Raw genomic sequence first — 127,429 nt, 5'->3', positions numbered from 1 at the left:
AAGGGTCTTCATTGGTCCAACAAATCTTAAGAATGGCAAGTATGTCGGTCTTTTGTGCTCTGTTTATGATTTGTTTATGTGAAAAATTCCCTCAAAGACGTTTTCCAAGATTGTCCTGGCTCTTGTCTTTGTACCTCAGGGGACAGTTGATGTGTCCTTGTGAGTCCAGCTCCAGCTGGGTCACATTTTAGGACAGGGAATAATGGCGCCAATATTATCTCCTAAATCACTTTAAACTCTTGCAGGATGAGGGTCCATGCCCCGGAGCAGCCTTGCCAAGTTGGATAGAGTGAGAAGGTTTATCAAGGAGATGTATAAATCATCGGGGACCTTAACAGCAACACAGCTGTCTCTATGGAGTCCCAAAGAACGATTTTACATTAGAGCTTACACAGAATCTTACAAGGATTATTAGTGTCTTTGCAGTCACCAGATGGCCTGCCTGGAGGAGTTATTCATTACAAGATAGTGACAAAAGAGTCTTTACCAAACTAAAGACATACATATCAGACACCTGAGCTCTGATTTCCCTCTGGGGGGTTGTAAGTCACAGGTGGTCAGACAGAACAAAACAAAGTTATTTGCATCAAATTGAAACAAAGAACAAAGGCATTAACATTAGGTCAAAACAAAGTCATCAACAAAGGTATGTGAAGGAGGAGGCAGGCAGAGGAAGAATTTACAGATTCACCGTGCATTAGTGTGGAAGCCCTGGTGGCATAGTGGTTAAGTGCTACCGCTGCTAACAAAAGGTGGGCAGTTTGAATCTGTCAGGGGCTCCTTGGAAACTCTATGGGGCAGTTCTACTCTGTCCTATAGGGTTGCTATGAGTTGGAATCAACTCGAGGGTAGTGGGTTTGGTTTGGTTTTTGGTATGGCGTTAGTTAGGTCAAGCTCTCAGTTGCCCGTTTTGAAAAGGGAGAAAACATGTTGAGGAATATTAGGGTCACAAAACAACACACATTTATTATCTTGCAGTTCTGTAGGTTAAAAGTCTAAGTCACAGGGCTGTGTTTCTTTTTAAAGCTACAGGGAAGAATCAAGGAGCCCTGGTGGTATAGTGTTTAAGGGCTTGACTGCTAACCAAAAGGTCGGCAGTTCCAACCCACCAGCTGCTCCTCAGGAGAAAGATGCGGCAGTCGGCTTCCATAAAGATTTACAGCCTTGGAAACCCTATGGGATAGTTCTACTTTGTCCTCTAGGGTCACTATGAGTGGGAATCGACTTGATAGCAACAGGGTTTTGGTTAGGTGACAATCTGTTTTCATGCGTTGTCCAGCTTCTAGAGGCCACATTCCTTGGCTTGTGGCCCCTTCCTTCACCTTCAAAGCCAGCAGAATAGCATCTTCTCTCCTTTCTGACATCTGCTTCCATTTTTGTATCTTCTATCTATAATATTGACCCTCCTGACTCCCTTCTAGGAGTCTCTAGGTGGTGCAAAAGGTTAAGCACTCAACTACCAATCTAAAGGTTGGTGTTTCAAACGCATCCAGAGGTGCTTTGGAAGAAAGGCCTGGGGACCTACTTTGGAAAAATCAGCCACTGAAAACCCTGTGGAGCACCTTTCTACTCTGATAAACATGGGCTCACCATGAGTTGGGTTCAACCCACAGGCAACTGTTTTAGTCTTTAGATTTTTAGCCTCCCTTTTATAAGGATCTTTGTGATTACATTGTGCCCACCCAGATAATCTTGTCCTCAAAATCCTTATCTCAATCACATCTGCAATGTCCCTTTGCCATGTAAGGGAACATATTTACAGATTCCAGGGAATACGATATGGACATCTTTTTGTCTGAAGGTGGGGGATATTATTCAGCCAACCATAGGGAGATTATTCATCCTAGCAGTACAGCCTGGGATTACTTGGATTTATATACTACCTCGGAGCTTTTTTTTTTTCCTCAGAGCCTAGTTCTGAGGATTGAGTATTTCAATACCCTTTTTAGAACTTAGAACAGTCAGTGATAAAAAGCAGATGCTTAATTTAAAAAAACCCATTGCTGTCAAGTCAATTCTGACTCACAATGACCCTACAGGACAGAGTGGAACTGCCCTATAGGGTTTCTAAGACTGTAAATCTTTACAGAAGCAGACCATGCCATCTTTTTCCTACAGAGCTACTGGTGGGTTTGAACTGCTGACCTTTGGTTAGCAACCAAGCACTTAACTGTGACACCAACAGGGCTCCTAGATGCTGAATACACTTTGCTAATGTATATGATGAAAATACAAACCACTAGGAGTGGTTGCCTCTTAGAGGAAGGTGATTTAGGAAATAACATCGGTGTCATTATACCCTGTCCTTGAGCTTAGAGAATGTGACCTAGCTGGAGTTGGACTCACAAGGATATATCAACTGGGCCCTGAGGTAGAAAGCAATAGTTAAGATAATCTCGGAAAATATCTTTTAGGGAACCTTTCACATAAAACGGAACACAAAAGGAACACAAAAGACTTTCGCTGTTAGCTTTTTCTATTAACATTTAGCAAATAGAAATTTGTTGGACCAATGAAGACACTCTTGTCTGTTACTGAAACCTGTACAAATGATTGCTGAGAGGGACAATTCAAAATGTAGGATCACAGTTTCTAGCCAATCTGTGAAAAGGTGAAGCTTGCCATGGTTTTGCCCTTTTTGTAGTGAAGCTTGCAATGGTTTTGCCCAAGAATATTGATGACTCCAACGTTCCTTGGACTTGGGCAGACATGGCTGTGGCAGCATGCTTGTCCGCTTCTCAACTTTTGCCTTTTTGAATGTATGCCAAATAAATCTCTTTTCACTTTACTAAACTTTGTGATGTTTTTACCCTACAACCAAGGGAAATGGATCTAGGGACAGAAATGCCAATTTCTTTTTGAATAACATTTTTTTTTTTGCTTGTTTTTGTTTTTTATATTTCTTTTATTGCGGTAAATACATCTGTAACTTTATTGGACACCAGACTTACTGGATACGTTGAGACTGGATGAACCCCCAAATCTATTGCCTGGAAACAAATTTTAAGCCTTGAATCAAAAGTATCCCACGAGGTCATCTTTAAACTAAACAACAGTTTAGTTCATTTAATAAAGAATGTTCTCCCTGAGAATTGTGCTCTTTTAAAGAATTATCTATATGAGATTCAATGGACAACCATTTCTGTCGAGCCAATTCCGACTCATAGCGACCGTATAGTTCAGAGCAGAACTGCCCCAGAGGGTTCCCAAGGCTGTAACCTTTACAGAAGCAGATTGTCTGGTCATTTCTGTCGCGGAGCTGCTGGGCAGGGTCAAACTCCTGACCTTTTGGTTAAATGCAGCCAAGCATTTAACCACTGCGCCACCAGGGCTCCTTCAAATGGACAACAAACCAAAAAACCAAACCTGTTGCCGTTGAGTGGATTCCAACGTAAGCAACCCTATAGGATAGAGTAGAACTGCCCCGTAGGGTTTCCAAGGAGCAGATGGTGGATTCAAACTGCCAACCTTTTGGTTTAGCAGCCAAGCTCTTAACCACTGCACCACCAGGGCTCCAAATGGACAACAGTAACTCTAAAACACAGACCAGAACTTTCAGAGGCAAAGCCTGGGTTCACCAGTGGTGAAGCAATAAGAGCAGAGAGAGAATGGTGCCACAATGTGAAGTATGGAACCATTGTCAATGAACTGTACATGTAAAAACTGTTGAATGGGTATTTGTTTTGTCATGTATATTTTCACAAAAATAAACAATATATACATAACAAAACATCTGCAAACTCAGCATTCTTTTACACGTACAATGCTGTGACACTGATTATGCTCATTGTGTTCAAACACCAGCACTGTTTCTAAATTCTTCCATCATCCATGTCAGAAGCTCAGTGTTCCCCAAGGAGTGGGTCGCTCTTCTCCCCCTCCCTCCCGCCCACCCCTGGTAACCACTAATAAAATTTAATATCTCTTTCTAATTTAAAGGACTATGTTGTTGTCGGGTGTCTTTGAGTCATTCCGACTCGTAGTAACCTCATGTGACAGAGCAGAACTGCCCCATAGGGTTTCCAAAAGTACAGTGTTCAAGAGCTCAGTTGCTAACCAAAAGGTCGGCAGTTTGAATCCACCAGCCGCTCCTTGGAAAGCCTATGAGGCAGTTCTACTCTGTCCTATAGGGTCATTATGAGTCTGAATTGACTTGACAGCAATGGTTTTTGTTTGTTTTAATCCTCTTGTTACCACAAATCGCAGGTTCGAGCCATCTGTGGCAAAGCCAATACTGAGACAGGAGGAGGTAAGTAGTAAGAAGGCTTTATTAAATACCGGTATTCAAGAGACCAAAAACCAAACCCAGTGCTGTCGAGTCAATTCCGACTCATAGCGACCCTATAGGACAGAGTAGAACTGCCCCATGGAGTTTCCAAGGAGCGCCTGGTGGATTTGAACTGCCAACCCTTTGGTTAGCAGCCGTAGCACTTAACCACTATGCCACCAGGGTTTCCATTCAAGAGACAGAGGGGGTTAAATTTCTCCCAAATTCTGTCTACCCTAAAGGGTTGATGGGAGGGTTTTACTTGGGGAAGTTCAGAGTTACCTAATGTTTTGAGCACGTAGTCCACAGATGGTCTTATACGTCACAAAACAACTACAAAAAAACTCCATTAAACTAAAGGTATGTATATCAAGCATCTGGACTCTAATCAGTATATTTGTAACAGGCTGAAAAACTCCCATAAGAATCTCTCGGCTAGTGGAACTGTTTTGCCAAGTCCACTGTGGCTGAGATAGAGAGCAAGAAAGAAAGTTGCTGATTAAAAATGCCAGAAAGCCTTCCTGTCAGTTTGCAGGCTGAAGGCTGTTTCTCAAGAGAACAAAAAAAGAAGACCAAGGTGACAGGAGCTAAGAGAGCTCCACACCCCTTTGGAAGAGACTGGTGCAGCTGGTGCAATAAAAAGATGTTTAGAGATTACTTAGAGCACCATTATGGCGTTAGTCATGTCAAGCTCTCAATCACCTATTTTGAATTGGGGTAAACACGTTGTAAGGTATTAGGGTGTTTGTTACGTTTAAGAGTGGAACAGGCTGTTCAGCTATATTTTGAACAGAGCCTGCACCATTTGCCAAGGACTAGAGATTAATCACTGTTTATACAGCTATATTAAAACAAATGAGAAAATATATGCTCTCTAATCTTAAAACGCTAAAGAAAGAAAATGCATTTTTGCTACTTCACTTTTAGAAGCAGACTGCCACATCCTTCTGGCTGGTGGATTGAACAGCCGGCCTTTCGGTTAGCAACCAAGCATTTTAACCACTGCACCACCAGGGCTCCCCAATCTAACCGGTAAATCGGAATCTCTGGGGATTGGGCACAGGCATGGATACTTTGAAATGATGCCCCAGGTGAGTTCGATACGCAGCCAAGGCTGAGAACTACTGGTCTAGGATCACGTAGGGCTCGGGAGAAAGAATCGAATTCCACCTGTCAGTAATCAAGGTGGGTGCTGTTCCGAGCAATGGAATTGGGTTTCAAGGGCCAATCACAGGGCGTGGGGAGGAGAAACCCTTATAGAGGAGCTTTTCCGTGCTTGGAGCGCTGCTAGCTGGGGAGTTGCTCCAGGCGCTTGGAGAGGTAACTGTGGTGCTTCCTTACTTGTTTCTGTTTCTTCACTCGGCTCTTGTTTGCGTTTCTGTGGTAAATATTCCTCCTCCTTTTCTTTGAATGTTTGAATGTCAAACTTTGAAGGGTTACTGAGGTTTTAATTTAAACTCGTTGTACGAAGGTTGAGACGGGCTTAGGGGGAGCCACTGCCGCTGATGCCTTTGTATAACTGATAACAGCTTATTATTACGGTAAAACCTGTGAAAGCCAGATCAGGTGTAAGGCAGAAACCTGTCAGAGAAGGAAAACTCAAATATTTTCCACTAACAAGAGAGCGATAGAAAAATAGTAAAAGTGTGCACTCTGTCAAAGGCAGCAAATTTGCAAGACCCTGAAGAATAAGGCATTCCTGTCGAGTTCTGGATCTCACAGGGTTCACTTTTTTTTTTTCTTAAGGAGAGGTTGGAGTCACCATTGAAATGCATATACCTGTGTTTCTGTATCTACACAGAAACTCTTTTTGTCCCCTTCTTTAATTTCACTCAGAATGGTCTCAAGTATCTTTCAGGTGGTTTGCACCATCACCTGGGTGAATTCAGAGCTACCAATTTTCCATGTCCAATCTAGACTTCTAGACTCATCTTTCTGTTTCACCACATGGCTATAAATATGGAGAGTGTTTTGGTTTATATAAGCTACATTTGTAGCCCTGGTGGTGCACTGGTTAAGCGCTCGGCTGCTAACTGAAAGGTCGGAGCTTGTAATCCACCAGCCACTCCTCAGGGGAAAGATATGGTAGTTCGCTTCCATAAATATTACTGCCTTGGAAACCCCATAGGGCAGTTCTGTAGGGTCACTATAAGTCAGAATTTACTTGACAGCAAAAAATTTTTTTTTTCTTTACAGTTTAAGTCAAGTTCTAGAATTTTAGAGAAAACCCTAATGATAGCCGGTTGACTTGCAATTGTTGTTGGGTGCCACCAAATTGATCCAAAGCCACAGTGACCCCATGTGACGGTAAAACTGCCTCGTAGGGTTTTCTGGGCTGTAATCTTTACAGGACCAGATCACCAGGCCTTTTCTCCCAAGGAGTTGCTGGTGGGTTCGAACCTCCAGCCTTTGGTTAACAGCCAAGTGTTTAACTTTTGCGCCATCAGGGTTCCTTGGTTTTTGCAATTATATGAACCATATTCTCTATCTACAATCAAACCTGTGTAAAGAATCAGGCATAGACTTCCTGTGCTATATTACTTACGTTTATACTCACTGTGCTTGTCCTTGACTTTGTTGTTGTTCTAATTTACATAATACTAAGTGAGTTTCTATATGTTTCCCTTAGCTCCACATTCAGTATCTTCTAAGCAACACTGTCCTCACGTTAGGTGCTGGGAAGTCAATTTCCAACTCATAACCACCCTATGTTACAGAGTAGAGCTGTCCCCTTAGGATTTTCTTGGCTGGTAATCTTATGGAGCAAATGATCAGGCCTTTCTCCCGAGGAGCCACCGGGTGGATTCAAACCACCAACCTTTTGATCAACAGCTGAGCTAACCGTTGCACAACCAGGGCTCCTGTAAAAATTACAGCCTGGGAAACACTACGGGGCAGTTCCACTGTCACATAGGGTCATTGAGTCAGAGCCGAATCTATGGCACCCAAGAACATAATGTTTGCATATAAGACTCATTTCCTTCAACTGAAATACTGCGTCTCGAATTTTTCTTTTCCATTCATGATTATAAGTGAGCATTGCATAATGATCACCAGCCTTAAAAATCTATTGGATTTTGACACGTCGTACTTAATCTGTCCTCTAGCTGGACGGAATTTCCTTTTGTTGGTGAATCCGCTGGCTTTTCTCTTCCACATCGTCCTTAGTTCGCCCGTGTGGCTACTGGGAATATTAGGACTGTATTTCTTTAAATCAATTAGCAGAGAGATTAAGATCCCCAGGTTCTGGGATAAGACTGTTGATTAGAATCTTGGCTTAACACTTGACAGCTGGGAGAAAATGGGCACTTCCTTAATTGCTCTCAACCACCTTTCTTCAATCCCTGCTAGCCTCCTTTAACCCTTACAAAAAGGGCTTAAACTCTGAGCTACTGAGTAGCATATAAATGCGGGGTGCGGGGAAGGGGGACAGTTGTGATCTTTTCTCTTCTAAAAAGGAGAAAAATATGAAATCTGAAGGGAGTTATTGGGATAAACCCTCTTAAATTTATAATGTGCACATTTGAACTCTTCCTTTGCTTCAACTTGCCGTTTTTAAACAGAACATCTTTACTATTTCCAATTGTTAATTATAGGTTTCCATCTGAAACTTAGCTTATATTGTGATGTGGATATCTAAATGTCTTCCTTCATTTGGGGTAAACCTTTCAGAACTGATGGACTAATCTTATATTGTGGTACAATTCTTGTAGTCTGTTCCAGGTTTATCTGATATGCCATCAACATTTTTATACAGAAGTGTTCTGTTTTAGCTCTTAAGGTATAATTTGATTTCATGGCTGACTTAGAATCATGAGTAGAAAAGAAGTTCTGCATGCAACGTGGCTCCCATTATAGCAAGGGAAGGAATCTTACCTGGAAAATGTTATGTTGTTGTATGCCAAGAGTAGATTTATTGCCTCCTGTATCTACAACTCGTTAATATTTCTAGCACAGTTATTTATCTTAAAAATTTCCCGGATCTGGGATTGGTTTGCCAAATTATATTATCCATTAGATTTTTTTCCTGGAATTATATCTCAGTAAAATACTAATCTGGGAAGACTGTATTCTTTATAAAAGGAGCCCTGAGTAGCACAAAGTGTGTTGAGTGCTCAGTTACCAGTTGAAAGGTTGGAAGTTCTAATCCACCCAGAGGTTCCTTGGAGGAAAGGCCTCTAGGTGAACACTAATCCCAACCTTTTGGTTAGCTGCCAGGCACATTGACCACTTGTACCACCCAGGGACTCCTGAAAGGGTCCCAGACTCCCAGCATGTGAACCACTAATGTCAAGCAAAGGAGTTGGGAGAGAATTCTGCATGAATTTTACTTCCATTGGAGAGGTTGTTCTTGAAGAAGCAGGTTTGGCAGTAGAATAACCCTGTTCTGGCACATATGCAACCTGTATGTTGACATAAGAGTACTGATTTGCTATAGTCTATTTCTTCCCTTAATTCTTTTTTTTTTTCCCCAGTTTTCCCACATGTCCAATTCAGTGGCATTGAGTACATCTTTTGAGTTGTGCAACCATTCTTGCCCTTTTTCAAGTTGTTCCTCCCCCACTAACATAAACTCACTGCCCCCTAAGGTTCCTATCTAATCTTTCAGGTTGCTGTTGTCAATCTGATTCCATACAGATAGCTGTTCAAAAGAGCACAATGCTTAAGGCAGATTTCTTGAGTTGTTAAACTAAATTGTTTTTTTAAGACTTCAGGGGCCTTAATTCTTAGCTGTGAATCCTAATATCTCCCTCACCGAACAAGATGGCGTCTCCAGCACAGTTGGATTTCAACCTGCAGCCTCTTCTGGAAGAGCTTGACCAGGATGAGTTGGGCCAGTTCAAATCTATGCTGAGGTCCTTTCCCCTGCACAAGGCATTCCACCAGCAGGAGCTCCCACATATGGAGATCGAGCAGGCCAATGGGAAGCAATTGGCAGAAATTCTCATCAAAAACTGCCACAGCTACTGGATAGAGATGGCAGCGATCCATGGCTTTGACAAGATGAACCGGGTGGATCTGTCTGAGAGAGCCAAGGATGAACTCCGGGGTGAGCAGAAACCAGTCCGTGCTTTGTGCAGGGAGGAGGGAATAAGTCTTCCAGGGTTTTAGAAACACCAAAAGCAACATTGGGCCTTAGAGAAGGCTCCCTGTTCTGAACACAAATGTGTTGTTGCTGCTGTTAACTTGCCCTCAAGTTGACCTGGTCTCATGGTGACCCCACGTGTGTGGAGTAGAACCGCACGCCAAAGGGGGTTTTCAATGGCTGTGATCTTCACGGAAGCAGTTCGTCAGGTCTTCTGTGGTGCCACTGGGTGGGTTCAAAATGCCATCCTTTAGGTTAGTAGTTGAGCATAAACAGTTTGTGCTACCCGGGGACCTGAACGTAAATGCAAGACCTTCATAAAGCCTTGGTATCTGTCCTGGTTCTGATATTCTGCTTCTACTTCCAGATAATTATGTATCTACCCTGGTCTCTCTGTATGTCCCTTTTCCTGTTTAAGGTTATTTACATGACAGGTATTCATGATCCTATTCTCATGTTTTTAGAGGTGTTAAATTACTGTATACCCTTGTTCAGATTCGATTTCTAATTGTTCCATCTCCATATAGTATATCTATAAACACTTTCACTCACACACATTTAAACCTCCATTTAGATCAGGTTTTTAATTAGTACTAAGGAGTGCCACTCTGAGTGGAGCAAACAGTTCAGTACTTGACTACAGTTAAGCACTGAAAGGTTGGCAGTTCAAACTCATCCAGAAGGTGCCATGGAAGAAAGTCCTGGCAATCTGCAGATAAGGAGTCACCATGAGTCAGGATCAACTCAATAGCAACTAATGACAACAGTGGTATTTTGGGCCGGGTGATTCTTTGAGAGGGCGGTGTAAGGACTGTCCTCTGCACCACAGGATGTTTAGCAGCGAGCATCCCTGGCTCCTACCCATTAGATGCCAGTAGCAGCATCCCCTCCCCGCCAAATTGTGACAACACAAATATCTTCCAGCATTGCCAAATGTTCCCTAGGGGTCAAGATCACCACCCCCAGTTGAGAATGGTTGCTTTGGATCACAGGTTGTCCACCTTGGCTGTGCTTAGAATCTCCTAGGGACCTTTAACTATACTGATATCCAGGATCTACCCCCAAAGACACTGATCTCACTAATTGGTCTAGGGTTCCATCTAGGCACGGGAGTTTTTAGAGCTTTTTGTTGTTTTTAGTCACTATTGAGTCAGGTCTGACACGTGGCGATCCCACAGCGGTCACGTGTGTTAGAGGAAAGCTCCACAGGGTTTTCTTGGTTGTGACTTTTTACCAGAGCAGCTTGTCAGGCCTTTCTTCCACAGCACCACAGAGTGGGTTTGAGCCACCAACCTTTAGGTTAGCACCTGATCACAAATCAAATTGCACTACCCAGGAACCTAAAAACTTCCCAGGAGATGCTAATATTCTTCAGCTTTCGTGGCTGGCATTATGTTTATATTTGTCAACACTACTTTAGGGAGTATTTTCTCTTCAGCTTGGGTTCTCCAGGATATATAACCCGGCTCTGTTCCCTTACTTGGTCTCCTTAGTGCTGCTGTAACAAATGCCACAAGTTAGGGGGCTCTAAGGGAGCAGAAATTTACTGTTTCACAGATCTGGAGGCTAAAAGTTCAAATCAGCCTCAGCAGTGTCTATTCCTTCCTTGTCAGTAGCTCTGGGCATACCTTGTGTCTTGATGATCTAGTGTTGGCTATAACAGCAATACCACAAATGGATGGCTTTAACAAACAGGTATTTTCTCACAGTCTAGTAAGCTAGAAGTACAAATTTAGGGCTTTAGCTTCAGGGGAAGGGTTTCTCTCTTTCTAGAGGAATGTCCATCGTAATCAGACTTCCCCTGGACTAGGAGCTTCTCTGTGCAGGAACTCCAGGTACAAAGGAGGCACTTTGCTCCTGGTGCTTTCTTGATGGTTTGAGGTCCTCAACTCTCTGCTTGCGTCCCTTTTATCTCTTGTAAGATAAGAGGCAGTGCAGAACACACCCCAGGGAAACTCCCTTTACGTTGGATAATAGTAAGGGTGTTACAATCCCACCATAATCCTCTTTAAATTGTAAAATTACAATCACAAAATGGAGGACAGTCACACAATACTGGGAATCAAGGCCCAGCCAAGTTGATACATATTTTTGCAGGGACATAAGTCAATCTGTGACACCTTGGTTCCTTCGCTTGGAGACGATCCTCATGTGGCAATTGTCTTCCCCAGTGTGTGTGGCTCTGTCTCTTCTGGTCTTTCTGTGACTCAGAACTATTAGGTTTAGGATCTTTCCTATACTGGTGTCTCATCTAGTACTGCAATAACAGAAATGACACCAATGCATGGATTTAACAAACATTTATTTTCTCATAGGTGGCTAGACATCTGATTTCAGGGCATCGGCTCTAGGAGAAGGCTTTTTCTGTTTGCTTTGGAGGGAGGTCCTTGTCTCTTCTGAGCTTTTGTTCCTGGGCGATCCTCATGTGGTTTGACACCTCTCTTCCCCCACCTCTGCTTGCTTCTTACTTGTTTAATTTCTTTTATACCTTCTATATCTCAAAAGAGATTGACTTAAGGCACCCTCTACTGTCTTAACATAATACAGACAACCCATTCCCGAATGGGATTATACTCATAGGCATAAAAAACCAAACCAAACCCACTGCCATCAAGTGGATTCCAACTCATTGTGACCCTGTTGGATAGTGTAGAACTGCCCCATAGACTTTCCAAGGAGCCCCTGGCAGATTTGAACTGCCAACCTCTTGGTTAGCAGCTGTAGCACTTAACTACTATGCCATCAGGGTTTCCTCAATAGGTTATAGGGGTTAGGATTTACAAAATGGTATGACCTCCATCCATAACAACTGGTATGACCTCATTAACAAAACGCAAATCCCTATTTTTAAACAGGATTACATTCACAAATAACAGGAGTCAGGACTCAGTACATATTTTGGGGGACACAATTCAAATTATAACACTAACCAATCTTTTTTTCTCTTTAAAAATTTCCCAGTTGTGAAAACTGGGGTGGAAAGGGGGAGTGTGCGGTCGCATTATAGGGATTGCAGCTAGGGTCACATAACAATGTGTATATAAACTTTTGTATGAGAAATTAACTTGAGCTGTAAACTTTCACCTAAAACACAATAAAAAATAAAAATTTCCCGGTTGTATTCCAGCCAGGGATCAGTTCTAGCTTAACATTCCCTGTCTTTCATGGACAGGTGAGGACTTTTAGCCTTGATCTGGCCTCTGGAGATGGCAAATTTGAAAGTAGCAAGATGGAACCCAGAGAGTTCTATACTTAGCAGGATTTGTATCTGAAAGATAATAAATATCATTCACCTCCCCCTTTTTCAGAAGCAGCTTTGAAATCCCTTCGTGAAAGGAAACCTCCATCACTAGGTAAGTGAACTCATATACAATCTTTAATGTGAAATTTTAAAACTCAGTTACTGATTTGTTTTAATTAGACAAGACAACCGAGCATTAGGAATACAAAAAAAACACAAGACCTCATCCTTGCTCCTGCAGTGGCACTGTTGTCCAGCGGGTAAAAAAAAGTAATAAGACATGAAAAACTAAAATAAGACAGTGTTTATATTGGAAATAAGTAAATACAAACTTGAAAAAGAGAATGAGCCTTCCCTTTGAATCTGGGTGAGCTGAACTAGGTAAGTTGTGTGGCACAAGTTATGTGCTTGGCTGCTAACCAAAAGATTTTGGTGGTTCCAGTCCATTCAGAGGTGCCTCAGAAGAAAAGCCTGGTGATCATCTACTTCTGAAAACTCAGCCGTTGAAAACCCTATGGAACACAATTCTACTAACACGTACGGGTTTGCCATGAGTCAACCACTTGTTGGCAGCTGGTTTTTCTGGTTTGGATACTGTTGTCCTTAGTGGCCATCGAGTTGATTCTGACTCATGGTGACCCCATGTGTGCAGAATAGAACTGCTCTACAGGGTTTTCAAGACTGACCTTTTTAGAAGGAGATTCACTAGGCCTGTCTTCCAAGACACCTCTGGGTGGGTTCAAACTGCCAACCTTCTGGCTAGTAGTCAAGTGCTTTACCTTTCGTGTGACCCAGGGACCCTGGTTTGAACTTCAGGTTGGCTTAAAGCAGGGGTTGGCAAACTACAACCCATAAATCAAATCCAGCCCACTGTTTGTTTTTTTATACACCCCACAAATTAAAAATAGTCTCCATGTTTTTAAAAATGCTTGGAAAAACCTCCAAAGAATATCTCATGACCTGTGAAAACCATACAAAGTTCAAATTTCAATGTCTGTCAAAGTTCTGTTTGAACACAGCCACGCTTACTTGCTTACATATTACCTGCAGCTGCTTTTGCACTACAGCGTAGTTATGACAGACCACATGGCCTGCAAAGCAGAAAAAGTTTGCTATGCTAACCCTTGGCCTAAAGAAATTTTGGGTTAGTGGTTCTCAACATTTTCTTTTTAAAAAAAAAAAAAAAAAACCAACTGCGGGAAAATTGACTCATAGTGACACTAGAGGAGAGAGTAGAACTACCCTATAGGGTTTCCAAGGAGTGGATGGTGGATTTGAACTGCCAGCCTGTTTGTTAGCAGCGAAGTTCTTAATGACTGTGCCACCAAAATACCATTGCCTTGAGCACAAGTCATATTTTAATTTTGGGAATGGTTTGAAAAGCCCCTCTACGACCATTCATACATAAAACCCATACAACCTGAATACTTCTACCAGTGCACAAAATGTTCAAGATCCCATAGTGACAAGATGAATTTCCTATATAAATTAGCAGCCTTTTAGGCTTGACATTTGGTGATGCTTTAAGGAATTGCCCTTACCACAAAGTGAGTGAGTGTTCAGTGAAATATTCTGAGTAAATAAGTACCAGATAGTTCTTGGCTTAAAGTTGTTTAAAACCTCATTCTCCGCTTCTGTGATACTGTCTTGGTTGTACTACTTACATATGATTTTTCCTCAATTCTTTCAAGGTTCCCTGCCCGGCGACCTCTGCCACCGCCCCCACTCGGTTCCCTGCTAGGAGACCCCCATAGTGTGTTCCTCCCTCCCCCATTCTTTTCTGGGGTCTCCTGTTCCCCTCCGTACCTGCCCCCCATCCCTTTTCTATCCCTTCAGCCTAATCAAAATGGATAACCAGCTGGCCCTCTTCTCAGCAGGAAAAACTCTTGTTAATAACCTTGGAATCTTAACTATTTATATTCTAAAGCCTTCCCAAAAGATAACCTCTCCAGTATCAGATGCTTATATCCAATTGCCTCTGGATATCTTCTCAGAAGTCCCTTTGACTCACCAATTCATTATCTAAAATTGAATCTGAGAGACTACTCCCATTGTGACCCCACCCTGTTCCTATGTTCTTCCCAGCACAATGTAACTTTATCTACCTTGTCAGAAACCAGGAATTCAGTCCAGTCAATCCATGAAGTCTTCCTTGATAACTAAGCCTGAAATCATGGCCTGTTTACATTTCAATTTATATCTAGTACCTCATTAACATCATTTTCACATAATCTAGGTTTAAATATTGAGACGGAGTGGTTGAGCCGGGGCCGTCTTGAAGTCCCACTGTCTCCCAGACAGGAGTTTCAGTAATGCCACAGTAACAAGCCCATAATATACCGCCCCCCCTCTTTTTTTTTTTTTTTTTCTTTCTTTAGAGATGACATGGACTCAGGAACCAGAAAGTTCAAACTTGGACGAAATAGAAGAGCAATTAGAGGGAGAGCCAGGTTGGTCTTAGGACATAAAATGTTGAGTAAGCTAAGTGAACCATAACCTTTCTTGCTGTCTTCACCCACTCCTCTTGGGAATTCCATCTCTCTGAAGTCTCATTTTCTTATACCAGTTGTCTCATGGAGAATGCTCCCCTTGCACAAGAATAGAGGGCAAACTGGACACTGGAACAGATAAGAATCCAAAACCAAAAAAAAACCAAACCCATTTTCCATCAAGTCAATTCCAGCTCATAGCAACTGTATGCAGCAGAATAGAACTGCCCCATAGGGTTTCCAGGGAGTGGCTAGTAGATCTGGACTGCTGAACACGTAACCACTGCGCCACCAGGGCTTCAACCAGAATTTAGCTCTTAGGAAGTTATGAATATGCTGTATAGCATTCCTTTTAGATTTTAGAAGTTCATGTTATCAGATGAGTTTAATAACTTGAACACTGAGAACTATTGCAGATAGGTGACTCGTCTAAGCTTTTACTTGATGGTCAATACAGAATTGTTGGTGTTAGTTATTAGTTGCCATCGAGTGTGCTTCGACTCATGCCAACCTTATGTATAACAGAATGAAATGTTGCCCTGTCTTGTGCCATCTTCATGATTGTTGGTATGTTTGAGCCCATTGTTTTAGCTGTTGTGTCAATCTCATTGAAGGTTTTCCTGTTCTCTCTGGCCCTCTACCAAGCATGATGTCCTTTTCTAGCATCTGGTCTTTCCTGATGACATGTCCAAAGTAAGCAAGCAAAAATCTCTCCATCCTTGCTTCTAAGGAGCATCGCAGTTGGATTTCTAATCTTAGTCTCTCAAGTTTGCCTGGTATTTTTTTTTTCCAGGTTCTTAAAGTACAGTTACATACTATAAACTTTATTTGTTTATGTGTACAAACTTAATGATTTTTAGTAACTTTAAAGAGCTATGCAGCAATCAACACTTCAATCTCACAATAGTCCCATCACTCCAAAAAGATCCCTTGTGCCCATTTGCAATGACTCCCTGACCTCCACCCTGAGGCAACGACTAGTCTACTTTCTCTCTGGATTTGCCTTTTTTGGACACCTGTGGCCTTTTTGGGTCTGGATTCTTAGCTGTTTTTACTTAGCATAATGGTTTTTTTTAGTTTCCTCCATGTCATTACATGTATCAATTGATCCAGTCCTTTTTTATTAGCTGAATAATACTTATCCATAAAGTTGATGGATTTCTACGTTCTGATAATACAGCTATGAACATCCATGTGCAAGTCTTTGTGTAGACACTTTTTCATTTCTCTTGAGTAACACTTAAAAGTTGTCTGGTATTTCAGATGGGTGGCATACCATTAGTACTGCTACTCAAACATTTGAGTGATAAATTGAGGCTATTATGGTGATGATCTAAGATAAGTAGTTACAATATTGTTTTGTTTTGATCTGTTCAGTTTTATTGTTATTGAGAATATATACAGCAGAAAATACGCCAATTCAACCATTTCTACATGTAAAATTCAGCGACCAAAACCAAACCGAACCCATTGCCATTGAGTCGATTCCGACTCATAGCAACCCCGTAGGACAGAGTAGAACTACCCCATAGGGCTTCCAAGGAGTGCCTGGCAGATTCAAACTGCCAATCTTTTGGTTAGCAGCTACAGCTCTTAACCACCACACCACGAGGGTTTCCAAATTCAGTGACATGATTGTTTTTTCAAGTTGTGCAGTCATTCTCACCCTCCTTCTCTAAGTTGTTCTCCCCCATTAACTCACTGCCCCCTAAAGGTTCCTATCTAATCTTTCAAATTGCTGTTCTCATTTTGCTATCATATAGATCTTAAAACAGCATTAATGTTCAATGCAGACATTTTTTTACTAGTTAAGATAAGCTATTGTTTGGTCTTAAGACTTCAGGGGATATTTTTGGTTTAAGTTTGAAAGATTTTCTCAGGGTAATAGTTCATCTAGTCCCCATGGCTCCAGAAAGTCTGGAGTCCATAAGAATTTGAAATTCTGTTCTGCATCTTTCCCCTTTTGATCAGGATTCTTCTATTAAACCTTTGTTAAATCATCATAGCTGGGCACCACCCAGTTCTCCTGGCCTCCTGGCAAAGGAGGCAGTTGTTCCTGGAGGTTACTAGCCAGACATTCCACATCCTCCTCCTACTTCTGTCTCTCCTCCCTCTGTTGCTCCAAGTGAATAGAAATCAGTTGCCATACATTGGATGGTCACATGCAAGTTTTTAAGACCCCAGGTACTACGTTTTAAAACAATAGCAATTCATTCGTTCACAATTTTGGAGGCTAGAGTCCCAGATCAAAATTTTAGCAGGGCCAATCTCCCTCTGAAGCTTTACATCTACAAAAGACTATTTCCAAATAAGGTCATATTCTGAGATTCCAGGTAGACATGAATTTGGGGGGACACTTATTCAATTCACTATGGTATCTACATGGTCTATAATTTATTATACAGTATTATTCTTGGCATTGAAGACTTCCAGCTGCCTAAGACATGAACATTGTTTTAAGAACTCATAGTCCAATACAAGAAGAGACACATGTGTAACATAGTATAGCAATTGCTATAATTCATGTTGAGTTTTGATAGCATATTTCTTATGGCTCTACAGAGTATTTCTTGTTACGACTCTACAGAGTACAGACATGTCACTTGGTGTAGGGAGTCATCTGTCCTATTCATCACATCTCTATACTCAACCATTGTACCTCCTACCAGCACATAATGTGGACAAAGAATTCAGATTAGACTCTGAACTCTCTGAAGAAGTCCACTATTATTGTGCCAAGCCTACTCTATTTTCTTTTTTTTTTGCAGAGCTCACCCAAGTAGAGAGAGATGATCCCATAAACCTAGAATCAGATGAGGGTTGGAAAGCAAAAAGGCCAGGTTGGTGTTTTATCTTCCTGAACTGAGTTTGGTGTCTGGGTTGTTCTTTGTAAAGCTCACTTTTTTTTTTTCTTTACTACACAATACCAAGGTTTTTTTTTTTCTTTTTTCCTGATGAATAACCATTATACCCTGTCTGCCCCCCTACCTTATATTACTGAAGATAAAGAAGATAAATTTAGGATTACATTGAAGAAGAAGTTTTGGGAAATCTGGAAGAACAACCTTAACCCTGGAGCTGCTGAAAACTTCCGTGTTATCACCCAGAGATACAAAATGCTGATCCCATTCTGCAATCCTAACATGCTAACAGGGCCATTTCCAGACACAGTGGTGCTGCGAGGGCCTGCTGGTGTTGGGAAAACCACACTGGCCAAAGAGTTGATGCGGGACTGGACACAGGACAATCTTGCAAAGACCTTCAAATATATTTTCTATCTCAGCTGCAAGGAACTCAACCACATAGGGCCGTGCACTTGTGCTGAGCTGATTACCAAGGACTATCCTGAGTTGCAGCATGCCATCCCAGACGTCCTAGCCCAATCACGGAAGATCCTGATCATCATTGATGGTTTCGATGAGCTGAGATTCCCCCCTGGGGCACTCATCAGTGATATATGTGGTGACTGGAAGAAGCAGAAGCCAGTGCCTGTCCTCTTGAGTAGTTTGTTCATGAAGAAAATGTTCCCCAATGCAACTCTCCTGATCACCACACGACCCTGGGCACTGAGAGAGCTCCGGTTCTTGGTGGAACGGCCACTCTTCGTAGACATCGAGGGCTTCTTGGAGGTGGACAGGAAGGAGTATTTCCTGAAACACTTCCAAGATGAGGACCAAGCCCTGCGAGCTTTCGACCTAATGAGGAGCAACACAGCCTTGTTCAGCCTGGGCTCAGCGCCCATGGTGTGCTGGGTTGTCTGTACTTGTCTGAAGCTGCAGATGGACAAGGGGGAGGACCCCACACCCACTTGCCAAACTACCACCTCGCTTTTCCTGCGTTTCATCTGCAGCCAGTTTATGCCAGCACCTGACAGCTGTCCTGGTCAGTGCCTCCAAGCCCCAGTGAAGGCTCTGTGTCTCCTGGCAGCTGAGGGTGTGTGGACACAGACATCTGTGTTTGATGGAGAAGACCTCAAGACACTTGGAGTGGAGGAGTGTGAGCTCAGTCCTTTCCTGGACAAGAATATCCTTCAGAAGGTCAAGGGCTGTGAAGGCTGCTACTCCTTCATCCACCTCAGTGTCCAGCAGTTCTTTGCCGCCATATTCTATGTTCTGGGGAGCGAGGAGGAGAAGGAAGACAGGGAGAGCCACAGTGGGGATATTGGCAATATACAAAAGCTGTTCTCCAAGGAAGAAAGATTAAAGAACCCCAGCCTGCCCCAGGTTGGGTACTTCTTGTTTGGCCTCTCAAATGAAAAGAGAACCAGAGAGCTGGAGACAACGTTTGGCTGCCAACTATCAATAGATGTCAAGCAGGAATTGCTGAGATGGAAAGTGAAGTCCAATGAGAACAAGCCCTTCTCAGTGATGGGCATGAAGGAGGTGTTTTACTGTCTCTATGAATCTCAGGAGGAAGAGTTTGTGAAGGATGCAATGGCCCATTTCAAGGAAATATCCCTAAAGTTAAAAAGTGAAATGGACGTTGTACATGCTTCTTTCTGCCTCAAGCATTGTCAAAATTTGGAGAAAATTTCACTGAAGATAGAAAAAGGGATATTTCTGGAGAATGATACTTCCTTGGAATCGGGCTCTCAAGTTGAGAGGTAAGAGCTTTCATTTTCATTCTTGGTTTGCCTATCTTCATCCTCCTCCCATGTCCTAAGAACAAACCAGAGTCTCCTGTTACCTTTGTTAGTTGCTTTTGAGTCAATTCCAACTCATGGTTACCCCATGTGTGCAGAGTTACAACTGTTCTGATAGGGTCTTCAAGGCTGTGACTTCTCAGAAGCAGATCACCAGGCTGTCTTCTAAGGTACCTTTGGGTGGGTTCAAACCACCAGCCTTCTGGCTAGCAGTGGGCTGGTAGTCAAACACTTAACCGTCTGCACTACCCAGGGACTCCCTGCTTTTTCTTTCTTTTAGAGTCATTCTTTTTCTTCTTCCTGGACTTCCTTCCTGCTTAACCTTCAAGGTGGGGAGCGTGATATTTTGATGGGGAATGGGGACTTTGGAACCAGATTTTGCTTTGAGACTTACTCTCCCTTTTTATTTTTATTGTTGGCACCACGTTTGCCAATTCAACATTTTTCACATATGCAATTCAGTGAGATCGGTTACATCCATCTTGTTATGCAATGATCACCAATATCCTTTGCCAAATTTTCCATCTTTATAAACAAAAACTCATTGTTTCCTAGACCATGATTCTCCCCTGGTAACAGGGCTTCAAACCGGTTTGAATCCCTGCTGAGAATTTGCATTTCCACCCCAGATAATACTGAATCAAAATCTACATTTGTAACGAGATTCCTAGGCAGTTCTTACCTTTGATGAATTTTGAGATGTACTGCTCTACCGGGTTTTCTGGGTACTAGTGGTTCTCAGAGCTGGCCCCTAACCAGTAACAATATTAACATTGCCTGGGATCTTGTTCGAAATGTAAAATTGTATAAAGCCCTGGCCTGGTAACCACAGGTGAGCTCTGATCTCTGTGTATTTACTTTTCCACTTAGTTCATATTCCTGAGATCATACAGTATTTCAAGTCTCTTGGGTATATACCTTAAGTGCTGCCAGGTCAGTTTCTACTCAGTGACCCCATTTGACAGACTAAAATTGTCCCATAGGGATTTCTAGGCTATAAACTTTATGGAAGCAGATCGCCAGGTCTCTTTGGAGCCACTGGGTAGGTTCAAACTGCCAACGTTTTGGTAAGCAGCGGAGTACTTAACCGTTGTACCACCAGGGCTCCTTCAGTATTCCTTTGTCAGTAATCTGTTTTAACTTCCTGATACATCATACTTTCACATGCCCTCACCATTGTCCTGAAAGTCTTTTTTTTTTTTCTGATTATAAAGATAGCTACACATATATGGAACCCTGGTTACACAGTGGTTAAGAACTTGGCTGCTAACCAACCATGGTCGGCAGTTCGCAATCTACTAGCTGCTCCTTGGAAACCTTGTGGAGCAGTTCTACTCTGTCCTATAGGGCTGCTATGAGTTACTAGGGTCAGAATTGACTATGGCAAAGGGTTTTTTTTTTTATATACATAAAGCAAGATTGATAAATATAAAGAAACTATAAGTCACCGGTGCAAATCCTAACACCCAGAGGTTACCACCAGGAAACAAAGGTTCTTTGAAAAACTTGATGTACATGAATATACAACTACTTAAAGGTTGTATTTTCTCAAGTTTTTATGAACATTGCCTTAGGTTAAGAGATGGTAGTTGTAAGCTAGAGAATGGTCACATGTTACATGTAAAGATACACTTCAAATATCCCCAACTGATAATGTGTAAGGAGCACTGGTGGCACAGTGGTTAAGAGCTCAGGCTGATAACCAAAAGGTTGGCAGCTTGAATCCACCAGTTGCTTCTTGGAAACCCTATGGGGTATTTCTTCTGTCCTGTAGCATCACTGGAAACTCTGGTGGTGTAGTGGTTAAGTCCTATGGCTGCTAACCAAGAGGTCGGCAGTTCAAATCCGCCAGGCGCTCTTGGAAACTATGGGGCAGTTCTCCTCTGTCCAAAGGGTTGCTATGAGTCGGAATCAAATCCAGGGCAACAGTTTTGGGGTTTTTTAAAATACGTATATTGCTCTTAATCTTCTTCCAATGATGTGCTTAGAATTTTAACTTATTCTAATCCTTGGTTAGAATAAGCAAAAAGCACAACTTCTTTCTCCAGTGATGTTTTATGTGATTATTTGTTAGTGGTATTAAATACTGAATCATCCAGCTTTTAGAGTTATACCTATTTACTAGAAGTGTGGAGAGTCCCTGAGTGGTACAAATGGTTAGCACTCTTAGATGCTAACTGAAAGGTTAGAGGTTCACGTCTACCCAGAGGTACCTTGGAAGAAAAGACCTGGTGGTCTACTTTTGAAAAATCAGCTCCTGAAATCCCTGTGGAGCACAGGTCTACTCTGACACAAGACGGGGTCGCCATGAGTCAGAGTCAAGTTGACAGCAACTATTTTTGCTTTGGTTTGGCTATTAGGGGTATGTACCCTGAGCCAACCCTAAATACTTTTACCATGATGGCCAAATAATTGGCTTTTATCTCCAGAAATCCTTGGTAAATTCCTTCATCCCGGACATCTCTTTTCCCTTCATCTTTTCCTTGCAGGTCTCAGAAGGATCAGCGCATTCTACCTTTCTGGATGGACCTTTGTTCCATGTTTGGCTCAAACAAGAATCCAATATTTCTGGAAATCGATCGAAGCTTCCTTAGTGACTCCTCAGTGAGGATTCTTTGTGAACAAATGGCCTCTGCCACCCATAATCTCCAGAAGGTGGTGTAAGTAAAAGCTAATGTCGCTGAATTGAAATCCCTAGGGCATGACCAAGTGTCTTGTGTTCTAATATCAGAGCAATATGTGAATCCCTGCCCCAGACTCCAACCAAGTGTTCAGGATACAGGTAACTGAAGGGATTCCTGTCCTTAATATTTGTCTACTAGAAGAACTATATGAAATAATTTTAATAAAATGTAAATTATGGTTTGGACAGCCACAGAACACCGTAAGGGACATCAAGATCTGAGGGCAGTTTTAGTCCTATTATGACAACCGTAGGGTTGTATGTAGACCAGGGTTTCTCAACCTGTGTTGAAACCTGGGCTGTATATATCCTTGTTGGAGTGTGGGGAATGTCCTGTGTATTGTAGGATATTTAGAAACATCCCTAACATCTACTCACTAGATGCTGGTAACACACATCACCGTCCATGGTTGTGACAACACAAAATGTCTCCAGTCATTACCAAATGTCCCCAGGGGGTGGGTGCCTGGTCACCCCTGGTTGAGAACCTCTGATGAAACATAATGGAGATCAGCATGCTAGGACAAGCTTTGAGAACTGAGCATTAGTAAGGGATTGTCACTTGGGCCAGGAGCATTGGTGATTCAGTGGTAGGATTCTTACTTCCATACAAAAGACCCTGGTTTGATACCCAGCCGATGCCCCTCATGCAGCCACCACGCATCTGTCAGAGGAGGCCTGTGTGTTGCTGTGATGCTGAATAGGTTGATGGAGCTTCCAAACTAAAACTAACTAGCAAAAAAGACCTGCTGGTCTACTAACCCCTATGGATCATAACAGTCTGATCTGCAACCAGTCAATGGAAACGGCACAAGACAAGGCAGGATTTTGTTCTGTCGTGAATGGGTTCACCACGGGTTGGGGACCAATTCAACCTGAGCTAACAACAGCAACAGCCACCATTTCGCAAAAAGCCATAGAAGAACAGCTTTTGTTTGGAGGGTTTGCTAATGACTGATTTATTTCCCTTTTTGCAGAAGTTTGAGATGACTAAAGAAACTAGAGCCTCTAATAGTTTCTATTGGACCCCTGGTGGCGCAGTGGTTAAGAGCTCGGCTGTTAACCAAAAGGTCTACAGTTTGAATCTACCAGCCACTCCTTGGAAACCCTGAGGCAGTTCTACTCTGTCCTTTAGGGTTGCTTTGAGTCAGAGCTGACTTGATGGCACGTGACAATAATAGTTTCTAAAGCTCGAAAATCTCCAACCCTCTGTTCCTGTCTATGCATAATAGGTTCAGCAACTCAACAGCTCATCTTTGTTTTCTCTAGCCTCAACGATATCTTGCCTGCCAGTGCTTATCGGGACTTCTGCCTCGCTTTCAGTGGTCAAGAGACTCTGACACATCTGACCCTTCAAGGCAGTTGCCAGAACGATGTGCTTCCCCTGTTGTGTGAGGTTTTGAGACACCCAAAATGTGACCTGCAGTACCTCAGGTACATCTCGCCATTGCTAAGAACTCAGCGTCCAAACAGTTGCCGTGAGCTTATATAGTACATCTCTGTGGATTAGAAAAAAAGGATACTTTATTCTGATTAGGGAGTCCTAGTGGCACAGTGGTTCAGAACTTGGCTGCTAACCAAAAGGTCAGCAGTTCGAATCCACCAGCAGCTCCTTGGAAACCCTATGGGGCAGTTCCATTCTGTCCTACAGAGCGCTCAAATTATGGCTTTGTCTCTACTAAGGTAAACTTGGGTTAACTACTTAACTCTGTCTTTTCCTCGTGAGGCATACTTGGGTGGTGCATACGGTTAAGTGCTTGGCCGCTAACAAAAAGGTTGGTGGTTCAAATCCACCCAGAAGCACCTTCGAAGAAAGCCTTGGTGATCTAATTCTAAAAGGTCACAGCCATAGAAAACCCTATGGAGGGCAGTTTTGCTTTGACACATGCAGTCGCCAGGAGTCAGAAGCGACTGGAGGCAACTGGTTTTCTCATTAGTAAAATGGGATATTTATCTCAAGAATTTGAGGATTGGATGCAACCAAATGCGTGCAGTCCATGCATTCGACGGTAGCCGTCATCACTGATGATCACCTTTTCCTTTCCCTATGAGGAGTAACCAGGAAAACAGAGTCTGTGACCTTAAAATTCTGTTTACTAATTTGCTTCTCAAGGAGCCCTGGTTGCTCAACAGTTAAGCGCTTGGCTATACTAACCAAAGGCTGGTGGTTCAAACTCACCAGCTGTTCTGTGGAGGAAAGGACCTGGCAATCTGCTCCCATAAAGATTACACCCTAGGAAACCCTATGGGGCAGTCCTACTCTGTCCTTAGGGATGCTATGAGTCAGAATCAACTCAACAGCATGAAACAGCAACGTATTTGTTCCTCAATGATAAAACTGAGACCCAAAATGGAAAGGGGGAGACTCCACGTCAAATATTTCTGCTCATTTTCTTTGAAGCAATTACAATTCTGCCTTATATCCTAATTCTTCAGCTACATCTGGTTCCCCTGCGTAGGCTCTAAGGGCAGAAAATGGTTTTTTTTTAGCTGGGTTTTAGCGAACTCTAGCTTTGCGGCAGATAACTCCACTTGGTACTTCACGTGGATTATCAACTTCCAACACCTAACATGAGGGTGCAACTTTATTACCAACTGAAAGATGGAGAAAATGAGACTTAATGACATTAAGTAATTTGATCATGATTTCATACATAGTAAGTGGCAAAACCAGTATTTAAAAAAAAAAAAAATTTCCAGGGGCCATGCTGATAATCCATAATGTTCCAACAAAGTTCGATTTGCACGTAAGGGTCTCCAGGCATAGAATATATGTAACGTGTTGCTTAGTGAACTTGATTGACTGGGCACCTAAACGGGTAGGCCTCAATGTGTGGTATCTGGACTAACAGCATCTGCATCAGCTGGGAACATGTCAAAATGAAATCTTGGGCCCACCTTAGATTTTCTGAATGAAACTATTGGGATGTGGCCCAGGAATTTAGGGTTAGTCTTTTTTTGTTGTTTGTTTAAAACTATATTTAAGTCATCCATGTTGAGGTTTTGTTATTGTTAGGTACCATCAAGTCAATTTTTGACCAGAGATCCCATGTGACAGAGTAGAACTGTCCCATAGGGTTTTCTGGGCCTGTAATCTTTATGGAAGCAGATCACTAGGTCTTTCTCCAGCAGAATGGCTGGGTAGGTTCAAACCACCACCATTTTGGTTAGCAGCTGAGCATTTTAACCATTCATCACTGGGGCTCCTCCCAAGAATTAGTTTTAACAGGTTTTCCAGGTGTTTGTGTGCAACTTAAAACATAAGTTATTGGGTTCTACATCTAATTGAGATGACTAAAGACACTGAAGCTTCTAGAAGTTTCTAAAGCTTAAAAATATTGCAGCCCTTTGTTTCTATCTATGCATGGTATACGTTCAGAAACTCAAGATCTCAGCTTTGTTTTCTCTAGCAGCAAGATAGAGCTGAGTCAGTATGTCTGAAGTGGGGGCTAAGGATTTGCATTTGCAGCTGTCTCTGAGGCTGGTGCAGCTGAACTAGGGACCACATGTTGACAACTACTACTCCAGCTAATTTAGGCCAGATGATAGAGTGAGACAATTACACAGTATTTGTTTTAGATTCTCAAGCATAACTTGTTCCTGTTTCTCCTGCAGGTTGGAATCCTGTTCAGCCACCACTCAGCAATGGGGTGATCTCTTCTTGGTCCTTGAAATCAACCAGTCCCTAACATACCTGAACTTCACAGCCGATGAGCTATTGGATGAGGGTGTGAAGTTGCTATGTACAACATTGAGGCACCCAAGGTGTTCCCTGCAGAGGTTGTCGTAAGTCTCTCTTTTTGTCTACGGAGTATCTCTATTCTAGGTCTGCGGCCATGGAATTCTAGCTGGGATGTCTTAGTTATCTAGTGCTGCTATAAAAAATACCACAAGTGAATGGCTTCAAAATAAATTTATTCTCTCATCGTCTAGTAGGCTATAAGTCCAAATTCAGGGCATCGGCTCCAGGGGAAGGCTTTCTGTCAGCTCTGGGGAAAGGTCCTTGTTATCAATCTTCCCCTTGCCTAGGAGCTTCTCAGTGCAGGGACCCCAGGTCCAAAGGACAGGCTCTTCTCCTGACACTACTTTCTCTGTGGCATGAGGTCCTCCATGTCTCTCTGCTGGAAAAGAGGTTGGCTCAAGACACAATCCAATCTTACAGATTGAGTACTGCCTCATTAACATAACTTCCATCATAGGGATAGGATTTACAACACATAGGAAAGTTACATCAGGTGAGAAAATGGTGGACAGTTGCACAATACTGGGAATTATGACCTAGCCAAGTTGATACACATTTTGTGGGGGCACAATTCAATCCACAACCAGGGGTAACAACCTGGAATTGGGAGCATGAAGGTGACACACGGACCTTCCTATTGATGGAAATACCTGGTCCATATTTTTGGTACCAGGTGCATGGCCCATGTATCTTGTCCTTTCCTTCCTCTTCCTTCATGGGTCATTAGCATAGGAGAGAGGGGAGGGGGAAGTTACAAGAAGGGTTGTAGCTGAGGACTCTAGCATTTGGAGGCAGCCAAAGAAGGTTGGACTTCAGAAGTGTTCCTACCATCTTACCGTTTGTGTGATGCTTCTGCAGGTTGGAAAACTGTCATCTTACAGAAGCCAGTTGCAAGGATCTCTCTTCTGCTTTGATCATCAACCAGAAGCTGACACACCTGTGCTTGGCAAAGAATGAGCTTGGAGATGGTGGAGTGCAGCTTCTGTGTGAGGGCTTGAGTTACCCTGACTGTAAACTACAGGCCCTGGTGTAAGTCTACACTGGCTGCCTTAGCTTGTGTCTGTGTATATATACCCCATGCCCTTTATATTCCCACATTCCCCTATACCTCCCCACATTCCCCTATACCTCCCCACCCACTGAAATAGGTCTAACTAGGCTAAAGCCAAGATGTTGGCAGGGCTGTGTTCCTTCTGAAGACTCTAGGGGAAAGTAAGTTTCCTTGCCTTCTCAGCTTCTAGGGGCTGCCCACATTCCTTGGTTCATGGTTCCTTCCTTATCTTCAAAGCTGGCATTATAGCATCTTGAAATCAATTTCTCCCCACCCCTGCCACACACCCTTCTGCATCCTTCATCACATCTCCTTCTGACTCTGACCCTCCTGCCTCCCTCTTCTAAGAACTAAATATAATTACATTAGGCTCACCCAAATAATTCAAGATAACTTCCCCATATCAAGACCCTTAACCACATCTTCAAAGTACCTTTTGCCACGTAAGGTACCATATTCAGACTCCAGGAATTATGACAAGGGCATATTTGGGGACTATTATTCTGCCTACCACGTCTCTGGGTGGCACAGTCTGTAGTCATGCTGCTAAGTGAAAGACTGGCAGTTCGAGCCCACCCAGCAGCACCACGGAAGAAAGGCTTGGCAATCCACTTCTGTAAAGATTTAGCCAGGAAAGCCCTATGGAAGCCCTATGTGTTACTCTGTAATACATGGGGTTGCCAGGAGTTGGAATCAACTTGAGGGCAATGTGACAGGTTTGGTGTCTGTCTTTCTACCTACCACACCACCCCACGGCTTCGTTTCTGAGCCTCTATTTCCAAGCTTGTCTAAAACCCGTGACTTGAGATAGAAGATCATGGTGTTGGAACATTAAGCCAACAGATATTTTTCTACGTGGTTGACTTCTAGGCTGTGGAACTGTGGTATAACCGACAGTGGCTGCAGTCATCTCTCAAAGCTTCTCCAACAAAAATCAAGCCTAACACACTTGGATCTGGGGCTGAATCACATAGGAATTACTGGACTGAATATTCTGTGTGAGGCCTTAAAGGAACCAACGTGTAACTTGAAACATCTACGGTAAACTATGCTTCTTAAACTTTAACCTGTATCTGAAATGAAATATCAGCATAGCATATTCCTCCAGCTATATTTCTAGGAGGGGCAGTAGTGTTTCAGTGGTAGAATTTCATACACAGCAACTACCTGTCTGTCAGTGGAGGCGTGCGGTGCTATGGTGCTGAACAGGTTTCAGCAGTTTCCAGACTAAGATGGACTAGGAAGCAAGGCCTGGCGATCCATTTCTGAATATCAGCCATCGAAAACCCTATGGAGCACAGTTCTACTCTGACACACAACGGCATTGCCATGAGTCAGATTCTTGGACTTACGGCGTAATTATTTACTGAGGGGGAGCTATGGTGGTCAGCCATGGTCCTGTTATGAAAATCAAACTGCTTACCTCGTGGTGCTTTTGGGAAGAGTTGGTGTCTGGGCTATGTTGGTTATAAAGGTCTGGGTGGGAAGTCAATATCCGCTTAGAAGCCTACTCTTTGGAGTGAGTCTGCTGTCTCCTAGAAGTAGTCCATATGTGAAGTTACTACCAACTGCTCTCAGCTGCTTGCTTATTGGAGCAAGTTGTCGTTGAGTTCTGTTTACTTCTTCCCATGGCTATAAAGAACCAGGAGTCTCTTCCTAGAAGTGTGAGGACTTTTTAAAATTCTCAGGTACAACATAGACCACTGATGGCTTAAAGTAATCATTGTGTAGGATACATTTATTTAACATGAATCTCAGATTATAAGGTACCATGCTAGTCAAAACAAGGTAATGGGGACGTTAGAGTTTTCTTACTCCCCTTTTTGTGAGTTCTCTCCCAATCCAGATGATACTGGTGAGTTTCAATCAAGGTGTGTACTGCCCTCAAAGACAACAGCAAAGCTGTTACCTTAGACCAGCCGGTCAGATATTGTTTTCTCGGTCTTTGAGTCTTAAGATGAGTGACTTCATGTGGGGGTTGCTTTCTGGATCATAAATCCTGGAAATGTTGGTATGCCCTGGCCCTTTCTTTCTAAAACTCAGCCTTTAGCTCTTTGAGCCACCCCGTTTCCTTCAAATAAGTCCTTTTAAGTTAATGATTTCTATTTCTGTTACTTGAAACCCTAACATCATACTCTCAGTCTTAGAGCAACATACTTAAAAATTTTGGTGTGGTCCATTCTTCATGTTCCATTTCTGATTCAACACTTTTACTTGAACACAGATCTGGATGGGGGAACTGTTTGCTTTTGTTTCTCTACCACAAGATGTGATTGACCTCAAAAAAAAAAAAAAGAATACACACATCTTTTACCTCAGAGGGTCATATTTAAAATGTCTTGAAGCTTCTTGGTTCTTATGTTAACCAAAGTTACTTTGGTTGCCAACAAGATAAATCTACTCAAAACTAGCTTAAGGTTGTACTGGGTGTATTGTGAATCTTGGACAACAAAATAAAAACTACTTTTGGTGGTGGTCATAAAACCAGGACTGCATTGCTACCAAGAAACATGACAGCTGATCTCCATCTTATCTTTGTGCATATTTTGTTTTAATTATTCTCTCCCTCTGCCCACACCCCCATTTCTACATGCACATAGCTGAATATGGTTACCAATGCCAGTTGCCATCAAGCTGATTTCTGAATCATGGCTGCCCCAGGTATGTCAGAGTAGAACTGTGCTCCATAGGGTTTCCAATGGCTGATATTTTGGAAGTAGAGCTCCTTTCTTCGGAGGTAGCTCTGGGTGGACTCTAACCTCCAACTCTCAGTTAGTAGCCAAGCATGTTAACTGCACCACCCAGGAAATCCTGAACAAGGTTCCCACGGAGGTAAATCATAGAACTGAGGTGTTGGTATCATCTCAAGTCAAATAAATGGTGGCTAGCTAGTATCTTCTAGCTCTAAGGGGTTGGTGGGAAGTGGGCCTTACTTGGCTTCGTTCAAGTATATACATCTCATCTGCTTAATTGATCCCCATAGTCTACCAAGTAGAAGTTGTCAAAGTTATAGACTGGGGTAGGCATTAGAGTTGTACCACAGGTAAATTTATCAATTAAATCTCACGGAAAATACAGAATAATAAATGGTCCAAGCCAACTAAAGTTACACAGTGTGGCTTTATACCATTATGGCATTAACCTGATATTATCTTTTTACGTATCAAATCTGTATGGAACTCTGTAACATAGCATAACCAAAAAAAGTGGCACAAGAAATATTTTTTTCTCTTTATCCCCCAGGCTAAACATAAATGAATCTGATACTCAAATGCAAAAGCTGCTGGAAGAAGTCAAAGGAAGCAATCCACAACTGACTATTGAGAACGACAAACCAAGATTCCAGGAAAAACAGACTTTCTTCTTTTGACTTCCTTCTCTGAAATCCCCCTGGAGTCATTTCTCCCGCAAAGGTGATGGTGAATTTCCTACGAGCCTCCTCAGTCATAAGTTGGTGGCTAGATGCTATTTTAGCTTTGGCCTTCCCTCTGGCTTACATGAAATGTGCACGAGTCACTTAGCCCTGTTATGTGTGAAATAATCTGTATCACAAGTATATCAAAAGAAATAAAGGTGAAAGCAGTTATAAACTAAGTTGTACTTATTAATGGGTTCTGACAAAACTCGGAAAAATACCTTATTTTTGGAGTATTTTGGGAAAAAGTGACTGAAGTATTTGTGATCACACTGATGCCTTTGCCTTGCTATTGTGCAGTTCTGGTTGTTCTTGGCCTACATAAGAGCTACCTGGTGAGTGTTCTTGTTAAAAGCGTTTCTCTTCCCAACCCTACTCTTAGGTGCTTTAACGAAGCACATATCCGGTCATATCATTGTTATACTTCGTAAGGGCTCTTAATTTACTTACAGAAAATATAATTCTGTGCATAGTTCCTCCCTATCTGATCTTCACCATTTCCTTGTGACATATACAATCCCAAAACTCCTTAAAATAAGTCAGTTGCTTTTTATTTAGCACTAATTTGCATTCAAAGCATTGACCAAAACACTTGATATATACACGTGTACATGCATCTGCTTGTTCTTGTACAAATGTGGTTGTCAGGTGTCACTGAATCGGCTCCGATGCACAGCAACCCTATGTACAGCAGAATAAAACACTGCCTGGGCCTGCACCACCTTCACAATCATTGCTATGTTTGAGCCCATTGTTGTAGCCACTGTCATTCCATCTCATTGAGGGTCTTTCTGTTTTTCACTGGCCCTCTACCAAGCGTGATATCCTTCTCCAGGGATTGGTTCCTCCTGATAACGTGTCCAAAGTATGTGAGATCAAGTCTCCCCATCTTTGCTTCTAAGGAGTATTTCAGCTGTACTTCAAGACAGATTGGTTGGTGGTTCTGGAAGTCCATGGTGTATTCACCAGCACCATAATTCAAATGTCTCAATTCTTTGGTGTGGTCTTGTACACATACACTCAAACGCATATACTCAACTAATTCTTCCAGCAACCCGATGGGGTAGATTAAATCATTGTGAAAATACTGATGTTTATAAACTGTCAAATATCTAGGCTGGCGGGCTGAGTAATGGTCTTCAAGGACAGCCAGATCTCTATTCCCAGGAATGTGTGAATATTACCTTACATTGGAAAATGACTTGCAGATGTGATTAAATCTTAAAATGGAGAGAATATCCTGAATTATCTGAGTGGCCCATAAATGTAATAAAATATCCCTGAAAGGAGGGAGGCAGAGGGAAACTTTATATTACAGACAAAAGAATGTCATTTGATGCAAGCAGAAGGAAGCAAGAGTCAGAAGACTGAAGAGAAGGGTTCATAACCTTTCCCACCTCTTGATATGCTGGAAAAGGATAGACTCGATTTCCTTGCCTAGATTAATGTACCTATCTTTTCTCTCCTTTCCCTCCCTTCTCTGTTCTTCAATATGACTGGTGGCCAGGAGATATAAGCCCCAAGAGTGTGTTACTGTTTCAGACACTTCCAGACACAAGATCTGGTTCATATTTAAATTCCCAGGAGTAAAGAAAATTTAAGGCTAAAACCACTGAAGTTGGCAATAAGGTAGAATAAGAAAGTTCATGAACTTCTGTGAGAAGTATAAACCAGCCCAACCGCTTCTATGAAGCTAACAAGAGCAGGTGTCCTGAATTGGCAACCTGCTCAGCATATTTGAAAAACATCAAGAATGTCATTGTGGCTAAAACAGAGTGACTTAGAGAGCTGGGAGTAGAGTACTCGGGGAAATAGCCAAGGAGGCAAATTGTAAAGTGACTTTTTAGGACAAGTTTAAGGACTTTGGAGGAGCTCTGGTGGACAGTGGTTAAGCAGTTGGCTGCTAACCAAAAAGTTGGAGTTCCAAACCCACCAGCAGCTCCACAGGAGGAGGATGTGGCTCTCTGCTCTTATAAAGGTTGCGGCCTTGGGAACCCTACAGGGCAGTTCTGTTGTGTCCTATAGGGCCACTATGAGTCAGAATCAACAGCAATGGGATTTGGAAGGACTCTGGGTTTTTTCTAAGTATGACAAGAGTCCACTGACATGTTCAACATTATTATTACAGGGAAAAGGAATAGCATATCTGACAACCTGAAAGAACCAGACCCATTCAGATAAAAGATTTATCAGACTGGAGCTTAAGGTAGAGTTAGGGTGAGTGTTAGGTTTAGGGATAACCAGAGAAGAGCACGAGGGGGAAATGGGGACGATTTTGCACAGAGACAGGACAGGATCAGCTGTAAGAGCTAGGAATCCTAGGGAGATCCATCTGTAACCCATAATAGAGAGGGCGGAAATAAGAGGACAGCGTTGCGAGATCTACAAATGTGTGAAATACCAGCGAGGAGAGTTGAAGCTCTGCTAGATTCCTGTTGCTCCAAAATAGAATTCTTATATAGACACTGTTACTTGATGGAGCAGATCCAAGTTGGGAGCCACCAAGAAGTAACATGACCTTCCTTTTCTCATCTGAAATCTCTACCTTCTTTCTCTCCGCACTCACACGATCTATCTCTTAAGTATGACCATGCCTATGATTCTAATTGTGGCACCCATGGCTATGACTATCTGGTTGACCTCTGTCCTAACTGGTGTGGTTTTGGGGTCTGTGGGAGTGGTGGGAGTGGTCTTTGGACAGCTCTGACTCTGTGCACCAGGAGTTTCTTCCGGCTGTGCCAATCTTCTACTAGAATACCCACCAGGAGTACTAGAATCACAGCACCAAGGCACATCCGGACCAAATTGCCCTTGGTGTAGTACTGGTGGGCAAGGCCTGGATAAATGAAAGACGGGAACAGGTGAGAAAAAGCTCATCTCTAGGTCCCACTCGAAGCCATATCCTGGGTTTCTCACAGCCCTATTCCCAATCTGAGATCGTATTCTCTACTTGTTAGGATGCCAATCTCTTTAGTAGGGTGTCCCTCCCCTTCCCACCAAGGGCTGGGGCTAGATAAGCCCAACTCCTGGAACATTATTTCCCCTGTACAATGCCCCATTTGTGGCTGATATGACAGTACCTGGTTATCTGGGTAATTGCAGAAGACTATAAAGTTGGGGAAGAGATGTAAGTTCTCTGGCTCTTTAAAGTATCTCAGCCTTTCTACTGTATCTCGCTGCCCAACTCCAGTCTCCATAATGTTGATATTCCTCCAACTCCTTAATGTCTTACAGACCAGAACCCCAAATCATAGTTGTAGCTTCTTATATGGAAAGGAATTAATTTTAGGTGAAGAGACAAAGGTGAAAGGGGAGTAAGTAGGTCTTGAGAGGACCACTTACTCACCGGTTGGAGAACCTGACTCCGTTGAAAAGACAGCAATGTTCTTAGAAGTCCCTGGGAATCAAAATAGAGTAAATGTGAAGGAATAAGACCATATCTTCTAGCGCAGCCCCTGCTCCAAGCACACACATTTAGGAAGCAGAATTCAATGGCATTTCAGAAGAGCATGAACAATAAATTCAAGATGTTGAGATTTGAACCCCAAATTGATCACTTATTAGATGTGAGGCCTCTGGCAAGTGGTTCAAACATCTATGAGCCCGTTTTCTCTTCTGTCCAATGAAAATAATATTGTTTATAACATAGTTGATGTCCCTAATCTCAGAGCCCACCTCCATCCCATTCCCTATCCTCAAGCCAAGGATTTTCCTGGGAAGAGTCAGGTGGTTTAGTGAGGTGAATTAATAGACTACAGCCTTAGATGATGGGAGACGGAGGCCATCCTCACACTCCTTTCTGCTGACCTAAAAGTGCCAAGTTACTCACTGATTGTGGAGCCTTTTTTCGTAGGTGAGATGATCAGTTTTCTGGAGGTTTCTGGGAATTCTAATCAGGAAGATTATAAGTAATGGAGTAGTTTCCAGTTCTGTTCCACATCCCCTTTATGTGATATCTGGACTCTATGGACCTCTCCCCTTCTCAGGCACACACTGCACAGTGAGGAGAGACAAATTCAAAAGATCCTAGGACTCTCTCCATGGTCTAATAAGAAGTGGATTCATTTACCAGTTGATGGACATTGGCTACTATGAATAATGCTGCCATGAACATTCAGATATACATTTTTGTGTGAACATAGTTTTCATATGCCTAGGAGTGGAATTGCTGGGTTATATAATAACTCTATGTTTAACTTTTTGTTGTTGTTGTGCTTTAAGTGAAAGTTTAGAAATCAAGTCAGTCTCTCATACAAAAATTTATATATACCTTGCTATATACTCCTAGTTGTTCTCCCCCTAATAAGACAGCACACTCCTTCCCTCCATTCTCTTTTGTCGTGTCCATTCGGACAGCTTCTGACCTCCTCTGCCCTCTCATCTCCCCCCCAGACAGGAGCTGCCCACATAGTCTCATGTGTCTACTTGATCCAAGAAACTCACTCCTCATCAGTATCATTTTCTATCCCATAGGAATGATTCCTGTCTTGGGCTAACAGAAGGTCTGGGGACCATGACCTCTGGAGTCCTTCTAGTCTCAGTCAGACCATTAAGTCTGGCCTTTTTACAAGAATTTGGGGTCTGCATCCCACTGCTTTCCTGCACCCTTAGGGGTTCTCTGTTTCGTTCCCTGTCAAGGCAGTCATCGGTTATAGCCAGGCACCATCTAGTTCTTCTCATCTCAGACTAATGTAGTCTCTGGTTTATGTGGCCTTTTCTGTCTCTTGGGCTTATAATTACCCTGTGTCTTTGGTGTTCTTCATTCTCCTTTGCTCCAGGTGGGTTGAGACCAATTGATGCATCTTAGATGGCCACTTGCTAGCATTTAAGACCCCAGATGCCACTCTTCAAAGTGGGGTGCAGAATGTTTTCTTAATAGATTTTATTATGCCATTTGACTTAGATGTCCCCTGAAACCATGGCCCCCAAACCTCTGCCCCTGCTATACTGGCCTCCAAAGCGTTCAGTTTATTCAGGAAACACTTTTGGCTTTTGTTTAGTCCAGCTGTGCTGACCTCTCCTGTATTGTGTGTTGTCTTTCCCTTCACCTAAAATAGTTCTTATCTACTATCTAATTAGTGAAAACCTCTCCCTCCCTCCCTCCCTCCTTCCCCACTCTTATAACCATCAAAGAATATTTTCTTCTCTGTTTAAACTGTTTTTTGAGTCCTTATAATAGTGGTCTCATACAATATTTGTCCTTTTGCACCTGACTAATTTCACTCAGCATAATGCCTTCCAGATTCCTCCGTGTTATGAAATTTTTCACAGATTCATCATTGTTCCTTATTGATGCATAGTATTTCATTGTATGAATACACCATAATTTATTTATCCATTCATCTGTTGATGGGCATCTTGGTTGCTTCCATCTTTTTGCTGTTGTAAACAGCGCTGCAATGAACATGAGTGTGCATATATCTGTTCATGTAAAGGCTCTTATTTCTCTAGGATATATTCCAAGGAGTGGGATTGCTGGATCATATGGTAGTTCTATTTCGAGCTTTTTAAGGAAGCACCAAATCGATTTCCAAAGTGGTTGTACCATTTTACATTCCCACCAGCTGTGTATAAGTGTTCCAGTCTCTCCACAACCTCTCCAACATTTATTATTTTGTGTTTTTTGGATTAATGCCAGCCTTGTTGGAGTGAGATGGAATCTCATTGTAGTCTATGTTTAACTTTTTGAGGAGCTGCTAAACCGTTTTCCAAATTAGCTCTATGAGAGCTCTGACCTCACATCCTTGCCAACACCTGTTATTTGCCCTTTTTCATTATTGTAGTATCCTAGTTGGAACAGTAAATTTTATGGTATGTGAATTATATCTTAATCATGGAGGCTGGCTGGACTCCTGGAATTATTGCCCTGAGATAATCTCTAAGTCTTAAACCAAAAATATTCCCTAAAGTTTTCTTAAAGCCAAACAATAGTTTAACTTAAATAGTAAAAAATGTCTGCCCTGAGCATTATGCTCTTTTAAATACTATCTATATGTGATCAGATTGACAATAGTAACTCAAAAGACTAGATAGGAAGCTTAGGGGGCAGTGTGTTTATGTTAATAGGGGAGGAACAACTCAGAAGGAGGGTGAGGATGACGGTACAACTCGAAGAATGTAATCAATGTCACTAAATTATACATGCAGAAATGGTTGAATTGGTGTATGTTCTGCTGTGTATATTCTCAATAACAAAATAAAATTTAAATATATATATATATATGGAAACAAAAAAGAGGATCATCAGGTCTACATGAGCTCAATAGATGAACAAACTGATACTAGCCAACGAGCATAGGAGGCCCACCTCTTTACTAAGGCCATTTTCTTAACTAGGGGCTTCCCATTGTTTTCACACAGTCATTTAAACAGTTCCTGAACCCCCTCAACCAATAAATTTGTAGTTCCCACTGAAGGTTGGGACCTTCCCTGGGAGCCTTTTTATGGTAGAACCAGCTCAGCAAAACCTAGCCTATCACACCTGTCTGTAGTATAATGAGAGCTTGGAGCTTATTTGTTCTCTGCTACATCTCTTCTTGTGAGTTTCACTAATAAATCTTGCTTTAATTTAGATCTAAACACACCGTGTGGTACATGCATGCCATGTGATACTACTCAGCAATAAAAAGAAATGAACTATTGATAAACGCAACAACTTGGATGGATCTCAAGGGCATTGTGGCTGAGTGAAAAAAGTCAATTCCAGTAAGTTATATACTGTATGATTTCACTTACATAACATTCTGTAAATGACCAAATTATAGACTTGCTGTTACTTGCTGTCAAGTCAATTCTGACTCATGGTGACCCCATGTGTTATAGGGTAACACTAAGTTCCATAAAGTTTTCTTGGTTGTACTCTTTTTTGTCGTTGTTGTTGAAAATAAACACGGCAAAATAGACACGAATTCAAAAGTTTCTACATGTACAATTCAGTGACATTGATTACGTTCTTGAAGTTGTGTAACCATTCTCATCCTCCTTTTCTGAGTTGTTTCTCCCCCATTAACAAAAACTCACTGCCCCCTAAGCTTCCTATCTAAACTTTTAAGTTGCTGTTATCAATTCGATCCCATACAGGTAATACTTAAAAAAGCATAATGCTCAAGGCAGACATTTTTTACTAGTTAAGGTAAACTATCGTTTGGTTTTAAGAAGACTTCAGGGGATATTTTTGGTTTAAGGTTTAAAGATTATCTCAGGACAATAGTTTTAGGGGTTCGTCCAGCCTCCATGGCTCCAGAAATTATGGAGTCCATAAGAATTTGACGTTCTGTTCTGAATTTTCCCTCTTTTGATCAGGATTCTTCTATAAAATCTTTGATCAAAATATTCAACAATGGTCCTTAGCAGTAATCTTTACAGAAGCAGATCACCAGAACTTTCTCCCAAAGAGCCTCCGGGTGAGTTTGAACTGCCAAACTTTAGGTTAACAGCTGATTGCAAAGCACTTGCATCACCCCAGTTCCTTAAATTATAGAGCGGGGCACAAATTAGTTTCCAGAGACTAGAAATGGTGTGGGGAAAGGGGATGAATCTGACTATAAAAAGGTAGCACAAGGGAGATCTCTGCGGTGATGGGATAGTTCTATATCTTGATTGTGGTGGTGGTTACACAAATCTACACATGCAATACATTGATACACAGCTATCCACACTGGTTATACCAATGTCAAATGCCTAGTTTTGATGTTGTATTATAGTTATGCAAGATGCTAAAAAAGGGGGGAAACTACAGAACAACCAAAACACAATGAGAATGCTGACACATTGTGGAAAACATATCTAATGTCACTGAACAACTTGTATAGAAATTGCCAAATGGGAACCTAATCTGTGGTGTAAACTTTCACCAAAAGCACAACAAAAGTTGTTGTTGTTTTTTTTTTAAATGGGTGTACAGTACATGGGATCTCTCTGTCTTTGCAACTTCTTGTGAATCTGTTTTTGTTGTTGTTATTAGTTGCAGTCGAGTTAACCCCAACTCATGGTGACCCCATGTGTGCAGAGAACTGTGCTCCATATGGTTTTCAAGGGTATGACCTTTCAGAATCAGATTGCCAGGCCTGTCTTCCGAGGTGCCTCTGGGTGTGTTTGAACCGCCAACCCTTTGACTAGTAGTTAAGTGTTTGACCGTTTGTGCCACCCAGTTGCCCTGTGAATCTATAATTATTTCAAAATATAAAGTTTTAAAAATCCAACAAGAAGCACACACACACAGTATGATACTGTTTTATGCGTCCCTGCCTCATTTGACATGACACCCTCACATTGCCCTCTACCCCACGTATCTGAAAATTCTTGGTCACTCATGGCCCTTTTTAACATTCCTCTTGTTTCTTGTAACCTAGGACTGCCACTGAGACTCAGAAAATGTTAGAGATGCCACAGTTTAGCAGATTATTTCTTAAAACAAGATTATCATCCAGGACGCCAGAATCAGCTGAGATGCTTTTGAACATGGAGAAATACTGTGTCCCACACAAAACTTAGTGCAGTGGTTCTCACAGTGGGGTCCCCAGGCCAGCAGCATCAGCATTACCTGAGAACTTGTTAGAAATGAAAACTATTGAACCAGAAGAACTAGATGGTGCCCGGCTACCACTACTGACAGTTCTGATCAGGACCACAATAGATGGACCTCGATAGAACGAGATAAAAACGTGGAACAGAACTCAAATTCTTAAAAAGTCCAGACTTACTGACCCAGTTGAGACTAGAGGACTCCCTGAGACTATCACCCTGAGATACTCTAAAACTTGAACTGAAACTAGCCCCTGAGGTCACCTTTTAGCAAAATAACAGATTGACGCACAAAATAAAGGATTACCCACAAATACAGTGCCCCATTAAAAAACCATCTATGTGAGACCAAAAGGCCAACAATTACTCTAAAGCAAAAACAGAAGATAAGACAGCAGGGAAACTAGAGTATTGGAAACAGCAGAACCAGAACACAATTAAAGAGAATGTTGACACACTGTGAAAAACGTAACTAATGTCACTGAAAAATTTATGTAGAAATTGTCAAATGGGAACCTAATTTGCTGTGTAAACTTTTACCAAAAACACAATAAAATTTTTTTTTTAATGAAAATTTTTAGATTCCACCTCAAACGTCCTGAATCAGAAACTCTGGGGGTGGGGCGCGGATGTCTGTACTTTAATAAGCCTTTTGCATGATTCTTATAAGGATCCCACGTGGCACAATGGTTAAGCACTCAGCTGCTAGCTGAAAGGTCAGGGGCTCAAACCCACTAGTGGCTCTGCAGAAGAAACGAGCTGACAATCTCCTTCCGTAAAGATTACAGCCTAAGAAACCCTATGGGGCAGTTCTACTTTGTCCTATTACAGGGTCATTATGAGTCAAAATTGACTCTACTGGCACCTAGCAACAACATGATTCTTATCCACATTAAATTTTGAGAACCACTGAACTATAGAAAAAGGAACCCTGGTGGCACAGTGGTTAAAGCGATCAACTACTATTCGAAAGATCAGCAGTTTGAAGCCACCAGCCACGCCCCCAGAGATAGATGTAGCAGTCTGCTTTTGTAGAGATTTACAGCCTTGGAAACCCTATGGGGTTGCTATGAGTCACAATCGACTTGACAGCAGTGGCGTATAGAATCAGGCTTAGAAATGGAGTACAGGAATCCACAACTTGACAAACTGCTCAGATTATTCTTCTACACTTTAGGTATTATAAACCTATCACAGGATAGAGACAAGGTATAGGTCAGCACATTAATATCTATTATCCTAAGGGAGCCTTGGTGGCATAGCGGTTAAGCACTTTGCTGCTAACCGAAATGTTGGTGGTTCAAACCCACCAGCCATTCACAAAAGAAAGATGTGGCAGTCTGCTTCTGTCTGTAATGGTTGTTGTTGTTGTTAGGTGCCGTCAAGTCGGTTCCAACTCGTAGCCACCCTATGCACAACAGAACGAAACACTGCCCAGTCCTGTGCCATCCTTACAATCGTTATGCTTGAGCTCATTGTTGCAGCCACTGTGTCAGTCCACCTCATTGAAGGTCTTCCTCTTTTCCACTGACCCTGTACTCTACCAAGTATGATGTCCTTCTCTAGAGACTCATCCCTCCTGACAACATGTCCAAAGTATGTAAGATGCAGTCTCGCCATCCTTGCTTCTAAGGACCATTCTGGTTGTACTTCTTCCAAGACAAATTTGTTCGTTCTTTCGGCAGTCCATGGTTTATTCGATATTTTTCGCCAACACCACAATTCAAAGGCGTCAATTCTTCTTTGGCCTTCCTTATTCACTGTCCAGCTTTCACATGCATATAATGTGATTGAAAATACCATGGCTTGGGCCAGGCGCACCTTAGTCTTCAGAGTGACATCTTTGCTCTTCAACACTTTAAAAAGGTCCTTTGCAGCAGATTTACCCAATGCAATGTGTCTTTTGATTTCTTGACTGCTGCTTCCATGGTTGTTGACTATGGATCCAAGTAAAATGAAATCCTTGACAACTTCAATCTTTTCTCCGTTTGTCATGATGTTGCTCATTGGTCCAGTTGTGAGGATTTTTGTTTTCTTTATGTTGAGGTGCAATCCATACTGAAGGCTGTGGTCTTTGATCTTCATTAGTAAGTGCTTCAAGTCCTCTTCAAGCAAGGTTGTGTCATCTGCATAATGCAGGTTGTTAATGAGTCTTCCTCCAATCCTGATGCCCCATTCTTCTTCACATAGTCCAGCTTCTCGGATTATTTGCTCAGCATACAGACTGAATAGGTATGGTGAAAGAATACAACCCTGACGCACACCTTTCCTGACTTTAAACCAGTCAGTATCCCCTTGTTCTGTCTGAACAACTGCCTCTTGATCTATGTAAAGGTTCCTCATGAGCACAATTAAGTGTTCTGGAATTCCCTTTCTTCGCAATATTATCCATAGTTTGTTATGATCCACACAGTCAAATGCCTTTGCATAATCAATAAAACACAGGTAAACATCCTTCTGGTATTCTCTGCTTTCAGCCAGGATCCATCTGACATCAGCACTGTGGGTTGTAATGATTACAGCATTGGAAACCCTAAAGAGCAGTTCTACCCTGTCCTATAGGGTTGCTGTGAGTTGAAATTGACTAGAAGGCAATGAGTTTATTGATTTTTTACTCTTTTTACAGGGAGAAATAAAGAACTTTTTAAATAAAGCAAATTCATGAAAGAACCAAGTGAACTAAATTGAGAGATTTAGACAGAGGGAAGGATGGATTAACGTGCTTCATATTCCAGACACAGGAGAAGCCTACAAAACTTACCTGATACAGATGTAGGTCGCTTTGTGGGTAACCAGCTAGGAGTCACAGAGGTTCCTGAGAAATCATAAAAGGAGAGAAATCTGTGCTTCTGTGTGTGGATCCTGAGCAAATAATAAAACATTTCTGCAACCCGGTTGCCTCACCTCACCTTTATACTCATAGAGAGTGAGTATAAAGAAGCTTACTTCACTGTTTTTTGTGGATATTTAAATATCATTTGAAAAGTCCACATCCCATCTCCTGGCACATTCTGGAGCTAATTAATAATGATGAAACCAATAGCTGTCTTCCCCCCTTTTCCAATCTCAGTTCTATTTCTCCTTCTGGATATCCATAACTATATCTTCATTTTGTCCCTGGGAGCAAAACCAGCTCCTTGTCTCCTGGGGAATCAATGGGGGGACTGGAACTGTGGAATAAGTTGGTGCAAAGGGACAGGTATCACATATGAGGGAATCCCTAAGGAGCAAAACTCATTCCTTTTTCATCTCCCATCACACTGCAAATCTTCTTCCCACCACAATATGTTTACACATACAATTCCACCCATGTGCACACCACCCCAATTCCATCAACCTAGTTAGCGCTTAAAATCCATTGTCATGGAGTCAATTCTGACTGATAGTGACCCTGCAGGACAGAGCAGAACTGCCCCACAGGGTTTCTGAGGCTGTAATCTTCACAGAAGCAGAGCGCCACATCTTTCTCCCATGGAACAGTTCGTGGGTTTGAACCATCAATTTTTGTATTTGCAGCCAAGTATTTCACTACTGCATCACCAGGGCTCGGTTAGCACTTACTGCCCCCTTCAATCCAGATCAAACACTGATTACTCTGAGAAGCCTTCTCAGACTACCTTCCCTTCTAGGTTCTAAAAGCACTGTACTTCTCATAGTGCTTATCAGGGGCACAATTATACATGCGTTGGATGCATCGTTGGTTAAAGCCTGTTTGCTCTACTAATTGTTTTATGTATGTATGTTTATGTGGCTGTCTGTGCGTGTGTAAGGAAAAAACACATTGTTAAAAGGAAGGTTTACTCAATTGTACAATCAGCCCCCAGTGATCATTGGCCAAAGCGTCACCTGAAAAAAACCAAACCTGTTGTCATTGAGTCAATTTTGACTCATAGTAACCCTACAGGACAGAGTAGAACTGCCTCATAAGGTTTCCAAGGAGTGCCTGATGGATTCAAACTGCTGACCTTTTGGTTAGCAGCTGTAGCTTTTAGCCACTGCACGGCCCTTTAGATATGCTGGATTAAAGAAGCAATAAGTGAACAGGAACTCAAAAAAGGTAAATCTATTGAGACAGAAATAAGATCAGAGGTTTTCTGAGTCTCATCTGATGGAAATGGAGAATGATTGCAAATGGGTATGAGGAATCTTTTGGGGGGTGATTGAAATGTTCTAAAATTGGATTGTGGTGATGGTTGTACAACTCTGTAAAGTTACTGAAAATTGCTGAATTGTATACTTAAAACAGGTGAATTTTATGGTATGTAAATAATACCTTCGTAAAGCTGTTAAGAAATAAAGGTCCCTGAATCAAATGATTCATACATTTATCAAATATTTACTAAGCACCAACAATAGCCCAGAAACTGCTGTTAATACTGAGGTACAGCAATAAAGAAATCTGATGAAAATGTCTTCTGCCTTTCTGGAGCTTACATTCCAGAAAGAACAGGTAGATAATAAACACCACAAATCAGTATAGTGTATATGACATCAGTGTAATGGAGAAAAATTAAACAGAGATGACTAGTGTGTGTTAGAGTGGCAAGAAGGTGACTTTTGATGGAAGACCTGAAGGAGCTGATGGAATGAGCCATGAGAATACCTAGGAGCAGAGCCTCCTAGCAAGGGAAAGTCTCTGGAGCAGTAGTAAGCCTGAATATTCAAATAAAGTCAAGAAGCGTAGCATCTATAAAGCAGAGTGAATGAGGAGAGCAGTAGACAGGTGATCAGAAAGGTAGAGATGGGAAATAAGATTGCACAGAAACTTAGAGGTTTTGGAAAGGAGTGTGACAGGAGCCACTGGCCAACTCTGACCAAAGGTATGAAATAATCTGACATAAGTTTTTAAAGGAACCTCCGGCTGCAGCTTTGAAAACAGTCTAAATGTGTCAAAGATGGACACACAGAAACCAGCATGGAAACTACTAAACCCATCCAGTTAATAGATGGTGGACTCTGTCCTATAGGGTCGCTATGAGTCGGAATCAACTCGGCGGCACTGGGTTTTCGTAGTAGAGCAATGGAGATGTTGAGAAATTGTGAGGTTATGGATAAGACTTGAAGATGTGATTGGGAGCATGAGTTGGGGAATAAGACCAAGTTTTTTTTTTTTTTTAACCCTCTGAGAATTGTAGAAGATATGCATACGGTGTGCCTTTTGAAAGAAACACCCTTTAAGAATGGAAAATTGACAGCTTCGAGCATTGTGCTCTTTAAAAGAATTATGTATGTGAGATCAAATTGACAACAGCAACTCGAAAGTTTGGATGGAAATCTTAGGAAACCGTGAGGTTAAGATAATGGTGGTGGCATAATTTTGGAAAAAGATAGTGAGAATGGTAGCACAACTTGAAGAATGTAATCAACGTCACTGAATTTTACAGGTAGAAACTGTTGAAATGGTGTATACTTTCACCAAATTAAAAAAATTTTTTAAACAAACAACAACAACAACAACAAAATGGGAGACTGTTCCATGCTGCAACATGAAAGAAGCTCAAAAACATTATGCTGAGTGAAAGAAGGTAGATGCAAAAGTCCAAATATTGTATGATTTCCTTTATATAAAATGTCCAGAAAAGGCAAATCTATATATAGAGAAAGTAGATCAGTGGTTGCCTGGAGCTGAGAGTGGGAATAGGAAGTGGCTACAAATGGACACAAGAGATCTTTTTGGGTTAACAGAAATAGGCTAAGCTAAAATTAGATTGTGGTGATGATTGCACAACTCTTTAAAGTTTCTTAAAAGCATTGAATTAGACACTTAAAATGGGTGAACTTTAAGGTACATAAATTATACCTCAATAAAACTATCAACAACAACAAAAGAATGGGACACAACTTTTAGTCAATAATGACCTCTCTAGCTAAATTTGAATGAAATATTTTACCCTGTAGTCACTTCTAACCCATTGATGACTAGGAAGATAAAAATTCCTTCCATTACTAAGAGAATTATTACTTTTCTCTCTATTGAGATATTTCAAATAATCTGGTTGCTTCAAATACTAGTGAATGTATATAAATCATAGAACAAAGGCTGGCATGTAGCATCAATCCGAAAAAAAAAAAAAAAAAAACCTGTTGCCATCAAGGCAATTTCGACTCATAGCAGCCCTATAGGACAGAGCAGAACTGCCACATAGGCTTTCCCAGGAGCGGCTGGTGGATTCGAACTGCCGACCTTTTGATTAGTAGCTGAGCTCTTTACCACTGTGCCACCAGGACTCCATAGCATCAACAACCGTCTTTAAATTGCATCTGTTGATATAAAGGATTTAGCAGCAAGATTTTTCACAAAGATCCGTGTACTTAATTCATTAAGAATAAGAAAATCTGAACATTTGACAGTGGTATAAGGAGAGTCATTTCGAAGTGTTCTTCCTACAACAGTGGTATAATTTGGTCAAGTAATTTCTGTGAGTTTTTTTTTTGTTGTTGTTACTGTTCGCTTGTTTGTTTTTTGAAACCCCAACAAGACATAATGCTTTACTCATGGTATTAAGGTTTTTTTTCTTAGTGTATATGTCCTGTGGTAGACAGAGAAATGCCCTCCTATAAAAACGTTCACATCCTAACCACTGAATTCTGTGAATAAAAATACGGTACCTTATATGGGAAAGAGGACTTGCAAGATGTGATTCAGTTAAGGGCCTTGAGAAGGGGAGATAATCCTGGATTATCCAAGCGGGCCCAATGTACTAAGTTTCTTTAGAAGATGGAGGCAGGAATGCCAGACTCAGAAAGAGATGTGAAGATGCTTCTTTTTTGACTTTCAAGTTGGAAGAAGGTACTATGAGCCAAGGAATGCAGGTGGCCACCAGAAGCTGGAAAAGGTAAGAAATGGATTCTCTCCTACATCCTGTAGGAGGAGCACAGCCCTGCCAACACCTTGATTTTAGCCTAGTAAGACCCATGTCAAGGGCCTTGGTGGCACAGTGGTTAAGTGCTTGGCTGCTAATTGCGAGGTCTTCAACTTGAACCCACAACCTGCTCCGCATGAAGATGTGCCAGTCAGTTTCTGAAAAGATTACAGCCTACGAAACCCTATGGGGCAGCTCTACTCTGTCCTATAGGATCACTATGAGAATCAACCCGAAGGCAATGGGTTTGGGCAGGTTTTTAAGACCCATGTCAGACTTCTAATTTCAGAACTGTAGGATGTTAAGTTTGTATTGTTTTAAGCCCCTAAACCAAAACCAAACCTGTTGCTGTTGAGTCAATTCCAACTCATAGCAACCCTATAGGACAGAGTAGAACTGTCCCATAGGGTTTCCAAGGAGCAGTTGGTGAACTCGGACTGCCAACCTTTTGGTTAGCAGATGAGCTCTTAACCACAGCGCCACCAGGGCTCCTAAGTTTATGGTAATTTGTTACAGCAGCAATGTTGTTGTTGCTAGTTGCCGTCGAGTCAACTCCGACTCATGGTGACCCCATGTGTGCAGAGTAGAACTTTGCTCCATAGGGTTTTCAAGGCTGTGACCTTTCAGAAGAATATCATCAGGCCTGTATTCCAAAGCACCTCTGGGTGGGTTTGAACCGTCCACCTTTTGGCAAGCAGTCAAGTGCTTGACTTTTTACATCACCCAGTGAGTCCCCTATAGCAGCAACAGAGAACAAACACATTCTCCAGATCTTCCCCTGCCCTACCACTTTCCCTCCCTTTAGAATTGCCATCAGGGCTTGTGAAGGTTGAAGAGAAAAGGTTTGGTCAGCATCCCCTCACCTGTGACCACGAGCACCAGGGGGTCACTGGGATGTGACCACAAGTATGGAAATGAACTGGAAAAACTGTAGCACCGGTAGGTCCCACTGTGGGCAGCAGTCACAGTGATGATGGGGAATTCGGCCTGGTACCACCTCTCAGGGCTCTTGGAGGGCCCAGGGTCTCCTTCCTTGTACAGAGCAAAGCGGTCAAAGCCAAATTGGGTCCGACACCATAGGGTCACATCCCCTCCTTGGGACACTGATGAGCTGGGCAAGGCTGACAGTGAGGGCTTGGAGAAACCTCCTAGAATAGAATTCTGATGTTAAAGGGAAGTGTCCAGTGTCTTGGCTGTGGAGGTGTGTAGGTCCCCCCACCTTCTTAAGAGCTGGGGAACTTTCTGGCTGTATCCTGTTATGGGATGAATTGTGTCCCCCCCCAAAATATGTTGAAGTTCTAAGCCCTATACCCGTGAGCATGACCTTGTTTGAAAATGTTGTTAGTTGCTGTCAACCCAATTCCAACTCATGGTGACCCTATATGTGCAGAGAAGAACTGTTCCATAGGGTTTTCAAGGCTGTGACCTTTCAGGAGCAGATTGCCAGGTCTGTCTTCCAAGGCACCTTTGGGTTTGAACTGCCAACCTCTTTGGTGTGTGTGTGTGTGCACTTTAGGTGAAAGTTTACAGCTCAAGTTAGTTTCTCATACAAAAATTTATACACACATTGTTATGTGACCCTAGTTGCTATCCCTGTAATGTGACCGAACATTCCTCCTTTCCACCCCAGATTTCCCATGTCCATTCAACCAGTTTCTATCCCTTTCTGCCTTCTTATCTCTCCTCTGGACAGGAGCTGCCCATTTAATCTCATGTACCTACTGGAACTGAGAAGCACACTCTTCTTCAGTGCCATTTTATGTCTTACAGTACAGTCTATTCTGAACTGCCAGCCTTTTGGGTTATAGTCAAGTGCTTAACCATTTGTACCACCCAGAAACTCCTTGTTTGGAAATAGGGTCTATGAAGATGTTATCTGTTCACATGAGGTCATACTGGAGTTGGGTGGGTCCTAATCCATTGGGATTGTTGTCCTTATAAAAGAGGAGAAGAGACACAGAGACATAGAGGGAAGGTGCCATATGACAATAGACTTATGCTGCAGCTGCAAACCAAGGAAAGCCTGGGGCTACCAAAAGCTGAAAGAGACAAGGAAGGATCTTCCCCTAGAGCCTTCCGAGAGAACTTGGTCCTGCAGACATTCTGAATCTGTACTTCTAGCCTCCAGAACTGTGAGAGAATAAATTGTTTTTGTTTAAAGACATCCACTTTGTGGTACTTTGTTATAGCAGCCCCAGGAAGCTAGGTACAGGTGGTAAGAGAAATATTCATTGAGAAGGTAGCATTTGAGTTAGTCCCCCAAGGAAGTAGGCAGGCTGGAATGTTCTAGAAGCAGCAAGGAGGCCAGTGTGGCTAGAGTGGATGATGGAGAGGCAGTGTGGTAGGAGATGAGAGCTGGGAGGTGGCACACATGGGGTCTGGTGGATCATTGTAAGGCCAGGGCCCTGATTAGAGTGAGATAAGTGAGGCACTTGCCTTGAGCACAAAATTTAAGGGAATGCCCCAAAACACAGTAATTAAGGTAAGTATTTTAAAGCAATTTTTTAAATTGAAAATTAATGCAAACAAATTCACAATGAACAAAATATCAAAATTTTAAATAAAGACAGAGTTTGTGTTACTTAGGACGCAATGCTTTATTCATGGTATTAAGAACTTTTTTAGTATATATCCCCTCTGGCAGACAAAAAGAGGGCTCCACCGAAGATGTTCACATTCTAATCACCAAACTCTAATCCTACCATGTTGTACCAAGCCTGCTGAACCCTGAGGCAAAAAAAAAAAAAAAAACATAGGCCCCTCTATTCATGTTGTTATGTTGCTGTTTTTTAATGGTTAATTTTTCCCACTATATTTAACACAGTGGAAAAAAAAATTGAAAAGTAGGCATATTAAAACTCACACCATTATTTTAAGTTTAAATATTCTATTTATACATATACAGACACACAGTTTATTATAGTGTTACTGTCCTGGCTTTAATGGAAACAAACTAATCAACAATATTTTAAAAATCTATTTCTGGAAAATAATTAACCATTTTTAAAACACATGAAAATTATGGATAGAAGGTATACATTGTTCATTTTGCCTCAGGCTCTGATATGGTTGGGCACGGTCCTGTCTGATCCTGTCTTTATTTAAAATTGTGGTATTTTGTTCACATTGAAAAGGTCACATAGTATATGATTCTATGTGTATGAAATATCCAGAATAGATAAATCAATAGAGATAGGAAGCAGATTGGTGGATGTCAGGGGCTGGGGGGAGGGAAGATTGGGGAGTGGCAGCTAATGGGTATGGGTCTCGTTAAAACTAAACCCATTGCCATCGTGTTGATTCTAACTCATAGCAACCCTATAGGACAGAGTAGAACTGTCCCATAGAGTTTCCAAGGAGCGTCTGGTGGATTTAGCAGCAGTAGCTCTTAACCACCATGCCACCAGAGTTTCCTGAGGCCTCCTTAGGGGTGATGAAAATGTTTTGAAACTAGATAGAGGTAGTGATTGCATAACCTTGTGAATGTACTAAGTAACACTGAATTGTTCCATTTAAAATGTTTACTTTTATGTTATGTGAATTTCACTTCAATAAATATCAACTATCTTGTATTAAATATCAACTATCTTGATTACTAAGTTTTTTGGCAGAATGCTTCTTAGAAGTGAGGATGGCAAGATTTGAGCTTGCTTACTATGGATGTATCATCAGGAAAGACCAATCACTAGAAAAGAACATGATGTCTCTCTGGTAAAGTAGTTGTTGATTGTTGCCATCGAGTTGGCTATGACTCATGGCAACCTTATGGGTAACAACAAAACACTGCCTTGTCCTGTGCCATCCTCACAATCGTTGCTATATTTGAGCTCGTCGTTGCAGCCAGAGTGTCAATCCATCTCATTGAGGGTCTCCCTCTTTACCAAACACGATGGTCAGCAAAAATGAGGGAGACCCTCAATGAGATGGATTGACACAAAAGCTGTAACAGTGGACTCAAACATACCAACAATTCATGAAGATGGCGTAGGACTGGGCAATGTTTCGTTCCCTTAAACATAAGGTTGCCATGAGTCAGAGCTGACTGGATGGCAACTAACAACAACAACAACACTTTTTTTGGTGCCCCCTTAAATTTTGCACCCAAGGCAAGTCCCTCTTTTGCCTCTCCCTAACCCCCTGTGGGGCTTTAGATTTACCATCACCTACATCCCCATTTTCACCCTCTTGGAGCCCAGAGCTGACCACTGTGTAGTACTGAGGCTACATGTGCAGCTTCACCCATCCCCAGTTACCAATAGCAACCAGATCCAACAGGTCACTGGATGGAGACCACACAGTCCCGTTCTGATAGGTGCAGCGGTACTGTCCAGCGAAACTCTCCCTCATGACCGGAATGGAAAGGACTGCCCGATCCTCATACTTCCCAGATGACAGTTTTTCCAGCCGGTACAAGTCTACGCCTGGAGGCCCCCGGCATTGGACGATCACCGACTTCCCCAGAGGTACCAGGGCACTGGGGGAGGCCTGGAGGGAGGGCTTGGGGAGAGGGGCTGGAAGGGAAGCAGAGCTAGAAGTCAGGGCCCTCCCAGACTCTTGCTTCCGAACAGACTCCCCTCCTGGGGCCCTGAAACACCCTCCCACACTCTCTCTGGCTGAACCCAGAGGAAGGCTCTGGGGACTTAGGGAGGACTCACCCTTCTGCGCTTGTATCACCTTCCCCAGGCACAGCCCTAAGGCAAGAATAAAGAATGTTGAAATTGTAAATGTTCTGTTACATATATATGCTTACCACAATTTAAAAAAATGTTGTTAATTAAAAAAAAAGAAAACTGGTGCCCCATCAACACTTCCTATTTGTCAGACATGGTGATGTGGCATTTGCGTATATTATCCCTCTTTTGTCATAATTATTTTTTAAAAGTCCTACATACACATAATTTAAGTGAAAGAAGCCAGATACAAAAGGCCCCATGTCGTATGATTCCATTTATAAAGAATAGCCAGAGCTGGTAAATCCATACAGACCTAGATTAGTGGTCACCTAGGAAATGGTAAGGTCACTAGGTGGTGCAAACAGTTTGTGCTACACTACTAACCTAAAGGCTGGCGGTTCCAACTGTAATAGATGAACCGTGATAGAATGGAAGAAAAACGTGGAACAGAAACGCAAATTAAAAAAAAAAAAAAAGACCTACTGGATTGGTTGAGACCGGAGGGCTCCTGGAGACTATTGCCCTGAGATAAGATTCAAACCTTGAACCGAAAGTAACCCCTTGTAGCTAAATAACAAATTGGCTCAAAAAATAATGAATATCACCTGTAAGTACTGTGCTGTTTTAAAAATCATCTATGTCAGACCAAACCGCCAACAATTATTTTACAACAAAGAGGAGAATGTAAGAGAGCAGGGAAACTAGATTAATGGAAATGGAACAACCAAAAAGAAATAATGAGAACACATTGTGAAGAATGTAACCAATGTCATTGAACAACTTGTATAGAAATTGTTGAATGGGAACCTAAACTGCTGTGTAAACCTTCACAGAAAACACAATAAAATATTACTTAAAAAAAAAAAAAAATTACAGCCAAGAAAACCCTATGGAGCAGTTCTACTCTGGGGTCTACTCATGGGGTCACCATAAGTCAGAATTGACTGGAAGGCAACTAACAACAGTAGGGGATGCGAAGGAAGGGGAAAGGGGAGTGATTGTGTAATGGGTGTGAAGTTTCCTTTGGTGGTGATGAAAATGTTCCGGAACTAGATAGTATAGTGGTGATGGTTGCATGACATTGCGAATGTCCTAAATGTCATTAATGGTGAATTTTATATTATGCGTATTTTACTACATTAAAAAAAAAAAAAAACTCAAATAGGGGTTCCTTGACCCACCCTGCCCAACTTCCTTCTGTGCCCCTCCTCTGATGCACACACTTTTGACGATTTTAGATATTCCTTCTGGCATTTTTATATCTCCATACCAAAAACCAAACCAAATCCATAGCCGTCTAGTCAATTTTGACACACAGAGACCCTAAAGGACAGAGTAGAACTGCCTTATAAGGTTTCCAATGAGTGGCTGGTGGATTTGAACTGCAAACCTTTTGGTTAACAGTTGAGCTCTTTAACCACTGCACCACCAGGGCCCCTATGTTTCCATAGTTCTACAAAAAATATGTGTGGATACATCCATTTGTTAATTTATTCATTTCAGACATTGTTTATGGACTTCCCCGAGTGGAGCTGATGATTCAGTCTTTACACTGCCATTCTCTCTTTTCATTCTTTCAATTTCCTAATATACAAAATAGACAATAGCATATTGTGTGTTGTTGTAATTTTCTTTACTTCTTTTTTAAATTGTGGTACCAGGGTGAAAATATACATAAATAACAAAACATATGCTATCTCAACAATTTCTACATGTACAATTCAGTAACACTGATTACCTTCTTCGAATTGTGCCACCATTCTCACTATCCTTTTCCAAATCATTCAACCACCATTAACATAAACTCAGTGTATCCTAATCGAAAACTCCTTCTTCCCCCTCCATCCCTTTCCTGGTAACCACTAATAATCTTCGGTTTCTATATATTGGTTTACTTCACATAAGTAAGATCATACAGTGTTTGTCCTTTTGCAACTGATTTATTTTTCTCAGCATGATGTTTTCAAGGTTCATCTATGTTGTGGTATGCATCGGTATTATTGCATGTGTAATAAATACGTCGTTTTTGTCTGCAATCAAGTTGATTTCAAATCACAGTGAACTTGTAGGGCAGAGTAGAACTGAATCTTAGTGTTTCCTAAACTGTAATCTTTATGGGGAAACTCTGGTGGCATAGTGGTTAGGAGCTACAGCTGCTAACCAAATCCACCAAGTGCTCCTTGGAAACCCTGTGGGGCAGTTCTGCTCTGTCCTATAGGGTCGCTATGAGTCAGAATCAACTTAAAGGTAAAAGGTAATCTTTATAGGAGGAGCAGATCACCAGATCTTTTCTTCCAAGCAGCCACTGGTGGGTTCGAACCACTGACTTTTCGGTTGGAAGCCAAGTGCCTAACCATTGTGCCATCATTGGGCCCCAAAATTTATAAAGAAAATATATGGTCAGGTCAGTGGAAAGTAAATACTTTTCAGTAGCCTATATGGTCACAAAAATTACGCCAATAAAGACAGCAAAATCTACCCTCAACTGATCATAAATGAACTGAGAAAATCCCCCAATGACCACAGGAAGTCAATTATCAGACCTAACTCTGCTGCACAATTTAAAAAATAATAACAATAACTTCCTCTTTGAAGAGTGGCAGAATGGATAAAAACACAATCTGCCCATACGCTGCTTACAAGAGACAAACCTTAGACTTAAAGACACAAGCAAAGTAAAACTCAAAGGGTGGAAGAAATACGTCATGCAAACAACAATCAAAAAAAGAGCAGAAGTGGAAATATTAATTTGGGACAAAATAGACTTTAAAGTTAAATCCACCACTAAAGGATAAGGAAGAACACTGTATAATGATTAAAGGGTCAGTATACCAGGAGGATATAACCATAAAAAATATTTATGTATCCAATGAGAGGGCTTCAAGATACACAAAACAGACTTTAACAGCATTGAAAATTAGGTCACAAAGCAAGACTTAACAGGATCCAAAGCATCAAAATGTTACAAAGCATCTTCTCTGACCCTAAAGCTATAAAAGTAGAAATCGATACCAGAAAAAGCAGGGAAAAGAAATCAAACACATGGAAACTGAGCAACACCTTGCTCAAAAACTACTGAGTTATAGAAGAAATCAAGAAATTCATAGAATGCAATGAGAAAGAAAACACTTCCTACCAGAACCTATGGGACACAGCTAAAGCAGTGCTTAGAGGTCAATTTATAGCAATAAAGGCACACACCCAAAAAGAAGAAAGGGCCAAAATCAAAGAACTATCTCTACAACTTCAACACATAGAAAGAGAAAAACAAAAGAAACCCTCGGGCACCAGAAGAAAGCAAATAATGAAAATTAAAGCAGAATTAAATGAAATAAAGAACAGAAAAACAATTGAAAGAGTTAACAAGACCAAAAGCTTGTTCTTTGAAAAGATCAACAAAATCGATAAACCACTGGCCAAAGAAAAACAGGAGAAGAAGTAAATAACCCAAATAAGAAATGAAATGGCTGATATCACAACAGACCCAACTGAAATTAAAAGAATCATATCAGATTACTATGAAAAATTGTACTCTAACAAATTTGAAAACCTAGAGGAAACGGAAAAATTTCTAGAAACACACTACCTACCTAAACTAACACAGAGGTAGAACAACTAAATAAACCCATAACAAAAGAAGAAATTGAAAAGGTAATTTAAAAACTCCCAACAAAAAAAAAGCCCTGGTCCTGATGCCTTTACTGGAGAATTCTACCAAACTTCCAGAGAAGAGTTAACACCACTATTGCTAAACATACTTCATAGCATAGAAAAGGATGGAACACTCCCAAAATCATTCTATGAAGCCAGCATATCTCTGATACCAAAACCAGGTAAAGACACCACAAAAAAAGAAAATTACCGACCTATATCCCTCATGAACTTAGATGCAAAAATTCTCAACAAAATTGTAGCCAATAGAATTCAACAACATATCAAAAAAATAAGTCACCATGACCAAGTGGGATTCATACCAGTTATGCAGGGATGGTTTAACATTAGAAAAACAATCAATGTAATCCATCATATAAATAAAACAAAAGACAAGAACCGCATGATATTATCAATTGATGCAGGAAGCCTTTGACAAAGCCCAACACGCATTTGTGATAAAAACTCTCAGCAAAATACGAATAGAAGGGAAATGCCTTAACATAATAAAGGGCATCTAAAAAAAAAAATTTTTTTTTTTTTAATACAAAGCCAACAGCCAACATCATCCTAAATGGAGAGAGTCTGAAAGCATTCCCCTTGAGAACAGGAACCAGACAAGAATGCCCTTTATCACTGCTCTTATTCAACAATGTGCTGGAGGTCCTAGTCAGAGCCATTAAAAATCAAAACCAAACCCAGTGCCATCGAGTCGATTCCAACTCGTAGCGACCCTATAGGACAGAGTAGTACTGCCCGATAGAGTTTCCAAGCAGCGCCTAGCAGATTTAAACTGCCGACCCTTTCATTAGCAGCTGTAGCACTTAACCACTATGCCACCAGGGTTTCCAGTCAGAGCAATTTTGTTAGATAAATAAAGGGCATCCAGATTGGTAAGGAAGAAGTAAAAGTATCTCTATTTGCAGATGACATGATCTTATACAAAGAAAACCCTAAAGAACCCACAAGAAAACTACTGAAACTAATAGAAGACTTCAGCAGAGTATCAAGATACAAGATAAACATACAAAAATCAGTTGGATTCATCTACACCAACAAAGAGAATTTCAAAAAGGAAATCACTAAAAAAAATACCATTTACAATAGCCCACATGAAGATAAAATACTTAGGAATAAATCTTACCAGAGATGTAAAAGACTTATACAAAGAAAACTACAAGACACTACTGCAAGAAACCAAAAGAGACCTACATAAGTGGAAAAACATACCTTGCTCATGGATAGGAAGACTCAACATTGTGAAAATGTCTATTCTACCCAAAGCAATCTATAGATACAATGCAATCCTGATCCAAATTCCAATGGCATTTTTTAATGAGATGAAGAAACAAATCACCAACTTCATATGGAAAGGGGAGAGGCCCCAGAGAAGTAAAGCATTACTGAAAAAGAAGAACAAAGTGGGAGGCCTCACACTACCTGTTTTTAGAACTTACACCGCCACAGTAGTCAAAACAGCCTGGTATTGGTACAACAACAGATACATAGCCCAAAGGAACAGAATTGAGAATCCAGACATAAATCCATCCACATACAAGCAGCTGATATTTGACAAAGGTCCAAAGTCTGTTAAATGGGGAAAAGACAGTCTGTTTAACAAATGGTGCTGGCATAACTGGATATCCACCTGCAAAAAAATGAAACAAGGCCCATACCTAACACCATCCACAAAAACTAACTGAAAATGGATCAAAGACCTAAATATAAAATCTAAAATGATAAAGATCATGGAAGAAAAAATAGGGACAACACTAGGAGCCCTAATACATGGCATAAACAGTATACAAAACATTACTAACAATGCACAAACACCAGAAGGAAATTAGATAACTGGGAGCTCCTAAAAATCAAACACTTATGCTCATCTAAAGACTTCACCAAAAGAGTAAAAAGATTACCTACAGACTCAGAAAAAGTTTTTGTCTATGACAAATCTGATCAGCATCTCATCTCTAAAATCTATATGATACTGCAAAAACTCAACAACAAAAAGGCAAATAACCCAATTTAAAAATGGGCAAAGGATATGAACAGGCACTTCAACAAAGACAATTTGGGCAGCTGACAGATACGTGAGGAAATGCTCACGATCATTAGCCATTAGAGAAATGCAAAGCAAAACTACCTTGAGATACCATCTCACCCCAACAAGGCTGGCATTAATCCAAAAAACACAAAATAATAAATGTTGGAGAGGTTGTGGAGAGACTGGAACACTTAATACACTGCTGGTGGGAATGTAAAATGGTACCACTTTGGAAATTGATTTGGTGCTTCATTAAAAAGCTAGAAATAGAACTACCATATGATCCAGCAATACTATTGCTTGGAATATATCCTAGAGAAATAAGAGCCGCGACACAAATAGATATATGCACACATCCGTGTTCATTGCAGCACTGTTTACAATAGCAAAAAGATGGAAGCAATGAAGGGGCCCATCAACAGATGAATCGATAAATAAATTATGGTATGTTCACGTGATGAAATACAATGCAACAATTAAGAACAATGATGCATCCGTGAAACATCTCATAACATGGAGGAATCTGGAAGGCATTATGCTGAGTGAAATTAATCAGTTGCAAAAGGACAAATATTGTATGAGACCACTATTATAAGAACTGAAGAAAAAGTTTATATTATATATTGAAGAAAATATTCTTTGATGGTTATGAGGATGAGGACAGAGGGAGAGGGGTATTCACTAATTAGATAGTAAAACCCACCCAGTGCCATCGAGTCAATTCCGACTCATAGCGACCCTATAGGACAGAGTAGAACTGCCCCATTGAGTTTCCAAGGAGCGCCTGGTGGATTCGAATTGCCGACCTTTTGGTTAGGGTTTCCGATTAGATAGTAGACAAGTAATACTATTTGTCTACTAATTAGATAGTAGACAAGTAATATTTTAGGTGAAGGGAAAGACAGCACACAATACAAGTGAGGTCAGCACAACTGGACCAAACCAAAAGTTAAGAAGTTTCCTGAATACAACCAAATGCTTCCAAGGCCAGAGTAGCAGGGACGGGGGTCTGGGAACTACGGTTTCAGAGGACATCTAGGTCAATTGGCATAACAAAATATATTAAGAAAACATTCTGTATGCTACTTTGGTGAGTGGCATCTGGGGTCTTAAATGCTAGCAAGCGGCCATCTAAGATGCCATCAATTGGTCTCAATCCACCTGGAGCAAGGAAGAATGAAGAACACCAAAGACGTAGGTAAATATGAGCCCAAGAGACAGAAAGGGCCACATGAACTAGAGACTCCATCAGCCTGAGATGGGAAGAATTAGATGGTGCCCGGCTACCACTGATGACTGCCCTGACAGGGAACACAACAGAGAATCCCTGATCGAGCAGGAGAACAGTGGGATGCAGACCTCAAATTCTCATAAAAAGACTAGACTTAATGGTCTGACTGATATTGGAGCGACCCCGGACCCTCCATTAGCCCAAGTCTGGAACCATTCTCGAAGCCAACTCTTCAGACAGGGATTGGACTGGACTGTAGGACAGAAAATGATACTGGTGAGGAGTGAACTTCTTGGCTCAAGTAGACATGTAAGACTATGTGGGCAGCTTCTGCCTGGAGGTGAGATGAGAAGGCAGAGGGGGACAGGAGCTGGTTGAATGGACACGGGGAATACAGGGTAGAGAGGAGGAATGTGCCATCACATTAGGGGGAGAGTAGCTAAAAAAGTTACATAAACCAAAAAACTCATTGCCATCGAGTCGATTCCAACTCATAGCGCCCCTATAGGACAGAGTAGAGCTGCCCCGTAGAGTTTCCAAGGAGCACCTGGTGGATTCGAACTGCTGATCTTTTGGTTAGCAGCCATAGCACTTAACCACTACGTCACCAGGGTTTCCAGGGTTACATAGCAAGGTGTATATAAGTTTTTTGTATGAGAGACTGACTTGAATTGTAAACTTTCAATTAAAACACAATTTAAACAAAAAAAAAACTTCCTCTTTGAGAAGGGGGCTTTGTCCAGGATGAGGTCTCTTGCATTATATCATAAGTCAAGATATCTCAGGGTGTGTTACTCACAGGTTTCCTACTGTTTTATACTTTTTTTGTTAAATCAATATTCTGTGATTACATTGTTATGACTATGCAAATATCGTTCACATCTGAGCATTATAACGCTGTGCTTATATATTTTTCCTATGTGTTTTCCCTGGAATCAATAGGAGCCCTGGTGGCACTTGGTTAAGAGTTTGGCTGCTAACCAAAAGGTCAGCAGTTCAAATCCACCAGCCACTCCTTGGAAACCCTATGGAGTTTTACTGTCTGCTCTCTCCTGAAGAGTTGGTATGAGTCAGAATCAACTCGACGGCAACGAGTGTGGTTTTTTTGTTTTAATTGATGAATGCCTGGTTTATTTCCATCTGTATAGTTTTCCTTTGTGGTTTTTTTTTAGTTTTCCTTGAACTTATTGTTAATTCTTTCCACAATTTTCAATAGCTTTTCCACGAAATTGTGGAAGCTAAGACATCTTTTTTGCCTTTCTCCTGAGTTGATAGTATTTTCTATTTCAATCTTACTAGAATTGTCAAATTTTGCAAATAAAAATGCCAGCTTTCCAGTTAATTTTTATTTCAGATAAACAACAACAATTTTTAGTATAAATATGTCCCATGAAATAGTTGGGATATACTTACACAAAAAATTATTTGTTGTTTATCTGAAATTAAAATTTAACTGAATCCTCTGTGGATATGTGGTAACCCTAATTTTTGCACACAGAGACACACACACATGAAGATAAAGATTATTATCGTTCTATTATAAACCTAACAATTCTCATGCAACCCTCTAAAAAAAACATGACTGGAAATAACCCAAGAGCCATTTTGAACACTTTCTGCATATGGACTCTGAATCCTCGTCATAATTTATTGGGTCACCCAAAGCCAGTGCCGTCGAGTCGATTCTGACTCATAGTATCTACTGGGTAGGTACCATTATTAGTACCATTTTCTATACCAAGCTATTAAAACACCGAAAGCATTAGTATCTTGTCCAACATCCTGCAGTTGGAAGGAGCTCAATTCAAACATGGGCAGCATATTTTAGCGGTAAAGAACATGGATTTGGTACCAAAATTTCTTAGTTTGAATCCAATCCCTAGCTGTGTGGCCTTGAACAAGTTACTTACTTTACCCTTCTTGGCCTCAGTTTCCTCATGTGTGAAATGGGGATAATAGACCCTACCTCACAGGGCTGTCATGGGGATTAAATGCATTAGTATCTGTTAAGAAAAAAAAAAAAAAAGAAGAATACGTGACCCATCATCCAACACCAAAACCAAACCCCGTGCCATCGAGTTGACTCTGACTCATGACAACCGTATGTGTCACAGACAGAGTACAGCTGCTCCACAGGGTTCTCTTGGTTGTATTCTCTATGGAAGCAGATCACCAGGACTTTCTTCCATGGAGTCACTCCGTGGGTTCGAACCACCAACCTTTATGTTAGCAGCCAATCACAAACCACTTGCACTACCCAGGCTTCTTGGCCCATGCATAGTAAGCTCGTGTTGACTGATTAATTGATTGATCGATTAATTAGAGTCTGCCCTATTAACTCCAGTGACACAACTGCTTCCTTCCTGCTTAGCCTGCTGGAACCCTATCCCTTCAGCAGTAAAGTTCTTCTGAAAACATAAACAACGTCTACAACACACCTGGCACAAAGCCTGATAAAGATCAGGCAGTAAAAAATACATCCAATCCCTCCTTGTGACAGATTATTATTTGCTCCCTTGCTATTATAAGGAACATTGGCAAATTAAACCTACAGTCTAGCCCTGATCTCATAGTCATATGCATACATATATATCTATAAAAGCAACCATGGTATAATGGAATAACATTGCAGCCCAAACAAGGAGACCTGTGTTCGTTTCCTGACTCAACCATGAATAAACTAATATAATTTAGACAAAACACATAATCTCCCTGGATCCAAGTTTTCCCACCCAACCAATGAAGGGGCTCTCATAGGTCCCCTTTTGTCCTGGAATTTTAGGAGTCTTCATCTGGTGGCCCTGTGCCTATCCCCTCCGCTTCTCCCAGATCCACCCTGAGGACTCACCAAGGCAGAAGAGGGCGGACAGGAATGGAGACATGGTTCCTCAGTCCCGTCCTGAGTTCTGTGGCCCCGGGAAGGAGGTGGTGGGGGCCTAGAGCAGAGACAGGATGTGTTGAAGATGAAGGATATGCTCCTCCCTCCCCTCCATCAGCCCTGGCTTTTCCTAGTTCAGGCTAATCAAGCTGGACCATTTCCTCGGTAGAATGACTCGCACACAAGCCCGAAGGAGTCTCACTTAACTCCTTTCACCAGCCTGGAGTCACACCATTCATTTCTCATTGAGAGACATTGCCCATGTTCTGATATTTCCATAAACTCCCTGACATCACCTGTTCTTCTAGAGGAGCAAAACCAGTGAGACATGTATGTGCGTGTGTGTGTGTGTGTGTATACAGAGAGAGATTTACTTCAAGGGATTGGCTCATGCAACTGTGGGGCTGGCAGGTCCAAAATCCATAGGTCAGGTGACAGGCCAGAGATTTCTGCAGGCTTATATCCCACAATCCATAAATCAGGCAATGCAAAGAGTACATGGTTCAAAAAGAGAGAGCAAGCTCTGCCAGAATATCCATTTATATACCAGAGGCAGGCCACACTGCCAAGGAAACTCCCCTTTCAACTGACTGGTTTGTCACATCAAATCACCTCATGGAAGATGATTACATTATGTTGCATTACATTACACCACACCACACCACACCACACCACATTACATTGTATTATGTTACATTACGGAACAGCAACCAGCCCAGTATCTGGCCAAACCACTGAGAATCATAACCTAGCAAAGTTGACACACAAAATTGACTGTCACACCCTCCCTAAGCCACTGACTAATTCAACAAACATATTTGAATACCTACTTCCTTTCAAATATTGTGGAATGCCCTTGACATTAGCCATATTATCAATTCCAAATGCTTTTAACTGCATATAATGAAAAAATAGTAACAATTATTAGACAATTCATTCTGTTTTTCTCACAAAATAGAATGTAATGAAGGCATTGGTGTGGTGGCCCAATGATGGCAGAGTTGGGTTCTCTGTCATCCTCTTGGCTTTCTCCTCAACATCACAAGCTGGATGCCTAGACCCAGGCATTGTATCCATGTTCAAAGTAGGAAGATGGGGCAGAGGCTTATGCTAACCACATCTGTCCCCTTTATTATGAATACAAAATCTTTCCCAGAATTCACCCAGCAGGTGACCACTTAGAACTCACCAAAACCAACCTTACGGCCATACCTAGCTGCAAGAAATTCTGGGATTGTTGATTGGCTCGGAAGAAACTTAAAGTGTTGCTCCTCTAAGCTAATTCACACTCTAATGGCAAAGAAGAATACTGAAGAGATAATGAATGGTGCCAGACGCAGCAGTGAGAAAGACACAGGGTCCCTGCCCTCGTGAGTCTTCTATCCTAAGCAAAATTCAATTTAACAAATGAGGAATTAAAATACAAGGAATTTTTTTTTTTTGTACTTTAGATGAAGGTTTACAGAACAAACTATCTTCTAGTTATACATTTAGTACACATATTGTTTTATGACATTGGTTGCCAATCCCACAACATGTCAACACTCTCCCTTCTTGACCTTGGGTTCTCTATTACCAGCTTTCCTGTCCCCTCCTGCCTTCTTGTCCTTGCCCCTGGGCTTGTGTGCCCTTTAGTCTCGTTTTGTTTTATGGGGCTAATCTTTGGCTGAAGGGTGAACTTCAGGAGTGACTTCATTACTGAGCTAAAAGAGTGTCTGGGAGCGATACTCTCAGGATTTCTCTAGTCTTTGTCAGACCAGTAAGTCTGGTCTTTTTTTGTGAGTTAGAATTTTGTTCTACATTTTTCTCCAGCTCTGTCCGGGACCCTCTATTGTTATCCCTGTCAAAGCAGTCAGTGATGGTAGCCAGGCACCATCTAGTTGTACTGGACTCAGTCTGGTGGAGGCCATGGTAGTTGTGGTCCATTAGTCCTTTGGATGAATCTTTCCCTTTGTATCTTTAGTTTTCTTTATTCTCCCTTGCTCCCAAAGGGGTGAGACGAGTGGAGTATCCTAGATGGCCACTCACAGGCTTTTAAGGCCCCAGATGCTACTCAACAAGGTAGAATGTAGAACATGTTCTTTATAAACTGTGTTACGCCAATTGAGCTAGATGTTCCCTGAGACCATGGTCCCCGCAGCTCTCAGCGCAGAAATTCAGTCCCTCAGGGAGCTTGGATGTGTTTATGGAGCTTCCATGACCTTGCCTTGGGCAAGTTGTACTGGCTTCCCCAGTATTGTCTGCCGTCTTACCCTTCACCAAAGTTACCTATTATCTATTGTCTGTTTAGTGTTTTTCCATCCCCACCCCTCCCCTACCTCGTAACCATCAAATGTTTCTTTTTGTGTGTAAAGCTTTTCATAAGTTTTTACAGCAGTGGTCTCATATAATATTTGTCCTTTTATGACTTATTTATTGACTTATTTCGCTCAGCATAATCCCTCCAGATTCATTCAGGTTATGCGATGCTTCGAAGATGCATCATTGTTCTTTATTTTTGCATAACACTCTATGTGTGTATGTACCACGGTTTGATTATCCATTCATCTGTTGATGGACATCTAGGTCGTTTCCATCTGTTTCTGGTATTGTGAACAATGCTGCAATGAACATGGGTGTGCATATGTCTATTTGTGTGATGACTCTTATTTCTCTAGGATATATTCCTAGGAGTGGGACTGCTGGATCATATGGTATTTCTAGCTTTCTAAGGAAGCACCATACGGTTTTCCAAAATGCTTGTATCATTTTGCATTCCCACCAACAGTGCATAAGAGTTCCAACCTCCCCACAGCCTCTCTAACATTTGTTATTTTCTGGTTTTTTGATTTGTGCCAGTAATGCCGGGGTGAGATGGTATCTCATTGTGGTTTTGATTCGCATTTCTCTAATGGCTAGTTATTGTGAGCATTTCCTCGTGTGTCTATTAGCCACCTGAATGTCTTCTTTGGTGAAGTGTCTGTTCATTTCCTTTACCCAATTTTTTAACTGGATTATTTGTATTTTAGTTGTAGAGGTGTTGGACTTTTCTGTAGATTTTAGAGATTAGACCTTTGTCTGATTTGTAATAGCCAAAATTTTTTTCCCAGTCTGTAGGTTCTCTTTTTACTCTTTTGGTGAAGTCTTTCGATGAGCATAAGTGTTTAATTTTTAGAAGATCCCAGTTATCTAGCTTATCTTTTGGAGCGTGTGTGTTGTTGGTTATGGTTTGTAGCCTGTTAATGCCGAATACACAGAAATTTTGATAAGCGCCTTGAGGGAAAAGAGCAAGGTGCTGAGATGCAATATTATCTTGTGTACATATTCATGGACTTGTGGATGGCAGAAGAAGGATTTGAACCCAGATTAAACCCATTCATTGCAGAACCTGAACTCTTATCTAATATGCCATTCCACCAAGTGTCAATCATCTTTCCCTCCCCAGTATTAACTACATTACTATCCCACCTCATTTATTTCTATCAACCAACACACATGCATAAAAAAAAATCTACCCCTTCCCTGCCAAAACTACTTCTCCCTGTTCTAACATTAGCTTTCTTCTCCAATTTCTTTCATCAAAACTTATTGAAAGAGTTATTTTTCATATGTACTCCAGTTCTTCTCTCATACACATCTCTTTTTCATTATGTTCTGTTTATTTTAATTGCACAATTAAGAAGAGAATATCATCAAAACTGGAGGAAAATCATCAATTCCTCTTCACATACCCTCTGCACCATCTCTCTCTCCAAGAGCAATTCCTTGTTGTCAGATTGGTTTGAACTTTTTTATATGGTGTGTGCGTGTGTGTGTGTGTGTGTGTGTGTAGAGGGAGAAAGGGCATGTGAAAGTGAGGGAAGGAAAGAGAGAATTTCATTTTGTTTTGCAATATAGTGACTTCACGAAGAGCCCTTCCTCTTTCACTCTTCACTCTTCTGAAGGATTCAGCTCTCAGCAGGTCCTAGAACTTTGGAGTAAAATACCAACAGCAACCAATATGACTCTTATTTCTTCTTGACTTCTTGTATCTGGTGCCAGATGGCACCTCTTTTTTTTATAGTTTATTTTATTTGTTGTCATTGTTGAGAATATACACAGCAGAACATGTACCATCTCAACAACTTCTACAAATACAATTCAGCAATATTGATTACATTCTTCAAGTTGTGCAACCATTCTCACCTTCCTTTTCCAAATTGTTCTTTCTCCATTAACATGGACTCACTGCCCCCCTAAGGCTCCCATCTAATCTTTTGAATTGCTGCTGTCAATTTGATCCCATATAGTTTTTTTATTTAAAAGCAATATTTTATTTGGGCATGATTTACATACAATATAATGCACAGATATTGAGAGTTCATTTCATTAACTTTTGAAAATTATATCCACCCATGCAATAAAAACTTCAACCACAACACTCAAGGCATACATTCTTTACTAGTTAAGGTATTGTTTGGTTTTAAGAAGATTTCAGAGGATATTTTTGGTTTAAGTTTTAAAGATTATCTCACGGTAATAGTTCCTTCGGTTCATCCAGCCTCCTTGGCTCCAGAAAATCTGTATTCCATGAGCAGATGATACTTCTTAAATATGCCTGGAAAGTTGTCCCTACTCAAAGAACCCAAAGCATTCCTCTACCTGCTCCTGCAGGTCACTCCTGCATTGCTTTGTAAGGGCCAGATCATGTAGCTTTCCTCTCTCAGTAGACTTTGAGCTCTCTGATACTAGAAACTGTGTCTTACTAATCTGGATAGCACCAGCAACGGTCCAAGGAAAGAGCTGGCTTCTGTAAACATTTGCTGAACAAGCAAGCAAGTGAAGAATCTGGAATCATATGAAAAATATTTGACGGGTTCCAGAATCTCTTAACGATTGACATGGCTTCTTTGTACTTTCTTCTTTGGAAGCTCCAAGTTGATGGCTAGTGTTGAGGGAATATGAGTAGTATGCCACGTGGAGCTTAAAGGGCATTTGAACCCTAGCATCCACATAGCCAGTCCCAGCTCTGGGCTCAGGGCAAGGTGAGGGTGGCATACACACAGGGCTGTTGAGAGGCATCCCTGAGGGTGCAGGAGGACGGGACATCCACACTCCTCATAAGGTTTTCCTGTTGCAACACAGCATATGTCACTTCTTTGGGGTCTTCTGCTTTGCGGACCTGTCAGCATGGAGATACGACGTGAAAGAGAGCACTAGGGGAGAAGACTAAGGAAGGAGAGGATATAGGTAAGGAAATACTTACCTGCGTATCCATCTGTTCATACTCCTCAGGTTGGATGTCCTTAATGGTAGCATCTGAAAGGAAAATAAGGAGTTGGACCTTCTTTGAGGGCCTTCAGAAACATTTAGTGCTCCCAGCCATATTTCAGAGATGGTGTGACTAAAATCCAGACAAGGGCAGGGACATCATACAGCAAGGTGGCAACCCCACTTTCTCTGCCCTCTTCCTGAATGCTTCCAGGCTCCCCCGCCACCTCATTTCCTCACCCCAGGTCCCCTTTCTCCCCCTTACATTGATTTTCTTCCTGGACATCCAGAGATGGGCTGGAGCTGAGGGAAAGGAGACAGGAACATTAGAGGGGGTCTGAGAAATAAGACAGAAGCAGGTTTTATTATTGGAGAAGTCCAACTTTTCCTACCTGTTATACTTGACTTGGTTCTTGGTCTCACCATCAATAGCTCCTACAGAGAATTAGTGATCAGAGTCCTGGGAGGAATCCACCAAGCCCACCTCCCACTTCTCCCAGGTTAACCCTTCCATCTCCAGGACATACTGTGTTTGGCATGATACCAACGGCAAAGAAGAAAGAGGAGGAGGAAGAGGAAAATAAAGACAACGGCAGCCGAGACCCCAATCACAACGTGACTGTATCCTTGCTCAAGACCATATGGATCTAGGAATTACAAAATGGTAAATATCTGTTATTAAGCACCTGTTGTATTCATTCAATAAACATTGATTGAGCACCTACCATATACCAGGCAAGTTATTGGATGTTTGGGACACTAGTGAACCTACCCAACAACAGAGTCTAGGGACGTAATCCAATATGTAAACGTATCCTTACATGTAGAGATCTAAGAGGTCAGCAAGAGTCAGAGCCTGAAGAATTTTAGAAGCTGTAGAGAAGAGTCCGGTTTTATTCTATGTGCAATTATGACCCTGAAGGAATTGGCAAGCAACGAGCTATGTGTTTTGGGAGGAAAAAAAAAATCACTGCAGTTACTGCTAGGTAAATTAATTTAGTAGGCAAGATGGAAAGTAGAGAGACAGGGAACCTGTTACAGGCAGCTAGGTGACAAGTGATCATGGTATAACAATGTGATGTTGATGGAGGAGAGAAGGGATTGGGTTTGAAATTTCTTTTCAGCATGGAAATAATGAGATTTGAGAATTGGTGGTAGAGTATGTGGGAATTGAGAGCAAAAGAGGAGCTTAAATGATTATTCTCAGGGACCTGGCTTGATCATTGGGATGATGGAGATGGCATCTACTGAGATGAGGCGACCTGTATGAGAGGTTTAGAGATTTGTCAAGCAAGAGCTTATTTGAGACGCTTATCGGGTGTCTAAGTGGACATATAACTCTGAAACTCATGGAAGTATTTGTTTATGGTGATTCTAAATTTAGGAACCATCAGCAGATACTGGACAACTGAAACAGATCATCTTTAGTCTACCTAGTGTTGCTGCCTGTCAGCTGATCATACAAATACACAAACTTGTCCACTTATGTGCCATCACCTTCTCCACTCTATCCCTGTCATTTCCTTTTCAAGCTCCTGCCTCCTTGTTGCCATCTTTCCAGCCCTAGCTCCTACATTCTCCCACAAAGTAATTACCTATAATTCCCAGAAAACATCAGACAGGCTTGCCTCACAGCTCTGTGCTTCTGTTCCACATTTTTCTGTGCCTGGATACAGTATCCTCCCTTGAACCCCTGACAAGATGCAGCTAACTAGGAAAGCTATGTCTTCTAGAACTCAACAGACCCACCCACAAAGAACTTGGCAATGCCTCCTCCCAGCATAACCTTGGGGGACCTCAACCATAATTTCACCTTGGATGTTCTATAAATGTCTTACTGCTTTCTCCATTGTCTTAGTATCTTGAATGAAGAAACTAGCATGGTCCCCCTTTTCACTTTTTATCACTTCTAGTTAGTGACAGCACTTGTTGTCAACCTCTTATATAGAGATGGACCTGCCTGAGGAGGGTGTTAAGGATGATGACACACCCACACACTAAGTGGTAGACCTACACCCCAGTCTGATTCCCAAGGGCTGCAACGAGTTTATATAGCACTTTCATATGGATGGAAACCCTGGTGGCATAGTGGCTAAGAGTTCAGCTGCTAACCAAAAGGTCAGCAGTTCAAATCCATCAAGCGCTCCTTGGAAACCCTATGAAGCAGTCCTACTCTGTCCTATAGGGTCACTATGAGTCAGAATAGACTGGATGCCAATGGGTTTAGTTTTTTGGTTTTTCATATGGATGGGTAAAAGACATTCCCAAAACAATTTACTTACAACTGCCAAAAAATTGTCATAACAAATATATAAATCCTCAGGGCCTATAAATTAAATGAAGGGACCTTAGAAGGGGCATCTTATGCAGATCACAATCAACAAAAACAGACAGTAGAATTGAAATTCTCCACCTGTTGTTATGGATTGAATTATGTCCTCCCAAAATATGTGTTGTAAATCCTAACCTCTATGCCTGAGGTTATACTCCCATATGGGAATGGGTTGTCTTTATTATGTTAATGAGACAGGATTAGTATAAGGTGTGTGTTGAGTTAATCTCTTTTGAGATATAGAAGAGATTAGATAAGCAAGAGAGTGAGCAGAGATGGGGAAAGAGATACCAAGACACATGGAGACCTCCACGGAAGCAGGAAGCAGAAGCTAAAGAGACAAGGACCTACAGAAAAAGAAAACCTTCCCCTAGAGCAGGCGCTCTGAATTTGGACTTCTAGCTTCCTAAACTGTGAGAAAATAAATTTCTGTTTATTCAAACCATCCATTTGTGGTATTTCTGTTATAGCAGCACTAGATAACTAAGATACCACTTTAAAAACTTTATGGGACTTCTTGAGCACAGAGCAAAAGTGACAGATCTGCACTTACCTGTGACCACAAGGTCAAGGGGTTTGCTGGGCAGTGACCAGAGGAGAGGGTTTTGTCTAGAAGAACCATAGCATGTGTAGATCCCTTCATTGGTCAGAGTCACAGGGGAGATGAGGAAGGTGTTACGGTCCTGATGGAAATAGCCCAAGGCTTTTCTTCCATCTTTGTACAGATGGAGGCTGTCATAGTGATGATCTGAGTGACAAAGGAGGGTCACATTCCCTCCTAGGGTCACACGGGGGCCTGGATGAGCAGTCAGATAGGGTATGCCCTTGAAGACTCCTGGAAGAGAATAAAACTCAAAAAAATCCTTTGCCATCGAGTCATTTCTGACTCATAGTGAAGCTATAGGTCAGAGTAGAACTGCCCCCATTGGGTTTCCAAGGAGCAGCTGGTGAATTTGAACTGCTGACCTTTTGGTTAGCAGCTGAGCTCTTAACAACTACCCCACCAGGGCTCCTGGAAGAGAATGGAACATGTTATTGCTAGGGAGCCACATCCTACTCCACCATTCTCATGGTCTGACCTGAGAGAAGACATGATGGAGCCAGGGTGAAATTCACCCATTCACACTTTATTGCTGTACAGGGATCACAAGGACCAAAAAAAACCACTTTTCTTATTTTCCAATAACCCAGGACAAGAGAGTAGTCTTATGTCCAGAAAGGGAGCTGAATATCTGTCCCACATGAAATGTAGTTCCTTAGGGATTCTAGCCTCCTCTCTGAATGGAGATTGGACCACAGTCAGCACAAAGGGATAATGGGACCAACATAGATGAGGAGATTGGGCAGAGACAGCAGGCAGGGGTCAGTAATAAGCAGGCACAGTGTGCTAGGGAACAGATACCAAGGCTAGGGGACACTGCCCTTGGGGTGGCCCTTACCTGTCACCACCAGCTTTAGTGGGTCACTTTGTCTTGACCAGGTTCCTTCCTTCATGTAACTACAGTAATAAGTCCTTGCATGAAATTGTGTCACCTTCTGGAAGGAGAAATTGACCACCTCCTGGGCTCCGGTTGGGGGTTTTTCATCCCACTCTTGGGATTCTACTCTTTGCAGACGCATATAAGTCATTCCTGTAGGTCCGCTACAGAGGATGGTCACAGAACTGTGCTGGGGAACCACAGTATCTGGCACTGCCCAGATGGAGGGCTTGATCCCTGGAAAATAAAGAGAGCCTGGAATTTCAAAACATCCTGATGTCAAGAAACCTGCCTTCCTGCTTCCACACCAGGCTCTGGAAAACATGCCATTGGGGTGGTAGGTTAGAGCCCAGGATGTGGCTGGTGTGAATTCTGCCCATGCCCTGTCCTAACCCTATGAGTCTGGTCAATGAGAGGCTTCAGTCCCTGCATCAGTAAGATGGGGTTAATTACTAGATATGCCTAAATCAGCAATATGTGACTAAGTATATCACTCTACCTTCTAAAAATAACTTTTATTTGACTTCCAGGAGCCCACATGCTTGATTTTTCTCCTGGCCACGCTGTGTCAGTTGCTTTGGTCTTTCCACCATCTCCAAACCCCTACACTTTACAGTGTCTCTAGGCTCTATCCTCAAATCTATTGCTCTTTTCTGAACATACTACCAAGCTGTACTTCAACAGCAACACACACACACATATATTCTGAATATATTTCCAGTTAAGATCCCTCATCCAAACTCTAGATTAGTTTATTCAACTTGTCTCCTCCAGTGAAAAGACTCAGCTAATTGTGTCCCAAATTGTTGTTGTTGCTATCGGTTGCCATCAAGCCAATTCTGACCTCTCAAGAGTTAACTCTGACTCATGACCACCTTATGCACAACAGAAGAAAATGTTGCCCAGTTCTGCACTATCTTCATGATTGTTGGTATGTTTGAGCCCATTGTTGCAGCTATTGTGTCAACCCATCTCACTGAGGGTTTCTCTTGTTTTTTGCTGATCCTCTACTTTTCAAACATGATGTACTTTTCTAGTGACTGGTCTTTCCTGATGACATGTCCAAAATAGAGCACCTGATATTTTTTTGGAAAAAACCTTATTCTTCTCCATCAATTCAATAGTAAATGTCATTCCTTGGTGTTATCAGTGACAGGTTCCATTCTCCACACCTCTTGTATCCAAACTGGAAATTAATCTTATGAATCTGCCTTCTTATCATCTCCACTGCCCACTCCCTGAGATAAGCACCCATTATCTCTCAGATCATTGCATTAGGATCTTACTTTGTCTCTTTCTTCCACATGTGCCTCCAACCAGTCTCCTTGCCTCCTTTCTCCACGCCTAAGCTAGTAATCCTATTTCTATGCCAGATCATGCAGTCCTCTGCTCACAGCCCTCCAACGGCTCCTATCTCATTCAGGGTAAAATCTTAACCCGTTACCTGGTCTACAGCCTGACCCATTACCTCTCTGACTTCCTCCCTCACTATTCTCTCACTCATTACCGCTACTCTTGACACAGAGGCCTTGGTCAAGATGAAGAGGTCCGGTTCTGATGTGTTTCTCAATGTGAAATACTGTTCACCCTGGGGGTCTGTCCTTCCTCCACCCTTCAGGGCTTTTCTCTAATGTCAACCCAACTGGAGCACTGTCCTCAACTACAATTGCTAAAACAACAAACTACTACCCTAAATATGCAGTCTCCATGATATTCCCATGATTTATACTTTCTTTAGCATTAACCTCCCTGGGTGGTACAAATGGTTTACACTTGACTGCTAAACAAAAGGGTCTCGGTTTGAACTCACCTGGCAGCACCACCACAGAAAGCCCTGGCAATCTGCTTCCATAAACGATTCCGACTCACAGCAACTCCATGTGTACAGAGTAGTACAGCTCCATAGGGTTTTCAAGGCTGTGACCTTTCAGAAGCAGAAGGACAGGCCTGTCTTCTAAGGTAACTCTGGGTGGGTTCGAACCACCAACCTTTCAGCTAGTAGTCGAGAACTTAACCATTTGTGCCACCCAGCCATCCCTGTAAGATTAACCAAAAAATCAAACCCACTGTGGTCAAGTCAATTCCGACTCATAGCAACCCTATAGAACCCTATGGGACAGAGTAGAACTGCCCCATAGTGTTTCCTAGGCTGTAAATCTTTGCAGAAGCAGACTACCACATCTTTCTCCTGCAGAACAGCTGGTGAGTTTGAACTGCCAACCTTTCGGTGAGCTGCTGAGCGGTTTTAACCACTGTACCACCAGGGCTTCTCCCTATAAAGATTACAGCCATGAAAGCCCTATGGAGCAGTTCTACTCTGCAATACATGGGGTCTCCACGGGTCAGAATCAACTCGACCACAATGGGTTTGGTTTAGTTTAGCATTAACTACCGTCCAATATATTATGCAGGTCCCTAGTGGCATAGTGGTTAAGAGCTCAGCTGCTAACCAAAGAGTAAGTAGCTTGAATCCACCAGCCACTCCTTGGAAACCTCATGGGGCAGTTCTACTCTATCCTATAGGGTCACTGTGAGTCAGAAGTGACACGACTGCCACGAGTTTTTGGTTAATATATTCTGTATTTTAACTATCTACTTTGTTAGTTTTATTTTTCCTTCTAATAGAGGGCAGGGACTTTTCTGGTTATTCAAAGCCAGAGACTCACCACTTGGAACAGTAACAGAGCACAAAAGTACTCACTATATTTGGGATATGAGGGAATTAAAGTACCTCAGAGAGGAGATATGAATATAAAATGAAATAATATATGCAATATTCAGAGAATACATCCTGGCACGTGGAAAAACCTCAATAAATCTTATCTAGCACCTGTCATTTTTAGAGTATGATGCAAAATCTGAACACGGTGCTGTTCTCTGAGCTTTTCGTGAGTTGTATCTTAATGGGTACAACACACTGTTAACCATTCTCATTTTAGAAAGGAGGAACTTGAGGATAAATGCAGGAAATTGCTTGCACACAGTAACAGAAGCAGCAAATGTTGAGATCTGGATTTTACTTCCTGACATGATGAACCTGTACATCAACAAAGATACAGTCGTTTGGCCAAAACAAGGGGATACCGCATGGTTTAAAGTAAAGGAAGTGTGTGTCAGGCTTGTATCCTTTCACTATACTTATTCAATCTATATGCTGAGCAGATAACCCAAGAAGAATGTGGCATCAGAATTGGTGGAAGACTTATTAACAACCTTCCATATGCAAATGAAACAACCTTGCTTGATGAAAGCAAAGAGGACTTGAAGCACTTACTGATGAAGATTAAACACTACATACAGCCTACAGTGTGGATTACACCTCAACACAAAGACAATAAGAATCGTAACAACTGGGCCAATAAGAAACATCATGATAAACGGAGGAAAGATTGAAGTTGTCAAGGATTTCACTTTACTTGATCCACAGTCGACACCCATGGAAGCAGCAGGCAAGAAATCAAATAATGCATTGCATTGAGCAAATCTGCCACAAAAGACCTCTTTAAAGTGTTAAAAAGCAAATATGTCACTTTAAGGACTAAGATGCACCTGACTCAAGCCAAGTATTTTCAATCACTTCATATGGTATGAGTTGGAATGAATTCAACGGCAACAGGTTTGGTTTGGTTCTCATAGGCATGTGAAAGCTGGACAATGAATAAGGAAGATCAAAAAAGAATTGATGCCTTTGAATTATGGTGTTGGCAAAGAATGTTGAATATATGATGGACTGCCAGAAGAACAAACAAATCTGTCTTAGAAGAAGTACAGCCAGAGTGCTCCTTGGAAGCAAGGATGGCAAGACTTCATCTCACATACTTTGGACATGTTATCAGAAGGGTCCGGTCCCTAGAGAAGGACATCATGCTTGATAAAGTGGAGGGTCAGTGAAAAAGAAGAAGACCCTTGATGAGATGGATTGACACAGTGGCTGCAACAATGGGCTCAAACATAGCAACAGTTGTGAAAACGGTGCAGGGCTTGGCAGTATTTCGTTCTGTTGTACATAGCATTGCTATGAGTTGAAACTGACTTGACAGCATTTAAGAACAACAAATGGAAAAGTGCACACAGGACACACAAGGTTGCTGGTTTCATATCCATAGCGAAGACATAGGATTTGTGTAAATTTCCCCAGTTCTGTGTGTCTACATGTTCAGTATTCACCATACCCCTATTTACCTTCAGCATTATTAAAGCTGGAGATTTTCACCTGACTCAGCTGTGCTGATGGAAGAAAACTGGAAATCTAGGTTCTGTCTAGGGCAGGGCAAAGATGTTTCCAAAAAAAAAAAAGAATGGTACAATGGTAAAGGATAAAAAAAATAAAATGAAGAGCATAAGGACAAGACAGCACAAGGTGAGGATTGGAATTAGTTTAATGACCCTCAATGTTCTCCCACAGTACCTTCAATCCAACTCAGAGCTGCCTGGGAGAAACATGAAGGAAAGACTCACCATTTTGGGCACAAATCTTCTGATCCAGACAAAATCCTGAAAATGATAATGACCTAGTAAGGGATGGCCACCCTGTAATCAGGATGCTCAATCACCTGAGCGCTGGTCATTAAGATGGATACAGGGTGAAGGAAAGATGGCCATATGAGAGATCCCCCTGTGGTGACCTGACCCTAGGAACACATAGAGGAAGTGTCCCAGGAGAGAGCCCCAGGTTATGAACCTCAGTATTTACATTGCCCTCCCCTACCCACCTCCCACATAAATTTCCTAAGCAGCACTCACCGAGGGCAAGTAGGACAATGAGCCTGGGGATCATGGCAGTGTCTCAGCCCAGACCTCCTGCATGCAGCACTGCTAAATAGACAATTTTCCTGTGAGGACAGAAGCCTCCTGGTCATGGAACAGCCTGGGCTGAGAAGCCCTCTTAAAAGACCGGTAATATCAGTCTGATGATAACTCTTCCTTTTACAGGAAGAGCAACCACTCACACTTCAAGGCCAGGCTATACTCCTTCCCCTTTCTCCAACACCGCAGGGGTGAGCATCAGGTTATTCTGTGGCTTGCCCCATTTGATCTTAGAGCCAGGAAAAGACTTGGGAGAAATGCATGGTGCTATATATATTCTCTCCTTTCCCCAGAGGCTCAGCCTCCCCTTGAGCCTCCTGAGTCCCTGGGGTCTCCCAAGGGGCCATGACCTGGGAGGGAAATCTCATCTCTTCCCTTTTCCACAAAGCTCATCAAGACAGAGAAGGACAGTGAGGGCTGGGGTTACACCACTGCCTTCCACGGCATCCAGCAGTGCAGACAAATTATAATGACCTTAAAAAGTCCAGTAAAGCATGCACACGGTGTGACAAGTCCTGGATTCTAGTCGCCAGTGGCCTCACAGGAAAGGGAACGGCCCCTCCCTGAGGCCTGGCTCTGCCCTCTCCAGTGGTTGCAGTAGAGGAGTTAGAAAGCTCTTAAAAGCTTTCAGACCAGAATTGGGTCTTACCTGACCACCAACAGCCTGCGTCCACCTCATGTCAAACTCAAACCCAGAGATTACCCTTGTCTCAGAACATGAGGCTGAGGAGGGCAAGGCTTAGGAGCCAGCCCAGTATCAGTTCCAATTGTGGATCTGCCTCTTACAGAGACTGAATGACCTGCAGCAACTCACTTGCCTTTTCTGAATCTCCATAAGTGCAAAGTTTCCTCTTTCTTTCCATCAGCCAGGCCATCAACAAATGTGAAGGGTGAAGCAGAAAGATTCCTTCCTGGACTCATGAGGTTCAAATTAACAGAAGACACTACAAACACATACAGAAAATTTAACTACAGTTTTAGCAACTTGTAGAAGAGATAAACAGAGGGCAAAATGACACAATAACAGGTGGCATCATGCAAGTGGGCCATGGGAGTGAGGGGGATCCTCTAAAGGAGGGAGAGACCCCAGGATTTGTAGGGATTAGCACAAAGAGTAGTGAGGGAAGGGCATCCTCCACCAGAAGGACCCTGAGCCGTTGTAAGAACTGAGAGCAACTCGGGAAAGACTGGGACCCGGTCACACGGAGTCTTGAACATCATCTAAGTAACTTGGATTTTATCTTTATGGTAACAGGAAGATTTTAAGCCAGGGAAAGCATGAACAGATTTCTGTTTTAGGAAAACCGCCACTGTATAGAGAATGGGAGTCCTTAGGTGGCACAAATGGTTAAATGCTTGACTAGTAGCTGAAAGGTTGGCAGTTCAAACCACACAGGGATGCCTTGGAAGACAGGCCTGGAAAGATGCCTCTGAAAGGTCACAGCCTTGAAAAGCCTATGCAGCAGTTCTACTCTGCACACATGATATCACCGTGAGTCAGAATCGACTCGGTAGAAACTAACAACAACAACATATATAGAAGAGTTTGTAGAAAGACTCTATAGTAAACAATAATAAAACCCCTACTTTAATCTGATGCTTAGAGGATATGTTGATCAGCATTCTAGGTAGGTTATGTGAATTTCTCATGTAAGTCTTACCCAAATCTTAAGGTACAAACACATTTACAGTTGTGTGAAATGTCACAGGAAGACTTCTTGGTTTTTATCTTTGGTAACTTGCAAAGAGCTTGCTATGTTCAAATTGGCTGAGAAAACAGCCCATAGAAAGGCACTAAAGTGCTACTTAGCTCAGTTTCTCTCTCTTGCTGAGTTAGTGTGTCTAAGTGTGTGCGTTCCGGAGCAGAGGAGATTATCTGTGATGAGTTTGGAAGGAAAAGTGGGGGCAGTATTTGTTGGGGCTGGAGAGTTTACTCAGGCCTGACCAACAGCCTTGAATGTCAGAAGGATTAACTTGGATCTTCTGAGGAATTTGGAACCCATAGGAGGATATTTAGCAAGGGAGGACCATGCCACATAAGGTTGGCGATAATGAGAACAAGGTTTTCTGAATTAGGGGAACCAGGAAGGAGGCTAAGGTGATGTCACAGACATGTTGAGTCTCCTAATGGATGAAAGACATAGAGAAGGATTGGGGTGCAGAACTGTTTGGATTTGATGATTGCAAGTAAAGTGATTGAGGGTGAGAGAGGCTATCCTACTCTCTGCCTTTGTTGACTGGAGGAGCCAATGGGGCCGTCAAAGAGGATGGCCCCATGCAGAGAAGGAGGTATAGAGAGATGTTTATAAGAATGTTTACTTCACTGACTCTCAAAAGAATCAGAACTCTTCCTTCTGGCCAGATGTTGTGGGTATTCTTTCTTCTAAACACTTCCTCTCACCGACTTCCCTGTTTCTATAATTAGCACCACATTTCTTTTCATCCTCCTTCAGGCCTTCTGAGTCACTTCTGCTCCTCAGTGCCCTTCCTCCTCTGGGCAGAACCCAGAGGTTCAGTCTCCCTTTGAGCCTCCTCAATCCCTGAAGTCTCCCAAGGGACCAGTACCTGAGTGTGTGAAAGAGGACCTCATCCCTCCTTTTTTCCCCAAAGCTCATCAAGACAGAGAAGAGCAGTGAGGGTTACAGCACTGCCTCCCATGGTCTTCAGCAGGATAGATAAATTATAATGACCATAGAGCCCCACAGGACAAAATCCCAGGCAAGGAGGAAAGGTTGTGCCCATACTGTGGATTCTTTCTTCAGAAACTGGGTAAGAGCACTGGAGGCAATTCAGAGATTTTCACTGTAGTTGTGGGTGTAATATAAGTGACTGTCAGTCCTGAGTGGGTGACTTTCTCTTTCTGAGTCTCATTTTCCTCCAGGTAGTAAGATGATAATGACTCCTCTTCTCAGAGTTGTTGTGAGGATACAGGGGTTCCTGACATATGAAAAGGGCTCAACCTACAATGGTTTCATGGGACAGAAAAAGACGTGTGGGAGACAATGAGATGATTATGAGGTCCAAGTTCGCATCAAGGGGCTGATTGAAGTCACACCCCATGATCCAATTCTGCTCTAAACACATAGAAACGTTGGAAAAATATGTGGCCACAGCCAAAGCATACAAAGAGAAATAAAAGTACTGGAAAAGTAAAAGGAACTCACAAAGGTAAGCAGAGGTTAGTGCTGACTGGGTCTTGGTGGTGTGGTACCAGGGGCCACAACCTCCATGTCTGCGTGGGGCCATGTAGTGATGGCCCAGGGGTGATTCAGCAGTCCTGGTGTGAACCTGGAAGTTATGAACCTGTTGCCTGTTAAGGAAGAGGACTGGAATATCTCCATTCCCTGACCTGGGTCATGGCCAGAATCCAGCTCCCTTTCCCAGTGTGGGGGTGAAATAATCCACTTGAATACACACAGATATCAGTACTTATCCTATATGGGGTGTGTGGTTCAGTTTTTTGTTTTGTTTTTATTGTCAATTTTTTGATTGATATATAATTGTGGCACAGTGGATCATTTTTGTGTGGCCTTTCTCACTATAGTCTTCTAACTCAAACCCAAGCGATCGGGTGGGACTGTGTAGATAGCGTAATTGTGGCCCACCAAAAGGATTGGTCAGTTTTGCCATCCTTCTGGGCTTGAAGCCAGCCATCACAGAGGTGGGAGAGAGAGGATACCACCATTACCAAGGAAGAACAGCCAGGAGCAGAGAAGGCATCCTTTGGACCCAGGATCCCTGCGCTGAGAAGCTTCTAGAACTAGGAAACAGAGAGAGAGAGAGAGCCCAAGAAGTGGCAGCAGAGAAACAATGGCAGGAAACGCGTGGTGGGCTTCCCAGGCACAGAGCAAGAAAGGTGATAACCTTTTGGCAGAAGTCTTGCCAGTGGAGTAGAGTGCCTCTGGGCACTTACTGGCAGGGGATGAAAGAGATTTATAACACTTGCCTGAGCAGGGAAGAGGCCTAGGGCCAGAGTGAAGTATGCATGCAGGCACAGTCGAAAAGAGCCTATCCTGATAGAAGAACAGTATCCTGAGTGTTCCTGAACCTGAATTGTAACCTGTTATTTCCCTAACAAACCCCATAATTGTGAGTATTATCTGTGAGTTCTGTGTGACCACTGTAATGAATAATGGAACCCAGCAGAGAAGTAGAGTGTGCTGTGGGAGGGACGGTTGGTGTCAAAATTGGTAAAGATGGCGGAGAGAGGAGATATAGCTGACCTCTGCCTCATAGGAATCAACCTTGGGCTGTTGATCTTGATTCTCCGTCCCTTTGTGAAGTTAGAGGAAGTCAGACACCACTCCCATATCATTTTTACAATAATTTACCTAATACAAAATTCACCATTCTAAAATGCAGTATTCAGTGCTTTTTTAGTATATTCACAATGGAGTGCAGCCATCACCCCTAGCTAATTCCATAACATATCCTTTACCCAAAAGTGAAACCGCATACCTATCATTGTTGTTGTTGTTGTTAGGTGCCATCGAGTCGGTTCCGACTCATAGCGATCCTATGCACAACAGAATGAAACACTGCCTGGTCCTGCGCAATCCTTACAATCGTTGTTATGCTTGAGCTCATTGTTGCAGCCACTGTGTCAATCCGCCTCATTGAGGGTCTTCCTCTTTTCCGCTGACCCTGTACTCTGCCAAGCATGATGTCCTTCTCCTGGGACTGATCCCTCCTGACAACATGTCCAAAGTATGCAAGACGCAGTCTCGCCATCCTTGCTTCTAAGGAGCATTCTGGCTGCACTTCTTCTAAGACAGATTTGTTCGCTCTTTTGGCAGTCCATAGTATATTCAATATTCTTTGCCAATACCACAATTCAAAGGCGTCAACTCTTCTTCGGTCTTTCTTATTCATTGTCCAGCTTTCACATGCATATGATGTGATTGAAAATACCATGGCTTGGGTCAGGCGCACCTTAGTCTTCAGGGTGACATCTTTGCTCTTCAACACTTTAAAGAGGTCCTTTGCAGCAGATTTACCCAATGCAATGAGTCTTTTGATTTCCTGACTGCTGCTTCCATGGCCGTTGATTGTGGATCCAAGTAAAATGAAATCCTTGACAACTTCAATCTTTTCTCCATTTATCATGATGTTCCTCATTGGTCCAGTTGTGAGGATTTTTGTTTTCTTTATGTTGAGGTGCAATCCATACTGAAGGCTGTGGTCTTTGATCTTCAATAGTAAGTGCTTCAAGTCCTCTTCACTTTCAGCAAGCAAGGTTGTGTCATCTCCATAACGCAGGTTGTTAATGAGTCTTCCTCTGATCCTGATGCCTCATTCTTCTTCATATAGTTCAGCTTCTCGAATTATTTTCTTAGCATACACATTGAATAGGTATGGTGAAAGAGTTCAACCATGATGCACACCTCTCCTGACTTTAAACCAATCAGTATCCCCTTATTCTGTCCGAACAACTGCCTCTCGATCTATGCAAAGGTTCCTCATAAGCACAATTAAGTGTTCTAAAATTCCCATCCTTTGCAATGTTATCCATAAATTGTTGCTATCCACACAGTCGAATGTCTTTGCATAGTCAATAAAACACAGGTAAACATCCTTCTGGTATTCTCTGCTTTCAGCCAGGATCTATCTGACATCAGCAATGATATCCCTGGTTCCACGTCCTCTTCTGAAACCAGACTGAATTTCTGGCAGTTCCCTGTCGATATACTGCTGCAACCGTTTTCGAATGATCTTCAGCAAAATTTTGCTTGCATGTGATATTGATGATATTATTCTATAATTTCCACATTCTGTTGGATCACCCTTCTTGGGAATAGGCATAAATATGGATCTCTTCCAGTCAGTTGGCCAGGAAGCTGCCTTCCATATTTCTTGACATAGACGAGTGAGCACTTCCAGTGATACATCTGTTTGTTGAAACATCTCAACTGATATTCCATCAATTCCTGGAGCATTGTTTTTCACCAATGCCTTCAGAGCAGCTTGGACTTCTTCTTTCAGTACCATCGGTTCCTGATCATATGCCATCTCTTGAAATGGTTGAATATCGACTAATTTTTTTTTGGTATAATGACTCTGTGTATTCCTTCCAACCTCTTTTGATGCTTCCTGCATTGTTTAATATTTTCCTCATGGAATCCTTCACTATTGCAACTCAATGCTTGAATTTTTTCTTCAGTTCTTTCAGCTTGCGAAACACTGAGTGTGTTCTTCCCTTTTGGTTTTCCATCTCCAGCTCTCTGCACATGTCATTATAATATTTGTCTTCTCAAGAGGCCCTTTGAAATCTTCTGTTCAGTTCTTTTACTTCATCAATTCTTCCTTTTGCTTTAGCTGCTCAACAGTCAAGAGCAAGTTTCAGAATCTCCTCTGACATCCATCTTGGTCTTTTCTTTCTTTCCTGTCTTTTCAGTGACCTCTTGCTTTCTTCATGGATGATGTCCTTGATGTCATTCCACAACTCGTCTGGTCTTCGGTCACTAGTGTTCAATGCATCAAATCTATTCTTGAGAGGGTCTCTAAATTCAGGTGAGATATACTCAAGGTCATATTTTGGCTCTCGTGGACTTGCTCTGATTTTCTTCAGTTTCAGCTTGAACTTGCATATGAGCAATTGATGGTCTGTTCCACACTCATCCCCTGGCCTTGTTCTCACTGATGATATTGAGCTTTTCCATTGTCTCTTTCCACAGATGTAGTCAATTTGATTTCCGTGTGTTCCATCTGGCGAGGTCCATGTGTATAGTTGCCGTTTATGTTGGTGAAAGAAGGTATTTGCAATGAATAAGTTGTTGGTCTTGCAAAATTCTATCATTCAATCTCCGGCATTGTTTCTATCACCAAGGCCATATTTTCCAACTACTGATCCTTCTTCTTTGTTTCCAACTTTCACATTCCAATCACCTAATTATCAATGCATCTTGATTGCATGTTCGACCAATTTTAGACTGCAGCAGCTGATAAAAATCTTCTATTTCTTCATCTTTGGCCTAGTGGCATAAATTTGAATAATGGTCTTATTAACTGGTTTCCCTTGCAGGCGTATGGATACTATCCTATCACTGACAGTGTTGTACTTCAGGATAGATCTTGAAAAGTTCTTTTTGACAGTGAATGCAACACCATTCCTCTCCCAGTTTTGTCATTCCCAGCATAGTAGACTATATGATTGTCCAACTCAAAATGGCCAATACCAGTCCATTTCAGCTCACTAATGCCTAGGATATCAATGTTTATGCATTCCATTTCATTTTTGAAGATTTCCAATTTTCCTAGATTCATACTTCATACATTCCAGGTTCTGATTATTAATGGATGTTTGCAGCTATTTCTTCTCATTTTAAGTCATGCCACATCAGCAAATGAAGGTCCCGAAACCTTTACTCCATTCACTTCATTAAGGTCGACTCTACTTTGAGGAGGCAGCTCTTCCCCAATCATCTTTTGAGTGCCTTCCAACCTGGGGGGCTCATCTTCCAGCACTACATTAGACAATGTTCTGCTGCTATTCATAATGTTTCCACTGGCTAATGCTTTTCAGAAGTAGACTGCTGGGTCCTTCTTCCTAGTCTGTCTTAGTTTGGAAGCTCAGCTGAAACCTGTCCTCCATGGGTGACCCTGCTGGTATCTGAATACTGGTGGCATAGCTTCCAGCATCACAGCAACACACAAGCCCCCACAGTACAACAAACTGACAGACATGTGGGAGATACCTATTAAAAAAATTAGTCACCTTCAATTCCCCTCTATTCCTATGCCCTGGTAACCAGTAATATAATTTCATTCTGGATATTTTATATAAGTGGAAACATACAAAAACATTCTTTCGATGGTCATCTATGTCGTACCATGCATCAATACCTCATTGTTTCTTTATGGCTGATATAGTATGAGGCAACAGCAACTGAAATCTGGCCTCCTAGTAAGGACTTATAACTCAGGATACTTATGACAAAAATTTTATGTGGAAGATTATTGCAATAAAAGAATGAAAACCAATACATATAGACAAACAGTGCCATGAAAAAATAGTCTACAGATGCTATAATTGTAGGAAATGGCACCCAAGAACATAGAGATAATAACATCAGAAGACAACTTCAAATTAGCATGTTCCAAGTTCTCACAAATAGGATATTTGTGAAAATAGGGTATTTTGAAAATTAACTAAGTAGAAATATAAGAGCATAAAAAGACAAAGATTGTATTAAAAGCCTCAAAAGATTCATTTCAAAATGTACATGGGCAACTTGTAAGAAAATTAGGGCAAACAATACTGAGGAAATCTTCCAGAACACAGCAAAGTGAGTCATGAAAATAATTACCGTAACATAGACAATCCTGCGACAATAACATTAACAAAGAATAAGCTACTAATGGATATATAGGTAGAGAGATACACTAAAGAGAAGTGGGAGGGTGCAAGGGAGTACATCCACCTGCAGATATAGGTTTGGGTGCTGATATCACTACATACACATTTGTAGATGCTGCCTGTATATTAATACAAACAATAGAACACACAAGGGGCACAGTTTCATGGCAACTTCCTAAACATAACCAAACACCTTGAGGGGCGAAGTTACTAGGTTTGGAAGCTAAGGACCATAGACTTGGGGGATATCTACATCAATTGGCATAACACAGCTCATAAATACAATGTTCTACATCTACATCTAACGAACAAATCTGTCTTGGAAGAAGTACAACCAGGATGCTCCTTAGAATCAAGGGTGGCGAGACTCTGTCTTACATACTTTGGACATGTTGTCAAGAGGGATCAGTCTCTGGAGGATATCATCCTTGGCAAAGTAGAGGGTTAGCGGAAAAGAGGAAGACCCTCAACGGGTGGATTGATACAGTGGCTGCAACAATGGGCTCCAGCATAACAATGATTGTAAGGATGGCACAGGACCAGACAGTGTTTCATTCTGTTGTGCATAGGATCGCTATGAGTTGGAACTGACTTGACGGCACCTAACAACAACAACACATCTACATCTTACATCCTGAATAGCTTCTGGGATCTTAAAAGTTTGCAAGCAGCCATCTAAGATATAACTATTGGTCTCATCCCATCTGGAGCAAAGAAGAGTGAAGAAAATGAAAGGCTCGAAGGAGCAATTAGTCTAAAGGGCTAATGGACCACATGAACCACAGCCTACACCTCTGAGACCAGAAGAGCTAGATGGTGCCTGGATACCACTACCAACCACTCTGACCAGGATCACAATAAAGGATTCAGGGCAGAGTGGGAGAAAAATTAAATCCACAAAAAAGACCAGACTTACTGGTGTGAGAGAGACTGGAGGAACCCCCGAGACTATGGCCCTATGACACCCTTCTAGCATGGAACTGAAGTTGTTCCCAGAGACCACCTTTTAGCCAAACAATAGACAGACCATCAAAATAAACAATAACAACTGAGAGGAACGAGCTCCTTAACAACAGTTAATTATATGAGACCAAAAGGGCAACATCTGCCCATAAGCCAAGAAGAGAAGGCAGGAAGGGGTAGGAAAACCAGGCAAAAGGTGACAGGGAATCCAGAGCCAAAATGGGGAGAGTGCTGACACATTGAGGGGACTTCAACCAATGTCTTGGAATGTTTTGTGTACAAATTATTGAATGGGAAACTATTTTGCTCTGTAAAACTTCACCTAAAGCACAATAAAAAGAATTTTTTTTAAGTGAACATAAATAAATAAATAGGTTAAAAGACACAGAAAACAAAATTTAAAACTTCAGCATACACCTACTGTGAGTTTCAAAAGGGAAAAAAAAAGTTACAGTAATGAACTGGCACTACTTCAGGTGATTAAAGCTGAGGAGTTCCAGAAATGAAGTAGGGCATCTTACCTGACTGAAGACACCTAATAAGGGCCAAGTAACATACATTTAAAAATAGGATCCTTGACATATCATAGCAATAGCGGCAGTACAGGATATCAAGAACAGGGGTGATTACTAAAGATGACTATAAAATGAAGGCAAAGTACCTAAAAGAACAACAATCCCCTTGTCAGCATGTATTTCATCAGCAATAACCTGTTTCTACATTCATTTGAGTCATTACCAACCAAGAATTTTATAGTCAGCCCAGCTATGATACAAAAATTAGGGTGAAAGGGTCAGTAATTGGTTATGACATCAGCACTGGTTGTCGTAGGGCTTCTCTGATCTCATAGGACTCCTACTTCATGCACTAATCTGTGGGTCAGAGTGCACCATCCTGAGATGTGATGAAGCTACAGGGGAGCCAAGTCCCCTTTACACCATCATATGTTTCCTTTGTTCTAACTATGTGGATGCTCATTACCTGAGATATCCAAGCACTTGCTAGTCATTTACACTTTCAAAAATAAGTAAGGAGGAAAATGACGAATTTTCAGAAGGAAAGGTCCTAGATTACCACCTCCAGTGAGTAAAGTTTTGTCATTTGCAATGGACAGGTACTATTTACTACAGGACATATTATGGACTGACTGCCAGAGGTGTCTGAATAATGTTTGTGATTAGAAGTCAGGTATGTCTGAATTCAGATCTCACCCTCTTTGTACTATGCGATACAGCTTTCCTAAACATGGAGGTTAAGTAGCAGCACTGAATTCTCAGAAGCAGCGCTATTATTGAAATGGCAAGCAGAACTGAAATTGCAAACACTGGGCCCTGACCTGCAGGGATATATGATGCTAACTAATGGTCTATAGTATTCCTAGAGGTTAGACTGATAGGATGCCAACAAGAGTATTAGTAATTTTTTTTCAAGGGTAGATGATCTGAGAAAAAGGACTCCAGTGCAAAGTAATGATCCCTCACCCATTATACAGATCTCAGCCTTAGAGCCCATTGAGTTAAAGACAGGACCAGTTCCATTGAGGAAGAGCCCTGCATACATGGCAGTAAATCCTCTAGTCCTCCCCGAGTGGGACTTGTGGCCATTTATCTCAGTAAATGTACTTGCGGAAAGAAGACTATTAAGGTATTTCAGGAATGTTGGATACAGTGTGAGATGATTTTGTTGCCAGGACATCCAAGTACCGTTATATTCCTCCTGTTGGAGTAGGGTCATATGGGTTCCAGTTAATAAATGGAGTCCTGGACTAAGCCCAACTCACAGAGTATGTGTGTCTCCATATTTAGTTTTGTAATATTTTATCATATGTGTAGATTTGTGAATTCTCTACCACTGTCAGAGACAGAACAGTTCTATCTGCCCAGGATTCTTTGTGTTGTTCTTTTATACCCACACTCACCTCCTTCCTACCCTGCCCTCGTCCCTAAACCCTGCCAACCACTAATCTGTTCTCCATTTCTAGAATTTTGTCATATGAAAACTGTTACATAAATAAAACCATACAGTATGTCCCTCTTTGGGATTGGCTTTCTTCACTCAGCATAATTCCCTAGATAGTCACCCAAGTTCTCACTTGTATTATAGTCCATTTCTTTTATTACTGAGTAGTATTTATGCATGGAGCCCTGGTAGTGCAGTGGTTAAGAGCTTGGCTGCTAACCAAAAGGTTGGCAGTTCCAATCTACAGGCTGCTCCTTGGAAACCCTCTGGGGCAGTTCTACTCTGTCCTATAGGGTTCATGCATGCATGCATCACAGTTGTTAAGCCATTCACTCATCAGAGGACATTTGAGCTGTTTCCAGTTTTTGCAAATAAAGCTGCTATGAACATTCATGTACAACAATAAAAACTATAAAGCTTTTAGAGAAAAAAGTAGAAGATACTCAGGATCTGAGTCTAGGCAAAAAGTTCTTAGAATTGACACCAAAAGCATGATCCATAAAAACAAAAAGTGATAAATTGGACCCCCTTTTATTTGTATTTTTTATACATATATTTAGTCATAGACTGGTGTTTTATTTATTCAAATTTATTATCTATATCAATTGATAGGTTCATGTTTTTCATATTAATTATGTTAATGTGGTTAATTATATTGAATTTTGAATATAAGGCCATTTTGAATTCCCAAAGTATACACAACCTTGTCATGACAGAATTTTTGGCCAATACTTTATTTAATCATTTTGCACTGAAGTTTGTGAGACACTGAACTGTGATTTTTCTCTCTTGAAATAGTCTTGTCAGGTTTTCATACTGGCCTACTAAAATATGTTGGAAAGTGATAGATAACTCTATAAAATTTTGTTTAAGAATAGGAGCCCTGGGGAGCAATAATTGTTTGGCTGCTAACTGAAATTTTGGTGGTTCGAATCCACCAGCCACTCCTTGGAAGGAAAGCCCTGTGATTTGCTTCCATAAAGATTACAGCCTTGGAAATCCTATGGGCAGTTCTACTCTGTCCTGTGCAGTCACTGTGAGTTGGAATCAACTCCATGGCACACAACAGTGTTTTCTGTTTCTCTTCCTGAAGTGTTAAGAACAACACACCAGAGAAAATTGCTGGGCCTAAAGCTTGTTTTGTGGAATGATCTTTATTTTCAGATATTATTTATTTAACAGAAGATGTTTCACATTTTCTATTTATTCTTGAGATCATTTTGGTAGAGTGTATTTTAAAGGTATTTGTCCATTTCATCTAAATTGGAAAAATTTGTTTGTAAAGTCCACTTATTATCCATTAAGTTCTGCAGGATTTGTAGTGATGTCCCATGTTTCATTCTGATACTAGTAATTCTTGGCTTCTCTCCTTTTCTTGGTCGGTATTCTTAGAACTTTAGACATTCAGAGCTTCATTGATTTTTCTTTTTTTTTATGTTTTCCTTATCAGTAAGTTCTCATATCATTATTATACCCTATCTCTTTCATGAGATTAATTTGTTATTTTTTCTAACTTCTTAAGATGATCAGCTGTTATTGTTGGTTGCCCTTGAGTCTATCTCAACTCTGTTGTTGTTGGGTGTCATGGAGTCAGCTCTGACTCATAGTGACCCTGTGCACAACAGAATGAAACACTGCCAGATCCTGAGCCATCCTCACAATTGTTGTTATGCTTGAGCCCATTGTTGCAGCCACTGTGTCAATTAATCTCATTAAGTGTCTTCCTCTTTTTCACTGACCCTCTAGTTTACCCAACATGATGTCCTTCTCTAAGGACTGGTCCCTCCTGATAACATGTCCGAAATATGTGAGAAGTAGTCTCGCCATACTTGCTTCTAAAGAGCACTCTGGCTGTATTTCTTCCAGGACAGATCTGTTTGTTCTTTTGGCAGTCCATGGTATATTCAATATTCTTCACCAGCACCATAATTCAAAGGCATCAATCCTCCTTCAGTCTTCCTTATTCATTGTCCAGCTTTCCTACGCATGTGAGGCAAATGAAAACACCATGGCATGGATCAGGCACACCTTAGTCTTCAAGGTGACACCTTTGCTTTTTAACACTTCAAAGAGGTCTTTTGCAGGAGATTTACCCAATATAATATGTCATTTGATTTCTTGACTGCTGCTTCCATGGATGTTGATCGTGGATCCAAGTAAAATGAAATCCTTGACAACTTCAATCTTTTCTCCATTTATCATGATTTTGCTTATTTGTTCAGTTGCAAGGATTTTTGTGTCTTTATGCTGAGGTGCAATCCATACTGAAGGCTGTGGTCTTTGATCTTCATCAGTAAGTGCTTCAAGTCCTCTTCACTTTCAGCAATCAAGGTTGTGTCATCTGTATAATGCAGGTTGTTAATGCGTCTTCCTCCAATCCTGCTGTCACTATTTTCTTCATATAGTCTAGCTTCTTGGATTATTTGCTCAGCATACAGTTCGAATAAGTATGGTGAAAGGATATAACCCTGACACACACCTTTTCTGACTTTAAACCACGCAGTATTCCTTGTTCTGTTCAAACAACTGCCTCTTGATCTGTGTACAGGTTCCTCATGAGCACAATTAAATGTTCTGGAATTTTCATTCTTCACAATGTTATTCATAATTAGTTATGATTCATACTGTTTTTGCATAGTCAATAAAACACAGGTAAACATCTTTCTTGTATTCTCTGCTTTCAGCCAGGAGCCATTTGACATCAGCAATATCTCTGGTGCCACGTCCTCTTCTGACCCTGGCTTGAATTTCTGACAGTTCCCTGTTGATATAGTTCCCTGTTGATATACTCCTGCAGCCACATTTAAATGATATTCAGCAAAATTTTACTTGAATGTGATATTAATGATATTGCTCGATAATTTCTGCGTTCTGTTGGATCCACCTTTCTTTGGAATAGGCAAAAATAGAAATCTCTTCCAGTGGGTTGTCCAGGTAGCTGTCTTCCAAATTTCTTGACAGACGAGTGAGCACTTGCAGTGCTGCATCCATCTGTTGAAATATTTCAACTGGTTTCTTTCAACTCCTGGAGCCTTGTTTTTTGCCAGTGTCCTCAGTGTAGCTTGGACCTCTTCCTCAATACCATCGGTTCCTGATCATAGGGTACCTCCTGAAACGGTTGAACATCTACCAATTCTTTTTGGCATAGTGACTCTTTGTATTCCTTCCATCTTCTTTAGATGCTTTCTGTGCCATTTAATATTTTCCCTGTAGAATCCTTCAATATTGAAAAACAAGTCTTGAATTTTTTCTTCAACTCTAGATTATTAATTTTCAGGCTTCCTTCTTTTTCTAATATTTTCATTTTAGCATTTAATTTCCCCATTTCTTAGGCTTTAACATGTAAGACTCGCATTATCATTCCATTAAAAATAAATCTATTCTTTATTTGTGTTTTTTCTTCCCAAGCACTGGTTATTTAGATGTACATTACTTTATTTCCAAAAATATAGGGATGTTATTTATTTTAGTTTGCAGAATTAGGTGACTCAAAAGTCCCAGAATATCCTGATTGCTTATAAAATGTCCCCAGGCTGGGACTGAGTAGCTGAGTGCACACTAGGGCAGCTTCACTGCCTTCTGGATTTCCTGCAGTCTCCCTCCTTGGAATGTGGGGTCTGGGTTACTTCTGGGCTAATGGAGGGCCATAGCCTCATACATGCTGGGCTGAGCTGGGGCCTCCCTGACTGGAAAGGAGGAGATGTGGTTGTCTTCTGTCCATGAGTCAAACTGTTCAGCTGGGCATAGGTCACAGCTTGAGTTTCTTCAGCTGAAGCAGGCTGGAGTAGAGAGAAAGTCAGAGAGCAGGTACGAGGTTGGGGCCAGGGGAAGTTTGGAGGTCTGCACAGGAAAAGACACACCTGATCGTCCATCTGTCTGTTTTCTTCTGCTTGTCTGTCCTTCATGTCCAGAAATTCCCCTGACAGGGAAGAAAGAAGGGTGGCTATTCCCCACCTAAGTCTTGAGTGGTTCACCTGGGCATATGTTGCAACCTGTGAACATTCATTTTCAGCGAGAGAGCCAGCGAGAGAGTAGAACTTGTCTTCTTGTCCCTCTTCAGTTAATTTTCCAGCAAGAAGCCAGACAGTTTATTTTAAAACACAAATTAGATCATGTTAGTCCCTTGCTCAAAACCTTCCAGTGGCTTCTAAAATCTCCTAATGGCCCCTTAAAACCAAACCAAATCCACTGCTATAGAGTCAATTCTAACTCATAGTGATCCTATAGGACAAAGCAGAACTGCCCCATTGGGTTTCCAAGGCTGTAATATTTACGGAAACCCACTGCCACATCCTTCTCCCGCATATGGCCCGTTAGGCACTGTTAATTCTGGGTGCTTCCTCCCTTTCTGACCACAGTTCCAAACACTTCTGCTCAATTGCCTTCAGTCACGCCTCCCATAAAACCCAAAAACCCAGTGCCATCAAGTCGATTCCGACTCATAGCAACCCTATAGGACAGAGTAGAACTGCCCCATAGAGTTTCCAAGGAGCGCCTGGCGGATTCGAACTGCCGATCCCTTGGCTAGCAGCTGTAGCACTTAACCACTATGCCACCAGGGTTTCCACACCTCCCATGCTGATTCCTAAATGTGTTTCTACCTCAGGACCTTAGCAATTGCCGTTCCCTCTGCCTGTACTTGCTCATCCATTGGTTATTTGTGTCGTTTATTTTTCATTTGTATCTCAGGAAGCTCCATCCCCCTATCTTGCTTTATTTTTCTCAATAGCACTTTGTCCTCTCTGACACTGCGTATACATTTGCTTTTCTCTCGCTTGTCCTCTAGAATGCCCTCGATGAGAAACAAGGGAATTTCATTCATGGTTATATCTCCAGGGCTAAAACAGAGCCTAGCAAATTGTAGATTCCCAATAAATATTTGTTGACTCATTGACAGAATAAATTGTTGAAGGGGAAATTAGGGGTTTTTAAAGGCATTTGTTTATTTTTTTATCAATTTTCTCTCTCACCTACACACACACACACACATATTTTTAAGGGCTTAGTATTTGCCAATAGGAGCCCTGGTGGTGCAATGGTTAAATGCTCTGCAGCTAACCAGAAGGCTGGAGGTTCGAACCCACCTGCTGCTTTGCAGGAGAAAGATGTGGCAGTCTGCTTGCATAAAGATTGCAGCCTTAGAAACCCTATGGGGCAGTTCTACTTTGCCTTACAGGGTTGCTACTCCATGGCAACTGGTGGTATTTGACAGGAGGTTTAGTGAAGAAGACAGAAAAGGAGATGAGATAATGTCTCTACCCTCAAGAAGCTCATGGTCACAAGATTGAGAACCACAAACAAGTGTTACGAAGAAAATGTAACAGTGATGTGATGGGGAGTAAACAAAGCAAAGGAGCATAGAGCAATTACTTCACTGATGTCACTTCTCAACCCGGGCACTATTGACATTTTTGACCACATAATGATTTTTGGCCTCTGCATTATAAGATGTTTAGCAGCATCCCTTGCCTCTACCTACTTCCCAGTTGTGACAACTAAAAACATCTCCAAACCTCGTCAAATGTCCCCTGAGGGGTGGGCAAAGAGTGCCTGTCCTGTGTTCACAGGCAAGACGTGGAGCCTCTGCAAATGTCTTCAGTCCTTCAGGGCTACCATATCAGTGTTGATCTCAGCTATGTGTCCCTTTGTTACCAGAATAAGGTTCTTGCCTCTCACTGGTCAAGAATGAGCAGGTAAGGCACGTAGTTTTCCACACAAGCAAAGCTTTATTGAAGAGGCTTGCAAGCAGAGATGAGGAGGGCCTAGAGTAACGCATACCCCTGTGTCACAGAACAAAAGACAGGCCGAGTTTTTAAAAGTTCTCAGGCAGGAAAAGATTCATGTTTATTCATAGGCACAGGCAGGGATATGTTAACTAATGTGCGTGAGCAGCAGCATTCCAAGATGGCTCCTGTCCCAGAGGCCTCTGGGATTCGTAGCAGGATTTATCATGGGGTGTTGCACCTGCGCAGTCTCTTGCTCCCAGAGTTCAATCCCCCGCTGGTGCTGTAGCCCCTCACTGCCCCTGGTGGAAAGTCACACAGTGGTCACAGGTAGATGTTCTGAATGTGTCCCTGGACCTGGTTTTCTCCAGCTGCTTCTAAAAGGCAACTTTAAAGAAGTTTGCAGGCTGTTTTTAGATACCCTGCCCCCATTGTTCTGAGGAATGGCTTTGTTTCTGCACTCTGGCCCATTTCTTGTTACTTTGTTTGCAGATTTTGGAGTTCCTCTGTTCTCCCTCTTACTAAGTCTCTAGGTTCCACACTCGACCCCCTATTACCTCCCTGATAGTCTGTTTTTCTTTTACTTTCTTCTCCTCTAACCATACCAGTCTCTTCCTCAAACAGGCACCCTCTGATCTCAGGGCTTTTGCTCCCTGTTTTACCTTCAGCTTCGTTAAAGCCCCTGAGGGGCCCTTCCTGTCTCGGCTGTGTAGATTGGGAAGAGCTGTGAATATGAATTCTGTCTGGGGAAGGGCAAAGATTTTCCCCCAAAATACCAGTGCAATGTTGAAGGTTAAAAAATAAAATGAAGACTGTAGAGGATTGAGATTGGTTCGAGGCTCCTCAAGCTCCACCCATAGTCCCTTCAACCCAACTTAGACCTGCCTAGGAGAAACAGGAAGGAAAGACTCACTATTTTGGGCACTAGTCCAGACAAAGTTGTGAAAATGCAAAAGACCTGGTAAGAGATGGCCACCCTATAACCCAGGGATCTCCAATCACCTGAGCTCAGGGCTTCAGGTTGGCTGTGGGTTAAGGGAAAGGTGGCCATGTGCTTGACTCCTCTGTAGCTCCTTGGCCCCAGGAACCCAAGGAAGAAGTGTCTCAGGAGAGGTCGCCCTGGTTATAACCTCAGTATTTACATTCCTTCCCCTTCCAGCCTCCCACATAAACTTCCCTCGCAGCACTCGCCAAGGAGAAGTAGGACGAAGGAGAGAGCCCAGATCTCCTCATGCGGCAAGGGTAACTGGACGATTTTCACAAGATAGGCACACCCACTGGGTGAAACAGCCTGGGACCCAGCACCCCTTGTCACCACGTGATAACATTGAGACAGAATCCCACAGTGCTATATTCTTTACCTGGCTTCCTCCCTTACAGTGTTGTATTGCAAAATCTTTTCCTTTGCTCTCCCCCACCCCCTCAGCTTTGCATTTGAATCCTTTTTGCTTGGAGGTTGTATGTAAACCCCACTGCACCTGTGTAGTGATTTAGGAAATAATATTGGAGTCATTATTCCCTGTCCTTGAGCATAGAGAGTGTGACCCAGCTGGAGCTGGGCTCACAAGGGCTCACAAGGACTCACAAGGACACATCAACTGGGCCCTGAGGTATAAAGACAATAGCTAAAATAATCTTGGAAAGTATCTTTTAGGGAACCTTTCACATAAGCCAGAACACAAGAGACTTTCTACTCTCATCTTTTTCTATTAGCATTTAGTGAATAGAAACTTGTTAGACCAACGAAGACCCTCCTGAATGTCTCTGAAACCTGTATCAATGATTGTTGAGAGGGACAGTTCAAACTGTAGGATCACAGTTTCTAACCAATCTGCGAAAAGCTGAAACTTTCAATGTTTTGCCCATATTGTACTGTTAATATATACTGATGACTGTAATTTTCTCTGGACTTGGGCTGACATGGCTGTGACAGCATACTTGTCCGCTTCCCACTTTTGTCTTTTTGAATATATGCTGAATAAAACTTTCTTTTTGCTTTACTAAACTTTGTGATGTTTTTTCCCCTAGAATAGTAGTATAATTAAGAATATTGTTGACGTAACTTGTATGAACTCCCTACTTGTAAATCCCTTTAAAGGTAACATGCCTGCCCACCCCTGGCAAGCAGTCTTTGCAACAGTAAGCTCCATCTGACTCCACTTCCTTGTACAATGAAATACAGGTACCTTTTTGTGCTCTCACCTCAGTCTCTGGTTTATCGGCCAATACAAGTCATGCCAAGTAAGAACCTGGGGTTTCCACCCAGTAGCAACATCAGCTGCTAAACAAGAAGGGGAAAACAACAGCTGCTAAACAAGAAGGGGAACAACACCAGGTGTAAACAGAAGGGGAACCATTTCTTCCCTAAGACCATGCCCTGCTTCTCGCCCCTCCTCTGCCATCACAGGAGCTGGACAATGAGTTTCAGCTCCAGTTGCCATGGAATTGACTTCAACTCAAGGTGACCCCATGTGTGTCAGAGTAGAATTTTGCTCCACAAAGTTTTCAATGACTCATTTTTCAGAAGTAGATCGCAAGGTTTTTCTTTCAAGGAGCCTCTGGGTGGACTTGGACCTCCAACCTTTCGGTTAACAGCTGAGTGTATTAACCATTTACACCACCCGGGGCAAAATATGAGATACATTTTCTAAATTGATTCAATTTTTTTTTTTTAAGTAAAATATACACAGCAAAAGATACACCATCTCAACAATTTCTAAACTTACAAGTCAGTGAAATTGACTACATTCTTCAAGTTGCGCAACCATTCTCACTATCCTTTTCCAAATTATTCCACCACACCTAAGCTCACTGCCCCCTAAGCTTCTCATCTACCTTTTAAGCTGGTGTTGTCAATTTGACCTCCCAAAATTCTTTAAAAGAGCACAATCCTCAAGGCAGACATACTTCACTAATTAAGCTATACTATTTTTTTTTTTTTATTACTTGATTCAAAGAAGACTTCAAGATTAAACACACAGGATCCAATGAGATACCGTTAAAGTGTCTGTGAGAACTCTGTGTTGGCCAGACAGGGAGAAAAAGAAACCATTCAAAGTCGTTTTTGGGTGTCTTGAAGTTGATTCTGACTCATAGTGATCCCACGTGATGGAGTAGCACTGCACACAACAACAGACAGGCTATAACCTTTACAGAAGCAGACAGCCACTGGGGGGGTTCAAACCTCCAACCTTTTGGTTAGCAGCTGTAGAACGACTGTAATCACTACATTTTTAGTATTTTTATGCAAATAATAAGCACCTTCTACTTTTGTTTGCCAACAAACAGTTCCCTCCCCGCCCCCCCAAGGTATTTCTGGTAAGTACCCTATGCTAATTTTTTTTTTTTTTTTTTACAGCAAGATGTAAAAAAATTGGTATAGCAGCACTTAATACCTCATGGGGGGATGGAAAGGCTGGCAAACAAACAAAAAAAATACAGTAGGCGAATCCAAGCCTGGGAGAAATCACCAGAATGGGAACTGAAGATTTAATTCAAACTAAGAATTAGGTAGACAGAAATATGCACCTGGGGATTTAGATGGCGTATTAGTTTCTTTTTTTCCCCCCCCCACTGGATTAGTTTCTTAGGACTGCAGTAACAAAATAACACAAACTGTGTGGCTTATAATAACATAAATTTATAGACTCAGAGTTCTAGAGGCTAGGAATCCAAATCAGGGTATTGGTTATGTTAATTCCTTTTGAGGGTATAAGGAAGATTCTGTTCCACGCCTTTCTCCTACCTTCTGGTCATCTAGCTACCTATCTAAAAGAAAACCAATTATAAAAACCCCAATCAACACGCCCCTCCCTTCTTTGTCTTGCTAACCAGGAGCTTGTTTTGAGCAACGTTTTTCAGGAAGTCACAGCAGATAGTGGCTCCATCCACTGAACTGGCCCAAGCTACACCTTGAAGTATGCGCAGATTGAAGAGATCACGTCCTTCAGCCGACCCTGGACCCGACTGTCACCGGAAAGAACGATATTTCCCAGCCCATGATTTTACCTGATTCCATTTTAGAAGCAAAGGGTCCCACTACACGCACATCCGGCAGAAGATTATTTAATATCTGGACCTCCAAGTATGGACATGGGAGGGCTAAGGGCAGAGAGTTCCAGGTACCAAATCCAACCCCCTACACCACTGGAAACAAAAAGCTCCCCAGCTCCCTCAGACAGTGAGCACGTGGCCCTGTGGTTGCTAGACCCCCCCGTCACTCCTTGTATGCGCAGACAATAAACTTGCCACTTTCTGTTTCCCTTGCAATTAGGGTCCATCTTATTTCAATCTGCTAATAAGACAGGACAAGAACTCGAGTGGCATTCGGTTACAATTATATTGGATTAGGATCCATCCTACTCCAGTATTACTTCATGTTAACCTGACTGATAACATCTTTGAAGACTCTATTTCCAAGCAAGTTCACCTTCACAGGTACAGGGGATAGGACTTTAACAAATCTTTTTGGTGAACACAATTCAATCCATAACAGCATAGTATGGATGACAAAAGAGAAGTTTTAAAATATCGTGATCAAGATACGTCTTTAGCAAACTCCCTGACCTGTAAGCCACTTCAGTGTGCTTGAACAGTAATCTCAACCATGTGAGGCTAAAAACTTCATTTCTCTTAGCATGATAAAACTTTTTTTGCCTTAGTGGACATCTTTGGTTCTTTGAAGATTTAGAATAATTTTGTATTAGGTTCATAAACAGTTTGTTTTTTTAACATAGGGAACTCCCTGTGTATTTAATATCTGGTGTTCCTAATTTTTAAGAAAATATAGCATATTGAAGACTAACATATCTACTTTGGATTGCAATAAAGAATATGTGTTGAAGTTCATTTTTGAACTTGTATTTTAAATCCTTGATAGCTGGAATTTTTCTTCATAAAATTTCCCTTAAATATTTTTAAAATCTCGTTGATGGGGAGACATGATTTCCTTTCATCTTACTTAAGTCCTGCTATAACAGAACTATCACAACTGGGTGGCTTTAAAGAACAGAAATTTATTTTGTCATACTGTGGGAGGCAAGAAGTCTGAATTCAAGGTGTGGGTCTAAGGGAAGGTCCTTCCTTGTCTATTTCAGCATTTAATAGCTCCCAGCAATCCTCAGCATTCATCAGTGTTCCTTGACATATATCTTCCCCTGTATGTGATTGTGTCTATTCTGGTCTTTTTATAACTCAGAAGCAATTAGGTTTAGGACTACCCTACACTGGTTAAACCTCATTAACATAACAAAAGAAAACCCTATTACCAAACAGGATCACAGTCACAGGTACCAAAAAAAAACCAAACCCATTGCTATGGAGTCGATTCTGACTTATAGTGACACTATATCACAGAGTAGAACTGCCCCATAGGGTTCCCAAGGAGCGGTTGGTGGATTCTAATTGCCGACCTTTTGCTTGGCAGCCCAGCTCTTAACCACTGCACCATCAGGGCTCTATCCACAGGCACAAGAGCCAGGAATTCAATACATATCTTGAGGTGACACGATTCAATCTATAACACCTAGATTCTATTAATATCACATCTAAACTTATATTTGCTCTTGGCTTGACAGCCTGCTTGCCCTGAACCCATCTCCAACCCATATGCCTCAAATACAGATTGTTTATCGTATCTTCAAGTTATGGAGATCTGTCCTTTCCACATAGTAGACCATATGATTTTCTGTTTCAAAATGGCCAATACCAGTCCATTTCAGCTCAGTAATGCCTAGGATATTGATCTTTATGAGTTGCATTTCTTTTTTGACGACTTCCAATGTTCCTAGATTCATACTTCGTACATTCCACAGTCCGATTATTAATGGATGTTTGCAGCTGTTTCTTCTCATCTTCTGGCGCTATATCAGACAATCTTCACTGCTATTCATAAGATTTTCACTGGCCAACTTTTTTCAGAGTACACTGCCAGGTCCTTCTTCCTAGTCTGTCTTAGCCTGGAAACTCCACTGAAACCTGTCCACCAGGGATGACCCTGCTGGTATTTGAAATACCAGTGGCATAGCTTCCAGTATCACAGCAACATTCAAGCCACTATAGTATGACAAACTGACAGACACGCGGTGGCCCATGAAGTTAAACAGGCACTGATGCTATTATTTATACTATTTCTACTCTCACCATTTTACAATAGCCAAGGAAATCCTGTGGAGTTCGGTTCTACTCTGTAACATATGGGGTTTCTGTGAATCAGAATAGACTTGATGGCAATGGGTAAAATACCCACAACATAAAATGTCCCATTTTAACCATTTTAAAATCTACAGTTAAGTGGCATTATGTACTCACACAGAGAAAATATTAAAGTTGTCAAAGATTTCATTTTACATGGCTCTACAATCAGAGTCTATGGGAGCAGCAGTCAAGAAACCAAAGACATATTGCATTGGGCAAATCTGCTCCAAAAGACCTCATTAAAGTGTTAAAGAGCAAAAATGTCATTTTGGGGACTAAGGTGTGCCTGACCCAAGCCATGGTATTTTCAATTGCCTCATATGCAAGCAAAAGCTGGAGAATGAACAATAAGGAAGACAAAATAAGAATTGATACATTTGAATTACGGCATTGGTGAAGAATATTGGATATAAAATGCACTGCCAGAAGAACGAACAAATCTTTCTTGGAAAAAGTACAACCAGGATGCTCCTTAGAAGAGAGAATAGTGAAACTTCATCTCACATACTTTGGACATGTTATCAGGAGGGACCAGTCCCTGGAGAAGGACATCATGCTTGGTAAAGTAGAGGGTCAGCAAAAAAGAGGAAGACCTTCAACGAGATGGATTGACACAGGGTCAGCAACAATGGTCTCAAACATAGCAACAATTGTAAGGATGGCAGAGAACCAGGCAACATTTTGTTTTGTTGTACATAGGGCCACTATCGCACCTAACAACAACAAGAAGTATTCACAATGTTGTGCAACCATCACCTCTACTTTCAGGAATTTTTCATTACCCCAAATGGAAACCCCATACCCATTAAACAATCACTCTCCATTCCCTCCTTTCCCCAGCCCATGGCAACCACTAATTTGCTTTTTGTTTTTATGGATTTGCATATTGTGGATATTTCAGAGAAATGGAATCATACAAATCAGGTTCTGATTTCAAGGAGAATGCATGCAAAGACAGTTATTAGCAGAAGTGGCTGTTGAATGCAGTCCTTCAGGTTTAGACTCTAGAATTGGATCATTCCTCATTCAGAGGAAAATTACACCCTCTGCTGATGGAAGATGGAAGGGTGATAGCCCCTGGCAGGTACTATCATCTCAAGTATTAAGGCTCCCATCATTGGTGGATGGGCATAAGGTATATGTGGAAAGGAAGATATAAATTTGTTATTATTCCCAGATGAAATTATTACATACAGAGAATATCTGAAAAAAATCCACAAGTTATAAAAACAAATAAGAGAACTTAGCAAGTTCATTAGATACAAAGTCAATATAGAAAAATTACTGTAATTCCAAACAGTAACAGAACATCATGTTTCATAAAGTAGAGGTTCAGTGAAAAGGAGGAAAACATTCCATGAGATGGACTGACACAATAACTGTGACAATGGCTCAAACATACCAACGACGGTAAGGATGACATAAGACAAGGCAATGATTCATTCTGTTATACAAAAAATCGCCAGGAGTCAAAGCTGACTCAAAATCAACTAACAACAGTAATTACAAACTATTGGAAACTGAAATTAAAAAAAAAAAAAATTTTACAATAGCATCAGAAAATCAAATAAAGAAAAAGAAATCTAAGAAAAGATGTGTAAGGCCTCTACAATGAAAACTAAAAGAAATCGTTGTGAGAAATCTTATGACCCAAAGAAAAAGGAGAAAATTCCACATTCATGTGTAGGAAGACTCAATATTGCTAAGACATTAGTTCTTACCAAATTGATCTATATGTTCAATGGAATCCACTCAAAATGCCAACAGGCTCTCTCTAGAAATTGATAAACTAATTATAAAATTTATATGGAAATTAAAAGATTCAGCATAGCCAAGACAGTGTTGAATGAAAATAACAAAATTGGAGGACTAACACTGCCAGGTTATCAAGATTTACGCTAAAGTTACAATTCAACACAGGGTTATATAGAAACAAGAGTAGATGAACAGTCAATAAAACAAAATAAAGCCTGGAAACAGATCTATACATATATCTAGACATGTAAAGACAATGCTGAAATTCATAAGGAAAGAGCATTATTTCATATAAATATAACAAAACATATTAGAGGAGGCGGGGCCAAGATGGCGGACTAGGTGGACGCTACCGCGGATCCCTCTTGCAACAAAGCCTCGGAAAAACAAGTGAATCGATCACATACATGACAATCTACAAACCCTGAACAACAAACACAGATTTAGAGACGGAGAACGAACAAATACGGGGAGGCAGCGATTGTTTTCAGAGCCTGGATACAGCGTACCAGTCAGCAGATTTTCTGGAAAAACTAGTTTCCCAGTGATGGCTCGGAGACAGCAGTCCATATCAAACCACATAAAGAAGCAGACCATGACAGCTTCTCCAACCCCTCAAACAAAAGAATCAAAATCTTTCCCAAATGAAGATACAATCCTGGAATTATCAGATACAGAATATAAAAAACTAATTTACAGAATGCTTCAAGACATCACAAACAAAATAAGGCAAACTGCAGAAAAAGCCAAGGAACACACTGATAAAACTGTTGAAGAACTCAAAAAGATTATTCAAGAACATAGTGGAAAAATTAATAAGTTGCAAGAATCCATAGAGAGACAGCATGTAGAAATCCAAAAGATTAACAATAAAATTACGGAATTAGACAACGCAATAGGAAGTCAGAGGAGCAGACTCGAGCAATTAGAATGCAGACTGGGACATCTGGAGGACCAGGGAATCAACACCAACATAGTTGAAAAAAAATCAGATAAAAGAATTAAAAAAAATGAAGAAACCCTAAGAATCATGTGGGACTCTATCAAGAAGGATAACTTGCGGGTGATTGGAGTCCCAGAACAGGGAGCGGGGACAGAAAACACAGAGAAAATAGTGGAAGAACTCCTGACACAAAACTTCCCTGACATCATGAAAGACAAAAGGATATCTATCCAAGATGCTCATCGAACCCCATTTAAGATTGATCCAAAAAGAAAAACACCAAGACATATTATCATCAAACTCGCCAAAACCAAAGATAAAGAGAAAATTTTAAAAGCAGCCAGGGAGAAAAGAAAGGTTTCCTTCAAGGGAGAATCAATAAGAATAAGTTCAGACTACTCAGCAGAAACCATGCAGGCAAGAAGGGAATGGGACGACATATACAGAGCACTGAAGGAGAAAAACTGCCAGCCAAGGATCATATATCCAGCAAAACTCTCTCTGAAATATGAAGGGGAAATTAAGATACTTACAGATAAACACAAGTTTAGAGAATTTGCAAAAACCAAACCAAAGCTACAAGAAATACTAAAGGATATTGTTTGGTCAGAAAACCAAAAATATCAGATACCAGCACAATACAAGGTCACAAAACAGAATGTCCTGATATCAACTCAAATAGGGAAATCACAAAAACAAACAAATTAAGATTAATTAAAATATATATATATATTACACATAACAGGGAATCATGGAAGTCAATAGGTAAAAGATCACAATAATCAAAAAGAGGGACTAAATACAGGAGGCATTGAACTGCCAGATGGAGAGTGATACAAGGCGATATAGAACGATACAAGTTAGGTTTTTACTTAGAAAAATAAGGATAAATAATAAGGTAACCACAAAAAGGTATAACAACTCCGTAACTCAAGATAAAAGCCAAGAAAAATGTAACGACTCAACTAACATAAAGTCAAACACTATGAAAATGAGGATCTCACAATTTACTAAGAAAAATGTCTCAGCACAAAAAAGTATGTGGAAAAATGAAATTACCAATAACACACATGAAAAGGCATCAAAATGACAGCACTAAAAACTTATTTATCTATAATTACCCTGAATGTAAATGGACTAAATGCACCAATAAAGAGACAGAGAGTCACGGACTGGATAAAGAAACATGGTCCATCTATATGCTGCCTACAAGAGACACACCTTAGACTTAGAGACACAAACAAACTAAAACTCAAAGGATGGAAAAAAATATATCAAGCAAACAATAAGCAAAAAAGAAGAGGAGTAGCAATATTAATTTCTGACAAAATAGACTTTAGACTTAAATCCACCACAAAGGATAAAGAAGGACACTATATAATGATAAAAGGGACAATTGATCAGGAAGACATAACCATATTAAATATTTATGCACCCAATGACAGGGCTGCAAGATACATAAATCAAATTTTAACAGAATTGAAAAGTGAGATAGACACCTCCACAATTATAGTAGGAGACTTCAACACACCACTTTCGGAGAAGGACAGGACATCCAGTAAGAAGCTCAATAGAGACACGGAAGACCTACTTACAACAATCAACCAACTTGACCTCATTGACTTATACAGAACTCTCCACCCAACTGCTGCAAAGTATACTTTTTTTCTAGCGCACATGGAACATTCTCTAGAATAGACCACATATTAGGTCATAAAACAAACCTTTGCAGAGTCCAAAACATCGAAATATTACAAAGCATCTTCTCAGACCACAAGGCAATAAAACTAGAAATCAATAACAGAAAAACTAGGGAAAAGAAATCAAATACTTGGAAACTGAACAATACCCTCCTGAAAAAAGACTGGGTTATAGAAGACATCAAGGAGGGAATAAGTAAATTCATAGAATGCAACGAGAATGAAAATACTTCCTATCAAAACCTCTGGGACACAGCAAAAGCCAATTTATATTGATAAATGCACACATACAAAAAGAAGAAAGAACCAAAATCAGAGAACTGTCCCTACAACTTGAACAAATAGAAAGTGAGCAACAAAAGAACCCATCAGGCACCAGAAGAAAACAAATAATAAAAATTAGAGCTGAACTAAATGAATTAGAGAACAGAAAAACAATTGCAAGAATTAACAAAGCCAAAAGCTGGTTCTTTGAAAAAATTAACAAAATTGATAAACCATTGGCTAGACTGACAGGAAAGGAAACAAATAACCCGAATAAGAAAGGAGAAGGACCACATCACAACAGAACCAAATGAAATTAAAAGAATCATTTCAGATTACTACGAAAAACTGTACTCTAACAAATTTGAAAACCTAGAAGAAATGGATGAATTCTTGGAAAAACACTACCTACCTAAACTAACACATTCAGAAGTAGAACAACTAACTAGACCCATAACAAAAAAAGAGATTGAAACGGTAATCAAAAAACTTCCAACAAAAAAAAGCCCTGGCCCGGACGGCTTCACTGCAGAGTTCTACCAAACTTTCAGAGAAGAGTTAACACCACTACTACTGAAGGTATTTCAAAGCATAGAAAATGACGGAATACTACCCAACTCATTCTATGAAGCCACCATCTCCCTGATACCAAAACCAGGTAAAGACATTACAAAAAAAGAAAATTATAGACCTGTATCCCTCGTGATCATAGATGCAAAAATCCTCAACAAAATTCTAGCCAATAGAATCCAACAACACATCAAAAAAATAATTCACCATGATCAAGTGGGATTTATACCAGGTATGCCAGGCTGGTTTAATATCAGAAAAACCATTAATGTAATCCATCACATAAATAAAACAAAAGACAAAAACCACATGATCTTATCAATTGACGCAGAAAAGGCATTTGACAAAGTCCAACACCCATTTATGATAAAAACTCTTACCAAAATAGGAATTGAAGGAAAATTCCTCAACATAATAAAGGGCATCTATGCAAAGCCAACAGCCAATATCACTCTAAATGGAGAGAATCTGAAAGCATTTCCCTTGAGAACGGGAACCAGACAAAGATGCCCTTTATCACCGCTCTTATTCAACATCGTACTTGAAGTCCTAGCCAGGGCAATTAGGCTAGACAAAGAAATAAAGGGTATCCGGATTGGCAAGGAGGAAGTAAAGTTATCACTATTTGCAGATGACATGATCTTATATACAGAAAATCCTAAGGAATCCTCCAGAAAACTACTGAAACTAATAGAAGAGTTTGGCAGAGTCTCAGGTTATAAAATAAACATACAAAAATCGCTTGGATTCCTCTACATCAACAAAAAGAACACTGAAGAGGAAATAACCAAATCAATACCATTCACAGTAGCCCCCAAGAAGATAAAATACTTAGGAATAAATCTTACCAAGGATGTAAAAGACCTATACAAAGAAAACTACAAAGCTCTACTACAAGAAATTCAAAAGGACATACTTAAGTGGAAAAACATACCTTGCTCATGGATAGGAAGACTTAACATAGTAAAAATGTCTATTCTACCAAAAGCCATCTATACATATAACGCACTTCCGATCCAAATTCCAATGTCATAATTTAAGGGGATAGAGAAACAAATCACCAATTTCATATGGAAGGGAAAGAAGCCCCAGATAAGCAAAGCATTACTGAAAAAGAAGAAGAAAGTGGGAGGCCTCACTCTACCTGATTTCAGAACCTATTATACAGCCACAGTAGTCAAAACAGCCTGGTACTGGTACAACAACAGGCACATAGACCAATGGAACAGAATTGAGAACCCAGATACAAATCCATCCACGTATGAGCAGCTGATATTTGACAAAGGCCCAGTGTCAGTTAATTGGGGAAAAGATAGTCTTTTTAACAAATGGTGCTGGCATAACTGGATATCCATTTGCAAAAGAATGAAACAGGACCCATACCTCACACCATGCACAAAAACTAACTCCAAGTGGATCAAAGACCTAAACATAAAGACTAAAACAATAAAGATCATGGAAGAACAAATAGGGACAACCCTAGGAGCCCTAATACAAGTTATAAACAGAATACAAAACATTACCAAAAATGATGAAGAGAAACCCGATAACTGGGAGCTCCTAAAAATCAAACACCTATGCTCATCTAAAGACTTCACCAAAAGAGTAAAAAGACCACCTACAGACTGGGAAAGAATTTTCAGCTATGACATCTCAGACCAGCGCCTGATCTCTAAAATCTACATGATTCTGTCAAAACTCAACCACAAAAAGACAAACAACCCAATCAAGAAGTGGGCAAAGGATATGAACACACACTTCACTAAAGAAGATATTCAGGCAGCCAACAGATACATGAGAAAATGCTCTCAATCATTAGCCATTAGAGAAATGCAAATTAAAACTACGATGAGATTCCATCTTACACCAACAAGGCTGGCATTAATCCAAAAAACACAAAATAATAAATGTTGGAGAGGCTGCGGAGAGATTGGAACTCTTATACACTGCTGATGGGAATGTCAAATGGTACAACCACTTTGGAAATCTATCTGGCGTTATCTTAAACAGTTAGAAATAGAACTACCATACAACCCAGAAATCCCACTCCTCGGAATATACCCTAGAGACACGAGAGCCTTCACACAAACAGATATATGCACACCCATGTTTATTGCAGCTCTGTTTACAATAGCAAAAAGCTGGAAGCAACCAAGGTGTCCATCAACGGATGAATGGGTAAATAAATTGTGGCATATTCACACAATGGAATACTACGCATCGATAAAGAACAGTGACAAATCTGTGAAACATTTCATAACATGGAGGAACCTGGAAGGCATTATGCTGAGCGAAATTAGAGGCAAAAGGACAAATATTGTATAAGACCACTATTATAAGATCTTGAGAAATAGTAAAAACTGAGAAGAACACATACTTTTGTGGTTACGAAGGGGGGAGGGAGGGAGGGAGGGAGAGGGTTTTTTATTGATCAATCAGTAGATAAGAACTGCTTTGGGTGAAGGGAAAGACAACACTCAATACATGGAAGGTCAGCTCAGTTGGACTGGACCAAAAGCAAATAAGTTTACGGGATAAAAATGAATGCTTCAAAGGTCAGCGGAGCAGGGGCGGGGGTCTGGGGAACATGGTTTGAGGGGACTTCTAAGTCAATTGGCAAAATAATTCTATTATGAAAACATTCTGCATCCCACTTTGAAATGCGGCGTCTGGGGTCTTAAATGCTAACAAGCAGCCATCTAAGATGCATCAATTGGTCTCAACCCACCTGGAGCAAAGGAAAATGAAGAACACCAAGGTCACACGACAACTAAGAGCCCAAGAGACAGAAAGGGCCACATGAACCAGAGACCTACATCATCCTGAGACCAGAAGAGCTAGTTGGTGCCCAGCCACAATCGATGACTGCCCTGACAGGGAGCACAACAGAGAACTCCTGAGGGAACAGGAGATTAGTGGGATGCAGACCCCAAATTCTCATAAAAAGATCATACTTAATGGTCTGACTGAGACTAGAGGAATCCCGGCGGCCATGCTCCCCAGACCCTCTGTTGGCACAGGACAGGAACCATCCCTGAAGACAACTCATCAGACATGAAAGGGACTGGTCAGCGGGTGGGAGAGGGATGCTGATGAAGAGTGAGCTAATTATATCAGGTGGACACTTGAGAGTGTGTTGGCAACTCTTGTCTGGAGGGGGGATGGGAGGATAGAGAGAGAGGGAAGCTGGCAAAATTGTCACGAAAGGAGAGACTGAAAGGGTTGACTCAATAGGGGGAGAGCAAGTGGGAGTACGGAGTAAGATGTATGTAAACATATGTGACAGACTGATTGGATTTGTAAACGTTCACTTGAAGCTTAATAAAAGTTAATAAAAAAAAAACATATTAGATCAATTAGATCTACAACTGGAAAAAATAAACCTTGACTCCTACATCACACCATATACAAATATAATTCAAAATGGACCATAGAGCTACTCAGAAAACTAAAATAATCAAGATTTAGAGGAAAACAGGAGAATATTTTCCTCATTTTGTCAAAATGAAGATTTCTTCAGACTCAAAAGGCACTAAGTCTAAAAGAAAAATATATTAAATAGGAAAATTAGAACTGTCCGCTCATCAAAAGATACAGTTAAGAGAGTGAAAGGCAACAGATAGGAGAATGAAATAAAAATATCCATATCTAACAGAGGATTCTGAACATATAAAGAACTCCTACTAAATAATTAGAGAAAGACAGGTAACCATATAGAAAAGTGGGCAAAGGCTTGAATAAAACTTAAGAAAAGAGGATATCAAGAAGGGCAGTAAATACAAGAAAAAAAAGTCCAATTTATTAGTCATTATGAAAATCCAAATTAACATCACAATTCAATACCACTACATTCACCAAAATGGCTAAAGTTAACAGACAAACAAAACCAAGCGATGGCAAGGATTTGGAGTGTCTACAATTCTCTTAGGTGGCTGGTAATACTGTAACATGGTACAATTGCTTTGAAAATCTTTTTGGCACTCTATTAAAACCAAACATATACCTCCTATCTTTGTTGTTGTTATTAGGTACCATCAAATTGGTTCAGACTCATAGCAACAGAACGAAACACTGCCAGGTCGTGTGCCATCCTCACAATTATTGTTATGCTTGAGCCCATTGTTGCTGACACTGTGTCAATCCACCTCACTGAGGGTCTTCCTCTTTTTTTGCGGACCGTCTACTTTACCAAGCATGATGTCCTTCTCCAGGAAGTGGTCCCTCCTGATAACATGTCTAAAATACTTGAGACGACATCTCACCATCCTCGCTTCTAAGGAGCATTCTGGCTGTACTTCTTCCAAGACAGATTTATTTGCTCTTTTGGCAGTCCATGGTGTGCTCAACGTTCTTCACCAACACCATAATTCAAAGGTGCCTCCTATCTTTTGACCCAGAAATTCTACTCCTGAATATATGCCCAAGAAAACTGAGTACACATGTCCACCAAAAGATCTGTACAAGAATCTCCGTGGAAGCTGTACACGTAATAGCCATGTATCATCTGATATCCAGTCAGGAGAAAAAAGCCCCATCAGTTTTTTGTATAGAGAATTTAATACAAAAATATATATATATTAACTAGGTATAAAGTTGTAAACTAGGTACTAAAAGAGTCAAAAACAGAACCCTAAAATATCACACAGGTAGCAACTGTAGGAAGCAGCTACCATAAAGGGTTGTGGTTATTAAAACTTTGACTTTTACAGTCAAGGCCTCATGAAGCAGAAACTCAGGCCTTAGAAGAGGGGGTTATGTTTAGCTGGTCTTGATGTCTTTGCGCTCCAGAAAGAGGTCCCATGGCTTGGAGATGCAACCCTTCGGGGATGACAGGATCTGCCGGCTGGTGCTCTTGACTCTGAGCTTGAAGGAGGGCCCCATGGGCCTGAACTGCAAAACTCTGAGGAGTGGGGCATCTGCTGGCTGGTTCTGGAACTTTCCCTGGCCTCAAGGTAGTGTCCCTACATGTCTGTTTCCCCATCACTCTTCATAGCCAAGCACATACGGCCATGGTCTTGGAGCTGCTGGATCTCCAGTGGTTACAGGGATCTTGGTGGAAGTCACCCAGGGCTCTAGAGGCTCTATCCCAGCCAGATAACACAGAGGATCCCTTAAATGCTCTTTGAAGAGCCTTCATGCTGAGCCAGGCATGAGACAGCAACCCCAGCAGGAGCAACAGAAACACACCACCCACACCCAACCAGAGGACATTCTCTGTGGTGTAATTCCAGGCAACACGTCCTACAGAGAGAGAGAGACCAGGGGGTCACTGACAGGAGAATCAGACACTCAGAACCAAAACATGGAACCTTGACTGAGTCCTCAGCCTGGGCCCTCCCACTGAATTCCCAGGCTGCCATATATATTTATGCAAGATGTTCCTTGCACAAAGACACCCAGGAGAGAAGATGGATGAAATTCAGTTTATATTCCATTTGCCAATCCCTGAAGTGTCATGGGCCCCCACACACAGAGGAAGGGGTCTTTTCCTAATCAACAAAGGTATCATAACAGCCAAAGTCCTGCTAGACTCTTACCTGTAAGGAAGTCAGATCTGTCAGGAGGTCAGAGATTATACGTAGTTCTTTAGGGAGAAATCCTGAAGAGTATGGGAGACAAGAAAACAGAGGGATTCATCAGCGGATAATGGGAGCCGGGGAAGGGGAGGGTTCCCCCATCCCCCAGGATCTTGAGTGCTAAGAAAGGAGAGGGATCCCCAGGGGATCATGGGAGTTGATAGAGGGGAGGACCCAGCTACCGCTTTCCCCCATGGCTGGTCTGCACATGGCCATCCCTATTGGTAGTTTTGAGGGAGTTACTCCCCTGTCTCACTTTTCTCTCGGTCTCCAGAGCCTTGTGTCACCATCAGCACCAGGGGTTCTGCTGGACAGAGGTCAATGAGCAGACAACCTAAGATCTTATGGAGAACAAAGGACAGACTTTTGGCTCCTCACGTCTTCCCGTGAGCTTCAGGGAGTCCCTGGGATCTAACCACAGGGAGGGAAAGGTACTAAGAGAACCGCAGCATCTGTAGGTACTCCCAACCCCTCCCCTGTGGGCTCGCCACCTAAAGCCCATGGTAAAGTTGCCCTGAAAGCGCCCAGCTTTGTACTGAGATTTGAGGAGTTGAGTGGAGTAGGCGCTCCCCTCCTGGGACAGAAGGAACTAGTCAAACCACATCTCTGAATGACACTGCCTGATCAGTCTCCCAGACCCAGCCTCAGTTAATTCTCAACAGATCAGCAGAAGAATCCTGTTAAAACATCAATCATATCATGTCACTCTCTGTTCAAAACCCTTCAATTAACAGCTTCCTGTCTTGCTCAGAGTAAAAGCCAAAATGTTACAAAGGCCTCCAGAGTTTCACACAAATGGAGGTACCCAGCCATTGACATGTCCCTTTTCATCCCCAATCTCACTTAATCCCTGTGATGATTAATTTTATGTATCAACTTGGCTAGGGTATGGTACCCAGTTGTTTGGTCAAACACTAGTCGAGATGTTGCTGTGAAGGTATTTTGTAGATGTGATTAACATTTAAAATTAATTGGCTTTACATAAAGGAGATTACCCTCAATAATGTAAGTGGGCCTCATCCAATCAATTGAAGGACTTAAGAGCAAAAATCGAGGTTTTTCTAGAGAGGGAATTCTGCCTCAATGTTGCCTGCACCAAATAACAAACACTTGCTGATGTTTGTCCAAGCCCATCACATGCATGTTTTACATGTTTGTTAATGGATCCCTAATAGTGGAGGAAAAAAAGCTCCTCATCTCAAACAAATTGGAAATATCATCTTAAGGAAACAGAGATTTCTGCCTCAACTGACAGAAGTGGAATACTAGCCAGGGACTTTTTGGTTGGGACTGAAGCCTTGGGTTATAGACATTAAAAATAATTATTATGGTGACTCTAGTATATTGGGCCCTTATCATTGCCATAACAACCCAGACCTCATTCCCTACCTACCTTATTTCTCACATTGATCTAAAAAATTTTCCAAGCACACTCATAATTATAGCTACCACCCAAATACTGTCCTATCATGAAAATGCAGTTGTTGAACACCAATAAGAGAATTGGGTTGATGTAAGAATGGTGAAGCTGGGATTTTCATCTACATCTGCTCTCAGGACAAAAACCATTTCTTTGCATTAGGTGCTTCCCCGAGGTGGGGGAGGAGGGCCAAGGTGAGCCATCTGGGCTGAGTGAGACCCTAGGTTTCTGTGTTTCTATTTTCTTGTTAGTCCATCTTGTCTCCCCTTCAACCTTATTAGGGCATTTTGGAAATCCCCCTGCTACCTCTGCTGTTATGAGAGATCAGGAAATGTCTCTGGGTCAGAAGAGGAAGCAGCTTGACTTGACACTACCCTGGTGGTGAGAGTTATGGTAGAAGCCACAAGTCTAAAGGGAGAGAAGGTTGTGGGTGCTGTCCTCTTCTCTGGCCAAAGATTGACATGTATTATAGGAGTCTCTCCAGTTCCTCCCATCAGGCAAGGCTAGAGCTGCCTTCAGTGGACTCGAGCATACCATCAAGAAGATGGCATGGGAATGGGCAATGTTTCATTCTGTTGTATATGCAGTCACCATGAATTGGCACCAACTCAACAGCAACTAACAACAAAAGACCTGCCCTGGAGAAAAGAGGGACTAGGGAGTTGAAAGGAAGGACTCATCCTTCTGTGCCCAGATCCCATGGCTCAGGTGCAGCCCTGGAAGAGAGAAAGAGACATTGGTGATGGAGTTCCCTCTACAGTCCTGGCTCAGCCTGGGAACTGGTGTCCAGGCCTAGGAGCTTTGATAAGGGATGAGTGACCATTTTGGTGGAACCTATGGAGATAAAAGAACAAAGGCTGTATCTGGAAAGAGGCCTGGCTGCCCTCTCGCCCATCCACCTTCTTGTCTCCTCCAGCACTCTCAAAGGCAGAGGAGGTTGGTGAGGATATGGGCACTGGCAGTGCCATGGGCACAGATATATAGGAGGACGGGACTGTCAGTGAATAGGATGTGGTGGCCGGTTTGCATGCAAGAGCCCTTGGATACCAGGATATCTATCACATGATGTCCTCACAGGAAGGGGTACAGTTTCTCCCCCAAGGCCTCCCTCCCATCTCCCAGCCCCACCCTCATACTTCTTATGACTTCCATACTACAGTCAGGGAAAAAAAGGTTCCATCAGATGTCAGTTAAGGACCTGTAAGGGCTCAGAGAAAGAATAAAAAGTCCAGGATCAAATGACTCAATTACATCAAAGGGAGGGCATTGGTGGTTCAATGGTAGAATTCTTGCCTTCCACAGGGGAGACCTGGGTTCAATTCCCAGACAATGCACCTCACTCTCAGTCACCATTCATCTGTTAACAAAGGCTTGGGCGTTGTTATGATGCTGAACAGGTTTCAGCGGAGCTCACAGACCAAGACAGGCTAGGAACAAAAGCCTGGCAATATACTTTTGGAAATTAACCAATAAAAACCCTATGGATCACAATAGTCCAATCCTCAACTGATCATGAGAATGGTGCAGGACTGGGCAGCATTTTGTTCAGTTGTGCATGGGATCACCATGTGTCTGGGACAACTCCACTGCAGCTAACAATTCCATCAAGTACTGCATGTGTCCTGCAGACTCAAATCAGACTTTAGTGGCAAATGGAGTTTAACTTGAAACCAGGGATTTGACAACAAGACCAACTCCTTTGTAAGGGAAAGATTAGCCCAAAAGACTAATGGACCACAAGTGCCATAGCTTCCACCAGGCTGAGTCCAGCACAACTAGATGGTGCCTGGGTACCACCACCAACTGCTCTGACAAGGATCATAATACAGGGTCCCAGACAGAGCTGGAGAAAAATGTAGAACAAAACTCTAACTCACGAAAAAAAAAAGTCAGACTTACTGGTCTGACAGATACAGGAGAAATCCCAATAGCGTGGCCCCCTGACTCCCTTTTAACTCAGTACTGACGTAATTCCTGAGGTTCACCCTTCAGTTAAAGATTATACAGGCCTATAAAACAAAATGAGACTAAATGGGCACACCACCCCAGGGGCAAGGACGAGAAGGCACGAGTGGACTGGTAACAGGAACCCAAGGTCGAGGAGAGAGTGTTGACATGTTGTGAGGGTGGCAACCAATGTCACAAAACAATATGTATATTAATTGTTTAACGAGAAACTAGTTTGCTCTGTAAACCTTCATCTAAAATATAGTACAAAAAAAAAAAGACCAACTCTTTTGTAGGGCAAGGATAAAATATATGCCTTGAAATTGCTGTTTAAAATCTATAATGGGTGGTGTATGGGTTGAATTGTTTCCCCCCTCAAAGGCATATGTTGAAATCCTAACCCCTAAAACCTCAGAATATGGCCTTCTTTGGAAATAAGGTCATTGCAGATACAATTAGTTAACATGAAGTCATACTGGAGTAGGGTGGGTCCTAATTCAATATGGCTGATGCCCTTGTAAGCAGAGGAAACAGGCACAGACACAGAAGCAAGAGGCCACATGAAGATGAAGGCAGAGATTGGAGTTTTGCTGCCACCAGCCAAGGGACCCCAAGGATCTCCAGTCATCACCAGAAGTGAGGAGAGAGGCATGGGAATCAATATGGACGACACCCTGATTTTGGATGTCTAGCCACCAGAACTGTGAGAGAATAAACTTCAATTGTTTTATGCCACCCAGTTTGTGGTACTTTGTTATGGCAACGCTAGGAACTAATACAGGTGGTTAGCATTAGGCTCTATTTCAGCTTAAAGTATAAGATATAAAAAGAAAAGAACTCGCACCGATGCATTATACTTGTTCTTCTGGATTCATTTCAGATCAGACTCAAGGCCTAATCTGCTCCCAGAACTCTTGCCTGTCTGGCCTACAGAACTGTAACCTTATAAATGTGTGTTGTTTTAAAACTAAGTCATGGTAATTTGTTACAGCAACAACAGGAAACAAATATACCTTGTAATCAGCAAATTAATTTTTTCTAATAATTTGGGGGGAAATGTTGAATGTGGGGGAAGCCGTTCTAGAGTAAAAAGAAAAAGTAAAAAGTCACATGACAAGCAAATATAATGTATGGTTCTTTACTATACCCTGGTTTGAACAACCTATATCCAAACAGATTGCACTCAACTACTAATCTAAAGGCTGATGGTTCAAGCCCACCCAGTGGGGCTGCAGAAGAAAGCACTAGCAATCTGTTCCCATAAAGACTACAGCCAAGAAAACCCTGTGGAGCAGTTCTACTCTGTAACACATGGAGTCACCATGAGTCAAAATTGACTGAACGGCCACAAGTGTGCTTTGTACATATATTTGTAAAAGACATTTGGGGGACTAGTTAAGGAATTCAAATATAGATTGGGTAGTATATGATATTAAGGCATTAGTAATTTTATTACATCTCACGGTTAAGAAAGAAAAAGTAAGTCCTTGTGTTTAAAAGATGTATATTAAAGTATTTGGAAGAGAAATCTCAGGTCAGCTAAAGGTATCTCTAAAACACTTCAAAAGAAATAGAAGGAGCAAATTGGCAAATTGCTAACTGTTAAATTTGTCTGATAGGTAAATGGGTGTCTTATTATATTGCCTCAACTTTTCTTTATGTTTGAGAATTTTCATAATAAAATTTCAAAAATGTATGATATATTTTATGCACTATATTCCTTTTTGCTGTTATTATCATGACCATATTGTAGGGGAATTTATTTCAGGCCATAGTGGTAGGACAGAGCCAGTCATATATTCCCAACGGTCCCATGAAGACCCAAGTCTTGACAAATTCCTTATTGTGAAAACGTGGTCACTGAACACCAATAAGGGAACTGGGGTGACTTTAGAATAATGAAGCCAGGATTTTCGTCTACAACTGCTCTCAGGACAAAAACTACTTCCCCTATAATAGGCACTTCCCAGGGAAATTTTTAAACAGACTGCAACCAAGATGAACCATCTGGGCTGACTAAGTCCCTAAGTTTCTGTGCCTCTATTTTGTCAGTCACGTGACTACAACAGTAGAGCATAGAGAAGGTATAAACACATTATATGGATCCTGAGCGCCACAGACTCTTGCAAAGCCAAAATTGGCCACTCTCTTCTTGGTGCATTTACTCAGTTATCCAAGTGTGCAGAAATGTCAGACCATCATCAACACAAGGAAATGGACTTCCTTGGGCTTATCTCATTAGCCAGGGCTGGATGTAGAGACAAGGAAGCTGGAGACACAACATGCTACACTCAGGGAAGAAAGTCCCTAGTATGGAAACTAAGTGATGAGCCTACTTGTGTCTGGTGAAGTGAATCCTAAGCTGGAATGTCTAGCAGCAGAGTTTAACACTTTCTTTAGAGTGTTTCCTATTAGTCTCAGCTTTGGGGTTGGCTTCTGCAAGGTGCCCCTGAGGTGGAGTCATGAACATCGGATGCTGAGAGACCCAGATAGCTGAGGAGTGATAAAAGATTGAGAAACTTATCCAAGTACTAACTCAGCCCCTTCAGGAGCATATACACGTTCTGGGAAATGTCCCTGCATCTCTGCTTCCCCCAGGGACCCCAAAACAATGATCACATAGTCCACGGCTCTGGATTTGCTTGGGTCTTGGGGGTGGTTGGCCACTTTTGCAAGAGTTCAGCATGGCAAGATCAGACAGGAGGTCTTTTGGCTGACTTCTGTATGTCTTTCCTGTGGAGCCAAGCTTCAATCAGCAGTCCCCCCAGGAGTAATAGAAACACTCCAGCCCAGCCCAGTTGTATGATATTCTCTACCGTATGATTCCAGGGGACAGGCCCTTGGGAAAGAAAGACACACAAGAGTTAATAACAGGGGAACCAGCCCCATTTCATCCCATAGTTACAAAATGCAAGATTTCCATACCCTCCAGCCTTGTCTGTGCCCCAGTTCAGCCCTTCCCCCTAAACTGAAGGCTACTGGTCATCAGGAACAACACATAGTTGTCCAGAATGATCACAGTACATGGACAATGGATAGAGAAGAAACCAGACGCTGAAATACATTCTGGTTCAGCCTGCACCCACTCAGCAAGCCACAATCCCAGGCGTAAGGCTGTGTCCACTCAGAGTCAGGGGTGTGTTTTCCTAAAGTCCTAAGGTTATGGGTCATAGATTAGGAGCTAGACTAAGAATATGGCTACATACAATAAAGTTAGAATTATAACAATGTATTACTGAGTTTGTAAAATTAATAGATTTAATATATATAATGACAATACCACAAGAAGGGGAAAATGGGATAGAGCTATACAGGAGTAACATATCTACATCTCTCTGGGATTAAGCCAGTATAAATCTGAAGTCAGTTCATATAAGTTAAGATGTGTATGGTAAACCCTACACAAGCAACTACTAAAAAATAATAATTCAAAAAAATATAATGGAAAATAAATTAAAATGCTACATTAGAAAATATTCACTTAATGCAAAAGAAAGCAGCAAAAGGGGAATAGGGAAAGAAAAAAGATGCAAGATGTATAAAAAATTAAAAGTAAAATGGCAGATGTAAATCCAACTCTGTCAATAATAATATCAGATATGAACGGATTAAAAAATCTTAAAAAAAAAAAGGCACAGATCAGCAGTATGGATTTTAAGAACATGATCAAACTATACACTGTATACAAATGACACAATTCAGATTCAAAGATACAAATAGATTGAAAGTAAAAGGATGAAAAAGATATATCCTACAAACAGCAACAAGAGAGCTGGAGTGGCTATACAGGCAGTCCCCTGGGTTATGAAGTCTGATATGGACTTGCCCTTTAATGTTATGCAAATTTGCCCTCACTTTGAAACAAATGAACCAATGCCTAGTCATAACAAATTCTTCATCTCAGTCACCTTTACTTGCTACAGTGCAGCCTTTGAATTGTTGAAAGGGTTGAGCCTTTTCTTGCACTAAAGTAAATAAGAACTGTATGCACCTGTTCCAACTTCTCTACAAATTCTCGAAGACACAGGAACGGGTCTTGTTTGTAATCCAGGGACTGCCTGCACTAACATCAGACAAAATAGACTTTAAAACAAAAAATGTTACTAGAGATAAAGAGGGACATTTCATAATGATAAAAGAGTCAATCAATAAGGAAAATGTAAAAATTATAAACATATATTCACGTAATAACAGAGCATCAAAATACATGGAACAAAAAGTGATCAAAATGAAAGAAGAAATAGACAATTCAACAATAATAGCTGAAGGAACTGTGGCCCAGGAAGATCATGGGAAATCACAAAATGAAAGATGTTAGGAGCTGAGGCTGCCTCCCTCACCCTCACCTCAGCCTGCATTTTCCTACTTCTGGGTCTTATCCAAGTTATATCCTTCTATTCCTCTTCCCCTGTTTGACTCCAGGGGCTGCATTACACTCTCACTCCAAGAGGCTCCTTGTTGGCACATGGCACTGAGGAAACTAGTCAGGAGTCTGAGGAGAACATGGGTCAGGGCAATACTTTCTCACCTTTGTCCTCCAGCACCAGCGGTTCACTGGGGCTCGACCACAGATAGGAGAATGTATTTAAAGAACCGTAGCATCTATAGGTGCCCCCAATGAAACAGGGACACAGAGCTCAAGGGAAAGCTGGCCTGAAACATCCCAGCTTTGTACTGCGATCTCAGACGCTGAGGGGGATCAGCATTGCCTTCCTTGGACAGAAGGAACTCATTAAACCAATTCATTGAGAAACACTTCAGGCACTTGTCCTTCAAAGACTTCAACATGGAGTCCTGCTGAATGGAGATTTTGGGTTCCTGATACACTCCTAGAGATAAGAAGGCATGTAAACAAAGGAGCAGTCTTTCACTACATTTTCTTAGGTCTGAACTAAGAAGCTTTTTTTTTTTTTTTAACAACACTATTGAGATACAATTCACATACCATACAACTCACCCATTTAAAATGTACAATTCAATGGTTTTTAGTATGTTCACAGAGTTGTTCATCCATCACTACATCATTACAATCCATTTTAGAACATTTTCATCACATCCCAAAATACCTGCACCCATTAGCCATCACCCTCCACCCTCATAACCTCCCCCACCGCCCCGTCCCTGAATCCTAAGCAATCACAAATCTACTTTCTGTCTCTATAGATTTGTCTATTTTGGACATTTCATATAAATGGAATTATACAGTATGTGCCTTTTGTGTCTAGTTTGTTTCACTTAACACTGTTTTCAAGGTTCATCCGTGTTGTAGTGTGTATAGTAGCTAGCTCATTTTTATTAGGCTATCTATTTTCACCTTTCATTTTCCCAGAATCCTGATCAAAGCAATTTCTTGAGTCATCTACACCAAAGCTTCTCAAAGTATGGTGGGCCAGTGCTGGTCTACAAGAAGATAGAGAACTTCCATTGGAATGTAAATCTATGCACTGCTTTCCTCACCAAGAAATTCTACAAAAAAATATCAGCTGAACTAGACTATGTGCTTGTTGATGTAACTGATTTTCGTTCTGGCGCAAGATCCCTATTTCCTCAAGGTTCTGTGACAAACAGTTTAAGAAGCACTGATCCACGCTTATCTCCTCCACTTTGTGACCTCCAATTTCTTCCTTAGCCCGTACCACCCAGATTCCATACTAGTCATCTCCTATCACAGGTTACATCTTGCCATTCCCAAATCACTGGGGTTGTTCAGTCTTGTCTCATACCTCTGTGTCCCCTTGCCTGCTGTTCCCTCTGCCTGGATTGCTACATCTTGTATACCTGACAAACTCCTGCTATAGTTCAAGACTCAGCTCATCTCAAAATCCTATGCATGCTCCATACACCTAAAGACCTGTCCCTTCCTTACACACATCCTCAAAGGATCATCAACGTAACTCCATCACTACTGCTTTTCTAGACTTGTCTCTACTTCCACCATTGGACTGAGATCTGTTTAAGAGCTTTTCTGTGGGCCAAAAATCACCCAAAACAGTGTCTAGTCCATGAATGCTCAGTAAATATATACTCATTCAATTTTATGGACTCATATATACTGAATTAAGTTTATGGACTCAAGACCTCTTCATCATTTCTTTACTATAATCCATCCACCCAGAGATGATACCTTCTGAAGAAGGGACTTTGGAGAGGGTGGGAGTGAGACTCCACTCACATACCTCTGTGCTCAAATCCTCCATAATCACCTAGGGCAAAATGGGGATGAGGGCTGGGCCATCAGTCATGATGAGGATAGGGATATGAAGCTGCCCCAGGGCTTCCTCACCTGTGACCAGAAGCTCCAGAGGGTCACTAGGTGTTGACCACTCATAGGGAGAGGTGCTATGAAAACCATAGCATCGGTAGATGCCCCCATGAGCCCGGGTCATGGGGGAGATCAGAAATTTGCCAGGGCTCTGATTGCTATCATCTACAGAAGAAGCTGTTCCTACATTTTTTAACAGAACGAATGTGTCATAATCGATCTGTGAGTGACAGAGGAGGGTCACATTCCCTCTTAAAGGCACCATGGGGCCAGGATGGGCAGAGAGCAAGGGTTTCTCCTTGAGAACACCTAGAAGGAAAGAGAACTTGGTTAAACCAAAGCCATACCTCCCCTCAATATCTCCCCAGGCTGGGCTGCAAAAAAGGAAGAAGCAGAAAAGAGAAGCATCCTTCTCCCCCTCCCTTTCTCTTGAGAAACGTTCTCAATCTCGGCCCTATTGACATTTGAACTGGATCACCTTTTGTTGTAGGGGGCTGTCTTGTGCACTGTAAGATGTTGAACAACATCCCTGGCTTCTTTCTACCCACTAGATGCCAGCCAGCACCCCATGCCCCAAAAACGGAGCAACCAAAAATTGTAGCAACCAAAAATGTCTCCAGACATTTTCAAATGTCCCTTAGGGAAAAAAAAATCACCCCTAGTAAAGAACTCCTGGGCTAAAGCAACAGTGACCAATTGAAATATGATGCCAGCCAGATACATAATTTAAAATGTTCTAGTAGTCACATTTAAAAAAAAAAAGTTTCCATCAAGCCAATTCTGACTCATGGCAACCCCGTATGTTATAGAGTAGAACTATCTCCATAGGGTCTTCAAGGCTGTGACCTTGAAGATCACCTTGAAGCAGATCACCCGGACTTTCTAAGAAACAGATGAGGTTAATCAATAAATTTTAAAATTCATTTTAATAATAGATATGACTTAAACTAATCAGCCAGTTGCCACTGAGACAATTTGGAATCGTGGTGACTCCATGTGTGTCAGAGCAGAACTGTGCTCCACAGGGTTTTTAATGGCGGATTTTTTGGAAGCAGACCATCAGGCCTTTCTTCTGAGCTGCCTCTCGGTGGACTCAAACCTTTAAGTTAGCAGCCAAGCATATTAACCATTTGCATCACCCAGGGACTCCTGACTTAACTTAGTATATCCAAAATACTCTCCATTTGACATGTAATGAATATTTTAAAAATTAATGAGATATTTTACATACCTTTTTGGATACTAAATCTTCAAAATCTAGTGTGTATTTTCCAAATGCTGCACATCTCCATTTGGACAAGCTATGTCCCCAGTGCTCCATAGACTCACGTGGCTAGTGGCTACCAAATTGGACAGAGGAGGCCTAGAACCCAAAATGTGGTCCATGGACAGCAGCACTGGCATAATGTGAGAGCTTGTTAGAAATGTAGAATCTGAGGAATTTCATAAGATCCCCAGGTGATTTGTGTGCATATTAAATTCTGATAAGCAATGCTCTAGAGCAGCGTTTCTCAACCTCAGCTTTGCTGTCATTTCAGGCCAGATCATTCTGTTTCCAAGGCTGTCCTGTGCTTTGTAGGACATTTAGCAGCATCTGTGGTCTCTACCCATTATACGCCAGTAGCACTCTCTACTGGGGATAACGAAAAATGTCTCCAGATATTGCTAAATGTCCCCAGGAAGGTGGAAATATCACCCGTGATTGAGAACCACTGCTCTAGAAGAACCACAGGTAGGTTAGGAAACATTCTTCTCTTCACCTGAAGCCAGAGCTGTGTGTTCAGATACCTAGACACCCTCTGTGATGCCATATGGGGCCCCAGCGTGGGATGAGGAAGGATGGAAGGCAGAAGACAGAAGGTCCATAAGAGGAAGGCATGACTGGTACTTTGTATCTGAAAAACAGAACCCAAGGCTGGAGGTGGGGGAACCCTGGTGATGAACCTCACCTGTCACCACCAACTCCAGTGGGTCACTGGGGTCTGACCAGTTTAACTTCTCATATTGACAAGTATAAGATCCTGCATAGCTGCTTGTGACCAATGGGAAGGAGAAGTTGCTTCTTTCTGGAAGTCTTGTGGGTTTTCCTCATACCACACTTGAGAGCTTCCTGCTTGTTCCAAACGGTAGCGAGTTATCCCAGGAGGTCCTCTGCAGAGAATGGTGACAGAAGTCCCCTGGGAAATCACAGCACCTGGCATTGCCCAGATGGAGGGCTTCAGATGTATTCCTGGAAGAGAAACAGAATCAAGAATCTAAGACATTGGGATATCAGGAGACTCCCCTTCCCTCTTGACTAAGCGGGGGAAATGAAGCCACACAGAGAGGCAGTGTGGGAAAGGGGTTGCTTTGTTCATTGCAGCACTATTCACAACAACCAAATGTGGAAACAACCCAAGTGTCCATCAACAGATGAATGGATAAACAAAAGGTGGTATATCCATTCAATGGAATATTATTTGTCTGTAAAGAGAAATGAAGTTCTGATATGACATGGATGAACCTTGAAAACATTATGCTGAGTGAAATTAGTCAGACACAAAAGGACAAATACTGTACGATCCCACTTATATAAAATATCCAGAATAGGTAAATGCATAGAGACAAAAGTATGTTAGTGGCGATGAGGGGCTAGAGGAAGGAGGGAATGGGGAGTTGCTGCTGCTTAAGGGATACTCGGCTTCTGTTGGGGGCAGTGGAAAACTTTTGGAAATGGATAATGGTGGTGGTTGCACAACATGGTGAAGGTAATTAATGTCACTTAATTGTTTACTTAAAATGCTTAAAATTGAACATTTTTTGTTACATATATTTTACCACAATAAAATCTTTTTTTCGGTGGCTTGGGGTTGTTATGAATTGAATTGTGTCCCCCAAAAAATATGTGTTATAAATCCTAACCCCTGTACCTGTGGATGTAATCCCATTTGGGAATAGGTTTTTCTTTGTTATGTTAATGAAGCCATATCAGTGTAGGGTATGTCTTAAGTCAATCACTTTTGAGATGTAAAAGAGCACATTCCAAAAAAAAAAAAAAACACCCAATGCATTGCCATAGAATCGATTCCAGCTCTTAGAGACCCTATAGGACAGAGGAGAGCTTGCCCCATAGGGTCTCCAAGGAACAGCTGGTGGATTTGAACTGCAAACCTTTTGGTTAGCAGCTATAGCTCTTAACCACTAAGCCACCAGGGCTCGAAAAGAGCACATGAGGTACAGAAAAAAGCAGACACAAGGGCAAGACCTACACTATCTGAAGATGACAGAAGCAGACCAGTCTACAAGCCCAGGAACTCCAAGAATTGCCAGATAGAGAAACTGACACAAGGATTTTTCCCCCAGAGTGGACAGAGAGAGTCTTCAGCTAGAGCCAGTGCCCTGAGTTGGGATTTCTAGCTTCCTAAACTGTGAGAGGAAACCCTGGTGGCATTGTGGTTAAGTGCTACAGCTGCTAACCAAAGGGTTGGCAGTTTGAATCCACCAGGCGCTCCTTGGAAACTCCATGGGGCAGCTCTACTCTGTCCTATAGGGTTGCTAGGAGTCGGAATCGACTCAACAGCACTGGTTTTGGTTTTTTTGGTTTTAAACTGTGAGAAAATAAATTTCTGCTCATTAAAGCCTCCCACTTATAGTTTTTTTTGTTATAGTAGCCCTAAGAAACTAAGACAATAGTCTTGCTATTTGTGGCAGACAGACTCTAAGGTGGCCCCCCATCCCCAATGATTGCCACCTCCTAACGTTCACAGTGTACAAGATTCACACCCTGTATGATCCACTCCCCCTTGACCGTGGGCAGGACCTGTAACTTGCTTCTAACTATTAGAATATGGCAAAGGTGATGAGATGTATGTGATTATATGTACTTCATTATATGACATAAGTTCATAACCCATTCTTGCTAGGAGACTCTCTTTCCCTTGTCAGCTTTAAAGAAGCAAGTTGCCATGTTGTGAGCTGCCTATGGGAAGGGCCACATGGCCAAGGAGCTAAGCGTGTCCTCCAGCTAAGAACTAGCAAGAAACTGGGGCCCTCAGTCCAGCAGCCTGTAAGGAAATGAGTGCTGCCAGCAACCACATAAGTTTGGAAGAAGGTCCCTCCCCAAAAGAGTCTCAGATAACATCACAGCCCCAACCAACGCCTTGATTATAGTCTTGTGAGACTTTGAAACAAAGAACCTAAATAAGCCGTGCCCAGACTCCTGACCCACATAAACTGTAAGACAATAAATGCGTGTTCTTTTAAGCTGCTAAGTTTGTGGTAATGTTACACATGACGGATAAGTAATGTTGGTGTTAGCTACCGTCAAGTCAACCTCCAAATCATGGCGACCCCAGGCATAATGGGATCATACCATCATGATCCACAGAGTTTCCCTTGACCGATTTTCAAAAGTAGATCGCCATGCCTTTTCGCCTCGTCTGTCTAAGTCTAGAAGCTACGCTGGAACTTGTTCAGCATGATAGCAACACACAAGTCTCCACTGAAAGATGGGCGGTGGCTGTGCGTGAAGTGCATTGACCAGGAATTGAACCTGAATCTCCCACATGGAAGGTGAGAATTCTACCACTGAACCACCATTGACCCTAGATAAGTAATCTAGTTGTTGTTAAGTGCCATCGAGTCAATTTTCAACTCACAACAACCCCATGTGACAGAGCAGAACTGCTCCATAGGGTTTTCTAGGCCGTAATCTTTATAGAAGCAGATCACCAGGTCTTTCTCCTACAGAGCTGCTGGGTAGGTTCGAACTGATGACCTTTCAGTTAGCAGCCAAGGGCTTAACCACTGCACCACCAGGGATCCTAAATAAGTACTGTAATACGTTAACCAAATGTGGTTCATGGACCAGCAGCATCAGCATCACCTGGGAGCTTGTTAGACATGGAAAGTCTCGCCACCAACCCCATCCCTACTGAATCAGAACCTGCATTTTTACAAGATCCCTGGGCGATTTCTAAGCACATGAAAGATTGAGGAGGACTGATTTAGAGGATAGATACTGGGGCCAGGCTGCCTGGATTTGAATCACTGACTCAACCAGTTCCTGGATGGGTTTCTCAGCCTCGGCAATATTGATATTTCTTTGTTGGGGTAGGAGGGGTTTCCTTGTGCATTGTAGGATAGCTAGCAGTATCCCTGGTGTTACGGATTGAATTGTATCTCCCAAAATATGTGCTGTAAATCCTAACCCCTATATCTGTGGAAGGAGCTCTGGTGGCACAGTGGTTAAGTGCTCTTCTGCTAACCAAAAGGTCGTCAGTTCGAGCCCACCAGTGGCTCTTTTGGAGAAAAGACCTGGTGATCTGCTCCCATAAAGATTACAGCCTAGGAAACCAAATGGGGCAGTTCTACTCCGTCATATAGGGTCGCTATGAGTTGAAAACCAATTCCATGGCACCCAACAAGAACATACCTGTGCATGGGATTCCATTTGGGAATAGCATTTTCTTTGTTATGTTAATGAGGCCATATCAATGTGGGTGTGTCTTAAGCCAACCACTTTTGAGATATTAAAAGAGCAGATTAGACACAGAGATGCAAGCATATATGAGGAAGATAGATAGACGCCATGGCCATGTGGAGATCTCCAAGGAACAGAGGCTGAGAAGTTGAAGAGACAAGGGTCTTCCCCCAGACAAAGAAAGAAAGCCTTCCCCTAGAGCCAACGCCCTGAGTTCGGACTCCTAGTCTACTGAACCATGAGAAAATAAATTTCTGTTCTTTAAAGGTTCCCACCTGTGGTATTTCTGTAATAGCAGCACTATGAAACAAAGACACTTGGCTTCTACCCTCTACACACCAGTAGCACCCTTCCCCATATTGTGGCAGCCAAAAATGTTTTTAAGACATTGTCAAGTGTCTGCTGGGAGGGAAATCTCCCTTGGTTGAGAACCACTGGCTTATCTGATCCCTCTCAATCTCTTTTGCAGATTTATCCTCATTTCTCCCTCCTTCAATTAGATGACTCCCTAGAAGTCCACCAAGGAAAGTACCAATCAAGATGGGCCATCTAGGCTATCCAAATGCCCTCAGGTCCCTGTGTCTATATTTTATTAAATGCATCATGTTTATTTAATCCATATCCACAGTTTGTAGTTGTTGTGGTGTGCCATCAAGCAGATTCCAACTCATAGCGATCCTATAGGACAGAGTAGACCTGCCCTATAGGGTTTCCAAGGCTGTAATCTTTACAGGAGCAGATAGCCAGGTCTTTCTCCCATGGAGCCACTGGGTGGGTTCGAACTGCCAACCTTTAGGTTAGCAGCAGAGCGCTTAACCATTGTGCCACCAGGGCTCCCTGTGTCTATATTTTAGATATTTCTCTAGGCTGCGCTTAAAAAAAGACAGCAGGAAGTCTTGGTGTCTTAAGTTTGATCCAAAGGTGGCCTGTGGGTGCCTTGGACAGTCTGTCAGGTGTGGCCCATGAAAGAGAGACTCACACAGGAAGGCCAGGAAACAAATAAAATTTAGTAATTGCAGGTCCAGAGAGGAAACCACAGCACACCTCCATGCAGGCCCACACAGGGAGCTGCACCCAAGCCAAGGCAACAAGCTAGAACTGTAGGAGGTGTTTATGTATGGCAAGCAGGGTAGGGCCTCAGGGTAGTGCCTGCTGAGGTTTTACTGGGCAGCTTAAAGGTTTCTAGGGCATTAGCATGGGAAAAGGGAGAAGTTTTAATCACAGGAAATCATATAGGGCATGGCGGGGGAGGGCAAGAAGTAATTATGGTCATTGAGAGGCTGGGTTACAAGATACTAACGGTTTCTTGTCACAGGAAACCATATGGGGAATGGCCACAAGAGCTAGTTAGAGCCCATAACTGTTGAGAGACTGGGTGACAAGATAGAAGCCGCCATGTCAGAAACTGCGTGAAAGGGCAACCAGGAGGAGTTAATGGCTACCAAGACAGCAAACTACGTGAACCACAAATTGGCCTTATGATACTTGCTCCCTCCATGTCGGGAGGGGAATCAAATACCCCAGAGAGTGTGATGGCGTAAGTTACAGAAACCTGATGGAAGAGGGGGTTGAAGAGTCTGTCCTCCTGTGTAGACAACCATAGGCACACTTACCACCAAGCTCCCTACCCGTGCCTGAAGCAGACATCACTAATTAATCACTGCATTCTTCCCAGCTGAACCTGAGCAAACATCAAAAGCCTTTGGTGCTCTAGGCCAGTGGTTCTCAACCAGGGGTGATTTGTCCCACAGGAGACACTGGGCAGGGTCTGGAGACATTTTTAGTTGTCACAATTGTGGGCAGGGGTATGTCTTAGTTTCCTAGTACTAACCTGTTGCTATAGAGTCAATTCCGACTCATAGTGACCCTACAGGATAGAACGGGCTGTAAATCTTTACGAAAGCAGACTGCCACGTCTGTCTCCTGAGAAGCGGTTGGTGAGTTCAAATCGCCAACATTTCTGCACCATCAGGGCTTCTTTTTCTAGTACTGCTGTAACAGAAATACCACAAGTGTGTAGCTTTGAAGCAGGCAGCCTCAGAGCCCAACCCTTCTAAAAGACACCTGCTCTGGCTTATCCTCCAACATCAAGCAGAATAGGCTGTGTATTCTGAAACTGTCCTCGGCAAGTTAGCTATAGAACAGGCCTGAAATTGTCCTTGACAAGATAACCACAGAATGGCCTCAACCTGCCTCTGGCTGGAGACTTAACATCCTAGTGAAGAAAAATCAACCTCTTCCTCCATCCCAGGGATAGAAACCTTGTGTAAAGAAAATGCATATCCATCCCCAAGTGCCTACATGAAGGTCAATCCTGAATATTCATGATAAATTTACATTTCTTTTGTCTGTTCTCTGAAAAAGCCCACCTCCCTGAGCTGCCTGCAAGCAGTCTTGGAGGCAACAGCCCAATTGCTCCTTTCCTTGTACAACGAAATAAAGGCATCTTTCTGATCTCCCACCTCAGCCTCTTGTTTGTTGGCTGTAACAAGTCACACCAAGCAAAACCTGGAGTTTTCACTGGCAACATGTCTAACAAACAGAAATGTATTTTAGGAGTTTAGGAGGCTAGAAGTCTGAATTCAGGGCACCGGCTCTAGGGGAAGGCTTCTCTCCCCCTCTCACATCTGGGGAAGTTTCTTGTCTCTTTCTGCCTCCGTAGCCCCAGCGATCCTCGGTTCCCTGGTGAGCTTCATGTGGCAGCTGTCTTCCCCAGTTTGTTCTTTCCTCCTGCGTCTTTTTCTTGTTGTTATTAGGTGCCATCGAGTCACTTCTGACTCGTAGCGATCGTATGTACAACAGAAGGAAACACTGTCAGGTCCTGCGCCATCCTCACAATCATTGATATGCTTGATCCCATTGTTGCAGCCACTGTGTCAATTCATCTCGTTGAGGGTCTTCCTCTTTTTCACTGACTCTCTACCTTACCAAGCATGGTATCGTTCTCCAGGGACTGGTCCCTCCTGATAACATGTCCAAAGCATGTGAGACGAATTCTCGCCATCCTCTCTCCTAGGGGACATTCTGGCTGTACTTCTTCCAAGATAGACTTGTTCTTTTCTTCTGGCAGTCCATGGTATATTCAATACTCTTCACCAACACCATAATTCAAAAGCATCAATTCTTCTTCAGTGTTTCTTACTCATTGTCCAGCTTTCACATGCATATGTGGCGATTGAAAATATCATGGCTTGGGTCAGGTGCACCTTAGTCCTCAAAATGACATCTTTGCTTTTCAACACTTTAAAGAGATCTTTTGCAACAGATTTGTCCAAAGCAATACATTGTTTGATTTCTTGACTGCTGCCTCCATGGGTATTGATTATGGATCCAAGTAAAATGAAATCTTGACAACTTCAGCATTTTCTCCATTTATCATGATGTTGCTTATTAGTCCAGTTGTAAGAATTTTTGTTGTCTTTATATTGAGGTGTAATCCATACTGACAGCTATAGTCTTTGATCTTCATCAGTAAGTGCTTCAAGTCCTCTTTACTTTCAGCAAGCAAAGTTGTGTCTTCTGCATATCGCAGGTTGTTAATGAGTTTTCCTCCAATTTTGATGCCCTGTTCTTCTTCATATAGTCCGGCTTCCCACATTATTTGTTCAGCATACATATTGAATAAGCATGGCGAAAGGATACAACCCTAACGCACACCTTTCCTGATTTTAAACCACACAGTATCCCCTTGTTCTGCCTGAATGACTGCCTCTTGGTCTATGTACAGATTCCTCATGAGCACAAGTAAGTGTTCTGGAATTCCCATTCTTCACAATGTGATCCATGATGTGTCATGATCCACACAATTGAATGCCTTTGCCTAGTCAATAGAGCAGAGGCAAGCATCATTCTGGTATTCTCTGCCTTCAGCCAAGATCCACCTGACTCAGCTATTATATCCCTCATTCTACTCCTCTTCTGAAATCAGCTTGAATTTCTGGAATTTCCCTGTAGATGTACTGCTGCAACCATTTTTGAGTTACCTTCAGCAAAATTTTACTTGCATGT

General features: G+C 41.7%; 3 protein-coding genes across 3 annotated transcripts; 1 reads left to right on the top strand and 2 right to left on the bottom strand.

Annotated features, from left to right (window-relative positions):
- Positions 1–5,576: 5,576 nt before the first annotated feature.
- On the top strand, positions 5,577–37,252 carry NLRP2 (NLR family pyrin domain containing 2). Its single transcript, XM_049900880.1, has 13 exons — positions 5,577–5,650; positions 8,976–9,317; positions 12,662–12,706; positions 14,973–15,044; positions 17,852–17,923; positions 18,087–19,686; positions 22,215–22,385; positions 23,678–23,842; positions 26,024–26,194; positions 27,009–27,179; positions 28,072–28,242; positions 30,445–30,614; positions 37,189–37,252. Exons 2-12 carry the CDS (start codon positions 9,032–9,034, stop codon positions 30,569–30,571), a joined length of 3,051 nt encoding a protein of 1,016 aa, XP_049756837.1. The 5' UTR covers positions 5,577–5,650; positions 8,976–9,031; the 3' UTR covers positions 30,572–30,614; positions 37,189–37,252.
- Positions 31,204–60,523, bottom strand: GP6 (glycoprotein VI platelet). Its single transcript, XM_049900883.1, has 7 exons — positions 60,453–60,523; positions 50,658–50,693; positions 50,256–50,513; positions 46,866–47,150; positions 41,901–41,954; positions 33,963–34,013; positions 31,204–33,452 (listed from the first exon to the last, which is right to left on the bottom strand). The coding sequence occupies exons 1-7, from the start codon at positions 60,484–60,486 to the stop codon at positions 33,244–33,246; spliced, it is 927 nt and encodes a 308-aa protein (XP_049756840.1). The 5' UTR covers positions 60,487–60,523; the 3' UTR covers positions 31,204–33,243.
- Positions 60,524–64,882: 4,359 nt separating this feature from the next.
- Positions 64,883–119,935, bottom strand: LOC126086190 (leukocyte immunoglobulin-like receptor subfamily A member 4). The gene is given in 12 exon segments (XM_049902371.1): positions 64,883–65,622; positions 65,707–65,759; positions 65,977–66,014; positions 66,104–66,146; positions 66,239–66,358; positions 68,597–68,878; positions 69,483–69,758; positions 95,337–95,466; positions 115,690–115,756; positions 116,214–116,333; positions 116,335–116,527; positions 117,982–119,935. Coding segments are annotated over 12 exon segments (1,713 nt in total). The 5' UTR covers positions 118,226–119,935; the 3' UTR covers positions 64,883–65,475.
- Positions 119,936–127,429: the final 7,494 nt, after the last annotated feature.

The sequence above is a fragment of the Elephas maximus genome, chromosome 11 (genome assembly GCF_024166365.1).
Source record: "Elephas maximus indicus isolate mEleMax1 chromosome 11, mEleMax1 primary haplotype, whole genome shotgun sequence".
NCBI classification, from domain to species: Eukaryota; Metazoa; Chordata; class Mammalia; order Proboscidea; family Elephantidae; genus Elephas; species Elephas maximus.
The sequence above is the reverse complement of the archived record's forward strand: the minus strand, read 5'-3'. Positions and strand labels throughout refer to the sequence as shown.

Coding starts and splice junctions, on each gene's coding strand:
- GP6 (XM_049900883.1), bottom strand. CDS start 60,486: ATGTCTCCATTCCTGTCCGCCCTCTTCTGCCTTG. Junction 50,694..60,452: donor GTCCGCCCTCTTCTGCCTTG/GTGAGTCCTCAG, acceptor TTCTTGCCTTAG/GGCTGTGCCTGGGGAAGGTG. Junction 41,955..46,865: donor CCTGGTGCTCGTGGTCACAG/GTGAGGGGATGC, acceptor ATGATTTCTCAG/GAACCTCTGTGACTCCTAGC.
- NLRP2 (XM_049900880.1), top strand. CDS start 9,032: ATGGCGTCTCCAGCACAGTTGGATTTCAACCTGCAGCCTCTTCTGGAA. Junction 12,707..14,972: donor AAGGAAACCTCCATCACTAG/GTAAGTGAACTC, acceptor TTCTTTCTTTAG/AGATGACATGGACTCAGGAA. Junction 19,687..22,214: donor TCGGGCTCTCAAGTTGAGAG/GTAAGAGCTTTC, acceptor TTTTCCTTGCAG/GTCTCAGAAGGATCAGCGCA.